A 125421-nucleotide genomic window follows, 5' to 3' on the forward strand; every position below is an offset into this window, starting at 1 on the left:
TTCAAAAATTGATGACCCGGGTCAACATTTTTAGAAAATTTTCAATATTCCCTAATTTTCCCCAAATTTACACACATTGATGGCATTTCTGCCTGGATGCTGCGTCCGAAATTTTAGCTCTCTATCTCCTTCCTTGTCACAGATATGGGCTTTTCCAGTTTTCTCTAGTTTCAAGAATCGATGATCCGCGGGTCAACATTTTAGAAAATTTTCAATATTCCCCAATTTGTCCCAAATTTACACAAATTGATGGCATTTCTGTCTGGATGCTGCGTCTGAAATTTTAGCTCTCTATCTCCTTCCTTGTCACAGATATGGGCTTTTCAAGTTTTCTCCAGTTTCAAAAATTGATGACCCTGGTCAACATTTTTAGAAAATTTTCAATATTCCCCAATTTGCCCCAAATTTACACACATTGATGTTATTTCTGTCTGGATGCTGAGTCTGAAATTTTAGCTCTCTATCTTTTTCCTTGTCACAGATATGGGCTTTTCAAGTTTTCTCCAGTTTCAAAAATCGATGACCCGGGGGTCAACTTTTTTCCAAAATTTTCAATATTCCCCAATTTGCCCCAAATTTACACACATTGATGGCATTTCTGCCTGGATGCTGCGTCTGAAATTGTAGCTCTCTATCTCCTTCCTTGTCACAGATATGGGCTTTTCAAGTTTTCTCCAGTTTCAAAAATTGATGACCCGGGGGTCAACTTTATTCCAAAATTTTCAATATTCCCCAATTTGCCCCAAATTTACACACATTGATGGCATTTCTGCCTGGATGCTGCGTCTGAAATTGTAGCTCTCTATCTCCTTCCTTGTCACAGTTATGGGCTTTTAAAGTTTTCTCCAGTTTCAAAAATTGATGACCCGGGTCAACATTTTTAGAAAATTTTCAATATTCCCCAATTTGCCCCAAATTTACACACATTGATGGCATTTCTGTCTGGATGCTGCGTCTGAAATTGTAGCTCTCTATCTCCTTCCTTGTCACAGATATGGGCTTTTCCAGTTTTCTCTAGTTTCAAGAATCGATGATCCGCGGGTCAACATTTTTTGAAAAATTTCAATATTCCCCAATTTGTCCCAAATTTACACAAATTGATGGCATTTCTGTCTGGATGCTGCGTCTGAAATTTTAGCTCTCTATCTCCTTCCTTGTCACAGATATGGGCTTTTCAAGTTTTCTCCAGTTTCAAAAATCGATGACCCGCGGGTCAACATTTTTAGAAAATTTTCAATATTCCCCAATTTGTCCCAAATTTACACAAATTGATGGCATTTCTGTCTGGATGCTGCGTCTGAAATTTTAGCTCTCTATCTCCTTCCTTGTCACAGATATGGGCTTTTCAAGTTTTCTCCAGTTTCAAAAATCGATGACCCGCGGGTCAACATTTTTAGAAAATTTTCAATATTCCCCAATTTGCCCCAAATTTACACACATTGATGGCATTTCTGCCTGGATGCTGCGTCTGAAATTTTAGCTCTCTATCTCCTTCCTTGTCACAGTTATGGGCTTTTCAAGTTTTCTCCAGTTTCAAAAATTGATGACCCGGGTCAACATTTTTAGAAAATTTTCAATATTCCCCAATTTGCCCCAAATTTACACACATTGATGGCATTTCTGTCTGGATGCTGCGTCTGAAATTGTAGCTCTCTATCTCCTTCCTTGTCACAGATATGGGCTTTTCAAGTTTTCTCTAGTTTCAAGAATCGATGACCCGCGGGTCAACATTTTTAGAAAATGTTCAATATTCCCCAATTTGTCTCAAATTTACACAAATTGATGGCATTTCTGTCTGGATGCTGCGTCTGAAAATTTAGCTCTCTATCTCCTTCCTTGTCACAGATATGGGCTTTTCAATTTTTCTCCAGTTTTAAAAATTGATGACCCGGGGTTCAACTTTTTTCCAAAATTTTCAATATTCCCCAATTTGCCCCAAATTTACACACATTGATGACATTTCTGTCTGGATGCTGCGTCTGAAATGTTAGCTCTCTATCTCCTTCCTTGTCACAGATATGGGCTTTTAAAGTTTTCTCCAGTTTCAAAAATTGATGACCCGGGTCAACATTTTTAGAAAATTTTCAATATTCCCCAATTTGTCCCAAATTTACACAAATTGATGGGATTTCTGTCTGGATGCTGCGTCTCAAAATTTAGCTCTCTATCTCCTTCCTTGTCACAGATATGGGCTTTACAAGTTTTCTCCAGGTTCAAAAATCGATTACCCGGGTCAACATTTTTAGAAAATTTTCCATATTCCCCAATTTGCCCCAAATTTACACACATTGATGGCATTTCTGTCTGGATGCTGCGTCTGAAATTGTAGCTCTCTATCTCCTTCCTTGTCACAGATATGGGCATTTCAAGTTTTCTCCAGTTTCAAAAATTGATGACCCGGGTCAACATTTTTAGGAAATTTTCAATATTCCCCAATTTGTCCCAAATTTACACAAATTGATGGGATTTCTGTCTGGATGCTGCGTCTGAAAATTTAGCTCTCTATCTCCTTCCTTGTCACATATATGGGCTTTTCAATTTTTCTCCAGTTTCAAAAATTGATGACGCGGGGTTCAACTTTTTTCCAAAATTTTCAATATTCCCCAATTTGTCCCAAATTCACACAAATTGATGGCATTTCTGCCTGGATGCTGCGTCTGAAATTGTAGCTCTCTATCTCCTTCCTTGTCACAGATATGGGCTTTACAAGTTTTCTCCAGGTTCAAAAATCGATGACCCGGGTCAACATTTTTAGAAAATTTTCAATATTCCCCAATTTGCCCCAAATTTACACACATTGATGGCATTTCTGTCTGGATGCTGCGTCTGAAATTGTAGCTCTCTATCTCCTTCCTTGTCACAGATATGGGCTTTTCAAGTTTTCTCTAGTTTCAAGAATCGATGAACCGCGGGTCAACTTTTTTCCAAAATTTTCAATATTCCCCAATTTGTCCCAAATTTACACAAATTGATGGGATTTCTGTCTGGATGCTGCGTCTGAAAATTTAGCTCTCTATCTCCTTCCTTGTCACAGATATGGGCTTTTCAATTTTTCTCCAGTTTTAAAAATTGATGACCCGGGGTTCAACTTTTTTCCAAAATTTTCAATATTCCCCAATTTGCCCCAAATTTACACACATTGATGACATTTCTGTCTGGATGCTGCGTCTGAAATGTTAGCTCTCTATCTCCTTCCTTGTCACAGTTATGGGCTTTTAAAGTTTTCTCCAGTTTCAAAAATTGATGACCCGGGTCAACATTTTTAGAAAATTTTCAATATTCCCCAATTTGCCCCAAATTTACACACATTGATGGCATTTCTGTCTGGATGCTGCGTCTGAAATTGTAGCTCTCTATCTCCTTCCTTGTCACAGATATGGGCTTTTCAAGTTTTCTCTAGTTTCAAGAATCGATGACCCGCGGGTCAACATTTTTAGAAAATGTTCAATATTCCCCAATTTGTCTCAAATTTACACAAATTGATGGCATTTCTGTCTGGATGCTGCGTCTGAAATTTTAGCTCTCTATCTCCTTCCTTGTCACAGATATGGGCTTTTCAATTTTTCTCCAGTTTCAAAAATTGATGACCCGGGGTTCAACTTTTTTCCAAAATTTTCAATATTCCCCAATTTGCCCCAAATTTACACACATTGATGACATTTCTGTCTGGATGCTGCGTCTGAAATTTTAGCTCTCTATCTCCTTCCTTGTCACAGATATGGGCTTTTAAAGTTTTCTCCAGTTTCAAAAATTGATGACCCGGGTCAACATTTTTAGAAAATTTTCAATATTCCCCAATTTGCCCCAAATTTACACACATTGATGGCATTTCTGTCTGGATGCTGCGTCTGAAATTGTAGCTCTCTATCTCCTTCCTTGTCACAGATATGGGCTTTTCAAGTTTTCTCCAGTTTCAAAAATTGATGACCCGGGTCAACATTTTTAGAACATTTTCAATATTCCCCAATTTGTCCCAAATTTACACAAATTGATGGGATTTCTGTCTGGATGCTGCGTCTCAAAATTTAGCTCTCTATCTCCTTCCTTGTCACAGATATGGGCTTTTCAATTTTTCTCCAGTTTCAAAAATTGATGACCCGGGGTTCAACTTTTTTCCAAAATTTTCAATATTCCCCAATTTGCCCCAAATTTACACACATTGATGGCATTTCTGTCTGGATGCTGCGTCTGAAATTGTAGCTCTCTATCTCCTTCCTTGTCACAGATATGGGCTTTTCAAGTTTTCTCTAGTTTCAAGAATCGATGAACCGCGGGTCAACTTTTTTCCAAAATTTTCAATATTCCCCAATTTGTCCCAAATTTACACAAATTGATGGGATTTCTGTCTGGATGCTGCGTCTGAAAATTTAGCTCTCTATCTCCTTCCTTGTCACAGATATGGGCTTTTCAATTTTTCTCCAGTTTTAAAAATTGATGACCCGGGGTTCAACTTTTTTCCAAAATTTTCAATATTCCCCAATTTGCCCCAAATTTACACACATTGATGGCATTTCTGTCTGGATGCTGCGTCTGAAATGTTAGCTCTCTATCTCCTTCCTTGTCACAGTTATGGGCTTTTAAAGTTTTCTCCAGTTTCAAAAATTGATGACCCGGGTCAACATTTTTAGAAAATTTTCAATATTCCCCAATTTGCCCCAAATTTACACACATTGATGGCATTTCTGTCTGGATGCTGCGTCTGAAATTGTAGCTCTCTATCTCCTTCCTTGTCACAGATATGGGCTTTTCAAGTTTTCTCTAGTTTCAAGAATCGATGACCCGCGGGTCAACATTTTTAGAAAATGTTCAATATTCCCCAATTTGTCTCAAATTTACACAAATTGATGGCATTTCTGTCTGGATGCTGCGTCTGAAATTTTAGCTCTCTATCTCCTTCCTTGTCACAGATATGGGCTTTTCAATTTTTCTCCAGTTTCAAAAATTGATGACCCGGGGTTCAACTTTTTTCCAAAATTTTCAATATTCCCCAATTTGCCCCAAATTTACACACATTGATGACATTTCTGTCTGGATGCTGCGTCTGAAATTTTAGCTCTCTATCTCCTTCCTTGTCACAGATATGGGCTTTTAAAGTTTTCTCCAGTTTCAAAAATTGATGACCCGGGTCAACATTTTTAGAAAATTTTCAATATTCCCCAATTTGCCCCAAATTTACACACATTGATGGCATTTCTGTCTGGATGCTGCGTCTGAAATTGTAGCTCTCTATCTCCTTCCTTGTCACAGATATGGGCTTTTCAAGTTTTCTCCAGTTTCAAAAATTGATGACCCGGGTCAACATTTTTAAAACATTTTCAATATTCCCCAATTTGTCCCAAATTTACACAAATTGATGGGATTTCTGTCTGGATGCTGCGTCTGAAAATTTAGCTCTCTATCTCCTTCCTTGTCACAGATATGGGCTTTTCAATTTTTCTCCAGTTTTAAAAATTGATGACCCGGGGTTCAACTTTTTTCCAAAATTTTCAATATTCCCCAATTTGCCCCAAATTTACACACATTGATGGCATTTCTGTCTGGATGCTGCGTCTGAAATTGTAGCTCTCTATCTCCTTCCTTGTCACAGATATGGGCTTTTCAAGTTTTCTCTAGTTTCAAGAATCGATGACCCGCGGGTCAACATTTTTAGAAAATGTTCAATATTCCCCAATTTGTCTCAAATTTACACAAATTGATGGCATTTCTGTCTGGATGCTGCGTCTGAAATTTTAGCTCTCTATCTCCTTCCTTGTCACAGATATGGGCTTTTAAAGTTTTCTCCAGTTTCAAAAATTGATGACCCGGGTCAACATTTTTAGAAAATTTTCAATATTCCCCAATTTTCCCCAAATTTACACACATTGATGGCATTTCTGCCTGGATGCTGCGTCTGAAATTTTAGTTCTCTATCTCCTTCCTTGTCACAGATATGGGCTTTTCCAGTTTTCTCTAGTTTCAAGAATCGATGATCCGCGGGTCAACATTTTTAGAAAATTTTCAATATTCCCCAATTTGCCCCAAATTTACACACATTGATGGCATTTCTGCCTGGATGCTGCGTCTGAAATTTTAGCTCTCTATCTCCTTCCTTGTCACAGTTATGGGCTTTTAAAGTTTTCTCCAGTTTCAAAAATTGATGACCCGGGTCAACATTTTTAGAAAATTTTCAATATTCCCCAATTTGCCCCAAATTTACACACATTGATGGCATTTCTGTCTGGATGCTGCGTCTGAAATTGTAGCTCTCTATCTCCTTCCTTGTCACAGATATGGGCTTTTCAAGTTTTCTCTAGTTTCAAGAATCGATGACCCGCGGGTCAACATTTTTAGAAAATGTTCAATATTCCCCAATTTGTCTCAAATTTACACAAATTGATGGCATTTCTGTCTGGATGCTGCGTCTGAAAATTTAGCTCTCTATCTCCTTCCTTGTCACAGATATGGGCTTTTCAATTTTTCTCCAGTTTCAAAAATTGATGACCCGGGGGTCAACTTTTTTCCAAAATTTTCAATATTCCCCAATTTGCCCCAAATTTACACACATTGATGACATTTCTGCCTGGATGCTGCGTCTGAAATTTTAGCTCTCTATCTCCTTCCTTGTCACAGATATGGGCTTTACAAGTTTTCTCCAGGTTCAAAAATCGATGGTCCGGGTCAACATTTTTAGAAAATTTTCAATATTCCCCAATTTGTCCCAAATTTACACACATTGATGGCATTTCTGCCTGGATGCTGCGTTTGAAATTGTAGCTCTCTATCTCCTTCCTTGTCACAGATATGGGCTTTTCAAGTTTTCTCCAGTTTCAAAAATTGATGACCCTGGTCAACATTTTTAGAAAATTTTCAATATTCCCCAATTTGCCCCAAATTTACACACATTGATGTTATTTCTGTCTGGATGCTGAGTCTGAAATTTTAGCTCTCTATCTTTTTCCTTGTCACAGATATGGGCTTTTCAAGTTTTCTCCAGTTTCAAAAATCGATGACCCGGGGGTCAACTTTTTTCCAAAATTTTCAATATTCCCCAATTTGCCCCAAATTTACACACATTGATGGCATTTCTGCCTGGATGCTGCGCCTGAAATTGTAGCTCTCTATCTCCTTCCTTGTCACAGATATGGGCTTTTCAAGTTTTCTCCAGTTTCAAAAATTGATGACCCGGGGGTCAACTTTTTTCCAAAATTTTCAATATTCCCCAATTTGCCCCAAATTTACACACATTGATGGCATTTCTGCCTGGATGCTGCGTCTGAAATTGTAGCTCTCTATCTCCTTCCTTGTCACAGATATGGGCTTTTCAAGTTTTCTCCAGTTTCAAAAATTGATGACCCTGGTCAACATTTTTAGAAAATTTTCAATATTCCCCAATTTGCCCCAAATTTACACACATTGATGGCATTTCTGCCTGGATGCTGCGTCTGAAATTGTAGCTCTCTATCTCCTTCCTTGTCACAGATATGGGCTTTTCAAGTTTTCTCCAGTTTCAAAAATTGATGACCCTGGTCAACATTTTTAGAAAATTTTCAATATTCCCCAATTTGCCCCAAATTTACACACATTGATGGCATTTCTGTCTGGATGCTGCGTCTGAAATTTTAGCTCTCTATCTCCTTCCTTGTCACAGATATGGGCTTTTCAAGTTTTCTCTAGTTTCAAGAATCGATGACCCGCGGGTCAACATTTTTAGAAAATTTTCAATATTCCCCAATTTGCCCCAAATTTACACAAATTGATGGCATTTCTGTCTGGATGCTGCGTCTGAAATTTTAGCTCACTATCTCCTTCCTTGTCACAGATATGGGCTTTTCAAGTTTTCTCCAGTTTCAAAAATCGATGACCCGCGGGTCAACATTTTTAGAAAATTTTCAATATTCCCCAATTTGCCCCAAATTTACACACATTGATGGCATTTCTGCCTGGATGCTGCGTCTGAAATTGTAGCTCTCTATCTCCTTCCTTGTCACAGATATGGGCTTTTCAAGTTTTCTCCAGTTTCAAAAATTGATGACCCTGGTCAACATTTTTAGAAAATTTTCAATATTCCCCAATTTGCCCCAAATTTACACACATTGATGGCATTTCTGCCTGGATGCTGCGTCTGAAATTGTAGCTCTCTATCTCCTTCCTTGTCACAGATATGGGCTTTTAAAGTTTTCTCCAGTTTCAAAAATTGATGACCCGGGTCAACATTTTTAGAAAATTTTCAATATTCCCCAATTTGCCCCAAATTTACACACATTGATGGCATTTCTGCCTGGATGCTATCTCCTTCCTAGTCACAGATATGGGCTTTTCAAGTTTTCTCTAGTTTCAAAAATCGATGACCCGCGGGTCAACATTTTTAGAAAATTTTCAATATTCCCCAATTTGTCCCAAATTTACACAAATTGATGGCATTTCTGTCTGGATGCTGCGTCTGAAATTTTAGCTCTCTATCTCCTTCCTTGTCACAGATATGGGCTTTTAAAGTTTTCTCCAGTTTCAAAAATCGATTACCCGGGGGTCAACTTTTTTCCAAAATTTTCAATATTCCCCAATTTGTCCCAAATTTACACTCATTGATGGCATTTCTGCCTGGATGCTGCGTCTGAAATTGTAGCTCTCTATCTCCTTCCTTGTCACAGATATGGGCTTTTAAAGTTTTCTCTAGTTTCAAGAATCGATGACCCGCGGGTCAACATTTTTAGAAAATTTTCAATATTCCCCAATTTGCCCCAAATTTACACAAATTGATGGCATTTCTGTCTGGATGCTGCGTCTGAAATTTTACCTCTCTATCTCCTTCCTTGTCACAGATATGGGCTTTTCAAGTTTTCTCCAGTTTCAAAAATCGATGACCCGCGGGTCAACATTTTTAGAAAATTTTCAATATTCCCCAATTTGCCCCAAATTTACACACATTGATGGCATTTCTGCCTGGATGCTGCGTCTGAAATTGTAGCTCTCTATCTCCTTCCTTGTCACAGATATGGGCTTTTCAAGTTTTCTCCAGTTTCAAAAATTGATGACCCTGGTCAACATTTTCAGAAAATTTTCAATATTCCCCAATTTGCTCCAAATTTACACACATTGATGGCATTTCTGTCTGGATGCTGCGTCTGAAATTTTAGCTCTCTATCTCCTTCCTTGTCACATATATGGGCTTTTAAAGTTTTCTCCAGTTTCAAAAATCGATGACCCGCGGGTCAACTTTTTTCCAAAATTTTCAATATTCCCCAATTTGCCCCAAATTTACACACATTGATGGCATTTCTGCCTGGATGCTGCGTCTGAAATTGTAGCTCTCTATCTCCTTCCTTGTCACAGATATGGGCTTTTCAAGTTTTCTCCAGTTTCAAAAATTGATGACCCTAATCAACATTTTTAGAAAATTTTCAATATTCCCCAATTTGCCCCAAATTTACACACATTGATGGCATTTCTGTCTGGATGCTGCGTCTGAAATTTTAGCTCTCTATCTCCTTCCTTGTCACATATATGGGCTTTTAAAGTTTTCTCCAGTTTCAAAAATCGATGACCCGGGGGTCAACTTTTTTCCAAAATTTTCAATATTCCCCAATTTGCCCCAAATTTACACTCATTGATGGCATTTCTGCCTGGATGCTGCGTCTGAAATTGTAGCTCTCTATCTCCTTCCTTGTCACAGATATGGGCTTTTCAAGTTTTCTCCAGTTTCAAAAATCGATGACCCGCGGGTCAACATTTTTAGAAAATTTTCAATATTCCCCAATTTGCCCCAAATTTACACACATTGATGGCATTTCTGCCTGGATGCTGCGTCTGAAATTTTAGCTCTCTATCTCCTTCCTTGTCACAGATATGGGCTTTTCAAGTTTTCTCCAGTTTCAAAAATTGATGACCCGGGTCAACATTTTTAGAAAATTTTCAATATTCCCCAATTTGCCCCAAATTTACACACATTGATGGCATTTCTGCCTGGATGCTATCTCCTTCCTAGTCACAGATATGGGCTTTTCAAGTTTTCTCTAGTTTCAAGAATCGATGACCCGCTGGTCAACATTTTTAGAAAATTTTCAATATTCCCCAATTTGCCCCAAATTTACACACATTGATGGCATTTCTGCCTGGATGCTGCGTCTGAAATTTTGCTCTCTATCTCCTTCCTTGTCACAGATATGGGCTTTTCAAGTTTTCTCCAGTTTCAAAAATCGATGACCCGCGGGTCAATATTTAAGAAAATTTTCAATATTCCCCAATTTGCCCCAAATTTACACACATTGATGGCATTTCTGCCTGGATGCTGCGTCTGAAATTGTAGCTCTCTATCTCCTTCCTTGTCACAGATATGGGCTTTTAAAGTTTTCTCCAGTTTCAAAAATTGATGACCCTGGTCAACATTTTTAGAAAATTTTCAATATTCCCCAATTTGCCCCAAATTTACACACATTGATGGCATTTCTGCCTGGATGCTGCGTCTGAAATTGTAGCTCTCTATCTCCTTCCTTGTCACAGATATTGGCTTTTAAAGTTTTCTCCAGTTTCAAAAATTGATGACCCGGGTCAACATTTTTAGAAAATTTTCAATATTCCCCAATTTGTCCCGAATTTACACACATTGATGGCATTTCTGCCTGGATGCTGCGTCTGAAATTGTAGCTCTCTATCTCCTTCCTTGTCACAGATATGGGCTTTTAAAGTTTTCTCCAGTTTCAAAAATTGATGACCCGGGTCAACATTTTTAGAAAATTTTCAATATTCCCCAATTTGCCCCAAATTTACACACATTGATGGCATTTCTGCCTGGATGCTATCTCCTTCCTAGTCACAGATATGGGCTTTTCAAGTTTTCTCTAGTTTCAAGAATCGATGACCCGCTGGTCAACATTTTTAGAAAATTTTCAATATTCCCCAATTTGCCCCAAATTTACACACATTGATGGCATTTCTGCCTGGATGCTGCGTCTGAAATTTTGCTCTCTATCTCCTTCCTTGTCACAGATATGGGCTTTTCAAGTTTTCTCCAGTTTCAAAAATCGATGACCCGCGGGTCAATATTTAAGAAAATTTTCAATATTCCCCAATTTGCCCCAAATTTACACACATTGATGGCATTTCTGCCTGGATGCTGCGTCTGAAATTTTAGCTCTCTATCTCCTTCCTTGTCACAGATATGGGCTTTTAAAGTTTTCTCCAGTTTCAAAAATCGATGACCCGGGTGTCAACTTTTTTCCAAAATTTTCAATATTCCCCAATTCGCCCCAAATTTACACACATTGATGGCATTTCTGCCTGGATGCTGCGTCTGAAAATTTTGCTCTCTATCTCCTTCCTTGTCACAGATATGGGCTTTTCAAGTTTTCTCCAGTTTCAAAAATCGATGACCCGCGGGTCAACATTTTTAGAAAATTTTCAATATTCCCCAATTTGCCCCAAATTTACACACATTGATGGCATTTCTGCCTGGATGCTGCGTCTGAAATTGTAGCTCTCTATCTCCTTCCTTGTCACAGATATGGGCTTTTCAAGTTTTCTCTAGTTTCAAGAATCGATGACCCGCGGGTCAACATTTTTGGGAAATTTTCAATATTCCCCAATTTGCCCCAAATTTGCACAAATTGATGGCATTTCTGTCTGGATGCTGCGTCTGAAATTGTAGCTCTCTATCTCCTTCCTTGTCACAGATATGGGCTTTTCAAGTTTTCTCCAGTTTCAAAAATTGATGACCCTGGTCAACATTTTTAGAAAATTTTCAATATTCCCCAATTTGCCCCAAATTTACACACATTGATGGCATTTCTGCCTGGATGCTGCGTCTGAAATTGTAGCTCTCTATCTCCTTCCTTGTCACAGATATTGGCTTTTAAAGTTTTCTCCAGTTTCAAAAATTGATGACCCGGGTCAACATTTTTAGAAAATTTTCAATATTCCCCAATTTGTCCCGAATTTACACACATTGATGGCATTTCTGCCTGGATGCTGCGTCTGAAATTGTAGCTCTCTATCTCCTTCCTTGTCACAGATATGGGCTTTTCCAGTTTTCTCTAGTTTCAAGAATCGATGACCCGCGGGTCAACATTTTTAGAAAATTTTCAATATTCCCCAATTTGCCCCAAATTTACACACATTGATGGCATTTCTGCCTGGATGCTGCGTCTGAAATAGTAGCTCTCTATCTCCTTCCTTGTCACAGATATGGGCTTTTCAAGTTTTCTCCAGTTTCAAAAATTGATGACCCTGGTCAACATTTTTAGAAAATTTTCAATATTCCCCAATTTGCCCCAAATTTACACACATTGATGGCATTTCTGCCTTGATGCTGCGTCTGAAATTTTAGCTCTCTATCTCCTTCCTTGTCACAGATATTGGCTTTTAAAGTTTTCTCCAGTTTCAAAAATCGATGACCCGGGTCAACATTTTTAGGAAATGTTCAATATTCCCCAATTTGCCCCAAATTTACACACATTGATGGCATTTCTGCCTGGATGCTGCGCATTTTCATCATCATCATCATCATCATCATCATCATCATCGTCACACAGTGGCTCGTGTACTTCACTTCTCATGTGCATTCAATCTTCTCATATTATGCCCATGTGCAAAACTCATTTTCTGAATGTATGCTTTCATATAAGATAAGATAAGATACAACTTTATTCTCACGAGGGAAATTGCGTGTTGACAGAGGGAGTGTAACATGAGGGAGGAGGACCAGGTGAGGCCTGCTGCTCAGAGGGCCAAAATGCTTACGGCACCGGGTATTCCCAAGCGGTCTCCCATCTAAGTACTAACCTGGCCCGACGCTGCTTAGCTTCCGAGATCAGAAGAGATCGGGCGTGTTCAGAGTGGTATGGCCGTAAACGAGGAGAGCAGCCACACAGAGGCTCTTTATAGGTGAGACAGACCCAGTTCAAGTCACCGTGTACACATGACTACACTCAAGTTCATGTATATCACAATTTACATGATGCCTTCATCAGAAGAACACTAACATTTCAGATAAGATAAGACACAACTTTATTCTCTCGAGGGAAATTGCGTGTTGACAGAGGGAGTGAAACATGAGGGAGGAGGACCAGGTGAGGCCTGCTGCTCAGAGGGCCAAAATTTTTACGGCACCGGGTATTCCCAGGCGGTCTCCCATCCAAGTACTAACCTGGCCCGATGCTGATTAGCTTCCGAGATCAGACGAGATCGGGCGTGTTCAGAGTGGTATGGCCGTAAACGAGGAGAGCAGCCACACAGAGGCTCTTTATAGGTGAGACAGACCCAGTTCAAGTCACCGTGTACACATGACTACACTCAAGTTCATGTATATCACAATTTACATGATGCCTTCATCAGAAGAACACTAACATTTCAGATAAGATAAGATACAACTTTATTCTCCCGAGGGAAATTGCGTGTTCACAGAGGGAGTGAAACATGAGGGAGGAGGACCAGGTGAGGCCTGCTGCTCAGAGGGCCAAAATGCTTACTGCACCGGGTATTCCCAGGCGGTCTCCCATCCAAGTACTAACCTGGCCCGACGCTGCTTAGCTTCCGAGATCAGACGAGATCAGGCGTGTTCAGAGTGGTATGGCCGTAAATGAGGAGAGCAGCCACACAGAGGCTCTTTATAGGTGAGACAGACCCAGTTCAAGTCACCGTGTACACATGACTACACTCAAGTTCATGTATATCACAATTTACATGATGCCTTTATCAGAAACACACATTTCTGGATAATGAAGTCTTACCTAATGAAACTGATAATCATCACATAGAACATAAAGAGGGACCACTAACATCTCTGACGCTCACTTTCATCATCATCATCATCATCATCATCATCATCATCATCGTCACACAGTGGCTCGTGTACTTCACTTCTCATGTGCATTCAATCATCTCATATTATGCCCATGTGCCATACTCATTTTCTGAATGTATGCTTTCATATAAGATAAGATAAGATACCACTTTATTCTCCCGAGGGACATTGGTTGTTGACAGAGGGAGTGAAACATGAGGGAGGAGGACCAGGTGAGGCCTGCTGCTCAGAGGGCCAAAATGCTTACGGCACCGGGTATTCCCAGGCGGTCTCCCATCCAAGTACTTACATGGCCCGACGCTGCTTAGCTTCCGAGATCAGACGAGATCAGGCGTGTTCAGAGTGGTATGGCCGGAAACGAGGAGAGCAGCCACACAGAGGCTCTTTATAGGTGAGACAGACCCAGTTCAAGTCACCGTGTACGCATGACTACACTCAAGTTCATGTATATCACAATTTACATGATGCCTTCATCAGAAGAACACTAACATTTCTGATAAGATAAGATACAACTTTATTCTCCCGAGGGAAATTGCGTGTTCACAGAGGGAGTGAAACATGTGGGAGGAGGACCAGGTGAGGCCTGCTGCTCAGAGGGCCAAAATGCTTACTGCACAGGGTATTCCCAGGCGGTCTCCCATCCAAGTACTAACCTGGCCAGACGCTGATTAGCTTCGGAGATCAGACGAGATCGGGCGTGTTCAGAGTGGTATGGCCGTAAACGAGGAGATCAGCCACACAGAGGCTCTTTATAGGTGAGACAGACCCAGTTCAAGTCACCGTGTACACATGACTACACTCAAGTTCATGTATATCACAATTTACATGATGCCTTCATCAGAAGAACACTAACATTTCTGATAAGATAAGATACAACTTTATTCTCCCGAGGGAAATTGCGTGTTCACAGAGGGAGTGAAACATGTGGGAGGAGGACCAGGTGAGGCCTGCTGCTCAGAGGGCCAAAATGCTTACTGCACCGGGTATTCCCAGGCGGTCTCCCATCCAAGTACTAACCTGGCCCGACGCTGCTTAGCTTCGGAGATCAGACGAGATCGGGCGTGTTCAGAGTGGTATGGCCGTAAACGAGGAGAGCAGCCACACAGAGGCTCTTTATAGGTGAGACAGACCCAGTTCAAGTCACCGTGTACACATGACTACACTCAAGTTCATGTATATCACAATTTACATGATGCCTTCATCAGAAACACACATTTCTGGATAATGAAGTCTTACCTAATGAAACTGATAATCATCACATAGAACATAAAGAGGGACCACTAACATCTCTGACGCTCACTTTCATCATCATCATCATCATCATCATCATCATCATCGTCACACAGTGGCTCGTGTACTTCACTCCTCATGTGCATTCAATCATCTCATATTATGCCCATGTGCAATACTCATTTTCTGAATGTATGCTTTCATATAAGATAAGATAAGATACAACTTTATTCTCCCGAGGGAACTTGCGTGTTCACTGAGTGAGTGAAACATGAGGAAGGAGGACCAGGTGAGGCCTGCTGCTCAGAGGGCCAAAATGCTAACGGCACCGGGTATTCCCAGGCGGTCTCCCATCCAAGTACTAACCTGGCCCGACGCTGCTTAGCTTCTGAGATCAGAAGAGATCGGGCGTGTTCAGAGTGGTATGGCCGTAAACGAGGAGAGCAGCCACACAGAGGCTCTTTATAGGTGAGACAGACCCAGTTCAAGTCACCGTGTACACATGACTACACTCAAGTTCATGTATATCACAATTTACATGATGCCTTCATCAGAGGAACACTAACATTTCAGATAAGATAAGATACAACTTTATTCTCCAGATGGAAATTGCGTGTTGACAGAGGGAGTGAAACATGAGGGAGGAGGACCAGGTGAGGCCTGCTGCTCAGAGGGCCAAAATGCTTACGGCACCGGGTATTCCCAGGTGGTCTCCCAACCAAGTACTAACCTGGCCCGACGCTGATTAGCTTCCGAGATCAGACGAGATCGGGCGTGTTCAGAGTGGTATGGCCGTAAACGAGGAGAGCAGCCACCAAGAGGCTCTTTATAGGTGAGACAGACCCAGTTCAAGTCACCGTGTACACATGACTACACTCAAGTTCATGTATATCACAATTTACATGATGCCTTCATCAGAAACACACATTTCTGGATAATGAATTCTTACCTAATGAAACTGATAATCATCACATAGAACATACAGAGGGACCACTTACATCTCTGATGCTCACTTTCATCCTCATCATCATCATTGTCACACAGTGGCTCGTGTTCTTCACTTCTCATGTGCATTCAATCTTCTCATATTATGACCATGTGCAATACTCATTTTCTGAATGTATGCTTTCATATAAGATAAGATAAGATACAACTTTATTCTCCCGTGGGAAATTGCGTGTTTACAGAGGGAGTTAAACATGAGGAAGGAGGACCAGGTGAGGCCTGCTGCTCAGAGGGCCAAAATGCTAACGGCACCGGGTATTCCCAGGCTGTCTCCCATCCAAGTACTAACCTGGCCGGACGCTGCTTAGCTTCTGAGATCAGAAGAGATCGGGCGTGTTTTTTTTTTTTCTTTTATTATCAAAAAATAAATATTTTTACAAATACATTTTACACAAGTAAATACAAGTCATTTCAAATCAAATCAAATTATTTCCAACAATCCATAACACCATTCATCACATCTTTTTTTTTTTCTTTTTTTTTTTTCCTTCACCCATCACCCCTCACCCTTGACCTATTGACATTTGCACCCCACCCTGATTTCCACACACAAATAGACAGTTATCTTCCAGCACCTTTTGTTTGAAATTCTTGTCCCCACCATCCCACAGCAGACTCACATTCCTTTTCATAAAGTTACAGAAAAATCTCCAGATGTTCACTTTTTTGTCCTCGAAATGTGAATAGTTTCTCCGAAGTCTGATGACATGTTTGGCATAACTCAGAATGTAATTGATAAGCCATTTGTTCACCCCTGCTTTCCTTTCCTTATACCCAAATAGAAAAAACCTCTCCCATTTTTCCTTTTCCGTGATTGTGACTCTACATTTTTGAAAGCATTGGTCCAGTTTCTCAAAAAACACTTTTAACTCCTTACATTCAAAAATAAAGTGCCTAAATGTCTCCACTTCCACCTCACATATATCACAAACCTTGCTGTTGAGTCTATTTATCTGGTTTAGCACCAAATTGACAAATATTCTATTGTGTCTGAGCCTGAAATTTGTATCAAAGCACTCTGATGAAATGAACTTCACATTTAGATCTGACCAAATGTGCTCCCTCTGAAGCCCATGGAACTGCCTTAGCCATACTTCCTCAGCTGCCGCTTTCTTCTTTTCCTTTCCCAAAAACACTCTATATAGTATCTTGGAGTTAACTGATCGTATGTCATGCTCTTTCCCTCCTTGGATGAGGGAGAAACTGACCAACTCCAGAGCCTTCTCTGCCCTCCTCCCCTTCACCAGCGCCACCCAGCTACGAGGTAACCCCTCTAAAATTCTCTGGCATAGTCTTTTGATCTCTATTGGTCTCACTTTCCCTAATCTTCCCCTGACCTCCTGGATTACTTCCTCCTGCAGAAATCCACCACCTCTTTGGATAAAGTGCTTCACCTGATTTAAACCTAGTTCCTCCAAGTACCTCCCTGAAAATACCTTCCCCTGACACCTTATTGCCGGATTTCTGAAAACTGGTTGGTGTAACACCTGCTCCGCAGTCTCACATCTAAACTTTAAATCCCCCAGTAAAATATTCCACGCTTCAAGTATTTCCCCTGTAAATGCATTAACCTGTGCTCTTTCCCTTTGCTCCGTTTCCCTACATAGATTAAACACTCCTCTATTATCCCACCCCTGTAGGCAAGAGTCGAGGCACTTCTGCCACGCGTAAATCTTTGCGTTTCCCATAAATTTCCCTAACAGTCGAATCCGTGCACTAAGCTTTTTACTTTTCAGGTCCACCAATTTCAAACCGCCCTCCTTCTGCCCATTGATGAGCACCTTCCTGGCTATCAAATGCTGTTTTTTATTCCAGATGAAAGCACTCATCATGTCATTCAGCTTTCCTATTACCCTGTCCGGCATTTCACAGACTCTTAGCGCATACTGACACTTGGACAGGAGGAGGGCGTTAGTTACTATCACTTTACCCCTTAGATTCAATTTCCTCCCGGACCAGAAATCCAATCGCATTTTGATTTTTCCCTCTATTTCACCCCACGTTTGTTTTGTTGCTGCATCTCGATTCTTACCTACGTATACACCCAAAACCTTCACCATTTCATTTCTCTTTACAAAATTCCATTTATTTACACAATCGAAACCATCACCAAAGCCCATTAGCTCGGTTTTTTCCCCATTGATTTTGGCCCCAGATGCCCTCTCATAGCACTCTACATGCTGCAGCACCCTGTCTACACTCCTCTCATCCCTAACCGTAATACTTATGTCATCTGCGTACTGGTAGATTTTCGTGTCCGTTTTATCTTCCATTTCAATCCCCAAAATCCCTGGGTCCCTCCTAATGAGGGCAGACAAGGGTTCTGCCGCTATGGAGTATAACATAGCTGGAAGCGGGCATCCTCGCCTGATTGACCTCTCCAGAGCGAAGCTCTCAGTTAACCTCCCGTTTATTTTCACCCTACTGATGGCATTCCTATATATTAACCTAATCCATTTAGTGAAACCTTCCCCGAAACCCATCTTTCCCAGTGTTTTAAACAAAAAATCATGATCCACCCTATCAAACGCCTTCTCTAAATCAACCCCTATGTACAGCCCTCCCTTCTGATTCATTTTGTCAAAGATGTCCTGGATCGATAAGATGATGTCACTAATGTCTCTCCCTACCACACCATAACACTGACAGGGATTCACCACTGTGCCTATCACCTCCTTCAATCTGTTTGCCAGGATTTTAGCCAGTATTTTATAATCTGTATTTAGCAGACTAATTGGCCTATAATTCCCCAAATCACCTTTGTCACCCTTATTCTTATACACCACTCGGATTAGCCCCGTGAAGAAGTCCCCAGATGCTTTCCCCTCCCGCTCCATGCATTGAAAGATTCTCAGGAGAATTGGCTTTATCACCTGTTTAAAGGTGATGTAAAATTCCCCCGATAACCCATCCAGCCCTGGACTTTTGTTCTTATTCAAACCATTTATTGCTCTTTCCAATTCTTCCTCTGTTATGTTTTTATCACAGTCTGCTCTGTCCTCTTCCCCTAATTTTTTTTCTATCCCTTCAAAAACACTGTGGTCTGTAGAGTTTACCTCCATCTTTGAAAAAAGTTTTTTAAAATGTTTATGAGCCACCTCCAGCATTTCCCCTGTCTTCTCCATTGTCTTACCCTCTTCATTTTTCAGGTTTTGCAGATGAGCTTTCTTTTGCTGTCTTTTTTCAAGCCCTAAAAAGAAACTTGTATTCTTTTCCCCTTCTAAAATATCCTTCATCCTTGATCTGATAGCTGCCCCTCTGCTCCGTTTCTTCTCAAGCTCATCCAATTGTTTTCTCAGCATGAGATATTTTAGATTGTTGAAGTTTTCCTCTGCAATCGACCTTTCCAGCTCTTTATTAATCTGGTCTCTTAAACTATACTCAGTCCTTCTTTCCTTCTCCATTTTATTTTTACAATAGTTTATTGTCACTTTTTTGATGTGCAATTTCACCTCCTCCCACCACTCCCCCATATTTATACAACCCTCACCCTGCAGTTCTCTTTTTCTTTCTTTCAGTAGATTTTCAACTTTCTCCCTATATTTTCCATCCAGCAAAACACTGTTATTTAAACACCATAACCCTCCACCTTTGTGCTCTTTCTCCCCCAGCTCCACCCATAACCTTGCATGATCGCTAAACCCTGTGAACTCATACCAGCATTTTGAAATCTTTTTTTCCAGCCCAGATGCTAATAGACATAAGTCAATCCTGGACTGTTTAAGTTTCCCCAGAACCGTCTGTCGTCTGGAAAAGCCCCTTTCTCCCATATTGCGCACCCTCCACAGATCTACCAGGTTGAAATAGTCAAAAAGCTCATTTAGCGATTTCCTACTTATATCACTTTTGTATGTATTGTTGCTTGATATATCCAACCTCGTAAGTGCACAGTTAAAATCCCCCACTACACAAATGTTCCCTCCCAAATGCGGTTTTAGTTGATCAAAGAAAATTCCACGCTTGTTGTCCTCATTCGGTGCATAAATATTCAAAAGTTTGTAAAGCACATTCCTGTAAATAAATTCAATACCGATCACCCTTCCCTCATCATCCTTCACTATTTCCTTAACATTTTGGATCTTATCTCCTTTAGCAAAAATAGCGACTCCGGCTCGTCCATTTACACCGTTGTTTGCCCACACTTTCCCAGCCCATGTATCCCTCAGATAGCTTCTCCACTCCCTTGTCCACTTAGTCTCTTGTACACAGAGGATGTCAAAAGTATCCACCCTTAAAACATCTCGCATCTTGTTAATACATCTTAAGCCGTTTGTGTTTTGCGATAGTATTTTTAACATTGTAAATACATAGAGATAAATCAGGCCCATCATCTTTATGCTACAGTTCACGTCTTACTTTTTCCTCTTTTTGATCCCCTTGTCTTCAGCATCCATTGCAGTCTTCTCTTCCCCAGCTCCTGGCTGTTTCCGAGGTCCATATCAGACTCCGAGTTCCCCGACTCTTGAGACCCCGTCAAGCATATCTCTGAGTCTGATTCTGGGGGCCGCTGAAGTTGAACAATTTTCACCTTCCTCTCCTTTCTCTCCGATGTATCCACACTCTGCCCCTCTGCTGCGTCTCCATGTCCCGGCACCTCAGCTGTCGATCCTCTCACCTCCATTCCTTGCTCTCCGTCCGACTCCAGTATGTCTCTTCCTTTCTCCGCTTCCCCCTCCGCACGATCCTTCTCGGTCTCCTCCCTCTCAGAGATATTCTCTCTCGATTCTTCCTGCTCCTCACGTTGCTTTCCTCCCGTCCCTGGAGCATGATCAACGTCCTCACAAACACATCTGCTGCTCTCCTTTTTGCAGCTCTGGCATTTGTTCCCTCTGCCCATGCACTCCCTTGCATAGTGCCCCTGCTCTCCACATTTTCTACAAAGGAAATCTGGACAGTCCCTCAGGATATGACCAGTCTGTATGCACTGTCTGCACACTTTCACCTGTTTGTCGTGCAAAACTCTAAAGAACTCTGCTCCAAAAGCCGTCTCAAACTTGGTCGAATATGGAAGTGATTGGACCGTCTCCGTGAATTTAACTTTCACGTATCTTGTTCCGTCAGCAATTCTAGTTCCCGGCCACATTCTCCTGATGATCGGGGATACTGCACTCACTCCCCAGCTGTTCAGCTTGCCCAGAATGATGCTGTCCGTGATATACGCCGGCAGCCCCAGAAACGAGACCACCAGCTCATCATTACATAACTCCTTGGACATGATCGCGGTCTGTCCAATTTTTATGCCGTCCAATAGTCTTTCTTTCCCCTTCGGGTGATTCATTGTGATCTCATATTTATTTCTGCCCGTGTACCGGCAGGCGATGATTTTCCCACAAGTGTCTTGTATTGCCTGGATCAGCTCCATTGCGGTCACTTTATCTTCTCCAATCAGCTCCAGGGCGAGCGTTAAATTTTGCTGAAACTCTTCAGCTTTATCCTTAATAATCCGTATCTCTTCCTCTCTGATGATTTCTCTCTCCTGCCCTCTTCCTCCTTCCGCATTTTCGGCTACGTCAGGAGCTGTCACCGCACGTGTGTCCTCCATTTCTCCCGTCATATTCTGACCGTCCACGGTCCTGTACGCCCGATCGTCTTTCACCATCGGCTCGTTTGCCTCCGCCGTCCAATCCGGGCCCGGTGCAGCGACTCTGGCTCCCTTTCCTCTGGTTCTCACCATACTTGGAGCACAGTATAAACTATTTTCCATCAGGAAAACACAAACCAAACAAACAAATAACTTAAAGTGTCCCCCAGACAGTGAAAACTGCTGGGGGTGGCTCCAAAAACCGAGCTATCAAAGAAACGAAAAATCTGGGCTTAAAGAAACGCCACAGTTCAAACTCAAAATCAAAATTGCCGCACAGGATCAGTCAAAATACACGCACGCCTGGAGCTCACACACACCTCCTCTTACTTCCGTGTTCAGAGTGGTATGGCCGTAAACGAGGAACGCAGCCACACAGAGGCTCTTTATAGGTGAGACAGACCCAGTTCAAGTCACCGTGTACACATGACTACACTCAAGTTCATGTATATCACAATTTACATGATGCCTTCATCAGAAGAACACAGAAGCCTCTATCTCCTTCCTTTTCACAGATATGGGCTTTTCAAGTTTTCTCTAGTTTCAAGAATCGATGACCCGCGGGTCAACATTTTTAGAAAATTTTCAATATTCCCCAATTTGCCCCAAATTTACACAAATTGATGGCATTTCTGTCTGGATGCTGCGTCTGAAATTTTAGCTCTCTATCTCCTTCCTTGTCACAGATATGGGCTTTTCAAGTTTTCTCCAGTTTCAAAAAATCGATGACCCGGGGGTCAACTTTTTCCCAAAATTTTCAATATTCCCCAATTTGCCCCAAATTTACACACATTGATGGCATTTCTGCCTGGATGCTGCGTCTGAAATTTTAGCTCTCTATCTCCTTCCTTGTCACAGATATGGGCTTTTCAAGTTTTCTCCAGTTTCAAAAATTGATGACCCGGGTCAACATTTTTAGAAAATTTTCAATATTCCCCAATTTGCCCCAAATTTACACACATTGATGGCATTTCTGCCTGGATGCTGTGTCTGAAATTTTAGCTCTCTATCTCCTTCCTTGTCACAGACATGGGCTTTTCAAGTTTTCTCTAGTTACAAGAATCGATGACCCGCGGGTCAACATTTTTAGAAAATTTTCAATATTCCCCAATTTGTCCCAAATTTACACAAATTGATGGCATCTCTGTCTGGATGCTGCGTCTGAAATTTTAGCTCTCTATCTCCTTCCTTGTCACAGATATGGGCTTTTAAAGTTTTCTCCAGTTTCAAAAATTGATGACCCGGGTCAACATTTTAAGAAAATTTTCAATATTCCCCAATTTGCCCCAAATTTACACACATTGATGGCATTTCTGCCTGGATGCTGCGTCTGAAATTGTAGCTCTCTATCTCCTTCCTTGTCACAGACATGGGCTTTTCAAGTTTTCTCTAGTTACAAGAATCGATGACCCGCAGGTCAACGTTTTTAGAAAATTTTCAATATTCACCGATTTGTCCCAAATTTACACAAATTGATGGCATTTCTGCCTGGATGCTGCGTCTGAAATTTTAGCTCTCTATCTCCTTCCTTGTCACAGATATGGGCTTTTCAAGTTTTCTCCAGTTTCAGAAATCGATGACCCGGGGGTCAACTTTTTTCCCAAATTTTCAATATTCCCCAATTTGCCCCAAATTTACACACATTGATGGCATTTCTGTCTGGATGCTGCGTCTGAAATTTTAGCTCTCTATCTCCTTCCTTGTCACAGATATGGGCTTTTCAAGTGTTCTCCAGTTTCAAAAATCGATGAGACAGGTCAACATTTTTAGAAAATTTTCAATATTCCCCAATTTGCCCCAAATGTACACACATTGATGGCATTTCTGCCTGGATGCTGCATCTGAAATTTTAGCTCTCTATCTCCTTCCTTGTCACAGACATGGGCTTTTCAAGTTTTCTCTAGTTTCAAGAATCGATGACCCGCGGGTCAACATTTTTAGAAAATGTTCAATATTCCCCAATTTGTCTCAAATTTACACAAATTGATGGCATTTCTGTCTGGATGCTGCGTCTGAAATTTTAGCTCTCTATCTCCTTCCTTGTCAGAGATATGGGCTTTTAAAGTTTTCTCCAGTTTCAAAAATTGATGACCCGGGTCAACATTTTTAGAAAATTTTCAATATTCCCCAATGTGCCCCAAATTTACACACATTGATGGCATTTCTGCCTGGATGCTGCGTCTGAAATTTTAGCTCTCTATCTCCTTCCTTGTCACAGTTATGGGCTTTTCAAGTTTTCTCCAGTTTCAAAAATTGATGACCCGGGTCAACATTTTTAGAAAATTTTCAATATTCCCCAATTTGCCCAAAATTTACACACATTGATGGCATTTCTGTCTGGATGCTGCGTCTGAAATTGTAGCTCTCTATCTCCTTCCTTGTCACAGATATGGGCTTTTCAAGTTTTCTCTAGTTTCAAGAATCGATAACCCGCGGGTCAACATTTTTAGAAAATGTTCAATATTCCCCAATTTTTCTCAAATTTACACAAATTGATGGCATTTCTGTCTGGATGCTGCGTCTGAAATTTTAGCTCTCTATCTCCTTCCTTGTCACAGATATGGGCTTTTCAAGTTTTCTCCAGTTTCAAAAATTGATGACCCGGGTCAACATTTTTAGAAAATTTTCAATATTCCCCAATTTGCCCCAAATTAACACACATTGATGGCATTTCTGTCTGGATGCTGCGTCTGAAATTGTAGCTCTCTATCTCCTTCCTTGTCACAGATATTGGCTTTTAAAGTTTTCTCCAGTTTCAAAAATTGATGACCCGGGTCAACATTTTTAGAAGATGTTCAATATTCCCCAATTTGTCCCAAATTTACACAAATTGATGGCATTTCTGTCTGGATGCTGCGTCTGAAATTGTAGCTCTCTATCTCCTTCCTTGTCACAGATATGGGCTTTTAAAGTTTTCTCCAGTTTCAAAAATCGATGACCCGGGTCAACATTTTTAGAAAATTTTCAATATTCCCCAATTTGCCCCAAATTTACACACATTGATGGCATTTCTGCCTGGATGCTGCGTCTGAAATTTTAGCTCTCTATCTCCTTCCTTGTCACAGATATGGGCTTTTCAAGTTTTCTCCAGTTTCAAAAATCGATGACCCGCGGGTCAACATTTTTAGAAAATTTTCAATATTCCCCAATTTGCCCCAAATTTACACACATTGATGGCATATCTGCCTGGATGCTGCGTCTGAAATTTGAGCTCTCTATCTCCTTCCTTGTCACAGATATGGGCTTTTCAAGTTTTCTCCAGTTTCAAAAATTGATGACCCGGGGGTCAACATTTTTAGAAAATTTTCAATATTCCCCAATTTGCCCCAAATTAACACACATTGATGGCATTTCTGTCTGGATGCTGCGTCTGAAATTGTAGCTCTCTATCTCCTTCCTTGTCACAGATATGGGCTTTTAAAGTTTTCTCCAGTTTCAAAAATCGATGACCCGCGGGTCAACATTTTTAGAAAATTTTCAATATTCCCCAATTTGCCCCAAATTTACACACATTGATGGCATTTCTGTCTGGATGCTGCGTCTGAAATTGTAGCTCTCTATCTCCTTCCTTGTCACAGATATGGGCTTTTCAAGTTTTCTCTAGTTTCAAGAATCGATGACCCGCGGGTCAACATTTTTAGAAAATGTTCAATATTCCCCAATTTGTCTCAAATTTACACAAATTGATGGCATTTCTGTCTGGATGCTGCGTCTGAAATTGTAGCTCTCTATCTCCTTCCTTGTCACAGATATGGGCTTTTCAAGTTTTCTCCAGTTTCAAAAATTGATGACCCGGGTCAACATTTTTAGAAAATTTTCAATATTCCCCAATTTGCCCCAAATTAACACACATTGATGGCATTTCTGTCTGGATGCTGCGTCTGAAATTGTAGCTCTCTATCTCCTTCCTTGTCACAGATATGGGCTTTTCAAGTTTTCTCTAGTTTCAAGAATCGATGACCCGCGGGTCAACATTTTTAGAAAATTTTCAATATTCCCCAATTTGCCCCAAATTTACACACATTGATGGCATTCTGTCTAGATGCTGCGTCTGAAATTTTAGCTCTCTATCTCCTTCCTTGTCACAGTTATCGGCTTTTAAAGTTTTCTCTAGTTTCAAAAATTGATGACCCGGGTCAACATTTTTAGAAAATGTTCAATATTCCCCAATTTGCCCCAAATTTACACACATTGATGGCATTTCTGTCTGGATGCTGCGTCTGAAATTGTAGCTCTCTATCTCCTTCCTTGTCACAGATATGGGCTTTTCAAGTTTTCTCCAGTTTCAAAAATTGATGACCCGGGTCAACATTTTTAGAAAATTTTCAATATTCCCCAATTTGCCCCAAATTAACACACATTGATGGCATTTCTGTCTGGATGCTGCGTCTGAAATTGTAGCTCTCTATCTCCTTCCTTGTCACAGATATGGGCTTTTCAAGTTTTCTCTAGTTTCAAGAATCGATGACCCGCGGGTCAACATTTTTAGAAAATTTTCAATATTCCCCAATTTGCCCCAAATTTACACACATTGATGGCATTTCTGCCTGGATGCTGCGTCTGAAATTGTAGCTCTCTATCTCCTTCCTTGTCACACATATGGGCTTTACAAGTTTTCTCCAGGTTGAAAAATCGATGACCCGGGTCAACATTTTTAGAAAATTTTCCATATTCCCCAATTTGCCCAAATTTACACAAATTGATGGCATTTCTGTCTGGATGCTGCGTCTGAAATTTTAGCTCTCTATCTCCTTCCTTGTCACAGATATGGGCTTTTCAAGTTTTCTCCAGTTTCAAAAATCGATGACGCGGGTCAACATTTTTAGAAAATTTTCAATATTCCCCAATTTGCCCCAAATTTACACACATTGATGGCATTTCTGTCTGGATGCTGCGTCTGAAATTGTAGCTCTCTATCTCCTTCCTTGTCACACATATGGGCTTTACAAGTTTTCTCCAGGTTGAAAAATCGATGACCCGGGTCAACATTTTTAGAAAATGTTCAATATTCCCCAATTTGTCTCAAATTTACACAAATTGATGGCATTTCTGTCTGGATGCTGCGTCTGAAATTTTAGCTCTCTATCTCCTTCCTTGTCACAGATATGGGCTTTTCAAGTTTTCTCCAGTTTCAAAAATTGATGACCCGGGTCAACATTTTTAGAAAATTTTCAATATTCCCCAATTTGCCCCAAATTTACACACATTGATGGCATATCTGCCTGGATGCTGCGTCTGAAATTTTAGCTCTCTATCTCCTTCCTTGTCACAGATACGGGCTTTTCAAGTTTTCTCCAGTTTCAAAAATTGATGACCCGGGGGTCAACATTTTTAGAAAATTTTCAATATTCCCCAATTTGCCCCAAATTAACACACATTGATGGCATTTCTGTCTGGATGCTGCGTCTGAAATTGTAGCTCTCTATCTCCTTCCTTGTCACAGATATGGGCTTTTCAAGTTTTCTCTAGTTTCAAGAATCGATGACCCGCGGGTCAACATTTTTAGAAAATTTTCAATATTCCCCAATTTGCCCCAAATTTACACACATTGATGGCATTTCTGCCTGGATGCTGCGTCTGAAATTTTAGCTCTCTATCTCCTTCCTTGTCACAGTTATCGGCTTTCAAAGTTTTCTCCAGTTTCAAAAATTGATGACTCGGGTAAACATTTTTAGAAAATGTTCAATATTCCCCAATTTGCCCCAAATTGACACACATTGATGGCATTTCTGTCTGGATGCTGCGTCTGAAATTTTAGCTCTCTATCTCCTTCCTTGTCACACATATGGGCTTTACAAGTTTTCTCCAGGTTGAAAAATCGATGACCCGGGTCAACATTTTTAGAAAATTTTCCATATTCCCGAATTTGCCCCAAATTTACACAAATTGATGGCATGTCTGTCTGGATGCTGCGTCTGAAATTTTAGCTCTCTATCTCCTTCCTTGTCACAGATATGGGCTTTTAAAGTTTTCTCCAGTTTCAAAAATCGATGACGCGGGTCAACATTTTTAGAAAATGTTCAATATTCCCCAATTTGCCCCAAATTTACACACATTGATGGCATTTCTGTCTGGATGCTGCGTCTGAAATTGTAGCTCTCTATCTCCTTCCTTGTCACAGATATTGGCTTTTAAAGTTTTCTCCAGTTTCAAAAATTGATGACCCTGGTCAACATTTTTAGAAGATGTTCAATATTCCCCAATTTGTCCCAAATTTACACAAATTGATGGCATTTCTGTCTGGATGCTGCGTCTGAAATTGTAGCTCTCTATCTCCTTCCTTGTCACAGATATGGGCTTTTAAAGTTTTCTCCAGTTTCAAAAATCGATGACCCGGGTCAACATTTTTAGAAAATTTTCAATATTCCCCAATTTGCCCCAAATTTACACACATTGATGGCATTTCTGCCTGGATGCTGCGTCTGAAATTTTAGCTCTCTATCTCCTTCCTTGTCACAGATATGGGCTTTTCAAGTTTTCTCCAGTTTCAAAAATTGATGACCCGCGGGTCAACATTTTTAGAAAATTTTCAATATTCCACAATTTGCCCCAAATTTACACACATTGATGGCATATCTGCCTGGATACTGCGTCTGAAATTTGAGCTCTCTATCTCCTTCCTTGTCACAGATATGGGCTTTTCAAGTTTTCTCCAGTTTCAAAAATTGATGACCCGGGTCAACATTTTTAGAAAATTTTCAATATTCCCCAATTTGCCCCAAATTAACACACATTGATGGCATTTCTGTCTGGATGCTGCGTCTGAAATTGTAGCTCTCTATCTCCTTCCTTGTCACAGATATGGGCTTTTCAAGTTTTCTCTAGTTTCAAGAATCGATGACCCGCGGGTCAACATTTTTAGAAAATTTTCAATATTCCCCAATTTGCCCCAAATTTACACACATTGATGGCATTTCTGTCTGGATGCTGCGTCTGAAATTGAAGCTCTCTATCTCCTTCCTTGTCACAGATATGGGCTTTTCAATTTTTCTCCAGTTTAAAAAATTGATGACCCGGGGTTCAACTTTTTTCCAAAATTTTCAATATTCCCCAATTTGCCCCAAATTTACACAAATTGATGGCATTTCTGTCTGGATGCTGCGTCTGAAATTTTAGCTCTCTATCTCCTTCCTTGTCACAGATATGGGCTTTTAAAGTTTTCTCCAGTTTCAAAAATCGATGACGCGGGTCAACATTTTTAGAAAATTTTCAATATTCCCCAATTTGCCCCAAATTTACACACATTGATGGCATTTCTGTCTGGATGCTGCGTCTGAAATTTTAGCTCTCTATCTCCTTCCTTGTCACACATATGGGCTTTACAAGTTTTCTCCAGTTTCAAAAATTGATGACCCGGGTCAACATTTTTAGAAAATTTTCAATATTCCCCAATTTGCCCCAAATTTACACACATTGATGGCATATCTGCCTGGATGCTGCGTCTGAAATTTTAGCTCTCTATCTCCTTCCTTGTCACAGATACGGGCTTTTCAAGTTTTCTCCAGTTTCAAAAATTGATGACCCGGGGGTCAACATTTTTAGAAAATTTTCAATATTCCCCAAATTAACACACATTGATGGCATTTCTGTCTGGATGCTGCGTCTGAAATTGTAGCTCTCTATCTCCTTCCTTGTCACAGATATGGGCTTTTCAAGTTTTCTCTAGTTTCAAGAATCGATGACCCGCGGGTCAACATTTTTAGAAAATTTTCAATATTCCCCAATTTGCCCCAAATTTACACACATTGATGGCATTTCTGCCTGGATGCTGCGTCTGAAATTTTAGCTCTCTATCTCCTTCCTTGTCACAGTTATCGGCTTTCAAAGTTTTCTCCAGTTTCAAAAATTGATGACTCGGGTAAACATTTTTAGAAAATGTTCAATATTCCCCAATTTGCCCCATATTGACACACATTGATGGCATTTCTGTCTGGATGCTGCGTCTGAAATTTTAGCTCTCTATCTCCTTCCTTGTCACAGATATGGGCTTTTCAAGTTTTCTCCAGTTTCAAAAATCGATGACCCGCGGGTCAACATTTTTAGAAAATTTTCAATATTCCACAATTTGCCCCAAATTTACACACATTGATGGCATATCTGCCTGGATGCTGCGTCTGAAATTTGAGCTCTCTATCTCCTTCCTTGTCACAGATATGGGCTTTTCAAGTTTTCTCCAGTTTCAAAAATTGATGACCCGCGGGTCAACATTTTTAGAAAATTTTCAATATTCCCCAATTTGCCCCAAATTTACACACAGTGATGGCATTTCTGTCTGGATGCTGCGTCTGAAATTGAAGCTCTCTATCTCCTTCCTTGTCACAGATATGGGCTTTTAAAGTTTTCTCCAGTTTCAAAAATCGATGACGCGGGTCAACATTTTTAGAAAATTTTCAATATTCCCCAATTTGCCCCAAATTTACACACATTGGTGGCATTTCTGTCTGGATGCTGCGTCTGAAATTGTAGCTCTCTATCTCCTTCCTTGTCACACATATGGGCTTTACAAGTTTTCTCTAGGTTGAAAAATCGATGACCCGGGTCAACATTTTTAGAAAATGTTCAATATTCCCCAATTTGTCTCAAATTTACACAAATTGATGGCATTTCTGTCTGGATGCTGCGTCTGAAATTGTAGCTCTCTATCTCCTTCCTTGTCACAGATATGGGCTTTTCAAGTTTTCTCCAGTTTCAAAAATTGATGACCGGGGTCAACATTTTTAGAAAATTTTCAATATTCCCCAATTTGCCCCAAATTTACACACATTGATGGCATATCTGCCTGGATGCTGCGTCTGAAATTTTAGCTCTCTATCTCCTTCCTTGTCACAGATACGGGCTTTTCAAGTTTTCTCCAGTTTCAAAAATTGATGACCCGGGGGTCAACATTTTTAGAAAATTTTCAATATTCCCCAATTTGCCCCAAATTAACACACATTGATGGCATTTCTGCCTGGATGCTGCGTCTGAAATTTTAGCTCTCTATCTCCTTCCTTGTCACAGTTATCGGCTTTCAAAGTTTTCTCCAGTTTCAAAAATTGATGACTCGGGTAAACATTTTTAGAAAATGTTCAATATTCCCCAATTTGCCCCAAATTGACACACATTGATGGCATTTCTGTCTGGATGCTGCATCTGAAATTTTAGCTCTCTATCTCCTTCCTTGTCACAGATATGGGCTTTTCAAGTTTTCTCTAGTTTCAAGAATCGATGACCCGCGGGTCAACATTTTTAGAAAATTTTCAATATTCCCCAATTTGTCCCAAATTTACACAAATTGATGGCATTTCTGCCTGGATGCTGCGCCTGAAATTTTAGCTCTCTATCTCCTTCCTTGTCACAGATAGAACATTTTCAATATTCCCCAATTTGTCCCAAATTTACACAAATTGATGGCATTTCTGTCTGGATGCTGCGTCTGAAATTGTAGCTCTCTATCTCCTTCCTTGTCACAGATAGAAAATTTTCAATATTCCCCAATTTGTCCCAAATTTACAAACATTGATGGCATTTCTGCCTGGATGCTGCGTCTGAAATTGTAGCTCTCTATCTCCTTCCTTGTCACAGATATGGGCTTTTCAAGTTTTCTCTAGTTTCAAGAATCGATGACCCGCGGGTCAACATTTTTAGAAAATTTTCAATATACCCCAATTTGTCCCAAATTTACACAAATTGATGGAATTTCTGTCTGGATGCTGCGTCTGAAATTTTAGCTCTCTATCTCCTTCCTTGTCACAGATATGGGCTTTTCAAGTTTTCTCCAGTTTCAAAAATCGATGACCCGGGGGTCAACTTTTTTCCAAAATTTTCAATATTCCCCAATTTGCCCCAAATTTACACACATTGATGGCATTTCTGCCTGGATGCTGCGTCTGAAATTGTAGCTCTCTATCTCCTTCCTTGTCACAGATATGGGCTTTTCAAGTTTTCTCCAGTTTCAAGAATCGATGACCCGCGGGTCAACATTTTTAGAAAATTTTCAATATTCCCCAATTTGTCCCAAATTTACACAGATTCTGTCTGGATGCTGCGTCTGCAATTTTAGCTCTCTATCTCCTTCCTTGTCACAGATATGGGCTTTTCAAGTTTTCTCTAGTTTCAAAAATTGATGACCCGGGTCAACATTTTTAGAAAATTTTCAATACTCCCCAATTTGCCCCAAATTTACACACATTGATGGCATTTCTGCCTGGATGCTGCGCCTGAAATTTTAGCTCTCTATCTCCTTCCTTGTCACAGATAGAAAATTTTCAATATTCCCCAATTCGTCCCAAATTTACACAAATTGATGGCATTTCTGTCTGGATGCTGCGCCTGAAATTTTAGCTCTCTATCTCCTTCCTTGTCACAGATATGGACTTTTAAAGTTTTCTCCAGTTTCAAAAATCGTTGACCCGTGTGTCAACTTTTTTCCCAAATTTTCAATATTCCCCAATTTGCCCCAAATTTACACACATTGATGGCATTTCTGCCTGGATGCTGCGTCTGAAATTGTAGCTCTCTATCTCCTTCCTTGTCACAGATATTGGCTTTTAAAGTTTTCTCCAGTTTCAAAAATTGATGACCCGGGTCAACATTTTTAGAAAATTTTCAATATTCCCCAATTCGTCCCAAATTTACACAAATTAATGGCATTTCTGCCTGGATGCTGCGTCTGAAATTGTAGCTCTCTATCTCCTTCCTTGTCACAGATATTGGCTTTTAAAGTTTTCTCCAGTTTCAAAAATTGATGACCCGCGGGTCAACATTTTTAGAAAATTTTCCATATTCCCCAATTTGTCCCAAATTTACACAAATTGATGGCATTTCTGCCTGGATGCTGCGTCTGAAATTTTAGCTCTCTATCTCCTTCCTTGTCACAGATATGGGCTTTTCAAGTTTTGTCTAGTTTCAAGAATCGATTACCCGGGGGTCAACTTTTTTCCAAAATTTTCAATATTCCCCAATTTGTCCCAAATTTACACTCATTGATGGCATTTCTGCCTGGATGCTGCGTCTGAAATTGTAGCTCTCTATCTCCTTCCTTGTCACAGATATGGGCTTTTAAAGTTTTCTCCAGTTTCAAAAATTGATGACCCTGGTCAACATTTTTAGAAAATTTTCAATATTCCCCAATTTGACCCAAATTTACACACATTGATGGCATTTCTGTCTGGATGCTGCGTCTGAAATTTTAGCTCTCTATCTCCTTCCTTGTCACAGATATGGGCTTTTCAAGTTTTCTCTAGTTTCAAGAATCGATGACCCGCGGGTCAACATTTTTAGAAAATTTTCAATATTCCCCAATTTGTCCCAAATTTACACAAATCAATGGTATTTCTGTCTGGATGCTGCATCTGAAATTTTAGCTCTCTATCTCCTTCCTTGTCACAGATATGGGCTTTTAGATTTTTCTCCAGTTTCAAAAATCGATTACCCGGGGGTCAACTTTTTTCCCAAATTTTCAATATTCCCCAATTTGCCCCAAATTTACACACATTGATGGCATTTCTGCCTGGATGCTGCGTCTGAAATTGTAGCTCTCTATCTCCTTCCTTGTCACAGATATGGGCTTTTCAAGTTTTCTCCAGTTTCAAAAATTGATGACCCTGGTCAACATTTTTAGAAAATTTTCAATATTCCCCAATTTGCCCCAAATGTACACACATTGATGGCATTTCTGTCTGGATGCTGCGTCTGAAATTTTAGCTCTCTATCTCCTTCCTTGTCACAGATATGGGCTTTTCAAGTTTTCTCCAGTTTAAAAAATCGATGACCCGGGGGTCAACTTTTTTCCAAAATTTTCAATATTCCCCAATTTGCCCCAAATTTACACACATTGATGGCATTTCTGCCTGGATGCTGCGTCTGAAATTGTAGCTCTCTATCTCCTTCCTTGTCACAGATATGGGCTTTTCAAGTTTTCTCCAGTTTCAAAAATTGATGACCCTGGTCAACATTTTTAGAAAATTTTCAATATTCCCCAATTTGCCCCAAATTTACACACATTGATGGCATTTCTGCCTGGATGCTGCGTCTGAAATTGTAGCTCTCTATCTCCTTCCTTGTCACAGATATGGGCTTTTCAAGTTTTCTCTAGTTTCAAGAATCGATGACCCGCGGTTCAACATTTTTAGAAAATTTTCAATATTCCCCAATTTGCCCCAAATTTACACAAATTGATGGCATTTCTGTCTGGATGCTGCGTCTGAAATTTTAGCTCTCTATCTCCTTCCTTGTCACAGATATGGGCTTTTCAAGTTTTCTCCAGTTTCAAAAATTGATGACCCGGGTCAACATTTTTAGAAAATTTTCAATATTCCCCAATTTGTCCCGAATTTACACACATTGATGGCATTTCTGCCTGGATGCTGCGTCTGAAATTGTAGCTCTCTATCTCCTTCCTTGTCACAGATATGGGCTTTTCAAGTTTTCTCCAGTTTCAAAAATTGATGACCCGCGGGTCAACATTTTTAGAAAATTTTCAATATTCCCAATTTTCACCAAATTTACACACATTGATGGCATTTCTGCCTGGATGCTGCGTCTTAAATTGTAGCTCTCTATCTCCTTCCTTGTCACAGATATGGGCTTTTCAAGTTTTCATCAGTTTCAAAAATTGATGACCCTGGTCAACATTTTTAGAAAATTTTCAATATTCCCCAATTTGCCCCAAATTTACACACATTGATGGCATTTCTGTCTGGATGCTGCGTCTGAAATTTTAGCTCTCTATCTCCTTCCTTGTCACAGATATGGGCTTTTAAAGTTTTCTCCAGTTTCAAAAATCGATGACCCGGGGGTCAACTTTTTTCGAAAATTTTCAATATTCCCCAATTTGCCCCAAATTTACACACATTGATGGCATTTCTGTCTGGATGCTGCGTCTGAAATTTTAGCTCTCTATCTCCTTCCTTGTCACAGATATGGGCTTTTAAAGTTTTCTCCAGTTTCAAAAATCGATGACCCGGGGGTCAACTTTTTTCCAAAATTTTCAATATTCCCAAATTTGCCCCAAATTTACACACATTGATGGCATTTCTGCCTGGATGCTGCGTCTGAAATTGTAGCTCTCTATCTCCTTCCTTGTCACAGATATGGGCTTTTCAAGTTTTCTCCAGTTTCAAAAATTGATGACCCTGGTCAACATTTTTAGAAAATTTTCAATATTCCCCAATTTGCCCCAAATTTACACACATTGATGGCATTTCTGCCTGGATGCTGCGTCTGAAATTGTAGCTCTCTATCTCCTTCCTTGTCACAGATATGGGCTTTTCAAGTTTTCTCCAGTTTCAAAAATTGATGACCCTGGTCAACATTTTTAGAAAATTTTCAATATTCCCCAATTTGCCCCAAATTTACACACATTGATGGCATTTCTGCCTGGATGCTGCGTCTGAAATTGTAGCTCTCTATCTCCTTCCTTGTCACAGATATTGGCTTTTAAAGTTTTCTCCAGTTTCAAAAATTGATGACCCGGGTCAACATTTTTAGAAAATTTTCAATATTCCCCAATTTGTCCCGAATTTACACACATTGATGGCATTTCTGCCTGGATGCTGCGTCTGAAATTGTAGCTCTCTATCTCCTTCCTTGTCACAGATATGAGCTTTTCAAGTTTTCTCCAGTTTCAAAAATTGATGACCCGGGTCAACATTTTTAGAAAATTTTCAATATTCCCCAATTTGCCCCAAATTTACACACATTGATGGCATTTCTGTCTGGATGCTGCGTCTGAAATTGTAGCTCTCTATCTCCTTCCTTGTCACAGATATGGGCTTTTCAAGTTTTCTCTAGTTTCAAGAATCGATGACCCGCGGGTCAACATTTTTAGAAAATGTTCAATATTCCCCAATTTTTCTCAAATTTACACAAATTGATGGCATTTCTGTCTGGATGCTGCGTCTGAAATTTTAGCTCTCTATCTCCTTCCTTGTCACAGATATGGGCTTTTTAAGTTTTCTCCAGTTTCAAAAATCGATGACCCGGGGGTCAACTTTTTTCCAAAATTTTCAATATTCCCCAATTTGTCCCAAATTTACACACATTGATGGCATTTCTGCCTGGATGCTGCGTCTGAAATTTTTGCTCTCTATCTCCTTCCTTGTCACAGATATGGGCTTTTCAAGTTTTCTCCAGTTTCAAAAATCGATGACCCGCGGGTCAACATTTTTAGAAAATTTTCAATATTCCCCAATTTGCCCCAAATTTACACACATTGATGGCATTTCTGCCTGGATGCTGCGTCTGCAATTTTAGCTCTCTATCTCCTAACTTGTCACAGATATTGGCTTTTAAAGTTTTCTCCAGTTTCAAAAATTGATGACCCGGGTCAACATTTTTAGAAAATGTTCAATATTCCCCAATTTGCCCCAAATTTACACACATTGATGGCATTTCTGCCTGGATGCTGCGCACTTTCATCATCATCATCATCATCATCGTCACACAGTGGCTCGTGTACTTCACTTCTCATGTGCATTCAATCTTGTCATATTATGCCCATGTGCAATACTCATTTTCTGAATGTATGCTTTCATATAAGATAAGATAAGATACAACTTTATTCTCCCGAGGGACATTGGTTGTTGACAGAGGGAGTGAAACATGAGGGAGGAGGACCAGGTGAGGCCTGCTGCTCAGAGGGCCAAATTGCTTACGGCACCAGGATTCCCAGGCGGTCTCCCATCCAAGTACTAACCTGGCCCGACGCTGCTTAGCTTCCGAGATCAGACGAGATCAGGCGTGTTCAGAGTGGTATGGCCGTAAACGAGGAGAGCAGCCACACAGAGGCTCTTTATAGGTGAGACAGACCCAGTTCAAGTCACCGTGTACAGATGACTACACTCAAGTTCATGTATATCACAATTTACATGATGGCTTCATCAGAAACACACATTTCTGGATAATGAAGTCTTACCTCATGAAACTGATAATCATCACATAGAACATTAAGAGGGACCACTTACATCTCTGACGCTCACTTTCATCATCATCATCATCATCATCATCATCATCATCATCGTCACACAGTGGCTCGTGTTCTTCACTTCTCATGTGCATTCAATCATCTCATATTGTGCAAATGTGCAATACTCATTTTCTGAATGTATGCTTTCATGTAAGATAAGATAAGATACAACTTTATTCTCCCGAGGGACATTGGGTGTTGACAGAGGGAGTGAAACATGAGGGAGGAGGACCAGGTGAGGCCTGCTGCTCAGAGGGCCAAAATGCTTACGGCACCGGGTATTCCCAGGCGGTCTCCCATCCAAGTACTAACCTGGCCCGACGCTGATTAGCTTCCTAGATCAGACGAGATCGGGCGTGTTCAGAGTGGTATGGCCGTAAACGAGGAGAGCAGCCACACAGAGGCTCTTTATAGGTGAGACAGACCCAGTTCAAGCCACCGTGTACACATGACTACACTCAAGTTCATGTATATCACAATTTACATGATGCCTTCATCAGAAGAACACTAACATTTCAGATAAGATAAGATACAACTTTATTCTCCCGAGGGAAACTGCGTGTTCACAGAGGGAGTGAAACATGTGGGAGGAGGACCAGGTGAGGCCTGCTGCTCAGAGGGCCAAAATGTTTACTGCACCGGGTATTCCCAGGCGGTCTCCCATCCAAGTACTAACCTGGCCCGACGCTGATTAGCTTCCGAGATCAGACGAGATCAGGCGTGTTCAGAGTGGTATGGCCGTAAACGAGGAGAGCAGCCACACAGAGGCTCTTTATAGGTGAGACAGACCCAGTTCAAGTCACCGTGTACACATGACTACACTCAAGTTCATGTATATCACAATTTACATGATGCCTTTATCAGAAACACACATTTCTGGATAATGAAGTCTTACCTAATGAAACTGATAATCATCACATAGAACATAAAGAGGGACCACTAACATCTCTGACGCTCACTTTCATCATCATCATCATCATCATCATCATCATCATCGTCACACAGTGGCTCGTGTACTTCACTTCTCATGTGCATTCAATCATCTCATATTATGCCCATGTGCCATACTCATTTTCTGAATGTATGCTTTCATATAAGATAAGATAAGATACAACTTTATTCTCCCGAGGGACATTGGGTGTTGACAGAGGGAGTGAAACATGAGGGAGGAGGACCAGGTGAGGCCTGCTGCTCAGAGGGCCAAAATGCTTACGGCACCGGGTATTCCTAGGCGGTCTCTCATCCAAGTACGAACCTGGCCCGACGCTGCTTAGCTTCCGAGACCAGACGAGATCAGGCGTGTTCAGAGTGGTATGGCCGTAAACGAGGACAGTAGCCACACAGAGGCTCTTTATAGGTGAGACAGACCCAGTTCAAGTCACCGTGTACGCATGACTACACTCAAGTTCATGTATATCCCAATTTACATGATGCCTTCATCAGAAAAACACTAACATTTCAGATAAGATAAGATACAACTTGATTCTCCCGAGGGAAATTGCGTGTTCACAGAGGGAGTGAAACGAGGAGGACCAGGTGAGGCCTGCGGCTCAGAGGGCCAAAATGCTTACTGCACCGGGTAATCCCAGGCTGTCTCCCATCCAAGTACTAACCTGGCCCGACGCTGATTAGCTTCCGAGATCAGACGAGATCGGGCGTGTTCAGAGTGGTATGGCCGTAAACGAGGAGAGCAGCCACACAGGGGCTCTTTATAGGTGAGACAGACCCAGTTCAAGTCACCGTGTACAAATGACTACACTCAAGTTCATGTATATCACAATTTACATGATGCCTTCATCAGAAACACACATTTCTGGATAATGAAGTCTTACCTAATGAAACTGATAATCATCACATAGAACATAAAGAGGGACCACTAACATCTCTGACGCTCACTTTCATCATCATCATCATCATCGTCACACAGTGGCATGTGTACTTCACTTCTCATGTGCATTCAATCTTCTCATATTATGCCCATGTGCAATACTCATTTTCTGAATGTATGCTTTCATATAAGATAAGATAAGATACAACTTTATTCTCCCGAGGGACATTGGTTGTTGACAGAGGGAGTGAAACATGAGGGAGGAGGACCAGGTGAGGCCTGCTGCTCAGAGGGCCAAATTGCTTACGGCACCGGGTATTCCCAGGCGGTCTCCCATCAAAGTACTAACCTGGCCCGACGCTGCTTAGCTTCCGAGATCAGACGAGATCAGGCGTGTTCAGAGTGGTATGGCCGTAAACGAGGAGAGCAGCCACACAGAGGCTCTTTATAGGTGAGACAGACCCAGTTCAAGTCACCGTGTACGCATGACTACACTCAAGTTCATGTATATCACAATTTACATGATGCCTTCATCAGAAGAACACTAACATTTCAGATAAGATAAGATACAACTTTATTCTCCCGAGGGAAATTGCGTGTTGACAGAGGGAGTGAAACATGAGGGAGGAGGACCAGGTGAGGCCTGCTGCTCAGAGGGCCAAAATGCTTACTGCACCGGGTATTCCCAGGCGGTCTCCCATCCAAGTACTAACCTGGCCAGACGCTGATGAGCTTCCGAGATCAGACGAGATCTTGCGTGTTCAGAGTGGTATGGCCGTAAACGAGGAGAGCAGCCACACAGACGCTCTTTATAGGTGAGACAGACCCAGTTCAAGTCACCGTGTACACATGACTACACTCAAGTTCATGTATATCACAATTTACATGATGCCTTCATCAGAAGAACACTAACATTTCTGATAAGATAAGATACAACTTTATTCTCCCGAGGGAAATTGCGTGTTCACAGAGGGAGTGAAACATGAGGGAGGAGGACCAGGTGAGGGTTGCTGCTCAGAGGGCCAAAATGCTTACTGCACCGGGTATTCCCAGGCGGTCTCCCATGCAAGTACTAACCTGGCCCGACACTGCTTATCTTCCGAGATCAGACGAGATCGGGCGTGTTCAGAGTGGTATGGCCGTAAACGAGGAGAGCAGCCACACAGAGGCTCTTCATAGGTGAGAATGACCCAGTTCAAGTCACCGTGTACACATGACTACACTCAAGTTCATGTATATCATAATTTACATGATGCCTTCATCAGAAACACACATTTCTGGATAATGAAGTCTTACCTAATGAAACTGATAATCATCACATAGAACATACAGAGGGACCACTAACATCTCTGATGCTCACTTTCATCATCATCATCATCATCGTCACACAGTGGCTTGTGTACTTCACTTCTCATGTGCATTCAATCTTCTCATATTATGCCTATGTGCAATACTCATTTTCTGAATATATGCTTTCATATAAGATAAGATAAGATACAACTTTATTCTCCCGAGGGAAGTTGCGTGTTCACAGAGTGAGTGAAACATGAGGAAGGAGGACCAGGTGAGGCCTGCTGCTCAGAGGGCCAAAATGCTAACGGCACCGGGTATTCCCAGGCGGTCTACCATCCAAGTACTAACCTGGCCCGACGCTGCTTAGCTTCTGAGATCAGAAGAGATCGGGCGTGTTCAGAGTGGTATGGCCGTAAATGAGGAGAGCAGCCACACAGAGGCTCTTTATAGGTGAGACAGACCCAGTTCAAGTCACCATGTACACATGACTACACTCAAGTTCATGTATATCACAATTTACATGATGCCTTCATCAGAAGAACACTAACATTTCAGATAAGATAAGATACAACTTTATTCTCCAGATGGAAATTGCGTGTTGACAGAGGGAGTGAAACATGAGGGAGGAGGACCAGGTGAGGCCTGCTGCTCAGAGGGCCAAAATGCTTACTGCACCGGGTATTCCCAGGTGGTCTCCCAACCAAGTACTAACCTGGCCCGACGCTGATTAGCTTCCGAGATCAGACGAGATCGGGCGTGTTCAGAGTGGTATGGCCGTAAACGAGGAGAGCAGCCACGGAGGGGCTCTTTATAGGTGAGACAGACCCAGTTCAAGTCACCGTGTACACATGACTACACTCAAGTTCATGTATATCACAATTTACATGATGCCTTCATCAGAAACACACATTTCTGGATAATGAAGTCTTACCTAATGAAACTGATAATCATCACATAGAACATACAGAGGGACCACTTACATCTCTGACGCTCACTTTCATCCTCATCATCATCATTGTCACACAGTGGCTCGTGTTCTTCACTTCTCATGTGCATTCAATCTTCTCATAGTATGACCATGTGCAATACTCATTTTCTGAATGTATGCTTTCATATAAGATAAGATAAGATACAACTTTATTCTCCCGAGGGAAATTGCGTGTTTACAGAGGGAGTGAAACATGAGGAAGGAGGACCAGGTGAGGCCTGCTGCTCAGAGGGCCAAAATGCTAACGGCACCGGGTATTCCCAGGCTGTCTCCCATCCAAGTACTAACCTGGCCGGACGCTGCTTAGCTTCTGAGATCAGAAGAGATCGAGCGTGTTCAGAGTGGTATGGCCGTAAACGAGGAGAGGAGCCACACAGAGGCGCTTTATAGGTGAGACAGACCCAGTTCAAGTCACCGTGTACACATGACTACACTCAAGTTCATGTATATCACAATTTACATGATGCTTTTGTGACATACCCCCCATTTAGTCTTTTCTTTGGTCCCTTTTCCATTAAGTTGTGGCCTTTTATTTTCTTTTGTTACGATGTTGTTGCATGTTTTGGCCAGAAGTGGCGCTGTAGTACTGGGATATAATGCAGTTGCATAAAGGTGAGAGAGAGAAGAAGTAGCCACTGAGAACGGAAGGCGGGAGATGTAAATGGTGAAGTGAGCTGTATTGTGGTACATTTGGATTAAACGAAAAACTTTTCCCAGCACGCCGTTGAGAGTATTACTTTCTTCAAGTGTGCAACAAAATTGGCGCCCGAACAGGGACTCAACGTGATACAAAAAAGAAGTCTGAAGAAAAAAAAAAAGAACGAACGTTGGAACACGCAAAATGGAGCTGGAGCAGTTACAGGATCAGCTAACGGAGCTACTGTGTCGGCTAAACGTGGAACAGCTAAAAGAAGTGTGTATCCGAGCTAAAGTTTCATCAGGTAAGGAGAAGAAACACACGTTGATCCGAGCAATTAATGAGTCAGTAGAGAATGCTTTTGAAGTGGAGGAACAAGATGTAGCAGAGACATTTGGGCAAGAGTTGTTAGCTACAGCTAAGCGATTGAGAGAAAACGCGCCCAAACCAGAGAGGTATGATAAAAATGAAGAGGAGCTACAAAAGCTACAAAAACAGTATGCTGAAATGCAGTTGACATTCCAGACGTCGACCAAAATGCTCGAGGAGGAAATGAGTCGGCTTCGGGAAAAAATGAACAGGACGGCTAGCCCGCCAGAACTCCCATTCTCCAGAGCCCCTGAAGTGGTTATCAGACGCGAGTTTCGGATTAATGGCCAGATAGGTGAATTGGGGCAGAAAGACAAGTTATCATACACTAACCTCATGTACCAAATAGACTCTGAAAAACGTAAAGGCCACAGTGATGTAGAAATTGTTGAAGCCGTAGTAAAAGCTGCTACACCAGGGCTCAGTTTACGTGATATGCCGGAAGCCAAAAATAATTTGACACTCGTGCAGTTGAAGACGATTCTTAAAGCCCATTTCAAAGAAAACAACACTACAGATATGTTCCACAGACTCATTAACATAACTCAAGATGCAAAAGAATCCCCTCAGAATTTTCTTTTTCGTGCAGTTGAACTCAAAGAGAGGCTACTGGCGGCTGCAGAAGATGCCAGCTCAGATGTACAGTATAGCCCAGACCTCATTCAGAAGAAGTTTCTTAGGTCAGTCAGTACAGGACTACTGAGTGATAATGTTAAAATGCAGCTGAAACCTCACCTAGATGATCTAGGAGTGACTGACGAGATATTGATAGAGAAAATGAATGATGCTGCTGCTGTTGATTGGGAGACACAGCAGAAATTGAAGAAAAGTATCCCAAATAAGCCAGCCAGAATAAATGAGCTAAAAACAGAAACAACTACTTACCAGCTGTATAGTGACAGGGAAACAGACAATGACCAGCCATCTGAACACAGCACTTCAGTCAAGGCCAGTGTTAAAAGTCAGAAGATAAAAACTCCAAAAAGCTCTTCAGAAACTGAACTGATGGATGCAGTGAAACAGCTGAGAGAGGAAGTGGCTGAGCTGAGGAAGAATGTTCAGTACTCAGCACGACCATCTCACCAGTTCCAAAACAGAGGGAAGAGGGCATGCAGAGGATGTCAAGACCGGGGTGAAGAGGAACAGTGTGACCACTGCTTCAAATGTGGCCTGAGTGGACACCTCTCAAGAGGATGCAGAGGCCAAAGGAACTCAAGAGGCAACACTGATTCAGCTAATATCAAAGGACAGACTGTAGAATGTACCTCCCCTGACACTCAAGAACAGCATAGCAGGTCACTCAACAGCCCTACTATTCTTAGAGAAAGCATTGTACAATTAGAAGAGAGACTGCGAGCAGAAAGGTGTTCCCCAGGTGGAAGATTGGCAGGTTCTGCTTATATTAGCCACATCTCCCCTCGTCACCATTCACAGCTGCTGAGACTTATTGGAAAGAAGTGCATGGTGAGTTGCTACCTAGATGGGGTGAAGACTCAAGCCTTATGGGACACTGGATCGCAAGTCTGCCTTATCAATGAGACCTGGAGGAAGAACTGCATCCCAGAGGTGAAGGTACGGAGCACTGAAGAACTCCTCGGCCCTGGTCCTTTTGTGGGGAAAGCTGTCAACCAGACCGACATCCCTTTCCTAGGCTGGGTGGAGGTCACGTTCCACCTAGACCCATCACATGCTCCAGAGTTCACGCTTCAGGTGCCCATGCTCGTGACAGGTGAGAAAGGAGCAGCAGAAGAGCCAATCATTGGTTACAATGTAATTGAACTGTTGTTAAAGAATGGTGTGGAGGGTCCACATGAAGTAATAACACAGGCTGTGAGCACAGCTTTCTCTTTTAGCTGTAAAAAGACTGAAATGTTAGTGAAAATTATTCAAAACAGTGACCCTGAGTGCAGTGACGGCCTAGTGAGAGTGGGCAGGCAGAAGGAAGTGATCCCAGCAGGTCAGGTGAGAACTATAAAATGTGCTGTGAGAACAGGTCCTCTACTGTCCAGTCAAGAAGCCCTTTTTCTGCCTGATGAACATGCCCCCTGGCCAGATGGCCTGAGAATGTCAGAGAGCATGATGACTCTTAGCGAAGGGACATATTCTCGCATAGCACTGCCCATCACCAATAACACCTGTCATGATGTCACCCTGAGCCCACGCACAGTGTTGGGGCAGGTTCAACTGGTCAAAGCTGTCTATCCAGTGGACGCCAAGCCAGTCACTCCCCGACCAGCTTCTCCAGTCGAACGTCCAGAGGTCAGCAGGGAGGATGAGCCTGAGCCTGATGGAAGGACAGCGGTGGACGAGGAAAGGTGGGACCCACCAATCACACTGATTCACCTCCCCCTTGCTCAGCAGCAACAAGTGAAGCAGATGTTGAGGGAGGAATGCAGAGCGTTCGCCAGAGACGATGATGATGTGGGATACATCCCTTCCCTACAACTGAAAATCAGACTCACAGATACAACACCGGTAAGACGTACCTATGTGTCTGTGCCTAAGCCACTTCACAAAGAAGTAAAACAGTACTTAGAAGACTTGTTAAATAGGGGCTGGATCCAAAAATCTAGGTCACATTACTCATCTCCCATTGTCTGTGTGCGGAAAAAAGATGGGAACCTCCGTCTGTGCTGTGACTACAGAGAACTCAACCGTAAGTCTCTGCCAGATCGCCACCCTATTCCCCGCATTCAAGATATGCTAGATAGTTTACATGGGAGTGCATGGTTTTCAGTGTTAGATCAAGGCAAGGCCTACCATCAGGGGTTCGTGGAAGAAAGTAGTAGACCACTCACAGCTTTTATAACACCCTGGGGCCTATATGAGTGGATCCGAATCCCTTTTGGCTTGTCTACAGCACCCTCCGAATTCCAGCGCAGCATGGAGGAGTGTCTATCTGGACTCAGAGATGAAATTTGCGAGCCATATCTAGACGATAATCTGATTCATAGCCAAACATTTGATAATCACCTGAAAGATGTGAGAAAAGTGCTTCAGCGCTACCAACAGCACGGGGTGAAATTGACTGCAAAGAAATGTGAGCTCTTTAAGAACCAGGTCAGATTTCTGGGAAAGATCGTATCGAAGGAAGGCTACACAATGGATCCTGCAGAAGTAGCCCCAGTGCAAGAGATGAAGCAGAGGAAGCCAGCGACAGTGGGTGAGGTGCGGAAAGTGCTAGGATTCATCTCATACTACCGAGCCTATATCCCAAACTTCTCTCGCATAGCTAAGCCTCTCTATGCACTGCTGTGCGCTGAGATACCAGGCAGTGAGACCCCTAAAGGCACAAAGAAGCAGAAGGCTGGGGTGAGAAAGACAAAGCAAAGCCAGGTACCCTCACATCAACGTATCAGGCGGACAGAAGAACACAGTACAGTTCTCAGTCAGCTGATAGATTACCTCTCCAGTCCTCCTGTGCTGGGCTACCCAAACTTTGAAGAACCGTTCATTATGCATTGTGATGCGTCCCAGGATGGACTTGGAGCGGTGCTCTATCAAAAACAGGAGGGAAGGTTAAAGGTCATTGCGTATGGCTCCCGCACACTCTCTGCTCCAGAGAAGAATTACCATCTACATTCTGGTAAGCTAGAGTTTTTAGCAATGAAATGGGCTATATGCGAGAGGTTTAGGGATTATTTGTATTACACTCCATCGTTTGTAGTATATACAGATAATAACCCTCTGACATATGTGCTGACAACAGCTAAATTGAATGCCACGTTGCTGAGATGGGTGGCTGAATTGGCAGACTTAAATTAAGTACAGGCCAGGGAAGTCTAACTCTGACGCAGACGGGCTATCGAGAATGCCCCTTGACATAGAGAAGTATATGCTAACCTGTTCACAAAAGATACAGTCTGAGATCTTGGCCAGTGTCTCCAAAGGGTTGTCAGTTCACCAGGTGGAGAGAGAGCCGTTGCTGTGTCCAGTGACCATCACCACAGCCATCGCAGAGCTGAGCAGTGAGCCGCGGATGAACGCAGCAAAGCAGATCGCCCCTCAAGCACTGAGAGCCGCTCAAGACGAGGATCTACTGCTGAAGCAGGTGAAACAGCAGGTCGCACAACAGCAGTGGCCGAGGGTGAAAGACACTCACAGTGAGTTGGCAGTGTTTGCAAGGGAGAAAGCGAAGTTGGTGATTGATGCTGAGGATGTTCTCCGGCGACAGACAGCAACACGCACACAACTGGTTGTGCCTCCAAAGTTCCGTCCCCTCATCCTGAGAGAGCTGCATGAAGAGATGGGACACTTGGGCGTTGAACGGACACTCCATCTGATCCGTGAGCGTTTCTTTTGGCCTCATATGCAGAGAGACGTTGAGCATCACATCAACAAGGTCTGTAGCTGTGTGAAACGGAAAAGACCACAGAAAGCAGTAAGAGCACCACTTACCAGTATTGTGACAACATATCCCTTTGAGCTGGTCTCAATTGACTTCATGCACCTAGAGAAGTGTAAAGGAGGATATGAGTACATTCTGGTGGTCATGGACCATTTTACACGATTCGCTCAGGCGTATGCATGTACTAACAACAGTGCTCGAACTGCAGCTGAGAAGATATTCGGTGACTTTGTCCTCCAATTCGGCTTCCCCACGAAATTACACCATGATCAGGGTAGAGAATTTGAGAATAAGTTGTTTGCAGAGCTCCAAAAATACTCTGGCATCCAAGGTTCTCGCACCACCCCGTACCACCCCCAGGGGAACGGTCAAGTGGAACGCTTCAACCGCACCCTGCTGGCCATGTTGCGTAACCTAGATGACCAAGCTAAAGCAGATTGGAAGAATTCTCTTGCCAAAGTAATACACGCCTACAATTGCACGCCCAATGAGTCCACTGGATACGCACCATATTACCTGCTCTTTGGTCGTAACCCCAGATTGCCTATTGACATCATGTTCAGTATCCCCCACAGTGATGGCAGTGCATCTCATGATGACTATGCCAAGAAATGGAAACAGAGGATGGAGGAGGCGTACCAGTTAGCCTCCAAGGCTGCGAAGGCAAGCGGAGAGAGGGGGAAAAACCTGTATGACCGGAAGGTTCAAGGTGCAGAGCTGTATCCTGGCTGCAGAGTTCTCATTAGGAACTTGACTGAAAGAGGTGGACCCGGAAAACTCAGGTCATTCTGGGAAGACAAAGTCCATGTAGTGGTCAAGAGAAAACACCCAGAAAGTCCAGTTTATGAAGTACAACCAGAGGATGGCCAGGGCCGCACCAGAGTGCTTCATCGAAATCTGCTGCTCCCCTGTGACTTCCTGCCAGTTGAGTCACACAAGCCTGAAAAGAAAAGAGGTGAGAGACCACACAAAGAGAAAAAGACACCGACAAAACAGAATGCAGAACCCGAGTGTTCATCTGACTCTGAAGAGGATGACTGGCGATGCATGTCCAGATGGCCCCAAGGAGACTCCGCAGCACAAACCAGAAGGAACCTCAGACCAGAGGCTACAGAGTTTCAGCCACGGGCTGCAACACCAGCACCTGAGGGAGACGATGTGATGGGAGAACAGACCCTGTGGACATCAGACACGGACAGAGAGCAAGAAGAACAGATCGGGACTGGACTGGAAAATGAAGTGACTGTGACAGCAGGCCTGAGTGAGGATATAGAAGAGGCTGAGCTGGAGACCGCAAGCAATGAGGGAGAAGAGTATCCATCATCTTCACCACCTGCGAGACGATATCCTTTCAGAAATAGACCTGCACCCAAAACACTCGCATATGATAGGTTGGGGCAGCCCACAGTTAATTGAATTAAAGTTATGAGATTATATGATGCACTTTAAAGTTGTAAGTTCAAGCCATCCAGTTTTAAGATGAATACAATTTGTTAGTTCATGTCAAAGTCATATGATGGATGGAAAATGTTAATGTGTTGTTTAAAAGAAAAAAAATACTTTTAGTTTATATAGGCCCACACAAAGTCAGTTCTCACATTTAGAATCGCACAAGTATAACTGAAGAGGAAATGGTGGTTGTAAGATATTGTATTTACAGGAGTATGGTTGAAAAGACTAACTGTAAAGAGACTCTTATAACGAAATGATATGAAGAAAAGAGTTATTAGAATATATGAAGTGTGAGATTCTATGTGATTTCGCTACAGGTCAAAGATCACGCCTATTCCAGTCAAGACAAGCTGCCCGTGAACACAGCGGAGTAAATAGATAGTTGTCATAGTGCACAATGACTTCCTCTGTTTAACACATGACATTAAGGGGAGATAAGTGTGATGTGAAATCTGTCATTAGATATGTGTCTTGAATAATGGACTCTAACCTGGAAGTGATCAAATTGTCTTAAACAGGATGAACTGAGACGGGAAATGTCGGGACGACTTTTAGTTAAGCAGGGGAGAGTGTGACATACCCCCCATTTAGTCTTTTCTTTGGTCCCTTTTCCATTAAGTTGTGGCCTTTTATTTTCTTTTGTTACGATGTTGTTGCATGTTTTGGCCAGAAGTGGCGCTGTAGTACTGGGATATAATGCAGTTGCATAACGGTGAGAGAGAGAAGAAGTAGCCACTGAGAACGGAAGGCGGGAGATGTAAATGGTGAAGTGAGCTGTATTGTGGAAACTTTGGATTAAACGAAAAACTTTTCCCAGCACGCCGTTGAGAGAATTCGCTTCAAGTGTGCAACACCTTCATCAGAAGAACACTAACATTTCAGAAAAGATAAGATACAACTTTATTCTCCCGAGGGAAATTGCGTGTTGACAGAGGGAGTGAAACATGAGGGAGGAGGGCCAGGTGGGGCCTTCTGCTCAGAGGGCCAAAATGCTTACGGCACCGGGTATTCCCAGGCGGTTTCCCATCCAAGTACTAACCTGGCCCGACGCTGCTTAGCTTCTGAGATCAGACGAGATCGGGCATGTTCAGAGTGGTATGGCCGAAAAAGAGGAGAACAGCCACACAGAGGCTCTTTATAGGTGAGACAGACCCAGTTCAAGTCACCGTGTACACATGACTACACTCAAGTTCATGTATATCACAATTTACATGATGCCTTCATCAGAAACACACATTTCTGGATAATGAAGTCTTACCTAATGAAACTGATAATCATCACATAGAACATAAAGAGGGACCACTAACATCTCTGATGCTCACTTTCATCATCATCATCATCATCATCATCATCATCGTCACACAGTGGCTAGTGTACTTCACTCCTCATGTGCATTCAATCATCTCATATTATGCCCATGTGCAATACTCATTTTCAGAATGTATGCTTTCATATAAGATAAGATAAGATACAACTTTATTCTCCCGAGGGACATTGGGTGTTGACAGATGGAGTGAAACATGAGGGAGGAGGACCAGGTGAGGTCTGCTGCTCAGAGGGCCAAAATGCTTACGGCACCGGGTATTCCTAGGCGGTCTCCCATCCAAGTACTAACCTGGCCCGACGCTGCTTAGCTTCCGAGATCAGACGAGATCAGGCGTGTTCAGAGTGGTATGGCCGTAAACGAGGAGAGCAGCCACACAAAGGCTCTTTATAGGTGAGACAGACCCAGTTCAAGTCACCGTGTACACATGACTACACTCAAGTTCATGTAGATCACAATTTACATGATGCCTTCATCAGAAGAACACTAACATTTCAGATAAATTAAGATACAACTTTATTGTCCCGAGGGAAATTGCATGTTCACAGAGGGAGTGAAACATGAGGGAGGAGGACCAGGTGAGGCCTGCTGCTCAAAGGGCCAAAATGCTTACGGCACCGGGTATTCCCAGGCGGTCTCCCATCCAAGTACTAACCTGGCCCGACGCTGCTTAGTTTCCTAGATCAGACGAGATCAGGCGTGTTCAGAGTGGTATGGCCGTCAACTAGGAGAGCAGCCAGAGAGAGGCTCTTTATATGTGAGACAGACCCAGTTCAAGTCACCGTGTACACATGACTACACTCAAGTTCATGTATATCACAATTTACATGATGCCTTCATCAGAAACACACATTTCTGGATAATGAAGTCTAGCCTAATGAAACTGATAATCATCACATAGAACATACAGAGGGACCACTTACATGTCTGACGCTCACTTTCATCATCATCATCATCATCGTCACACAGTGGCTCGTGTACTTCACTTCTCATGTGCATTCAATCTTCTCATATTATGACCATGTGCAATACTCATTTTCTGAATGTATGCTTTCATATAAGATAAGATAAGATACAACTTTATTCTCCCGAGGGAAATTGCGTGTTTACAGAGGGAGTGAAACATGAGGGAGGAGGACCAGGTGAGGCCTGCTGCTCAGAGGGCCAAAATGCTAACGGCACCGGGTATTCCCAGGCGGTCTCCCATCCAAGTACAAACCTGGCCCAACGCTGCTTAGCTTCTGAGATCAGACGAGATCGGGCGTGTTCAGAGTGGTATGGCCGTAAAATAGGAGAGCAGCCACACAGAGGCTCTTTATAGGTGAGACAGACCCAGTTCAAGTCACCGTGTACACATGACTACACTCAAGTTCATGTATATCACAATTTACATGATGCCTTCATCAGAAGAACACTAACATTTCAGATAAGATAAGATACAACTTTATTCTCCAGATGGAAATTGCGTGTTGACAGAGGGAGTGAAACATGAGGGAGGAGGACCAGGTGAGGCCTGCTGCTCAGAGGGCCAAAATGCTTACTGCACCGGGTATTCCCAGGCGGTCTCCCATTCAAGTACTAACCTGGCCCGACGCTGCTTAGCTTCCAAGATCAGACGAGATCGGGCGTGTTTTTTTTTTTCTCTTTTATTATCAAAAAATAAATATTTTTACAAATACATTTTACACAAGTAAATACAAGTCATTTCAAATCAAATCAAATTATTTCCAACAATCCATAACACCATTCATCATATCTTTTTTTTTTCTTTTTTTTTCCTTCACCCATCACCCCTCACCCTTGACCTATTGACATTTGCACCCCACCCTGATTTCCACACACAAATAGACAGTTATCTTCCAGCACCTTTTGTTTGAAATTCTTGTCCCCACCATCCCACAGCAGACTCACATTCCTTTTCATAAAGTTACAGAAAAATCTCCAGATGTTCACTTTTTTGTCCTCGAAATGTGAATAGTTTCTCCGAAGTCTGATGACATGTTTGGCATAACTCAGAATGTAATTGATAAGCCATTTGTCCACCCCTGCTTTCCTTTCCTTATACCCAAATAGAAAAAACCTCTCCCATTTTTCCTTTTCCGTGATTGTGACTCTACATTTTTGAAAGCATTGGTCCAGTTTCTCAAAAAACACTTTTAACTCCTTACATTCAAAAATAAAGTGCCTAAATGTCTCCACTTCCACCTCACATATATCACAAACCTTGCTGTTGAGTCTTTTTATCTGGTTTAGCACCAAATTGACAAATATTCTATTGTGTCTGAGCCTGAAATTTGTATCAAAGCACTCTGATGAAATGAACTTCACATTTAGATCTGACCAAATGTGTTCCCTCTGAAGCCCATGGAACTGCCTTAGCCATACTTCCTCAGCTGCCGCTTTCTTCTTTTCCTTTCCCAAAAACACTCTATATAGTATCTTGGAGTTAACTGATCGTATGTCATGCTCTTTCCCTCCTTGGATGAGGGAGAAACTGACCAACTCCAGAGCCTTCTCTGCCCTCCTCCCCTTCACCAGCGCCACCCAGCTACGAGGTAACCCCTCTAAAATTCTCTGGCATAGTCTTTTGATCTCTATTGGTCTCACTTTCCCTAATCTTCCCCTGACCTCCTGGATTACTTCCTCCTGCAGAAATCCACCACCTCTTTGGATAAAGTGCTTCACCTGATTTAAACCTAGTTCCTCCAAGTACCTCCCTGAAAATACCTTCCCCTGACACCTTATTGCCGGATTTCTGAAAACTGGTTGGTGTAACACCTGCTCCGCAGTCTCACATCTAAACTTTAAATCCCCCAGTAAAATATTCCACGCTTCGAGTATTTCCCCTGTAAATGCATTAACCTGTGCTCTTTCCCTTTGCTCCGTTTCCCTACATAGATTAAACACTCCTCTATTATCCCACCCCTGTAGGCAAGAGTCGAGGCACTTCTGCCACGCGTAAATCTTTGCGTTTCCCATAAATTTCCCTAACAGTCGAATCCGTGCACTAAGCTTTTTACTTTTCAGGTCCACCAATTTCAAACCGCCCTCCTTCTGCCCATTGATGAGCACCTTCCTGGCTATCAAATGCTGTTTTTTATTCCAGATGAAAGCACTCATCATGTCATTCAGCTTTCCTATTACCCTGTCCGGCATTTCACAGACTCTTAGCGCATACTGACACTTGGACAGGAGGAGGGCGTTAGTTACTATCACTTTACCCCTTAGATTCAATTTCCTCCCGGACCAGAAATCCAATCGCATTTTGATTTTTCCCTCTATTTCACCCCACGTTTGTTTTGTTGCTGCATCTCGATTCTTACCTACGTATACACCCAAAACCTTCACCATTTCATTTCTCTTTACAAAATTCCATTTATTTACACAATCGAAACCATCACCAAAGCCCATTAGCTCGGTTTTTTCCCCATTGATTTTGGCCCCAGATGCCCTCTCATAGCACTCTACATGCTGCAGCACCCTGTCTACACTCCTCTCATCCCTAACCGTAATACTTATGTCATCTGCGTACTGGTAGATTTTCGTGTCCGTTTTATCTTCCATTTCAATCCCCAAAATCCCTGGGTCCCTCCTAATGAGGGCAGACAAGGGTTCTGCCGCTATGGAGTATAACATAGCTGAAAGCGGGCATCCTTGCCTGATTGACCTCTCCAGAGCGAAGCTCTCAGTTAACCTCCCGTTTATTTTCACCCTACTGATGGCATTCCTATATATTAACCTAATCCATTTAGTGAAACCTTCCCCGAAACCCATCTTTCCCAGTGTTTTAAACAAAAAATCATGATCCACCCTATCAAACGCCTTCTCTAAATCAACCCCTATGTACAGCCCTCCCTTCTGATTCATTTTGTCAAAGATGTCCTGGATCGATAAGATGATGTCACTAATGTCTCTCCCTACCACACCATAACACTGACAGGGATTCACCACTGTGCCTATCACCTCCTTCAATCTGTTTGCCAGGATTTTAGCCAGTATTTTATAATCTGTATTTAGCAGACTAATTGGCCTATAATTACCCAAATCACCTTTGTCACCCTTATTCTTATACACCACTCGGATTAGCCCCGTGAAGAAGTCCCCAGATGCTTTCCCCTCCCGCTCCATGCATTGAAAGATTCTCAGGCGAATTGGCTTTATCACCTGTTTAAAGGTGATGTAAAATTCCCCCGATAACCCATCCAGCCCTGGACTTTTGTTCTTATTCAAACCATTTATTGCTCTTTCCAATTCTTCCTCTGTTATGTTTTTATCACAGTCTGCTCTGTCCTCTTCCCCTAATTTTTTTTCTATCCCTTCAAAAACACTGTGGTCTGTAGAGTTTACCTCCATCTTTGAAAAAAGTTTTTTAAAATGTTTATGAGCCACCTCCAGCATTTCCCCTGTCTTCTCCATTGTCTTACCCTCTTCATTTTTCAGGTTTTGCAGATGAGCTTTCTTTTGCTGTCTTTTTTCAAGCCCTAAAAAGAAACTTGTATTCTTTTCCCCTTCTAAAATATCCTTCATCCTCGATCTGATAGCTGCCCCTCTGCTCCGTTTCTTCTCAAGCTCATCTAATTGTTTTCTCAGCATGAGATATTTTAGATTGTTGAAGTTTTCCTCTGCAATCGACCTTTCCAGCTCTTTATTAATCTGGTCTCTTAAACTATACTCAGTCCTTCTTTCCTTCTCCATTTTATTTTTACAATAGTTTATTGTCACTTTTTTGATGTGCAATTTCACCTCCTCCCACCACTCCCCCATATTTATACCATCCTCACCCTGCAGTTCTCTTTTTCTTTCTTTCAGTAGATTTTCAACTTTCTCCCTATATTTTTCATCCAGCAAAACACTGTTATTTAAACACCATAACCCTCCACCTTTGTGCTCTTTCTCCCCCAGCTCCACCCATAACCTTGCATGATCGCTAAACCCTGTGAACTCATACCAGCATTTTTAAATCTTTTTTTCCAGCCCAGATGCTAATAGACATAAGTCAATCCTGGACTGTTTAAGTTTCCCCAGAACCGTCTGTCGTCTGGAAAAGCCCCTTTCTCCCATATTGCGCACCCTCCACAGATCTACCAGGTTGAAATAGTCAAAAAGCTCATTTAGCGATTTCCTACTTATATCACTTTTGTATGTATTGTTGCTTGATATATCCAATCTCGTAAGTGCACAGTTAAAATCCCCCACTACACAAATGTTCCCTCCCAAATGCGGTTTTAGTTGATCAAAGAAAATTCCACGCTTGTTGTCCTCATTCGGTGCATAAATATTCAAAAGTTTGTAAAGCACATTCCTGTAAATAAATTCAATACCGATCACCCTTCCCTCATCATCCTTCACTATTTCCTTAACATTTTGGATCTTATCTCCTTTAGCAAAAATAGCGACTCCGGCTCGTCCATTTACACCGTTGTTTGCCCACACTTTCCCAGCCCATGTATCCCTCAGATAGCTTCTCCACTCCCTTGTCCACTTAGTCTCTTGTACACAGAGGATGTCAAAAGTATCCACCCTTAAAACATCTCGCATCTTGTTAATACATCTTAAGCCGTTTGTGTTTTGCGATAGTATTTTTAACATTGTAAATACATAGAGATAAATCAGGCCCATCATCTTTATGCTACAGTTCACGTCTTACTTTTTCCTCTTTTTGATCCCCTTGTCTTCAGCATCCATTGCAGTCTTCTCTTCCCCAGCTCCTGGCTGTTTCCGAGGTCCATATCAGACTCCGAGTTCCCCGACTCTTGAGACCCCGTCAAGCATATCTCTGAGTCTGATTCTGGGGGCCGCTGAAGTTGAACAATTTTCACCTTCCTCTCCTTTCTCTCCGATGTATCCACACTCTGCCCCTCTGCTGCGTCTCCATGTCCCGGCACCTCAGCTGTCGATCCTCTCACCTCCATTCCTTGCTCTCCGTCCGACTCCAGTATGTCTCTTCCTTTCTCCGCTTCCCCCTCCGCACGATCCTTCTCGGTCTCCTCCCTCTCAGAGATATTCTCTCTCGATTCTTCCTGCTCCTCACGTTGCTTTCCTCCCGTCCCTGGAGCATGATCAACGTCCTCACAAACACATCTGCTGCTCTCCTTTTTGCAGCTCTGGCATTTGTTCCCTCTGCCCATGCACTCCCTTGCATAGTGCCCCTGCTCTCCACATTTTCTACAAAGGAAATCTGGACAGTCCCTCAGGATATGACCAGTCTGTATGCACTGTCTGCACACTTTCACCTGTTTGTCGTGCAAAACTCTAAAGAACTCTGCTCCAAAAGCCGTCTCAAACTTGGTCGAATATGGAAGTGATTGGACCGTCTCCGTGAATTTAACTTTCACGTATCTTGTTCCGTCAGCAATTCTAGTTCCCGGCCACATTCTCCTGATGATCGGGGATACTGCACTCACTCCCCAGCTGTTCAGCTTGCCCAGAATGATGCTGTCCGTGATATACGCCGGCAGCCCCAGAAACGAGACCACCAGCTCATCATTACATAACTCCTTGGACATGATCGCGGTCTGTCCAATTTTTATGCCGTCCAATAGTCTTTCTTTCCCCTTCGGGTGATTCATTGTGATCTCATATTTATTTCTGCCCGTGTACCGGCAGGCGATGATTTTCCCACAAGTGTCTTGTATTGCCTGGATCAGCTCCATTGCGGTCACTTTATCTTCTCCAATCAGCTCCAGGGCGAGCGTTAAATTTTGCTGAAACTCTTCAGCTTTATCCTTAATAATCCGTATCTCTTCCTCTCTGATGATTTCTCTCTCCTGCCCTCTTCCTCCTTCCGCATTTTCGGCTACGTCAGGAGCTGTCACCGCACGTGTGTCCTCCATTTCTCCCGTCATATTCTGACCGTCCACGGTCCTGTACGCCCGATCGTCTTTCACCATCGGCTCGTTTGCCTCCGCCGTCCAATCCGGGCCCGGTGCAGCGACTCTGGCTCCCTTTCCTCTGGTTCTCACCATACTTGGAGCACAGTATAAACTATTTTCCATCAGGAAAACACAAACCAAACAAACAAATAACTTAAAGTGTCCCCCAGACAGTGAAAACTGCTGGGGGTGGCTCCAAAAACCGAGCTATCAAAGAAACGAAAAATCTGGGCTTAAAGAAACGCCACAGTTCAAACTCAAAATCAAAATTGCCGCACAGGATCAGTCAAAATACACGCACGCCTGGAGCTCACACACACCTCCTCTTACTTCCGTGTTCAGAGTGGTATGGCCGTAAACGAGGAACGCAGCCACACAGAGGCTCTTTATAGGTGAGACAGACCCAGTTCAAGTCACCGTGTACACATGACTACACTCAAGTTCATGTATATCACAATTTACATGATGCCTTCATCAGAAGAACACAGAAGCCTCTATCTCCTTCCTTTTCACAGATATGGGCTTTTCAAGTTTTCTCTAGTTTCAAGAATCGATGACCCGCGGGTCAACATTTTTAGAAAATGTTCAATATTCCCCAATTTGCCCCAAATTTACACACATTGATGGCATTTCTGTCTGGATGCTGCGTCTGAAATTTTAGCTCTCTATCTCCTTCCTTGTCACACATATGGGCTTTACAAGTTTTCTCCAGGTTGAAAAATCGATGACCCGGGTCAACATTTTTAGAAAATTTTCCATATTCCCGAATTTGCCCCAAATTTACACACATTGATGGCATTTCTGTCTGGATGCTGCGTCTGAAATTGAAGCTCTCTATCTCCTTCCTTGTCACAGATATGGGCTTTTTAATTTTTCTCCAGTTTCAAAAATTGATGACCCGGGGTTCAACTTTTTTCCAAAATTTTCAATATTCCCCAATTTGCCCCAAATTTACACAAATTGATGGCATTTCTGTCTGGATGCTGCGTCTGAAATTTTAGCTCTCTATCTCCTTCCTTGTCACAGATATGGGCTTTTAAAGTTTTCTCCAGTTTCAAAAATCGATGACGCGGCTCAACATTTTTAGAAAATTTTCAATATTCCCCAATTTGCCCCAAATTTACACACATTGATGGCATTTCTGTCTGGATGCTGCGTCTGAAATTTTAGCTCTCTATCTCCTTCCTTGTCACACATATGGGCTTTACAAGTTTTCTCCAGTTTCAAAAATTGATGACCCGGGGGTCAACATTTTTAGAAAATTTTCAATATTCCCCAAATTAACACACATTGATGGCATTTCTGTCTGGATGCTGCGTCTGAAATTGTAGCTCTCTATCTCCTTCCTTGTCACAGATATGGGCTTTTCAAGTTTTCTCTAGTTTCAAGAATCGATGACCCGCGGGTCAACATTTTTAGAAAATTTTCAATATTCCCCAATTTGCCCCAAATTTACACACATTGATGGCATTTCTGCCTGGATGCTGCGTCTGAAATTTTAGCTCTCTATCTCCTTCCTTGTCACAGTTATCGGCTTTCAAAGTTTTCTCCAGTTTCAAAAATTGATGACTCGGGTAAACATTTTTAGAAAATGTTCAATATTCCCCAATTTGCCCCAAATTGACACACATTGATGGCATTTCTGTCTGGATGCTGCGTCTGAAATTTTAGCTCTCTATCTCCTTCCTTGTCACAGATATGGGCTTTTCAAGTTTTCTCCAGTTTCAAAAATCGATGACCCGCGGGTCAACATTTTTAGAAAATTTTCAATATTCCACAATTTGCCCCAAATTTACACACATTGATGGCATATCTGCCTGGATGCTGCGTCTGAAATTTGAGCTCTCTATCTCCTTCCTTGTCACAGATATGGGCTTTTCAAGTTTTCTCCAGTTTCAAAAATTGATGACCCGTGGGTCAACATTTTTAGAAAATTTTCAATATTCCCCAATTTGCCCCAAATTTACACACATTGATGGCATTTCTGTCTGGATGCTGCGTCTGAAATTGAAGCTCTCTATCTCCTTCCTTGTCACAGATATGGGCTTTTAAAGTTTTCTCCAGTTTCAAAAATCGATGACGCGGGTCAACATTTTTAGAAAATTTTCAATATTCCCCAATTTGCCCCAAATTTACACACATTGGTGGCATTTCTGTCTGGATGCTGCGTCTGAAATTGTAGCTCTCTATCTCCTTCCTTGTCACACATATGGGCTTTACAAGTTTTCTCTAGGTTGAAAAATCGATGACCCGGGTCAACATTTTTAGAAAATGTTCAATATTCCCCAATTTGTCTCAAATTTACACAAATTGATGGCATTTCTGTCTGGATGCTGCGTCTGAAATTGTAGCTCTCTATCTCCTTCCTTGTCACAGATATGGGCTTTTCAAGTTTTCTCCAGTTTCAAAAATTGATGACCGGGGTCAACATTTTTAGAAAATTTTCAACATTCCCCAATTTGCCCCAAATTTACACACATTGATGGCATATCTGCCTGGATGCTGCGTCTGAAATTGTAGCTCTCTATCTCCTTCCTTGTCACAGATACGGGCTTTTCAAGTTTTCTCCAGTTTCAAAAATTGATGACCCGGGGGTCAACATTTTTAGAAAATTTTCAATATTCCCCAATTTGCCCCAAATTAACACACATTGATGGCATTTCTGCCTGGATGCTGCGTCTGAAATTTTAGCTCTCTATCTCCTTCCTTGTCACAGTTATCGGCTTTCAAAGTTTTCTCCAGTTTCAAAAATTGATGACTCGGGTAAACATTTTTAGAAAATGTTCAATATTCCCCAATTTGCCCCAAATTGACACAGATTGATGGCATTTCTGTCTGGATGCTGCGTCTGAAATTGAAGCTCTCTATCTCCTTCCTTGTCACAGATATGGGCTTTTCAATTTTTCTCCAGTTTCAAAAATTGATGACCCGGGGTTCAACTTTTTTCCAAAATTTTCAATATTCCCCAATTTGCCCCAAATTTACACACATTGATGACATTTCTGCCTGGATGCTGCGTCTGAAATTGTAGCTCTCTATCTCCTTCCTTGTCACACATATGGGCTTTACAAGTTTTCTCCAGGTTCAAAAATCGATGACCCGGGTCAACATTTTTAGAAAATTTTCCATATTCCCCAATTTGCCCCAAATTTACACAAATTGATGGCATTTCTGTCTGGATGCTGCGTCTGAAATTTTAGCTCTCTATCTCCTTCCTTGTCACAGATATGGGCTTTTCAAGTTTTCTCCAGTTTCAAAAATTGATGACCCGGGACAACATTTTTAGAAAATTTTCAATATTCCCCAATTTGCCCCAAATTCACACACATTGATGGCATTTCTGCCTGGATGCTGCGTCTGAAATTTTAGCTCTCTATCTCCTTCCTTGTCACAGATATGGGCTTTTAAAGTTTTCTCCAGTTTCAAAAATTGATGACCCGGGACAACATTTTTAGAAAATTTTCAATATTCCCCAATTTGCCCCAAATTCACACACATTGATGGCATTCCTGCCTGGATGCTGCGTCTGAAATTTTAGCTCTCTATCTCCTTCCTTGTCACAGATATGGGCTTTTAAAGTTTTCTCCAGTTTCAAAAATTGATGACCCGGGTCAACATTTTTAGAAAATTTTCAATATTCCCCAATTTGCCCCAAATGTACACACATTGATGGCATTTCTGTCTGGATGCTGCGTCTGAAATTGTAGCTCTCTATCTCCTTCCTTGTCACAGATATGGGCTTTTCAAGTTTTCTCTAGTTTCAAGAATCGATGACCCGCGAGTAAACTTTTTTCCAAAATTTTCAATATTCCCCAATTTGCCCCAAATTTACACAAATTGATGGCATTTCTGTCTGGATGCTGCGTCTGAAATTTTAGCTCTCTATCTCCTTCCTTGTCACAGATATGGGCTTTTCAAGTTTTCTCCAGTTTCAAAGATCGATGACCCGGGTCAACATTTTTAGAAAATTTTCAATATTCCCCAGTTTGCTCCAAATTTACACACATTGATGGCATTTCTGTCTGGATGCTGCGTCTGAAATTGTAGCTCTCTATCTCCTTCCTTGTCACAGATATGGGCTTTTCAAGTTTTCTCCAGTTTCAAAAATTGATGACCCGGGACAACATTTTTAGAAAATTTTCAATATTCCCCAATTTGCCCCAAATTCACACACATTGATGGCATTTCTGCCTGGATGCTGCGTCTGAAATTTTAGCTCTCTATCTCCTTCCTTGTCACAGATATGGGCTTTTAAAGTTTTCTCCAGTTTCAAAAATTGATGACCCGGGACAACATTTTTAGAAAATTTTCAATATTCCCCAATTTGCCCCAAATTCACACACATTGATGGCATTCCTGCCTGGATGCTGCGTCTGAAATTTTAGCTCTCTATCTCCTTCCTTGTCACAGATATGGGCTTTTAAAGTTTTCTCCAGTTTCAAAAATTGATGACCCGGGTCAACATTTTTAGAAAATTTTCAATATTCCCCAATTTGCCCCAAATGTACACACATTGATGGCATTTCTGTCTGGATGCTGCGTCTGAAATTGTAGCTCTCTATCTCCTTCCTTGTCACAGATATGGGCTTTTCAAGTTTTCTCTAGTTTCAAGAATCGATGACCCGCGAGTAAACTTTTTTCCAAAATTTTCAATATTCCCCAATTTGCCCCAAATTTACACAAATTGATGGCATTTCTGTCTGGATGCTGCGTCTGAAATTTTAGCTCTCTATCTCCTTCCTTGTCACAGATATGGGCTTTTCAAGTTTTCTCCAGTTTCAAAGATCGATGACCCTGGTCAACATTTTTAGAAAATTTTCAATATTCCCCAGTTTGCTCCAAATTTACACACATTGATGGCATTTCTGTCTGGATGCTGCGTCTGAAATTGTAGCTCTCTATCTCCTTCCTTGTCACAGATATGGGCTTTTCAAGTTTTCTCTAGTTTCAAGAATCGATGACCCGCGGGTCAACTTTTTTCCAAAATTTTCAATATTCCCCAATTTGTCACAAATTTACACAAATTGATGGCATTTCTGTCTGGATGCTGCGTCTGAAATTTTAGCTCTCTATCTCCTTCCTTGTCACAGATATGGGCTTTTAAAGTTTTCTCCAGTTTCAAAAATCGATGACCCGGGGGTCAACATTTTTAGAAAATTTTCAATATTCCCCAATTTGTCCCAAATTTACACAAATTGATGGCATTTCTGTCTGGATGCTGCGTCTGAAATTTTAGCTCTCTATCTCCTTCCTTGTCACACATATGGGCTTTTCAAGTTTTCTCCAGTTTCAAAAATCGATGACCCGCGGGTCAACATTTTTAGAAAATTTTCAATATTCCCCAATTTGCCCAAAATTTACACACATTGATGGCATTTCTGTCTGGATGCTGCATCTGAAATTTTAGCTCTCTATCTCCTTCCTTGTCACAGATATGGGCTTTTCAAGTTTTCTCTAGTTTCAAGAATCGATGACCCGCGGGTCAACATTTTTAGAAAATTTTCAATATTCCCCAATTTGTCCCAAATTTACACAAATTGATGGCATTTCTGCCTGGATGCTGCGCCTGAAATTTTAGCTCTCTATCTCCTTCCTTGTCACAGATAGAAAATTTTCAATATTCCCCAATTTGTCCCAAATTTACACAAATTGATGGCATTTCTGTCTGGATGCTGCGTCTGAAATTGTAGCTCTCTATCTCCTTCCTTGTCACAGATAGAAAATTTTCAATATTCCCCAATTTGTCCCAAATTTACAAACATTGATGGCATTTCTGCCTGGATGCTGCGTCTGAAATTGTAGCTCTCTATCTCCTTCCTTGTCACAGATATGGGCTTTTCAAGTTTTCTCTAGTTTCAAGAATCGATGACCCGCGGGTCAACTTTTTTCCAAAATTTTCAATATTCCCCAATTTGCCCCAAATTTACACACATTGATGGCATTTCTGCCTGGATGCTGCGTCTGAAATTGTAGCTCTCTATCTCCTTCCTTGTCACAGATATGGGCTTTTCAAGTTTTCTCCAGTTTCAAGAATCGATGACCCGCGGGTCAACATTTTTAGAAAATTTTCAATATTCCCCAATTTGTCCCAAATTTACACAGATTCTGTCTGGATGCTGCGTCTGCAATTTTAGCTCTCTATCTCCTTCCTTGTCACAGATATGGGCTTTTCAAGTTTTCTCTAGTTTCAAAAATTGATGACCCGGGTCAACATTTTTAGAAAATTTTCAATACTCCCCAATTTGCCCCAAATTTACACACATTGATGGCATTTCTGCCTGGATGCTGCGCCTGAAATTTTAGCTCTCTATCTCCTTCCTTGTCACAGATAGAAAATTTTCAATATTCCCCAATTCGTCCCAAATTTACACAAATTGATGGCATTTGTGTCTGGATGCTGCGCCTGAAATTTTAGCTCTCTATCTCCTTCCTTGTCACAGATATGGGCTTTTAAAGTTTTCTCCAGTTTCAAAAATCGATGACCCGTGTGTCAACTTTTTTCCCAAATTTTCAATATTCCCCAATTTGCCCCAAATTTACACACATTGATGGCATTTCTGCCTGGATGCTGCGTCTGAAATTGTAGCTCTCTATCTCCTTCCTTGTCACAGATATTGGCTTTTAAAGTTTTCTCCAGTTTCAAAAATTGATGACCCGGGTCAACATTTTTAGAAAATTTTCAATATTCCCCAATTTGTCCCAAATTTACACACATTGATGGCATTTCTGTCTGGATGCTGCGTCTGAAATTTTAGCTCTCTATCTCCTTCCTTGTCACAGATATGGGCTTTTCAAGTTTTCTCTAGTTTCAAGAAACGATGACCCGCGGGTCAACATTTTTAGGAAATTTTCAATATTCCCCAATTTGTCCCAAATTTACACAAATCAATGGTATTTCTGTCTGGATGCTGCATCTGAAATTTTAGCTCTCTATCTCCTTCCTTGTCACAGATATGGGCTTTTAGATTTTTCTCCAGTTTCAAAAATCGATTACCCGGGGGTCAACTTTTTTCCCAAATTTTCAATATTCCCCAATTTGCCCCAAATTTACACACATTGATGGCATTTCTGCCTGGATGCTGCGTCTGAAATTGTAGCTCTCTATCTCCTTCCTTGTCACAGATATGGGCTTTTCAAGTTTTCTCCAGTTTCAAAAATTGATGACCCTGGTCAACATTTTTAGAAAATTTTCAATATTACCAATTTGCCCCAAATGTACACACATTGATGGCATTTCTGTCTGGATGCTGCGTCTGAAATTTTAGCTCTCTATCTCCTTCCTTGTCACAGATATGGGCTTTTCAAGTTTTCTCCAGTTTAAAAAATCGATGACCCGGGGGTCAACTTTTTTCCAAAATTTTCAATATTCCCCAATTTGCCCCAAATTTACACACATTGATGGCATTTCTGCCTGGATGCTGCGTCTGAAATTTTAGCTCTCTATCTCCTTCCTTGTCACAGATATGGGCTTTTCAAGTTTTCTCCAGTTTCAAAAATTGATGACCCGGGTCAACATTTTTAGAAAATTTTCAATATTCCCCAATTTGTCCCGAATTTACACACATTGATGGCATTTCTGCCTGGATGCTGCGTCTGAAATTGTAGCTCTCTATCTCCTTCCTTGTCACAGATATGGGCTTTTCAAGTTTTCTCCAGTTTCAAACATTGATGACCCGCGGGTCAACATTTTTAGAAAATTTTCAATATTCCCAATTTTCACCAAATTTACACACATTGATGGCATTTCTGCCTGGATGCTGCGTCTTAAATTGTAGCTCTCTATCTCCTTCCTTGTCACAGATATGGGCTTTTCAAGTTTTCATCAGTTTCAAAAATTGATGACCCTGGTCAACATTTTTAGAAAATTTTCAATATTCCCCAATTTGCCCCAAATTTACACACATTGATGGCATTTCTGTCTGGATGCTGCGTCTGAAATTTTAGCTCTCTATCTCCTTCCTTGTCACAGATATGGGCTTTTTAAGTTTTCTCCAGTTTCAAAAATCGATGACCCGGGGGTCAACTTTTTTCGAAAATTTTCAATATTCCCCAATTTGCCCCAAATTTACACACATTGATGGCATTTCTGTCTGGATGCTGCGTCTGAAATTTTAGCTCTCTATCTCCTTCCTTGTCACAGATATGGGCTTTTAAAGTTTTCTCCAGTTTCAAAAATCGATGACCCGGGGGTCAACTTTTTTCCAAAATTTTCAATATTCCCAAATTTGCCCCAAATTTACACACATTGATGGCATTTCTGCCTGGATGCTGCGTCTGAAATTGTAGCTCTCTATCTCCTTCCTTGTCACAGATATGGGCTTTTCAAGTTTTCTCCAGTTTCAAAAATTGATGACCCTGGTCAACATTTTTAGAAAATTTTCAATATTCCCCAATTTGCCCCAAATTTACACACATTGATGGCATTTCTGCCTGGATGCTGCGTCTGAAATTGTAGCTCTCTATCTCCTTCCTTGTCACAGATATGGGCTTTTCAAGTTTTCTCCAGTTTCAAAAATTGATGACCCTGGTCAACATTTTTAGAAAATTTTCAATATTCCCCAATTTGCCCCAAATTTACACACATTGATGGCATTTCTGCCTGGATGCTGCGTCTGAAATTGTAGCTCTCTATCTCCTTCCTTGTCACAGATATTGGCTTTTAAAGTTTTCTCCAGTTTCAAAAATTGATGACCCGGGTCAACATTTTTAGAAAATTTTCAATATTCCCCAATTTGTCCCGAATTTACACACATTGATGGCATTTCTGCCTGGATGCTGCGTCTGAAATTGTAGCTCTCTATCTCCTTCCTTGTCACAGATATGAGCTTTTCAAGTTTTCTCCAGTTTCAAAAATTGATGACCCGGGTCAACATTTTTAGAAAATTTTCAATATTCCCCAATTTGCCCCAAATTTACACACATTGATGGCATTTCTGTCTGGATGCTGCGTCTGAAATTGTAGCTCTCTATCTCCTTCCTTGTCACAGATATGGGCTTTTCAAGTTTTCTCTAGTTTCAAGAATCGATGACCCGCGGGTCAACATTTTTAGAAAATGTTCAATATTCCCCAATTTTTCTCAAATTTACACAAATTGATGGCATTTCTGTCTGGATGCTGCGTCTGAAATTTTAGCTCTCTATCTCCTTCCTTGTCACAGATATGGGCTTTTTAAGTTTTCTCCAGTTTCAAAAATCGATGACCCGGGGGTCAACTTTTTTCCAAAATTTTCAATATTCCCCAATTTGTCCCAAATTTACACAAATTGATGGCATTTCTGTCTGGATGCTGCGTCTGAAATTTTAGCTCTCTATCTCCTTCCTTTTCACAGATTTGGGCTTTTCAAGTTTTCTCCAGTTTCAAAAATTGATGACCCGGGTCAACATTTTTAGAAAATTTTCAATATTCCCCAATTTGCCCCAAATTCACACACATTGATGGTATTTCTGCCTGGATGCTGCGTCTGAAATTTTAGCTCTCTATCTCCTTCCTTGTCACAGATATGGGCTTTTCAAGTTTTCTCCAGTTTCAAAAATTGATGACCCTGGTCAACATTTTTAGAAAATTTTCAATATTCCCCAATTTGCCCCAAATTTACACACATTGATGGCATTTCTGCCTGGATGCTGCGTCTGAAATTGTAGCTCTCTATCTCCTTCCTTGTCACAGATATGGGCTTTTCAAGTTTTCTCTAGTTTCAAGAATCGATGACCCGCGGTTCAACATTTTTAGAAAATTTTCAATATTCCCCAATTTGCCCCAAATTTACACAAATTGATGGCATTTCTGTCTGGATGCTGCGTCTGAAATTTTAGCTCTCTATCTCCTTCCTTGTCACAGATATGGGCTTTTCAAGTTTTCTCCAGTTTCAAAAATCGATGACCCGGTGTCAACTTTTTTCCAAAATTTTCAATATTCCCCAATTTGCCCCAAATTTACACACATTGATGGCATTTCTGCCTGGATGCTGCGTCTGAAATTTTTGCTCTCTATCTCCTTCCTTGTCACAGATATGGGCTTTTCAAGTTTTCTCCAGTTTCAAAAATCGATGACCCGCGGGTCAACATTTTTAGAAAATTTTCAATATTCCCCAATTTGCCCCAAATTTACACACATTGATGGCATTTCTGCCTGGATGCTGCGTCTGCAATTTTAGCTCTCTATCTCCTAACTTGTCACAGATATTGGCTTTTAAAGTTTTCTCCAGTTTCAAAAATTGATGACCCGGGTCAACATTTTTAGAAAATGTTCAATATTCCCCAATTTGCCCCAAATTTACACACATTGATGGCATTTCTGCCTGGATGCTGCGCACTTTCATCATCATCATCATCATCATCATCATCATCGTCACACAGTGGCTCGTGTACTTCACTTCTCATGTGCATTCAATCTTGTCATATTATGCCCATGTGCAATACTCATTTTCTGAATGTATGCTTTCATATAAGATAAGATAAGATACGACTTTATTCTCACGAGGGAAATTGCGTGTTGACAGAGGGAGTGAAACATGAGGGAGGAAGACCAGGTGAGGCCTGCTGCTCATTGGGCCAAAAATGCTTACGGCACCGGGTATTCCCAGGCAGTCTCCCATTCAAGTACTAACCTGGCTCGACGCTGCTTAGCTTCCGAGATCAGACGAGATCGGGCGTGTTCAGAGTGGTATGGCCGTAAACGAGGAGAGCAGCCACACAGAGACTCTTTATAGGTGAGACAGACCCAGTTCAAGTCACCGTGTACAGATGACTACACTCAAGTTCATGTATATCACAATTTACATGATGGCTTCATCAGAAACACACATTTCTGGATAATGAAGTCTTACCTCATGAAACTGATAATCATCACATAGAACATAAAGAGGGACCACTAACATCTCTGACGCTCACTTTCATCATCATCATCATCATCATCATCATCATCATCATCATCGTCACACAGTGGCTCGTGTACTTCACTTCTCATGTGCATTCAATCATCTCATATTATGCCCAGGTGCCATACTCATTTTCTGAATGTATGCTTTCATATAAGATAAGATAAGATACAACTTTATTCTCCCGAGGGACATTGGGTGTTGACAGAGGGAGTGAAACATGAGGGAGGAGGACCAGGTGAGTACTGCTGCTCAGAGGGCCAAAATGCTTACGGCACCGGGTATTCCTAGGCGGTCTCTCATCCAAGTACGAACCTGGCCTGACGCTGCTTAGCTTCCGAGATCAGACGAGATCAGGCGTGTTCAGAGTGGTATGGCCGTAAACGAGGAGAGCAGCCACACAGAGGCTCTTTATAGCTGAGACAGACCCAGTTCAAGTCACCGTGTACGCATGACTACACTCAAGTTCATGTATATCCCAATTTACATGATGCCTTCATCAGAAAAACACTAACATTTCAGATAAGATAAGATACAACTTTATTCTCCCGAGGGAAATTGCGTGTTCACAGAGGGAGTGAAACATGAGGGAGGAGGACCAGGTGAGGCCTGCTGCTCAGAGGGCCAAAATGCTTACGGCAACGGGTATTCCCAGGCGGTCTCCCATCCGAGTACTAACCTGGCCTGACGCTGATTAGCTTCCGAGATCAGACGAGATCGGGCGTGTTCAGAGTGGTATGGCCGTAAACGAGGAGAGCAGCCACACAGAGGCTCTTTATAGGTGAGACGGACCCAGTTCAAGTCACCGTGTACACATGACTACACTCAAGTTCATGTATATCACAATTTACATGATGCCTTCATCAGAAACACACATTTCTGGATAATAAAGTCTTACCTAATGAAACTGATAATCATCACATAGAACATACAGAGGGACCACTTACATCTCTGACGCTCACTTTTATCCTCATCATCATCATCATCATCATCGTCACACAGTGGCTCCTGTACTTCACTCCCCATGTGCATTCAATCATCTCATATTATGCCCATGTGCAATACTCATTTTCTGAATGTATGCTTTCATATAAGATAAGACAAGATACAACTTTATTCTCCCGAGGGACATTGGTTGTTGACAGAGGGAGTGAAACATGAGGGAGGAGGACCAGGTGAGGCCTGCTGCTCAGAGGGCCAAATTGCTTACGGCACCGGGTATTCCCAGGCGGTCTCCCATCCAAGTACTAACCTGGCCCGACGCTGCTTAGCTTCCGAGATCAGACGAGATCAGGCGTGTTCAGAGTGGTATGGCCGTAAACGAGGAGAGCAGCTACACAGAGGCTCTTTATAGGTGAGACAGACCCAGTTCAAGTCACCGTGTACGCATGACTACACTCAAGTTCATGTATATCACAATTTACATGATGCCTTCATCAGAAGAACACTAACATTTCAGATAAGATAAGATACAACTTTATTCTCCCGAGGGAAATTGCGTGTTGACAGAGGGAGTGAAACATGAGGGAGGAGGACCAGGTGAGGCCTGCTGCTCAGAGGGCCAAAATGCTTACTGCACCGGGTATTCCCAGGCGGTCTCCCATCCAAGTACTAACCTGGCCCGACGCTGCTTAGCTTCCGAGATCAGACGAGATCGGGCATGTTCAGAGTGGTATGGCCATAAACAAGGAGAGCAGCCACACAGAGGCTCTTTATAGGTGAGACAGACCCAGTTCAAGTCACCGTGTACACATGACTACACTCAAGTTCATGTATATCACAATTTACATGATGCCTTCATCAGAAACACACATTTCTGGATAATGAAGTCTTACCTAATGAAACTGATAATCATCACATAGAACATAAAGAGGGACCACTAACATCTCTGACGCTCACTTTCATCATCATCATCATCATCGTCACACAGTGGCTCGTGTACTTCACTTCTCATGTGCATTCAATCTTCTCATATTATGCCCATGTGCAATACTCATTTTCTGAATGTATGCTTTCAAATAAGATAAGATACAACTTTATTCTCCCGAGGGACATTGGTTGTTGACAGAGGGAGTGAAACATGAGGGAGGAGGACCAGGTGAGGCCTGCTGCTCAGAGGGCCAAATTGCTTACGGCACCGGGTATTCCCAGGCGGTCTCCCATCCAAGTACTAACCTGGCCCGACGCTGCTTAGCTTCCGAGATCAGACGAGATCAGGCGTGTTCAGAGTGGTATGGCCGTAAACGAGGAGAGCAGCCACACAGAGGCTCTTTATAGGTGAGACAGACCCAGTTCAAGTCACCGTGTACGCATGACTACACTCAAGTTCATGTATATCACAATTTACATGATGCCTTCATCAGAAGAACACTAACATTTCAGATAAGATAAGATACAACTTTATTCTCCCGAGGGAAATTGCTTGTTGACAGAGGGAGTGAAACATGAGGGAGGAGGACCAGGTGAGGCCTGCTGCTCAGAGGGCCAAAATGCTTACTGCACCGGGTATTCCCAGGCGGTCTCCCATCCAAGTACTAACCTGGCCAGACGCTGATGAGCTTCCGAGATCAGACGAGATCGGGCGTGTTCAGAGTGGTATGGCCGTAAACGAGGAACGCAGCCACACAGAGGCTCTTTATAGGTGAGACAGACCCAGTTCAAGTCACCGTGTACACATGACTACACTCAAGTTCATGTATATCACAATTTACATGATGCCTTCATCAGAAGAACACTAACATTTCTGATAAGATAAGATACAACTTTATTCTCCCGAGGGAAATTGCGTGTTCACAGAGGGAGTGAAACATGAGGGAGGAGGACCAGGTGAGGGTTGCTGCTCAGAGGGCCAAAATGCTTACTGCACCGGGTATTCCCAGGCGGTCTCCCATGCAAGTACTAACCTGGCCCGACACTGCTTATCTTCCGAGATCAGACGAGATCGGGCGTGTTCAGAGTGGTATGGCCGTAAACGAGGAGAGCAGCCACACAGAGGCTCTTTATAGGTGAGACAGACCCAGTTCAAGTCACCATGTACACATGACTACACTCAAGTTCATGTATATCACAATTTACATGATGCCTTCATCAGAAGAACACTAACATTTCAGATAAGATAAGATACAACTTTATTCTCCAGATGGAAATTGCGTGTTGACAGAGGGAGTGAAACATGAGGGAGGAGGACCAGGTGAGGCCTGCTGCTCAGAGGGCCAAAATGCTTACTGCACCGGGTATTCCCAGGTGGTCTCCCAACCAAGTACTAACCTGGCCCGACGCTGATTAGCTTCCGAGATCAGACGAGATCGGGCGTGTTCAGAGTGGTATGGCCGTAAACGAGGAGAGCAGCCACCAAGAGGCTCTTTATAGGTGAGACAGACCCAGTTCAAGTCACCGTGTACACATGACTACACTCAAGTTCATGTATATCACAATTTACATGATGCCTTCATCAGAAACACACATTTCTGGATAATGAAGTCTTACCTAATGAAACTGATAATCATCACATAGAACATAAAGAGGGACCACTAACATCTCTGATGCTCACTTTCATCATCATCATCATCATCATCATCATCATCGTCACACAGTGGCTAGTGTACTTCACTCCTCATGTGCATTCAATCATCTCATATTATGCCCATGTGCAATACTCATTTTCAGAATGTATGCTTTCATATAAGATAAGATAAGATACAACTTTATTCTCCCGAGGGACATTGGGTGTTGACAGATGGAGTGAAACATGAGGGAGGAGGACCAGGTGAGGTCTGCTGCTCAGAGGGCCAAAATGCTTACGGCACCGGGTATTCCCAGGCGGTCTCCCATCCAAGTACTAACCTGGCCCGACGCTGCTTAGCTTCCGAGATCAGACGAGATCAGGCGTGTTCAGAGTGGTATGGCCGTAAACGAGGAGAGCAGCCACACAAAGGCTCTTTATAGGTGAGACAGACCCAGTTCAAGTCACCGTGTACACATGACTACACTCAAGTTCATGTAGATCACAATTTACATGATGCCTTCATCAGAAGAACACTAACATTTCAGATAAATTAAGATACAACTTTATTGTCCCGAGGGAAATTGCATGTTCACAGAGGGAGTGAAACATGAGGGAGGAGGACCAGGTGAGGCCTGCTGCTCAAAGGGCCAAAATGCTTACGGCACCGGGTATTCCCAGGCGGTCTCCCATCCAAGTACTAACCTGGCCCGACGCTGCTTAGTTTCCTAGATCAGACGAGATCAGGCGTGTTCAGAGTGGTATGGCCGTCAACTAGGAGAGCAGCCAGAGAGAGGCTCTTTATATGTGAGACAGACCCAGTTCAAGTCACCGTGTACACATGACTACACTCAAGTTCATGTATATCACAATTTACATGATGCCTTCATCAGAAACACACATTTCTGGATAATGAAGTCTTACCTAATGAAACTGATAATCATCACATAGAACATACAGAGGGACCACTTACATGTCTGACGCTCACTTTCATCATCATCATCATCATCGTCACACAGTGGCTCGTGTACTTCACTTCTCATGTGCATTCAATCTTCTCATATTATGACCATGTGCAATACTCATTTTCTGAATGTATGCTTTCATATAAGATAAGATAAGATACAACTTTATTCTCCCGAGGGAAATTGCGTGTTTACAGAGGGAGTGAAACATGAGGGAGGAGGACCAGGTGAGGCCTGCTGCTCAGAGGGCCAAAATGCTAACGGCACCGGGTATTCCCAGGCGGTCTCCCATCCAAGTACAAACCTGGCCCAACGCTGCTTAGCTTCTGAGATCAGACGAGATCGGGCGTGTTCAGAGTGGTATGGCCGTAAAATAGGAGAGCAGCCACACAGAGGCTCTTTATAGGTGAGACAGACCCAGTTCAAGTCACCGTGTACACATGACTACACTCAAGTTCATGTATATCACAATTTACATGATGCCTTCATCAGAAGAACACTAACATTTCAGATAAGATAAGATACAACTTTATTCTCCAGATGGAAATTGCGTGTTGACAGAGGGAGTGAAACATGAGGGAGGAGGACCAGGTGAGGCCTGCTGCTCAGAGGGCCAAAATGCTTACTGCACCGGGTATTCCCAGGCGGTCTCCCATTCAAGTACTAACCTGGCCCGACGCTGCTTAGCTTCCAAGATCAGACGAGATCGGGCGTGTTTTTTTTTTTCTCTTTTATTATCAAAAAATAAATATTTTTACAAATACATTTTACACAAGTAAATACAAGTCATTTCAAATCAAATCAAATTATTTCCAACAATCCATAACACCATTCATCATATCTTTTTTTTTTCTTTTTTTTTCCTTCACCCATCACCCCTCACCCTTGACCTATTGACATTTGCACCCCACCCTGATTTCCACACACAAATAGACAGTTATCTTCCAGCACCTTTTGTTTGAAATTCTTGTCCCCACCATCCCACAGCAGACTCACATTCCTTTTCATAAAGTTACAGAAAAATCTCCAGATGTTCACTTTTTTGTCCTCGAAATGTGAATAGTTTCTCCGAAGTCTGATGACATGTTTGGCATAACTCAGAATGTAATTGATAAGCCATTTGTCCACCCCTGCTTTCCTTTCCTTATACCCAAATAGAAAAAACCTCTCCCATTTTTCCTTTTCCGTGATTGTGACTCTACATTTTTGAAAGCATTGGTCCAGTTTCTCAAAAAACACTTTTAACTCCTTACATTCAAAAATAAAGTGCCTAAATGTCTCCACTTCCACCTCACATATATCACAAACCTTGCTGTTGAGTCTTTTTATCTGGTTTAGCACCAAATTGACAAATATTCTATTGTGTCTGAGCCTGAAATTTGTATCAAAGCACTCTGATGAAATGAACTTCACATTTAGATCTGACCAAATGTGTTCCCTCTGAAGCCCATGGAACTGCCTTAGCCATACTTCCTCAGCTGCCGCTTTCTTCTTTTCCTTTCCCAAAAACACTCTATATAGTATCTTGGAGTTAACTGATCGTATGTCATGCTCTTTCCCTCCTTGGATGAGGGAGAAACTGACCAACTCCAGAGCCTTCTCTGCCCTCCTCCCCTTCACCAGCGCCACCCAGCTACGAGGTAACCCCTCTAAAATTCTCTGGCATAGTCTTTTGATCTCTATTGGTCTCACTTTCCCTAATCTTCCCCTGACCTCCTGGATTACTTCCTCCTGCAGAAATCCACCACCTCTTTGGATAAAGTGCTTCACCTGATTTAAACCTAGTTCCTCCAAGTACCTCCCTGAAAATACCTTCCCCTGACACCTTATTGCCGGATTTCTGAAAACTGGTTGGTGTAACACCTGCTCCGCAGTCTCACATCTAAACTTTAAATCCCCCAGTAAAATATTCCACGCTTCGAGTATTTCCCCTGTAAATGCATTAACCTGTGCTCTTTCCCTTTGCTCCGTTTCCCTACATAGATTAAACACTCCTCTATTATCCCACCCCTGTAGGCAAGAGTCGAGGCACTTCTGCCACGCGTAAATCTTTGCGTTTCCCATAAATTTCCCTAACAGTCGAATCCGTGCACTAAGCTTTTTACTTTTCAGGTCCACCAATTTCAAACCGCCCTCCTTCTGCCCATTGATGAGCACCTTCCTGGCTATCAAATGCTGTTTTTTATTCCAGATGAAAGCACTCATCATGTCATTCAGCTTTCCTATTACCCTGTCCGGCATTTCACAGACTCTTAGCGCATACTGACACTTGGACAGGAGGAGGGCGTTAGTTACTATCACTTTACCCCTTAGATTCAATTTCCTCCCGGACCAGAAATCCAATCGCATTTTGATTTTTCCCTCTATTTCACCCCACGTTTGTTTTGTTGCTGCATCTCGATTCTTACCTACGTATACACCCAAAACCTTCACCATTTCATTTCTCTTTACAAAATTCCATTTATTTACACAATCGAAACCATCACCAAAGCCCATTAGCTCGGTTTTTTCCCCATTGATTTTGGCCCCAGATGCCCTCTCATAGCACTCTACATGCTGCAGCACCCTGTCTACACTCCTCTCATCCCTAACCGTAATACTTATGTCATCTGCGTACTGGTAGATTTTCGTGTCCGTTTTATCTTCCATTTCAATCCCCAAAATCCCTGGGTCCCTCCTAATGAGGGCAGACAAGGGTTCTGCCGCTATGGAGTATAACATAGCTGAAAGCGGGCATCCTTGCCTGATTGACCTCTCCAGAGCGAAGCTCTCAGTTAACCTCCCGTTTATTTTCACCCTACTGATGGCATTCCTATATATTAACCTAATCCATTTAGTGAAACCTTCCCCGAAACCCATCTTTCCCAGTGTTTTAAACAAAAAATCATGATCCACCCTATCAAACGCCTTCTCTAAATCAACCCCTATGTACAGCCCTCCCTTCTGATTCATTTTGTCAAAGATGTCCTGGATCGATAAGATGATGTCACTAATGTCTCTCCCTACCACACCATAACACTGACAGGGATTCACCACTGTGCCTATCACCTCCTTCAATCTGTTTGCCAGGATTTTAGCCAGTATTTTATAATCTGTATTTAGCAGACTAATTGGCCTATAATTACCCAAATCACCTTTGTCACCCTTATTCTTATACACCACTCGGATTAGCCCCGTGAAGAAGTCCCCAGATGCTTTCCCCTCCCGCTCCATGCATTGAAAGATTCTCAGGCGAATTGGCTTTATCACCTGTTTAAAGGTGATGTAAAATTCCCCCGATAACCCATCCAGCCCTGGACTTTTGTTCTTATTCAAACCATTTATTGCTCTTTCCAATTCTTCCTCTGTTATGTTTTTATCACAGTCTGCTCTGTCCTCTTCCCCTAATTTTTTTTCTATCCCTTCAAAAACACTGTGGTCTGTAGAGTTTACCTCCATCTTTGAAAAAAGTTTTTTAAAATGTTTATGAGCCACCTCCAGCATTTCCCCTGTCTTCTCCATTGTCTTACCCTCTTCATTTTTCAGGTTTTGCAGATGAGCTTTCTTTTGCTGTCTTTTTTCAAGCCCTAAAAAGAAACTTGTATTCTTTTCCCCTTCTAAAATATCCTTCATCCTCGATCTGATAGCTGCCCCTCTGCTCCGTTTCTTCTCAAGCTCATCTAATTGTTTTCTCAGCATGAGATATTTTAGATTGTTGAAGTTTTCCTCTGCAATCGACCTTTCCAGCTCTTTATTAATCTGGTCTCTTAAACTATACTCAGTCCTTCTTTCCTTCTCCATTTTATTTTTACAATAGTTTATTGTCACTTTTTTGATGTGCAATTTCACCTCCTCCCACCACTCCCCCATATTTATACCATCCTCACCCTGCAGTTCTCTTTTTCTTTCTTTCAGTAGATTTTCAACTTTCTCCCTATATTTTTCATCCAGCAAAACACTGTTATTTAAACACCATAACCCTCCACCTTTGTGCTCTTTCTCCCCCAGCTCCACCCATAACCTTGCATGATCGCTAAACCCTGTGAACTCATACCAGCATTTTTAAATCTTTTTTTCCAGCCCAGATGCTAATAGACATAAGTCAATCCTGGACTGTTTAAGTTTCCCCAGAACCGTCTGTCGTCTGGAAAAGCCCCTTTCTCCCATATTGCGCACCCTCCACAGATCTACCAGGTTGAAATAGTCAAAAAGCTCATTTAGCGATTTCCTACTTATATCACTTTTGTATGTATTGTTGCTTGATATATCCAATCTCGTAAGTGCACAGTTAAAATCCCCCACTACACAAATGTTCCCTCCCAAATGCGGTTTTAGTTGATCAAAGAAAATTCCACGCTTGTTGTCCTCATTCGGTGCATAAATATTCAAAAGTTTGTAAAGCACATTCCTGTAAATAAATTCAATACCGATCACCCTTCCCTCATCATCCTTCACTATTTCCTTAACATTTTGGATCTTATCTCCTTTAGCAAAAATAGCGACTCCGGCTCGTCCATTTACACCGTTGTTTGCCCACACTTTTCCAGCCCATGTATCCCTCAGATAGCTTCTCCACTCCCTTGTCCACTTAGTCTCTTGTACACAGAGGATGTCAAAAGTATCCACCCTTAAAACATCTCGCATCTTGTTAATACATCTTAAGCCGTTTGTGTTTTGCGATAGTATTTTTAACATTGTAAATACATAGAGATAAATCAGGCCCATCATCTTTATGCTACAGTTCACGTCTTACTTTTTCCTCTTTTTGATCCCCTTGTCTTCAGCATCCATTGCAGTCTTCTCTTCCCCAGCTCCTGGCTGTTTCCGAGGTCCATATCAGACTCCGAGTTCCCCGACTCTTGAGACCCCGTCAAGCATATCTCTGAGTCTGATTCTGGGGGCCGCTGAAGTTGAACAATTTTCACCTTCCTCTCCTTTCTCTCCGATGTATCCACACTCTGCCCCTCTGCTGCGTCTCCATGTCCCGGCACCTCAGCTGTCGATCCTCTCACCTCCATTCCTTGCTCTCCGTCCGACTCCAGTATGTCTCTTCCTTTCTCCGCTTCCCCCTCCGCACGATCCTTCTCGGTCTCCTCCCTCTCAGAGATATTCTCTCTCGATTCTTCCTGCTCCTCACGTTGCTTTCCTCCCGTCCCTGGAGCATGATCAACGTCCTCACAAACACATCTGCTGCTCTCCTTTTTGCAGCTCTGGCATTTGTTCCCTCTGCCCATGCACTCCCTTGCATAGTGCCCCTGCTCTCCACATTTTCTACAAAGGAAATCTGGACAGTCCCTCAGGATATGACCAGTCTGTATGCACTGTCTGCACACTTTCACCTGTTTGTCGTGCAAAACTCTAAAGAACTCTGCTCCAAAAGCCGTCTCAAACTTGGTCGAATATGGAAGTGATTGGACCGTCTCCGTGAATTTAACTTTCACGTATCTTGTTCCGTCAGCAATTCTAGTTCCCGGCCACATTCTCCTGATGATCGGGGATACTGCACTCACTCCCCAGCTGTTCAGCTTGCCCAGAATGATGCTGTCCGTGATATACGCCGGCAGCCCCAGAAACGAGACCACCAGCTCATCATTACATAACTCCTTGGACATGATCGCGGTCTGTCCAATTTTTATGCCGTCCAATAGTCTTTCTTTCCCCTTCGGGTGATTCATTGTGATCTCATATTTATTTCTGCCCGTGTACCGGCAGGCGATGATTTTCCCACAAGTGTCTTGTATTGCCTGGATCAGCTCCATTGCGGTCACTTTATCTTCTCCAATCAGCTCCAGGGCGAGCGTTAAATTTTGCTGAAACTCTTCAGCTTTATCCTTAATAATCCGTATCTCTTCCTCTCTGATGATTTCTCTCTCCTGCCCTCTTCCTCCTTCCGCATTTTCGGCTACGTCAGGAGCTGTCACCGCACGTGTGTCCTCCATTTCTCCCGTCATATTCTGACCGTCCACGGTCCTGTACGCCCGATCGTCTTTCACCATCGGCTCGTTTGCCTCCGCCGTCCAATCCGGGCCCGGTGCAGCGACTCTGGCTCCCTTTCCTCTGGTTCTCACCATACTTGGAGCACAGTATAAACTATTTTCCATCAGGAAAACACAAACCAAACAAACAAATAACTTAAAGTGTCCCCCAGACAGTGAAAACTGCTGGGGGTGGCTCCAAAAACCGAGCTATCAAAGAAACGAAAAATCTGGGCTTAAAGAAACGCCACAGTTCAAACTCAAAATCAAAATTGCCGCACAGGATCAGTCAAAATACACGCACGCCTGGAGCTCACACACACCTCCTCTTACTTCCGTGTTCAGAGTGGTATGGCCGTAAACGAGGAACGCAGCCACACAGAGGCTCTTTATAGGTGAGACAGACCCAGTTCAAGTCACCGTGTACACATGACTACACTCAAGTTCATGTATATCACAATTTACATGATGCCTTCATCAGAAGAACACAGAAGCCTCTATCTCCTTCCTTTTCACAGATATGGGCTTTTCAAGTTTTCTCTAGTTTCAAGAATCGATGACCCGCGGGTCAACATTTTTAGAAAATGTTCAATATTCCCCAATTTGCCCCAAATTTACACACATTGATGGCATTTCTGTCTGGATGCTGCGTCTGAAATTTTAGCTCTCTATCTCCTTCCTTGTCACACATATGGGCTTTACAAGTTTTCTCCAGGTTGAAAAATCGATGACCCGGGTCAACATTTTTAGAAAATTTTCCATATTCCCGAATTTGCCCCAAATTTACACACATTGATGGCATTTCTGTCTGGATGCTGCGTCTGAAATTGAAGCTCTCTATCTCCTTCCTTGTCACAGATATGGGCTTTTTAATTTTTCTCCAGTTTCAAAAATTGATGACCCGGGGTTCAACTTTTTTCCAAAATTTTCAATATTCCCCAATTTGCCCCAAATTTACACAAATTGATGGCATTTCTGTCTGGATGCTGCGTCTGAAATTTTAGCTCTCTATCTCCTTCCTTGTCACAGATATGGGCTTTTAAAGTTTTCTCCAGTTTCAAAAATCGATGACGCGGCTCAACATTTTTAGAAAATTTTCAATATTCCCCAATTTGCCCCAAATTTACACACATTGATGGCATTTCTGTCTGGATGCTGCGTCTGAAATTTTAGCTCTCTATCTCCTTCCTTGTCACACATATGGGCTTTACAAGTTTTCTCCAGTTTCAAAAATTGATGACCCGGGGGTCAACATTTTTAGAAAATTTTCAATATTCCCCAAATTAACACACATTGATGGCATTTCTGTCTGGATGCTGCGTCTGAAATTGTAGCTCTCTATCTCCTTCCTTGTCACAGATATGGGCTTTTCAAGTTTTCTCTAGTTTCAAGAATCGATGACCCGCGGGTCAACATTTTTAGAAAATTTTCAATATTCCCCAATTTGCCCCAAATTTACACACATTGATGGCATTTCTGCCTGGATGCTGCGTCTGAAATTTTAGCTCTCTATCTCCTTCCTTGTCACAGTTATCGGCTTTCAAAGTTTTCTCCAGTTTCAAAAATTGATGACTCGGGTAAACATTTTTAGAAAATGTTCAATATTCCCCAATTTGCCCCAAATTGACACACATTGATGGCATTTCTGTCTGGATGCTGCGTCTGAAATTTTAGCTCTCTATCTCCTTCCTTGTCACAGATATGGGCTTTTCAAGTTTTCTCCAGTTTCAAAAATCGATGACCCGCGGGTCAACATTTTTAGAAAATTTTCAATATTCCACAATTTGCCCCAAATTTACACACATTGATGGCATATCTGCCTGGATGCTGCGTCTGAAATTTGAGCTCTCTATCTCCTTCCTTGTCACAGATATGGGCTTTTCAAGTTTTCTCCAGTTTCAAAAATTGATGACCCGCGGGTCAACATTTTTAGAAAATTTTCAATATTCCCCAATTTGCCCCAAATTTACACACATTGATGGCATTTCTGTCTGGATGCTGCGTCTGAAATTGAAGCTCTCTATCTCCTTCCTTGTCACAGATATGGGCTTTTAAAGTTTTCTCCAGTTTCAAAAATCGATGACGCGGGTCAACATTTTTAGAAAATTTTCAATATTCCCCAATTTGCCCCAAATTTACACACATTGGTGGCATTTCTGTCTGGATGCTGCGTCTGAAATTGTAGCTCTCTATCTCCTTCCTTGTCACACATATGGGCTTTACAAGTTTTCTCTAGGTTGAAAAATCGATGACCCGGGTCAACATTTTTAGAAAATGTTCAATATTCCCCAATTTGTCTCAAATTTACACAAATTGATGGCATTTCTGTCTGGATGCTGCGTCTGAAATTGTAGCTCTCTATCTCCTTCCTTGTCACAGATATGGGCTTTTCAAGTTTTCTCCAGTTTCAAAAATTGATGACCGGGGTCAACATTTTTAGAAAATTTTCAACATTCCCCAATTCGCCCCAAATTTACACACATTGATGGCATATCTGCCTGGATGCTGCGTCTGAAATTTTAGCTCTCTATCTCCTTCCTTGTCACAGATACGGGCTTTTCAAGTTTTCTCCAGTTTCAAAAATTGATGACCCGGGGGTCAACATTTTTAGAAAATTTTCAATATTCCCCAATTTGCCCCAAATTAACACACATTGATGGCATTCCTGCCTGGATGCTGCGTCTGAAATTTTAGCTCTCTATCTCCTTCCTTGTCACAGATATGGGCTTTTAAAGTTTTCTCCAGTTTCAAAAATTGATGACCCCGGTCAACATTTTTAGAAAATTTTCAATATTCCCCAATTTGCCCCAAATGTACACACATTGATGGCATTTCTGTCTGGATGCTGCGTCTGAAATTGTAGCTCTCTATCTCCTTCCTTGTCACAGATATGGGCTTTTCAAGTTTTCTCCAGTTTCAAGAATCGATGACCCGCGAGTAAACTTTTTTCCAAAATTTTCAATATTCCCCAATTTGCCCCAAATTTACACAAATTGATGGCATTTCTGTCTGGATGCTGCGTCTGAAATTTTAGCTCTCTATCTCCTTCCTTGTCACAGATATGGGCTTTTCAAGTTTTCTCCAGTTTCAAAGATCGATGACCCGGGTCAACATTTTTAGAAAATTTTCAATATTCCCCAGTTTGCTCCAAATTTACACACATTGATGGCATTTCTGTCTGGATGCTGCGTCTGAAATTGTAGCTCTCTATCTCCTTCCTTGTCACAGATATGGGCTTTTCAAGTTTTCTCTAGTTTCAAGAATCGATGACCCGCGGGTCAACTTTTTTCCAAAATTTTCAATATTCCCCAATTTGTCCCAAATTTACACAAATTGATGGCATTTCTGTCTGGATGCTGCGTCTGAAATTTTAGCTCTCTATCTCCTTCCTTGTCACAGATATGGGCTTTTAAAGTTTTCTCCAGTTTCAAAAATCGATGACCCGGGGGTCAACATTTTTAGAAAATTTTCAATATTCCCCAATTTGTCCCAAATTTACACAAATTGATGGCATTTCTGTCTGGATGCTGCGTCTGAAATTTTAGCTCTCTATCTCCTTCCTTGTCACACATATGGGCTTTTCAAGTTTTCTCCAGTTTCAAAAATCGATGACCCGCGGGTCAACATTTTTAGAAAATTTTCAATATTCCCCAATTTGCCCAAAATTTACACACATTGATGGCATTTCTGTCTGGATGCTGCATCTGAAATTTTAGCTCTCTATCTCCTTCCTTGTCACAGATATGGGCTTTTCAAGTTTTCTCTAGTTTCAAGAATCGATGACCCGCGGGTCAACATTTTTAGAAAATTTTCAATATTCCCCAATTTGTCCCAAATTTACACAAATTGATGGCATTTCTGCCTGGATGCTGCGCCTGAAATTTTAGCTCTCTATCTCCTTCCTTGTCACAGATAGAAAATTTTCAATATTCCCCAATTTGTCCCAAATTTACACAAATTGATGGCATTTCTGTCTGGATGCTGCGTCTGAAATTGTAGCTCTCTATCTCCTTCCTTGTCACAGATAGAAAATTTTCAATATTCCCCAATTTGTCCCAAATTTACAAACATTGATGGCATTTCTGCCTGGATGCTGCGTCTGAAATTGTAGCTCTCTATCTCCTTCCTTGTCACAGATATGGGCTTTTAAAGTTTTCTCCAGTTTCAAACATCGATGACCGGGGGGTCAACTTTTTTCCAAAATTTTCAATATTCCCCAATTTGCCCCAAATTTACACACATTGATGGCATTTCTGCCTGGATGCTGCGTCTGAAAATTTAGCTCCCTATCTCCTTCCTTGTCACAGATATGGGCTTTTCAATTGTTCTCCAGTTTCAAAAATTGATGACCCGGGTCAACATTTTTAGAAAATTTTCAATATTCCCCAATTTGTCCCAAATTTACACAAATTGATGGGATTTCTGTCTGGATGCTGCGTCTGAAAATTTAGCTCTCTATCTCCTTCCTTGTCACAGATATGGGCTTTTAAAGTTTTCTCCAGTTTCAAACATCGATGACCGGGGGGTCAACTTTTTTCCAAAATTTTCAATATTCCCCAATTTGCCCCAAATTTACACAAATTGATGGCATTTCTGTCTGGATGCTGCGTCTGAAATTTCAGCTCTCTATCTCCTTCCTTGTCACAGATATGGGCTTTTAAAGTTTTCTCCAGTTTCAAAAATTGATGACCCGGGTCAACATTTTTAGAAAATTTTCAATATTCCCCAATTTGCCCCAAATTTACACACATTGATGGCATGTCTGTCTGGATGCTGCGTCTGAAATTGTAGCTCTCTATCTCCTTCCTTGTCACAGATATGGGCTTTTCAAGTTTTCTCTAGTTTCAAGAATCGATGACCCGCGGGTCAACATTTTTAGAAAATTTTCAATATTCCCCAATTTGCCCCAAATTAACACACATTGATGGCATTTCTGCCTGGATGCTGCGTCTGAAATTGTAGCTCTCTATCTCCTTCCTTGTCACAGTTATGGGCTTTTCAAGTTTTCTCTAGTTTCAAGAATCGATGACCCGCGGGTCAACATTTTTAGAAAATTTTCAATATTCCCCAATTTGCCCCAAATTTACACACATTGATGGCATTTCTGCCTGGATGCTGCGTCTGAAAATTTAGCTCTCTATCTCCTTCCTTGTCACAGATATGGGCTTTTCAATTTTTCTCCAGTTTCAAAAATTGATGACCCGGGGTCAACTTTTTTCCCAAATTTTCAATATTCCCCAATTTGTCCCAAATTTACACAAATTGATGGCATTTCTGTCTGGATGCTGCGTCTGAAATTTCAGCTCTCTATCTCCTTCCTTGTCACAGATATGGGCTTTTAAAGTTTTCTCCAGTTTCAAAAATTGATGACCCGGGTCAACATTTTTAGAAAATTTTCAATATTCCCCAATTTGCCCCAAATTTACACACATTGATGGCATTTCTGCCTGGATGCTGCGTCTGAAATTTTAGCTCTCTTTCTCCTTCCTTGTCAGAGATATGGGCTTTTAAAGTTTTCTCCAGTTTCAAAAATTGATGACCCGGGTCAACATTTTTAGAAAATTTTCAATATTCCCCAATTTGCCCCAAATTTACACACATTGATGGCATTTCTGCCTGGATGCTGCATCTGAAATTTTAGCTCTCTATCTCCTTCCTTGTCACAGTTATGGGCTTTTAAAGTTTTCTCCAGTTTCAAAAATTGATGACCCGGGTCAACATTTTTAGAAAATTTTCAATATTCCCCAATTTGCCCCAAATTTACACACATTGATGGCATTTCTGCCTGGATGCTGCGTCTGAAATTTTAGCTCTCTATCTCCTTCCTTGTCACAGTTATGGGCTTTTAAAGTTTTCTCCAGTTTCAAAAATTGATGACCCGGGTCAACATTTTTAGAAAATTTTCAATATTCCCCAATTTGCCCCAAATTTACACACATTGATGGCATTTCTGTCTGGATGCTGCGTCTGAAATTTTAGCTCTCTTTCTCCTTCCTTGTCAGAGATATGGGCTTTTAAAGTTTTCTCCAGTTTCAAACATCGATGACCCGGGGGTCAACTTTTTTCCAAAATTTTCAATATTCCCCAATTTGCCCCAAATTTACACACATTGATGGCATTTCTGTCTGGATGCTGCGTCTGAAATTGTCGCTCTCTATCTCCTTCCTTGTCACAGATATGGGCTTTTCAAGTTTTCTCCAGTTTCAAAAATTGATGACCCGGGTCAACATTTTTAGAAAATTTTAAATTTTCCCCAATTTGCCCCAAATTTACACACATTGATGGCATTTCTGCCTGGATGCTGCGTCTGAAATTTTAGCTCTCTATCTCCTTCCTTGTCAGAGATATGGGCTTTTAAAGTTTTCTCCAGTTTCAAAAATTGATGACCCGGGGGTCAACTTTTTTCCAAAATTTTCAATATTCCCCAATTTGCCCCAAATTCACACACATTGATGGCATTTCTGCCTGGATGCTGCGTCTTAAATTTTAGCTCTCTATCTCCTTCCTTGTCACAGATATGGGCTTTTAAAGTTTTCTCCAGTTTCAAACATCGATGACCCGGGGGTCAACTTTTTTCCAAAATTTTCAATATTCCCCAATTTGCCCCAAATTTACACAAATTGATGGCATTTCTGTCTGGATGCTGCGTCTGAAATTTTAGCTCTCTATCTCCTTCCTTGTCACAGATATGGGCTTTTCAAGTTTTCTCCAGTTTCAAAAATTGATGACCCGGGTCAACTTTTTTCCAAAATTTTCAATATTCCCCAATTTGCCCCAAATTTACACACATTGATGACATTTCTGTCTGGATGCTGCGTCTGAAATTTTAGCTTTCTATCTCCTTTCCTTGTCACAGATATGGGCTTTTCAAGTTTTCTCCAGTTTCAAAAATCGATGACCCGCGGGTCAACATTTTTAGAAAATGTTCAATATTCCCCAATTTGTCTCAAATTTACACAAATTGATGGCATTTCTGTCTGGATGCTGCGTCTGAAATTTTAGCTCTCTATCTCCTTCCTTGTCACAGATATGGGCTTTTCAAGTTCTCTCCAGTTTCAAAAATTGATGACCCGGGGCAACATTTTTAGAAAATTTTCAATATTCCAATATTCCCCAATTTGCTCCAAATTTACACACATTGATGGCATTTCTGTCTGGATGCTGCGTCTGAAATTGTAGCTCTCTATCTCCTTCCTTGTCACAGATATGGGCTTTTCAAGTTTTCTCTAGTTTCAAGAATCGATGACCCGCGGGTCAACATTTTTAGAAAATGTTCAATATTCCCCAATTTGTTTTAAATTTACACAAATTGATGGCATTTCTGTCTGGATGCTGCGTCTGAAATTTTAGCTCTCTATCTCCTTCCTTGTCACAGATATGGGCTTTTCAAGTTTTCTCCAGTTTCAAAAATTGATGACCCGGGGTCAACTTTTTTCCCAAATTTTCAATATTCCCCAATTTGCCCCAAATTTACACACATTGATGGCATTTCTGTCTGGATGCTGCGTCTGAAATTGTAGCTCTCTATCTCCTTCCTTGTCAGAGATATGGGCTTTTAAAGTTTTCTCCAGTTTCAAAAATTGATGACCCGGGTCAACATTTTTAGAAAATTTTCAATATTCCCCAATTTGCCCCAAATTAACACACATTGATGGCATTTCTGCCTGGATGCTGCGTCTGAAATTGTAGCTCTCTATCTCCTTCCTTGTCACAGTTATGGGCTTTTAAAGTTTTCTCTAGTTTCAAGAATCGATGACCCGCGGGTCAACATTTTTAGAAAATTTTCAATATTCCCCAATTTGCCCCAAATTTACACACATTGATGGCATTTCTGCCTGGATGCTGCGTCTGAAATTTCAGCTCTCTATCTCCTTCCTTGTCACAGATATGGGCTTTTAAAGTTTTCTCCAGTTTCAAAAATTGATGACCCGGGTCAACATTTTTAGAAAATTTTCAATATTCCCCAATTTGCCCCAAATTTACACACATTGATGGCATTTCTGCCTGGATGCTGCGTCTGAAATTTTAGCTCTCTTTCTCCTTCCTTGTCAGAGATATGGGCTTTTAAAGTTTTCTCCAGTTTCTAGAATCGATGACCCGCGGGTCAACATTTTTAGAAAATTTTCAATATTCCCCAATTTGCCCCAAATTTACACACATTGATGGCATTTCTGCCTGGATGCTGCGTCTGAAATTTTAGCTCTCTATCTCCTTCCTTGTCACAGATATGGGCTTTTCAAGTTTTCTACAGTTTAAAAAATTGATGACCCGGGTCAACATTTTTAGAAAATTTTAAATTTTCCCCAATTTGCCCCAAATTTACACACATTGATGGCATTTCTGCCTGGATGCTGCGTCTGAAATTTTAGCTCTCTATCTCCTTCCTTGTCAGAGATATGGGCTTTTAAAGTTTTCTCCAGTTTCAAAAATTGATGACCCGGGGGTCAACTTTTTTCCAAAATTTTCAATATTCCCCAATTTGCCCCAAATTCACACACATTGATGGCATTTCTGCCTGGATGCTGCGTCTGAAATTTTAGCTCTCTATCTCCTTCCTTGTCACAGATATGGGCTTTTAAAGTTTTCTCCAGTTTCAAACATCGATGACCCGGGGGTCAACTTTTTTCCAAAATTTTCAATATTCCCCAATTTGCCCCAAATTTACACAAATTGATGGCATTTCTGTCTGGATGCTGCGTCTGAAATTTTAGCTCTCTATCTCCTTCCTTGTCACAGATATGGGCTTTTCAAGTTTTCTCCAGTTTCAAAAATTGATGACCCGGGTCAACTTTTTTCCAAAATTTTCAATATTCCCCAATTTGCCCCAAATTTACACACATTGATGACATTTCTGTCTGGATGCTGCGTCTGAAATTTTAGCTTTCTATCTCCTTTCCTTGTCACAGATATGGGCTTTTCAAGTTTTCTCCAGTTTCAAAAATCGATGACCCGCGGGTCAACATTTTTAGAAAATGTTCAATATTCCCCAATTTGTCTCAAATTTACACAAATTGATGGCATTTCTGTCTGGATGCTGCGTCTGAAATTTTAGCTCTCTATCTCCTTCCTTGTCACAGATATGGGCTTTTCAAGTTCTCTCCAGTTTCAAAAATTGATGACCCGGGTCAACATTTTTAGAAAATTTTCAATATTCCAATATTCCCCAATTTGCTCCAAATTTACACACATTGATGGCATTTCTGTCTGGATGCTGCGTCTGAAATTTTAGCTCTCTATCTCCTTCCTTGTCACAGATATGGGCTTTTCAAGTTTTCTCTAGTTTCAAGAATCGATGACCCGCGGGTCAACATTTTTAGAAAATGTTCAATATTCCCCAATTTGTTTTAAATTTACACAAATTGATGGCATTTCTGTCTGGATGCTGCGTCTGAAATTTTAGCTCTCTATCTCCTTCCTTGTCACAGATATGGGCTTTTCAAGTTTTCTCCAGTTTCAAAAATTGATGACCCGGGTCAACATTTTTAGAAAATTTTAAATTTTCCCCAATTTGCCCCAAATTTACACACATTGATGGCATTTCTGCCTGGATGCTGCGTCTGAAATTTTAGCTCTCTATCTCCTTCCTTGTCAGAGATATGGGCTTTTAAAGTTTTCTCCAGTTTCAAAAATTGATGACCCGGGGGTCAACTTTTTTCCAAAATTTTCAATATTCCCCAATTTGCCCCAAATTCACACACATTGATGGCATTTCTGCCTGGATGCTGCGTCTGAAATTTTAGCTCTCTATCTCCTTCCTTGTCACAGATATGGGCTTTTAAAGTTTTCTCCAGTTTCTAGAATCGATGACCCGCGGGTCAACATTTTTAGAAAATTTTCAATATTCCCCAATTTGCCCCAAATTTACACACATTGATGGCATTTCTGTCTGGATGCTGCGTCTGAAATTTTAGCTCTCTATCTCCTTCCTTGTCACAGAGATATGGGCTTTTAAAGTTTTCTCCAGTTTCAAAAATTGATGACCCGGGGGTCAACTTTTTTCCAAAATTTTCAATATTCCCCAATTTGCCCCAAATTCACACACATTGATGGCATTTCTGCCTGGATGCTGCGTCTTAAATTTTAGCTCTCTATCTCCTTCCTTGTCACAGATATGGGCTTTTAAAGTTTTCTCCAGTTTCAAACATCGATGACCCGGGGGTCAACTTTTTTCCAAAATTTTCAATATTCCCCAATTTGCCCCAAATTTACACAAATTGATGGCATTTCTGTCTGGATGCTGCGTCTGAAATTTTAGCTCTCTATCTCCTTCCTTGTCACAGATATGGGCTTTTCAAGTTTTCTCCAGTTTCAAAAATTGATGACCCGGGTCAACTTTTTTCCAAAATTTTCAATATTCCCCAATTTGCCCCAAATTTACACACATTGATGACATTTCTGTCTGGATGCTGCGTCTGAAATTTTAGCTTTCTATCTCCTTTCCTTGTCACAGATATGGGCTTTTCAAGTTTTCTCCAGTTTCAAAAATCGATGACCCGCGGGTCAACATTTTTAGAAAATGTTCAATATTCCCCAATTTGTCTCAAATTTACACAAATTGATGGCATTTCTGTCTGGATGCTGCGTCTGAAATTTTAGCTCTCTATCTCCTTCCTTGTCACAGATATGGGCTTTTCAAGTTCTCTCCAGTTTCAAAAATTGATGACCCGGGGCAACATTTTTAGAAAATTTTCAATATTCCAATATTCCCCAATTTGCTCCAAATTTACACACATTGATGGCATTTCTGTCTGGATGCTGCGTCTGAAATTGTAGCTCTCTATCTCCTTCCTTGTCACAGATATGGGCTTTTCAAGTTTTCTCTAGTTTCAAGAATCGATGACCCGCGGGTCAACATTTTTAGAAAATGTTCAATATTCCCCAATTTGTTTTAAATTTACACAAATTGATGGCATTTCTGTCTGGATGCTGCGTCTGAAATTTTAGCTCTCTATCTCCTTCCTTGTCACAGATATGGGCTTTTCAAGTTTTCTCCAGTTTCAAAAATTGATGACCCGGGGTCAACTTTTTTCCCAAATTTTCAATATTCCCCAATTTGCCCCAAATTTACACACATTGATGGCATTTCTGTCTGGATGCTGCGTCTGAAATTGTAGCTCTCTATCTCCTTCCTTGTCAGAGATATGGGCTTTTAAAGTTTTCTCCAGTTTCAAAAATTGATGACCCGGGTCAACATTTTTAGAAAATTTTCAATATTCCCCAATTTGCCCCAAATTAACACACATTGATGGCATTTCTGCCTGGATGCTGCGTCTGAAATTGTAGCTCTCTATCTCCTTCCTTGTCACAGTTATGGGCTTTTAAAGTTTTCTCCAGTTTCAAAAATTGATGACCCGGGGGTCAACTTTTTTCCAAAATTTTCAATATTCCCCAATTTGCCCCAAATTCACACACATTGATGGCATTTCTGCCTGGATGCTGCGTCTGAAATTTTAGCTCTCTATCTCCTTCCTTGTCACAGATATGGGCTTTTAAAGTTTTCTCCAGTTTCAAACATCGATGACCCGGGGGTCAACTTTTTTCCAAAATTTTCAATATTCCCCAATTTGCCCCAAATTTACACAAATTGATGGCATTTCTGTCTGGATGCTGCGTCTGAAATTTTAGCTCTCTATCTCCTTCCTTGTCACAGATATGGGCTTTTCAAGTTTTCTCCAGTTTCAAAAATTGATGACCCGGGTCAACTTTTTTCCAAAATTTTCAATATTCCCCAATTTGCCCCAAATTTACACACATTGATGACATTTCTGTCTGGATGCTGCGTCTGAAATTTTAGCTTTCTATCTCCTTTCCTTGTCACAGATATGGGCTTTTCAAGTTTTCTCCAGTTTCAAAAATCGATGACCCGCGGGTCAACATTTTTAGAAAATGTTCAATATTCCCCAATTTGTCTCAAATTTACACAAATTGATGGCATTTCTGTCTGGATGCTGCGTCTGAAATTTTAGCTCTCTATCTCCTTCCTTGTCACAGATATGGGCTTTTCAAGTTCTCTCCAGTTTCAAAAATTGATGACCCGGGTCAACATTTTTAGAAAATTTTCAATATTCCAATATTCCCCAATTTGCTCCAAATTTACACACATTGATGGCATTTCTGTCTGGATGCTGCGTCTGAAATTTTAGCTCTCTATCTCCTTCCTTGTCACAGATATGGGCTTTTCAAGTTTTCTCTAGTTTCAAGAATCGATGACCCGCGGGTCAACATTTTTAGAAAATGTTCAATATTCCCCAATTTGTTTTAAATTTACACAAATTGATGGCATTTCTGTCTGGATGCTGCGTCTGAAATTTTAGCTCTCTATCTCCTTCCTTGTCACAGATATGGGCTTTTCAAGTTTTCTCCAGTTTCAAAAATTGATGACCCGGGTCAACATTTTTAGAAAATTTTAAATTTTCCCCAATTTGCCCCAAATTTACACACATTGATGGCATTTCTGCCTGGATGCTGCGTCTGAAATTTTAGCTCTCTATCTCCTTCCTTGTCAGAGATATGGGCTTTTAAAGTTTTCTCCAGTTTCAAAAATTGATGACCCGGGGGTCAACTTTTTTCCAAAATTTTCAATATTCCCCAATTTGCCCCAAATTCACACACATTGATGGCATTTCTGCCTGGATGCTGCGTCTGAAATTTTAGCTCTCTATCTCCTTCCTTGTCACAGATATGGGCTTTTAAAGTTTTCTCCAGTTTCTAGAATCGATGACCCGCGGGTCAACATTTTTAGAAAATTTTCAATATTCCCCAATTTGCCCCAAATTTACACACATTGATGGCATTTCTGTCTGGATGCTGCGTCTGAAATTTTAGCTCTCTATCTCCTTCCTTGTCACAGAGATATGGGCTTTTAAAGTTTTCTCCAGTTTCAAAAATTGATGACCCGGGTCAACATTTTTAGAAAATTTTCAATATTCCCCAATTTGCCCCAAATTTACACACATTGATGGCATTTCTGCCTGGATGCTGCGTCTGAAATTTTAGCTCTCTATCTCCTTCCTTGTCACAGTTATGGGCTTTTAAAGTTTTCTCCAGTTTCAAAAATTGATGACCCGGGTCAACATTTTTAGAAAATTTTCAATATTCCCCAATTTGCCCCAAATTTACACACATTGATGGCATTTCTGTCTGGATGCTGCGTCTGAAATTTTAGCTCTCTTTCTCCTTCCTTGTCAGAGATATGGGCTTTTAAAGTTTTCTCCAGTTTCAAGAATCGATGACCCGCGGGTCAACATTTTTAGAAAATTTTCAATATTCCCCAATTTGCCCCAAATTTACACACATTGATGGCATTTCTGTCTGGATGCTGCGTCTGAAATTTTAGCTCTCTATCTCCTTCCTTGTCAGAGATATGGGCTTTTAAAGTTTTCTCCAGTTTCAAAAATTGATGACCCGGGTCAACATTTTTAGAAAATTTTCAATATTCCCCAATTTGCCCCAAATTTACACACATTGATGGCATTTCTGCCTGGATGCTGCGTCTGAAATTTTAGCTCTCTATCTCCTTCCTTGTCACAGTTATGGGCTTTTAAAGTTTTCTCCAGTTTCAAAAATTGATGACCCGGGTCAACATTTTTAGAAAATTTTCAATATTCCCCAATTTGCCCCAAATTTACACACATTGATGGCATTTCTGCCTGGATGCTGCGTCTGAAATTTTAGCTCTCTATCTCCTTCCTTGTCACAGATATGGGCTTTTCAAGTTTTCTACAGTTTAAAAAATTGATGACCCGGGTCAACATTTTTAGAAAATTTTCAATATTCCCCAATTTGCCCCAAATTTACACACATTGATGGCATTTCTGTCTGGATGCTGCGTCTGAAATTTTAGCTCTCTTTCTCCTTCCTTGTCAGAGATATGGGCTTTTAAAGTTTTCTCCAGTTTCAAGAATCGATGACCCGCGGGTCAACATTTTTAGAAAATTTTCAATATTCCCCAATTTGCCCCAAATTCACACACATTGATGGCATTTCTGCCTGGATGCTGCGTCTGAAATTTTAGCTCTCTATCTCCTTCCTTGTCACAGATATGGGCTTTTAAAGTTTTCTCCAGTTTCAAACATCGATGACCCGGGGGTCAACTTTTTTCCAAAATTTTCAATATTCCCCAATTTGCCCCAAATTTACACACATTGATGGCATTTCTGTCTGGATGCTGCGTCTGAAATTTTAGCTCTCTATCTCCTTCCTTGTCACAGATATGGGCTTTTCAAGTTTTCTCTAGTTTCAAGAATCGATGACTCGCGGGTCAACATTTTTAGAAAAAGTTCAATAATCCCCAATTCGTCCCAAATTTACACAAATTGATGGCATTTCTGTCTGGATGCTGCGTCTGAAATTTTAGCTCTCTATCTCCTTCCTTGTCACAGATATGGGCTTTTCAAGTTTTCTCTAGTTTCAAGAATCTATGACTCGCGGGTCAACATTTTTAGAAAATTTTCAATATTCCCCAATTTGTCCCAAATTTACACACATTGATGGCATTTCTGCCTGGATGCTGCGTCTGAAATTTTAGCTCTCTATCTCCTTCCTTGTCACAGATATCGGCTTTTCAAGTTTTCTCCAGTTTCAAAAATCGATGACCCGGGGGTCAACTTTTCTCCAAATTTTTCAATATTCCCCAATTTGCCCTAAATTTACACACATTGATGGCATTTCTGTCTGGATGCTGCGTCTGAAATTTTAGCTCTCTATCTCCTTCCTTGTCACAGACATGGGCTTGTCAAGTTTTCTCTAGTTTCAAGAATCGATGACTCGCGGGTCAACATTTTTAGAAAATTTTCAATATTCCCCAATTTGTCCCAAATTTACACAAATTGATGGCATTTCTGTCTGGATGCTGCGTCTGAAATTGTAGCTCTCTATCTCCTTCCTTGTCACAGACATGGGCTTTTCAAGTTTTCTCTAGTTTCAAGAATCGATGACTCGCAGGTCAACATTTTTAGAACATTTTCAATATTCCCCAATTTGTCCCAAATTTACACAAATTGATGGCATTTCTGTCTGGATGCTGCGTCTGAAATTTTAGCTCTCTATCTCCTTCCTTGTCACAGATATGGGCTTTTCAAGTTTTCTCCAGTTTCAAAAATTGATGACCCGGGTCAACATTTTTAGAAAATTTTCAATATTCCCCAATTTGCCCCAAATTTACACACATTGATGGCATTTCTGTCTGGATGCTGCGTCTGAAATTTTAGCTCTCTATCTCCTTCCTTGTCACAGATATGGGCTTTTCAAGTTTTCTCTAGTTTCAAGAATCGATGACTCGCGGGTCAACATTTTTAGAAAATGTTCAATATTCCCCAATTTGTCCCAAATTTACACAAATTGATGGCATTTCTGTCTGGATGCTGCGTCTGAAATTTTAGCTCTCTATCTCCTTCCTTGTCACAGACATGGGCTTGTCAAGTTTTCTCCAGTTTCAAAAATCGATGACCCCCGGTCAACAGTTTTAGAAAATTTTCAATATTCCCCAATTTGCCCCAAATTTACACACATTGATGGCATTTCTGCCTGGATGCTGCGTCTGAAATTGTAGCTCTCTATCTCCTTCCTTGTCACAGATATGGGCTTTTCAAGTTTTCTCCAGTTTCAAAAATCGATGACCCGGGGGTCACCATTTTTCCAAAATTTTCAATATTCCCCAATTTGCCCCAAATTTACACACATTGATGGCATTTCTGCCTGGATGCTGCGTCTGAAATTTTAGCTCTCTATCTCCTTCCTTGTCACAGATATGGGCTTTTCAAGTTTTCTCCAGTTTCAAAAATTGATGACCCGGGTCAACATTTTTAGTAAATTTTCAATATTCCCCAATTTGCCCCAAATTTACACACATTGATGGCATTTCTGTCTGGATGCTGCGTCTGAAATTTTAGCTCTCTATCTCCTTCCTTGTCACAGATATGGGCTTTTCAAGTTTTCTCCAGTTTCAAAAATTGATGACCCGGGTCAACTTTTTTCCAAAATTTTCAATATTCCCCAATTTGCCCCAAATTTACACACATTGATGGCATTTCTGCCTGGATGCTGCGTCTGAAATTTTAGCTCTCTATCTCCTTCCTTGTCAGAGATATGGGCTTTTAAAGTTTTCTCCAGTTTCAAAAATTGATGACCCGGGTCAACATTTTTAGAAAATTTTCAATATTCCCCAATTTGCCCCAAATTTACACACATTGATGGCATTTCTGCCTGGATGCTGCGTCTGAAATTGTAGCTCTCTATCTCCTTCCTTGTCACAGATATGGGCTTTTCAAGTTTTCTCTAGTTTCAAGAATCGATGACCCGCGGGTCAACATTTTTAGAAAATTTTCAATATTCCCCAATTTGCCCCAAATTTACACACATTGATGGCATTTCTGTCTGGATGCTGCTTCTGAAATTTTAGCTCTCTATCTCCTTCCTTGTCAGAGATATGGGCTTTTAAAGTTTTCTCCAGTTTCAAAAATTGATGACCCGGGTCAACATTTTTAGAAAATATTCAATATTCCCCAATTTGCCCCATATTTACACACATTGATGGCATTTCTGTCTGGATGCTGCGTCTGAAATTTTAGCTCTCTATCTCCTTCCTTGTCACAGATATGGGCTTTTCAAGTTTTCTCTAGTTTCAAGAATCGATGACTCGCGGGTCAACATTTTTAGAAAATGTTCAATATTCCCCAATTTGTCCCAAATTTACACAAATTGATGGCATTTCTGTCTGGATGCTGCGTCTGAAATTTTAGCTCTCTATCTCCTTCCTTGTCACAGATATCGGCTTTTCAAGTTTTCTCCAGTTTCAAAAATCGATGACCCGGGGGTCAACTTTTCTCCAAAATTTTCAATATTCCCCAATTTGCCCTAAATTTACACACATTGATGGCATTTCTGTCTGGATGCTGCGTCTGAAATTTTAGCTCTCTATCTCCTTCCTTGTCACAGACATGGGCTTGTCAAGTTTTCTCTAGTTTCAAGAATCGATGACTCGCGGGTCAACATTTTTAGAAAATGTTCAATATTCCCCAATTTGTCCCAAATTTACACAAATTGATGGCATTTCTGTCTGGATGCTGCGTCTGAAATTGTAGCTCTCTATCTCCTTCCTTGTCACAGACATGGGCTTTTCAAGTTTTCTCCAGTTTCAAAAATTGATGACCCGGGTCAACATTTTTTTTGAAAATTTTCAATATTCCCAAATTTGCCCCAAATTTACACACATTGATGGCATTTCTGCCTGGATGCTGCGTCTGAAATTTTAGCTCTCTATCTCCTTCCTTGTCACAGACATGGGCTTTTCAAGTTTTCACTAGTTTCAAAAATCGATGACCTGCGGGTCAACAATTTTAGAAAATCTTCAATATTCCCCAATTCGTCCCAAATTTACACAAATTGATGGCATTTCTGCCTGGATGCTGCGTCTGAAATTTTAGCTCTCTTTCTCCTTCCTTGTCACAGATATGGGCTTTTCAAGTTTTCTCCAGTTTCAAAAATTGATGACCCGGGTCAACATTTTTAGAAAATTTTCAATATTCCCCAATTTGTCCCAAATTTACACACATTGATGGCATTTCTGTCTGGATGCTGCGTCTGAAATTTTAGCTCTCTATCTCCTTCCTTGTCACAGATATGGGCTTTTCAAGTTTTCTCTAGTTTCAAGAATCGATGACTCGCCGGTCAACATTTTTAGAAAATGTTCAATATTCCCCAATTTGTCCCAAATTTACACAAATTGATGGCATTTCTGTCTGGATGCTGCGTCTGAAATTTTAGCTCTCTATCTCCTTCCTTGTCACAGATATGGGCTTTTCAAGTTTTCTCTAGTTTCAAGAATCGATGACTCGCGGGTCAACATTTTTAGAAAATTTTCAATATTCCCCAATTTGTCCCAAATTTACACACATTGAAGGCATTTCTGTCTGGATGCTGCGTCTGAAATTTTAGCTCTCTATCTCCTTCCTTGTCACAGATATGGGCTTTTCAAGTTTTCTCCAGTTTCAAAAATTGATGACCCGGGTCAACCTTTTTAGAAAATTTTCAATATTCCCAAATTTGCCCCAAATTTACACACATTGATGGCATTTCTGCCTGGATGCTGCGTCTGAAATTGTAGCTCTCGATCTCCTTCCTTGTCACAGATATGGGCTTTTCAAGTTTTCTCCAGTTTCAAAAATTGATGACCCAGGTCAACTTTTTTCCAAAATTTTCAATATTCCCCAATTTGCCCCAAATTTACACACATTGATGGCATTTCTGCCTGGATGCTGCGTCTGAAATTTTAGCTCTCTATCTCCTTCCTTGTCACAGATATGGGCTTTTCAAGTTTTCTCCAGTTTCAAAAATCGATGACCCGGGGGTCAACTTTTTTCCAAAATTTTCAATATTCCCCAATTTGCCCCAAATTTACACACATTGATGGCATTTCTGCCTGGATGCTGCGTCTGAAATTTTAGCTCTCTATCTCCTTCCTTGTCACAGATATGGGCTTTTCAAGTTTTCTCAAGTTTAAAAAATTGATGACCCGGGTCAACATTTTTAGAAAATTTTCAATATTCCCCAATTTGCCCCAAATTTACACACATTGATGGCATTTCTGCCTGGATGCTGCGTCTGAAATTTTAGCTCTCTATCTCCTTCCTTGTCACAGATATGGGCTTTTCAAGTTTTCTCAAGTTTCAAAAATTGATGACCCAGGTCAACATTTTTAGAAAATTTTCAATATTCCCCAATTTGTCCCAAATTTACACAAATTGATGGCATTTCTGCCTGGATGCTGCGTCTGAAATTGTAGCTCTCTATCTCCTTCCTTGTCACAGATATGGGCTTTTCAAGTTTTCTCTAGTTTCAAGAATCGATGACTCGCGGGTCAACATTTTTAGAAAATGTTCAATATTCCCCAATTTGTCCCAAATTTACACACATTGATGGCATTTCTGCCTGGATGCTGCGTCTGAAATTTTAGCTCTCTATCTCCTTCCTTGTCACAGATATCGGCTTTTCAAGTTTTCTCCAGTTTCAAAAATCTATGACCCGGGGGTCAACTTTTCTCCAAAATTTTCAATATTCCCCAATTTGCCCTAAATTTACACACATTGATGGCATTTCTGTCTGGATGCTGCGTCTGAAATTTTAGCTCTCTATCTCCTTCCTTGTCACAGACATGGGCTTGTCAAGTTTTCTCTAGTTTCAAGAATCGATGACTCGCGGGTCAACATTTTTAGAAAATTTTCAATATTCCCCAATTTGTCCCAAATTTACACACATTGATGGCATTTCTGTCTGGATGCTGCGTCTGAAATTGTAGCTCTCTATCTCCTTCCTTGTCACAGATATGGGCTTTTCAAGTTTTCTCCAGTTTCAAAAATATATGACCCGGGTCAACATTTTCAGGAAATTTTCAATATTCCCCAATTTGCCCCAAATTTACACACATTGATGGCATTTCTGCCTGGATGCTGCGTCTGAAATTGTAGCTCTCTATCTCCTTCCTTGTCACAGACATGGGCTTTTCAAGTTTTCTCTAGTTTCAAGAATCGATGACTCGCAGGTCAACATTTTTAGAACATTTTCAATATTCCCCAATTTGTCCCAAATTTACACAAATTGATGGCATTTCTGTCTGGATGCTGCGTCTGAAATTTTAGCTCTCTTTCTCCTTCCTTGTCACAGATATGGGCTTTTCAAGTTTTCTCCAGTTTCAAAAATTGATGACCCGGGTCAACATTTTTAGAAAATTTTCAATATTCCCCAATTTGCCCCAAATTTACACACATTGATGGCATTTCTGCCTGGATGCTGCGTCTGAAATTGTAGCTCTCTATCTCCTTCCTTGTCACAGATATGGGCTTTTCAAGTTTTCTCCAGTTTCAAAAATTGATGACCCGGGTCAACATTTTTAGAAAATTTTCAATATTCCCCAATTTGCCCCAAATTTACACACATTGATGGCATTTCTGTCTGGATGCTGCGTCTGAAATTTTAGCTCTCTATCTCCTTCCTTGTCACAGATATGGGCTTTTCAAGTTTTCTCTAGTTTCAAGAATCGATGACTCGCGGGTCAACATTTTTAGAAAATGTTCAATATTCCCCAATTTGTCCCAAATTTACACAAATTGATGGCATTTCTGTCTGGATGCTGCGTCTGAAATTTTAGCTCTCTATCTCCTTCCTTGTCACAGATATGGGCTTTTCAAGTTTTCTCCAGTTTCAAAAATTGATGACCCGGGTCAACATTTTTTTTGAAAATTTTCAATATTTCCAAATTTGCCCCAAATTTACACACATTGATGCCATTTCTGCCTGGATGCTGCGTCTGAAATTGTAGCTCTCTATCTCCTTCCTTGTCACAGATATGGGCTTTTCAAGTTTTCTCCAGTTTCAAAAATTGATGAACCCGGGTCAACATTTTTTTTGAAAATTTTCAATATTCCCAAATTTGCCCCAAATTTACACACATTGATGGCATTTCTGCCTGGATGCTGCGTCTGAAATTTTAGCTCTCTATCTCCTTCCTTGTCACAGACATGGGCTTTTCAAGTTTTCTCTAGTTTCAAAAATCGATGACCCGCGGGTCAACAATTTTAGAAAATCTTCAATATTCCCCAATTCGTCCCAAATTTACACACATTGATGGCATTTCTGTCTGGATGCTGCGTCTGAAATTTTAGCTCTCTATCTCCTTCCTTGTCACAGATATGGGCTTTTCAAGTTTTCTCCAGTTTCAAAAATCGATGACCCGGGGGTCAACTTTTTTCCAAAATTTTCAATATTCCCCAATTTGCCCCAAATTTACACACATTGATGGCATTTCTGCCTGGATGCTGCGTCTGAAATTTTAGCTCTCTATCTCCTTCCTTGTCACAGATATGGGCTTTTCAAGTTTTCTCAAGTTTCAAAAATTGATGACCCGGGTCAACATTTTTAGAAAATTTTCAATATTCCCCAATTTGTCCCAAATTTACACAAATTGATGGCATTTCTGCCTGGATGCTGCGTCTGAAATTGTAGCTCTCTATCTCCTTCCTTGTCACAGACATGGGCTTTTCAAGTTTTCTCTAGTTACAAAAATCGATGACCCGCAGGTCAACATTTTTAGAAAATGTTCAATATTCCCCAATTTGTCCCAAATTTACACAAATTGATGGCATTTCTGTCTGGATGCTGCGTCTGAAATTTTAGCTCTCTATCTCCTTCCTTGTCACAGATATGGGCTTTTCAAGTTTTCTCCAGTTTCAAAAATCGATGACCCGGGGGTCAACTTTTTTCCAAAATTTTCAATATTCCCCAATTTGCCCCAAATTTACACACATTGATGGCATTTCTGCCTGGATGCTGCGTCTGAAATTTTAGCTCTCTATCTCCTTCCTTGTCACAGATATGGGCTTTTCAAGTTTTCTCCAGTTTCAAAAATTGATGACCCAGGTCAACATTTTTTGAAAATTTTCAATATTCCCCAATTTGTCCCAAATTTACACAAATTGATGGCATTTCTGTCTGGATGCTGCGTCTGAAATTTTAGCTCTCTATCTCCATCCTTGTCACAGATATGGGCTTTTCAAGTTTTCTCCAGTTTCAAAAATTGATGACCCTGGTCAAAATTTTTAGAAAATTTTCAATATTCCCCAATTTGCCCCAAATTTACACACATTGATGGCATTTCTGCCTGGATGCTGCGTCTGAAATTGTACCTCTCTATCTCCTTCCTTGTCACAGATATGGGCTTTTAAAGTATTCTCCAGTTTCCAAAATTGATGACCCGGGTCAACTTTTTTAGAAAATTTTCAATATACCCCAATTTGCCCGAAATTTACACAAATTGATGGCATTTCTGTCTGGATGCTGCGTCTGAAATTTTAGCTCTCTATCTCCTTCCTTGTCACAGATATGGGCTTTTCAAGTTTTCTCCAGTTTCAAAAATCGATGACCCGGGGGTCAACATTTTTCCAAAATTTTCAATATTCCCCAATTTGCCCCAAATTTACACACATTGATGGCATTTCTGCCTGGATGCTGCATCTGAAATTTTAGCTCTCTATCTCCTTCCTTGTCACAGATATGGGCTTTTCAAGTTTTCTCAAGTTTCAAAAATTGATGACCCGGGTCAACATTTTTAGAAAATTTTCAATATTCCCCAATTTGCCCCAAATTTACACAAATTGATGGCATTTCTGCCTGGATGCTGCGTCTGAAATTTTAGCTCTCTATCTCCTTCCTTGTCACAGATATGGGCTTTTAAAGTTTTCTCCAGTTTCAAAAATCGATGACCCGGGGGTCAACTTTTTTCCAAAATTTTCAATATTCCCCAATTTGTCCCAAATTTACACAAATTGATGGCATTTCTGTCTGGATGCTGCGTCTGAAATTGTAGCTCTCTATCTCCTTCCTTGTCACAGATATGGGCTTTTAAAGTTTTCTCCAGTTTCAAAAATCGATGACCCGCGGGTCAACATTTTTAGAAAATTTTCAATATTCCCCAATTCGTCCCAAATTTACACACATTGATGGCATTTCTGTCTGGATGCTGCGTCTGAAATTTTAGCTCTCTATCTCCTTCCTTGTCACAGATATGGGCTTTTCAAGTTTTCTCTAGTTTCAAGAATCGATGACTGGCGGGTCAACATTTTTAGAAAATTTTCAATATTCCCCAATTTGTCCCAAATTTACACACATTGATGGCATTTCTGCCTGGATGCTGCTTCTGAAATTGTAGCTCTCTATCTCCTTCCTTGTCACAGATATGCGCTTTGAAAGTTTTCTCCAGTTTCAAAAATTGATGACCCGGGTCAACATTTTTAGAAAATTTTCAATATTCCCCAATTTGCCCCAAATTTACACACATTGATGGCATTTCTGCCTGGATGCTGCGCCTGAAATTTTAGCTCTCTATCTACTTCCTTGTCACAGATATGGGCTTTTCAAGTTTTCTCCAGTTTCAAAAATTGATGACCCGGGTCAACATTTTTAGAAAATGTTCAATATTCCCCAATTTGCCCCAAATTTACACAAATTGATGGCATTTCTGCCTGGATGCTGCGTCTGAAATGTTAGCTCTCTATCTCCTTCCTTGTCACAGATATGGGCTTTTAAAGTTTTCTCCAGTTTCAAAAATCGATGACCCGGGGGTCAACTTTTTTCCAAAATTTTCAATATTCCCCAATTTGTCCCAAATTTACACAAATTGATGGCATTTCTGTCTGGATGCTGCGTCTGAAATTGTAGCTCTCTATCTCCTTCATTGTCACAGATATGGGCTTTTAAAGTTTTCTCCAGTTTCAAAAATCGATGACCCGCGGGTCAACATTTTTAGAAAATTTTCAATATTCCCCAATTCGTCCCAAATTTACACACATTGATGGCATTTCTGTCTGGATGCTGCGTCTGAAATTTTAGCTCTCTATCTCCTTCCTTGTCACAGATATGGGCTTTTCAAGTTTTCTCTAGTTTCAAGAATCGATGACTGGCGGGTCAACATTTTTAGAAAATTTTCAATATTCCCCAATTTGTCCCAAATTTACACACATTGATGGCATTTCTGCCTGGATGCTGCTTCTGAAATTGTAGCTCTCTATCTACTTCCTTGTCACAGATATGGGCTTTTCAAGTTTTCTCCAGTTTCAAAAATTGATGACCCGGGTCAACATTTTTAGAAAATGTTCAATATTCCCCAATTTGCCCCAAATTTACACAAATTGATGGCATTTCTGCCTGGATGCTGCGTCTGAAATGTTAGCTCTCTATCTCCTTCCTTGTCACAGATATGGGCTTTTCAAGTTTTCTCCAGTTTCAAAAATTGATGACCCTGGTCAACATTTTTAGAAAATTTTTAATATTCCCCAATTTGCCGCGAATTTACACACATTGATGGCATTTCTGTCTGGATGCTGCGTCTGAAATTTTAGCTCTCTATCTCCTTCTTTGTCACAGATATGGGCTTTTCAAGTTTTCTCAAGTTTCAAAAATTGATGACCCGGGTCAACATTTTTAGAAAATTTTCAATATTCCCCAATTTGTCCCAAATTTACACAAATTGATGGCATTTCTGCCTGGATGCTGCGTCTGAAATTGTAGCTCTCTATCTCCTTCCTTGTCACAGACATGGGCTCTTCAAGTTTTCTCTAGTTACAAAAATTGATAACCCGGGTCAACATTTTTAGAAAATTTTCAATATTCCCCAATTTGCCCCAAATTTACACACATTGATGGCATTTGTGCCTGGATGCTGCGTCTGAAATTGTAGCTCTCTATCTCCTTCCTTGTCACAGATATGGGCTTTTCAAGTTTTCTCTAGTTTCAAGAATCGATGACTGGCGGGTCAACATTTTTAGAAAATTTTCAATATTCCCCAATTTGTCCCAAATTTACACACATTGATGGCATTTCTGCCTGGATGCTGCTTCTGAAATTGTAGCTCTCTATCTCCTTCCTTGTCACAGATATGCGCTTTGAAAGTTTTCTCCAGTTTCAAAAATTGATGACCCGGGTCAACATTTTTAGAAAATTTTCAATATTCCCCAATTTGCCCCAAATTTACACACATTGATGGCATTTCTGCCTGGATGCTGCGCCTGAAATTTTAGCTCTCTATCTACTTCCTTGTCACAGATATGGGCTTTTCAAGTTTTCTCCAGTTTCAAAAATTGATGACCCGGGTCAACATTTTTAGAAAATGTTCAATATTCCCCAATTTGCCCCAAATTTACACAAATTGATGGCATTTCTGCCTGGATGCTGCGTCTGAAATGTTAGCTCTCTATCTCCTTCCTTGTCACAGATATGGGCTTTTAAAGTTTTCTCCAGTTTCAAAAATCGATGACCCGGGGGTCAACTTTTTTCCAAAATTTTCAATATTCCCCAATTTGTCCCAAATTTACACAAATTGATGGCATTTCTGTCTGGATGCTGCGTCTGAAATTGTAGCTCTCTATCTCCTTCATTGTCACAGATATGGGCTTTTAAAGTTTTCTCCAGTTTCAAAAATCGATGACCCGCGGGTCAACATTTTTAGAAAATTTTCAATATTCCCCAATTCGTCCCAAATTTACACACATTGATGGCATTTCTGTCTGGATGCTGCGTCTGAAATTTTAGCTCTCTATCTCCTTCCTTGTCACAGATATGGGCTTTTCAAGTTTTCTCTAGTTTCAAGAATCGATGACTGGCGGGTCAACATTTTTAGAAAATTTTCAATATTCCCCAATTTGTCCCAAATTTACACACATTGATGGCATTTCTGCCTGGATGCTGCTTCTGAAATTGTAGCTCTCTATCTACTTCCTTGTCACAGATATGGGCTTTTCAAGTTTTCTCCAGTTTCAAAAATTGATGACCCGGGTCAACATTTTTAGAAAATGTTCAATATTCCCCAATTTGCCCCAAATTTACACAAATTGATGGCATTTCTGCCTGGATGCTGCGTCTGAAATGTTAGCTCTCTATCTCCTTCCTTGTCACAGATATGGGCTTTTCAAGTTTTCTCCAGTTTCAAAAATTGATGACCCTGGTCAACATTTTTAGAAAATTTTTAATATTCCCCAATTTGCCGCGAATTTACACACATTGATGGCATTTCTGTCTGGATGCTGCGTCTGAAATTTTAGCTCTCTATCTCCTTCTTTGTCACAGATATGGGCTTTTCAAGTTTTCTCAAGTTTCAAAAATTGATGACCCGGGTCAACATTTTTAGAAAATTTTCAATATTCCCCAATTTGTCCCAAATTTACACAAATTGATGGCATTTCTGCCTGGATGCTGCGTCTGAAATTGTAGCTCTCTATCTCCTTCCTTGTCACAGACATGGGCTCTTCAAGTTTTCTCTAGTTACAAAAATTGATAACCCGGGTCAACATTTTTAGAAAATTTTCAATATTCCCCAATTTGCCCCAAATTTACACACATTGATGGCATTTGTGCCTGGATGCTGCGTCTGAAATTGTAGCTCTCTATCTCCTTCCTTGTCACAGATATGGGCTTTTCAAGTTTTCTCCAGTTTCAAAAATCGATGACCCGGGTCAACATTTTTAGAAAATTTTCAATATTCCCCAATTTGCCCCAAATTTACACACATTGATGGCATTTCTGCCTGGATGCTGCGTCTGAAATTGTAGCTCTCTATCTCCTTCCTTGTCACAGATATGGGCTTTTCAAGTTTTCTCCAGTTTCAAAAATCGATGACCCGGGTTAACATTTTTAGAAAATTTTCAATATTCCCCAATTTGCCCCAAATCTACACACATTAATGGCATTTCTGCCTGGATGCTGCGTCTGAAATCGTAGCTCTCTATCTCCTTCCTTGTCACAGATATGGGCTTTTCAAGTTTTCGCCAGTTTCAAAAATTGATGACCCTGGTCAAAATTTTTAGAAAATTTTCAATATTCCCCAATTTGCCCCAAATTTACACACATTGATGGCAATTCTGCCTGGATGCTGCGTCTGAAATTTTAGCTCTCTATCTCCTTCCTTGTCACTGATATGGGCTTTTCAAGTTTTCTCCAGTTTCAAAAATTGATGACCTGGGTAAAATTTTATAGAAAATTTTCAATATTCCCCAATTTGCCCCAAATTTTCACACATTGATGGCATTTCTGCCTGGATGCTGCGTCTGAAATTGTACCTCTCTATCTCCTTCCTTGTCACAGATATGGGCTTTTAAAGTATTCTCCAGTTTCCAAAATTGATGACCCGGGTCAACTTTTTTAGAAAATTTTCAATATACCCCAATTTGCCCGAAATTTACACAAATTGATGGCATTTCTGTCTGGATGCTGCGTCTGAAATTTTAGCTCTCTATCTCCTTCCTTGTCACAGATATGGGCTTTTCAAGTTTTCTCCAGTTTCAAAAATCGATGACCCGGGGGTCAACATTTTTCCAAAATTTTCAATATTCCCCAATTTGCCCCAAATTTACACACATTGATGGCATTTCTGCCTGGATGCTGCATCTGAAATTTTAGCTCTCTATCTCCTTCCTTGTCACAGATATGGGCTTTTCAAGTTTTCTCAAGTTTCAAAAATTGATGACCCGGGTCAACATTTTTAGAAAATTTTCAATATTCCCCAATTTGCCCCAAATTTACACAAATTGATGGCATTTCTGCCTGGATGCTGCGTCTGAAATTTTAGCTCTCTATCTCCTTCCTTGTCACAGATATGGGCTTTTAAAGTTTTCTCCAGTTTCAAAAATCGATGACCCGGGGGTCAACTTTTTTCCAAAATTTTCAATATTCCCCAATTTGTCCCAAATTTACACAAATTGATGGCATTTCTGTCTGGATGCTGCGTCTGAAATTGTAGCTCTCTATCTCCTTCCTTGTCACAGATATGGGCTTTTAAAGTTTTCTCCAGTTTCAAAAATCGATGACCCGCGGGTCAACATTTTTAGAAAATTTTCAATATTCCCCAATTCGTCCCAAATTTACACACATTGATGGCATTTCTGTCTGGATGCTGCGTCTGAAATTTTAGCTCTCTATCTCCTTCCTTGTCACAGATATGGGCTTTTCAAGTTTTCTCTAGTTTCAAGAATCGATGACTGGCGGGTCAACATTTTTAGAAAATTTTCAATATTCCCCAATTTGTCCCAAATTTACACACATTGATGGCATTTCTGCCTGGATGCTGCTTCTGAAATTGTAGCTCTCTATCTCCTTCCTTGTCACAGATATGCGCTTTGAAAGTTTTCTCCAGTTTCAAAAATTGATGACCCGGGTCAACATTTTTAGAAAATTTTCAATATTCCCCAATTTGCCCCAAATTTACACACATTGATGGCATTTCTGCCTGGATGCTGCGCCTGAAATTTTAGCTCTCTATCTACTTCCTTGTCACAGATATGGGCTTTTCAAGTTTTCTCCAGTTTCAAAAATTGATGACCCGGGTCAACATTTTTAGAAAATGTTCAATATTCCCCAATTTGCCCCAAATTTACACAAATTGATGGCATTTCTGCCTGGATGCTGCGTCTGAAATGTTAGCTCTCTATCTCCTTCCTTGTCACAGATATGGGCTTTTAAAGTTTTCTCCAGTTTCAAAAATCGATGACCCGGGGGTCAACTTTTTTCCAAAATTTTCAATATTCCCCAATTTGTCCCAAATTTACACAAATTGATGGCATTTCTGTCTGGATGCTGCGTCTGAAATTGTAGCTCTCTATCTCCTTCATTGTCACAGATATGGGCTTTTAAAGTTTTCTCCAGTTTCAAAAATCGATGACCCGCGGGTCAACATTTTTAGAAAATTTTCAATATTCCCCAATTCGTCCCAAATTTACACACATTGATGGCATTTCTGTCTGGATGCTGCGTCTGAAATTTTAGCTCTCTATCTCCTTCCTTGTCACAGATATGGGCTTTTCAAGTTTTCTCTAGTTTCAAGAATCGATGACTGGCGGGTCAACATTTTTAGAAAATTTTCAATATTCCCCAATTTGTCCCAAATTTACACACATTGATGGCATTTCTGCCTGGATGCTGCTTCTGAAATTGTAGCTCTCTATCTACTTCCTTGTCACAGATATGGGCTTTTCAAGTTTTCTCCAGTTTCAAAAATTGATGACCCGGGTCAACATTTTTAGAAAATGTTCAATATTCCCCAATTTGCCCCAAATTTACACAAATTGATGGCATTTCTGCCTGGATGCTGCGTCTGAAATGTTAGCTCTCTATCTCCTTCCTTGTCACAGATATGGGCTTTTCAAGTTTTCTCCAGTTTCAAAAATTGATGACCCTGGTCAACATTTTTAGAAAATTTTTAATATTCCCCAATTTGCCGCGAATTTACACACATTGATGGCATTTCTGTCTGGATGCTGCGTCTGAAATTTTAGCTCTCTATCTCCTTCTTTGTCACAGATATGGGCTTTTCAAGTTTTCTCAAGTTTCAAAAATTGATGACCCGGGTCAACATTTTTAGAAAATTTTCAATATTCCCCAATTTGTCCCAAATTTACACAAATTGATGGCATTTCTGCCTGGATGCTGCGTCTGAAATTGTAGCTCTCTATCTCCTTCCTTGTCACAGACATGGGCTCTTCAAGTTTTCTCTAGTTACAAAAATTGATAACCCGGGTCAACATTTTTAGAAAATTTTCAATATTCCCCAATTTGCCCCAAATTTACACACATTGATGGCATTTGTGCCTGGATGCTGCGTCTGAAATTGTAGCTCTCTATCTCCTTCCTTGTCACAGATATGGGCTTTTCAAGTTTTCTCCAGTTTCAAAAATCGATGACCCGGGTCAACATTTTTAGAAAATTTTCAATATTCCCCAATTTGCCCCAAATTTACACACATTGATGGCATTTCTGCCTGGATGCTGCGTCTGAAATTGTAGCTCTCTATCTCCTTCCTTGTCACAGATATGGGCTTTTCAAGTTTTCTCCAGTTTCAAAAATCGATGACCCGGGTTAACATTTTTAGAAAATTTTCAATATTCCCCAATTTGCCCCAAATTTACACACATTGATGGCATTTCTGCCTGGATGCTGCGTCTGAAATTGTAGCTCTCTATCTCCTTCCTTGTCACAGATATGGGCTTTTCAAGTTTTCTCCAGTTTCAAAAATCGATGACCCGGGTCAACATTTTTAGAAAATTTTCAATATTCCCCAATTTGCCCCAAATTTACACACATTGATGGCATTTCTGCCTGGATGCTGCGTCTGAAATTGTAGCTCTCTATCTCCTTCCTTGTCACAGATATGGGCTTTTCAAGTTTTCTCCAGTTTCAAAAATTGATGACCCGGGTCAACATTTTTAGAAAATTTTCAATATTCCCCAATTTGCCCCAAATTTACACACATTGATGGCATTTCTGCCTGGATGCTGCGTCTGAAATTGTAGCTCTCTATCTCCTTCCTTGTCACAGATATGGGCTTTTCAAGTTTTCTCCAGTTTCAAAAATCGATAACCCGGGTCAACATTTTTAGAAAATTTTCAATATTCCCCAATTTGCCCCAAATTTACACACATTGATGGCATTTCTGCCTGGATGCTGCGTCTGAAATTGTAGCTCTCTATCTCCTTCCTTGTCACAGATATGGGCTTTTCAAGTTTTCTCCAGTTTCAAAAATCGATGACCCGGGTCAACATTTTTAGAAAATTTTCAATATTCGCCAATTTGCCCCAAATTTACACACATTGATGGCATTTCTGCCTGGATGCTGCGTCTGAAATTTTAGCTCTCTATCTCCTTCCTTGTCACAGATATGGGCTTTTCAAGTTTTCTCCAGTTTCAAAAATCGATGACCCGGGTCAACATTTTTAGAAAATTTTCAATATTCCCCAATTTGCCCCAAATTTACACACATTGATGGCATTTCTGCCTGGATGCTGCGTCTGAAATTGTAGCTCTCTATCTCCTTCCTTGTCACAGATATGGGCTTTTCAAGTTTTCTCCAGTTTCAAAAATCGATGACCCGGGTCAACATTTTTAGAAAATTTTCAATATTCCCCAATTTGCCCCAAATTTACACACATTGATGGCATTTCTGCCTGGATGCTGCGTCTGAAATTGTAGCTCTCTATCTCCTTCCTTGTCACAGATATGGGCTTTTCAAGTTTTCTCCAGTTTCAAAAATCGATGACCCGGGTCAACATTTTTAGAAAATTTTCAATATTCCCCAATTTGCCCCAAATTTACACACATTGATGGCATTTCTGCCTGGATGCTGCGTCTGAAATTGTAGCTCTCTATCTCCTTCCTTGTCACAGATATGCGCTTTTAAAGTTTTCTCCAGTTTCAAAAATAGATGACCCGGGTCAACATTTTTAGAAAATGTTTAATATTCCCCAATTTGCCCCAAATTTAGACACATTGATGGCATTTCTGCCTGGATGCTGCGTCTGAAATTTTAGCTCTCTATCTCCTTCCATGTCACATATATGCGCTTTTAAAGTTTTCTCCAGTTTCAAAAATAGATGACCCGGGTCAACATTTTTAGAAAATGTTCAATATTCCCCGATTTGCCCCAAATTTACACAAATTGATGGCATTTCTGTCTGGATGCTGCGTCTGAAATTTTAGCTCTCTATCTCCTTCCTTGTCACAGACATGGGCTTTTCAAGTTTTCTCCAGTTTCAAAAATCGATGACCCGGGGTCAACTTTTTTCCAAAATTTTCAATATTCCCCAATTTGCCCCAAATTTACACACATTGATGGCATTTCTGCCTGGATGCTGCGTCTGAAATTTTAGCTCTCTATCTCCTTCCTTGTCACAGATATGGGCTTTCAAAGTTTTCTCCAGTTTCAAAAATCGATGACCCGGGGGTCAACGTTTTTCCAAAATTTTCAATATTCCCCAATTTGCCCCAAATTTACACAAATTGATGGCATTTCTGTCTGGATGCTGCGTCTGAAATTGTAGCTCTCTATCTCCTTCCTTGTCACAGACATGGGCTTTTCAAGTTTTCTCTAGTTACAAGAATCGATGACCCGCAGGTCAACATTTTTAGAAAATGTTCAATATTCCCCAATTTGCCCCAAATTTACACAAATTGATGGCATTTCTGTCTGGATGCTGCGTCTGAAATTGTAGCTCTCTATCTCCTTCCTTGTCACAGACATGGGCTTTTCAAGTTTTCTCCAGTTTCAAAAATCGATGACCCGGGGGTCAACTTTTTTCCAAAATTTTCAATATTCCCCAATTTGCCCCAAATTTACTCACATTGATGGCATTTCTGTCTGGATGCTGCGTCTGAAATTTTAGCTCTCTATCTCCTTCCTTGTCACAGATATGGGCTTTTCAAGTTTTCTCCAGTTTCACGAATCGATGACCCGGCGGTCAACTTTTTTCCAAAATTTTCAATATTCCCCAATTTGCCCCAAATTTACACACATTGATGGCATTTCTGCCTGGATGCTGCGTCTGAAATTGTAGCTCTCTATCTCCTTCCTTGTCACAGATATGGGCTTTTCAAGTTTTCTCCAGTTTCAAAAATCGATGACCCGGGTCAACATTTTTAGAAAATTTTCAATATTCCCCAATTTGCCCCAAATTTACACACATTGATGGCATTTCTGCCTGGATGCTGCGTCTGAAATTGTAGCTCTCTATCTCCTTCCTTGTCACAGATATGGGCTTTTCAAGTTTTCTCCAGTTTCAAAAATCGATGACCCGGGTCAACATTTTTAGAAAATTTTCAATATTCCCCAATTTGCCCCAAATTTACACACATTGATGGCATTTCTGCCTGGATGCTGCGTCTGAAATTGTAGCTCTCTATCTCCTTCCTTGTCACAGATATGCGCTTTTAAAGTTTTCTCCAGTTTCAAAAATAGATGACCCGGGTCAACATTTTTAGAAAATGTTTAATATTCCCCAATTTGCCCCAAATTTAGACACATTGATGGCATTTCTGCCTGGATGCTGCGTCTGAAATTTTAGCTCTCTATCTCCTTCCATGTCACATATATGCGCTTTTAAAGTTTTCTCCAGTTTCAAAAATAGATGACCCGGGTCAACATTTTTAGAAAATGTTCAATATTCCCCGATTTGCCCCAAATTTACACAAATTGATGGCATTTCTGTCTGGATGCTGCGTCTGAAATTTTAGCTCTCTATCTCCTTCCTTGTCACAGACATGGGCTTTTCAAGTTTTCTCCAGTTTCAAAAATCGATGACCCGGGGTCAACTTTTTTCCAAAATTTTCAATATTCCCCAATTTGCCCCAAATTTACACACATTGATGGCATTTCTGCCTGGATGCTGCGTCTGAAATTTTAGCTCTCTATCTCCTTCCTTGTCACAGATATGGGCTTTCAAAGTTTTCTCCAGTTTCAAAAATCGATGACCCGGGGGTCAACGTTTTTCCAAAATTTTCAATATTCCCCAATTTGCCCCAAATTTACACAAATTGATGGCATTTCTGTCTGGATGCTGCGTCTGAAATTGTAGCTCTCTATCTCCTTCCTTGTCACAGACATGGGCTTTTCAAGTTTTCTCTAGTTACAAGAATCGATGACCCGCAGGTCAACATTTTTAGAAAATGTTCAATATTCCCCAATTTGCCCCAAATTTACACAAATTGATGGCATTTCTGTCTGGATGCTGCGTCTGAAATTGTAGCTCTCTATCTCCTTCCTTGTCACAGACATGGGCTTTTCAAGTTTTCTCCAGTTTCAAAAATCGATGACCCGGGGGTCAACTTTTTTCCAAAATTTTCAATATTCCCCAATTTGCCCCAAATTTACTCACATTGATGGCATTTCTGTCTGGATGCTGCGTCTGAAATTTTAGCTCTCTATCTCCTTCCTTGTCACAGATATGGGCTTTTCAAGTTTTCTCCAGTTTCACGAATCGATGACCCGGCGGTCAACTTTTTTCCAAAATTTTCAATATTCCCCAATTTGCCCCAAATTTACACACATTGATGGCATTTCTGCCTGGATGCTGCGTCTGAAATTTTAGCTCTCTATCTCCTTCCTTGTCACAGATATGGGCTTTTCAATTTTTCTCCAGTTTCAAAAATTGATGACCCTGGTCAACATTTTTAGAAAATTTTCAATATTCCCCAATTTGTCCCAAATTTACACAAATTGATGGCATTTCTGTCTGGATGCTGCGTCTGAAATTTTAGCTCTCTATCTCCTTCCTTGTCACAGACATGGGCTTTTCAAGTTTTCTCTAGTTACAAAAATTGATGACCCGGGTCAACATTTTTAGAAAATTTTCAATATTCCCCAATTTGCTCCAAATTTACACACATTGATGGCATTTCTGCCTGGATGCTGCGTCTGAAATTGTAGCTCTCTATCTCCTTCCTTGTCACAGATATGGGCTTTTCAAGTTTTCTCCAGTTTCAAAAATTGATGACCCGGGTCAACATTTTTAGAAAATTTTCAATATTCCCCAATTTGCCCCAAATTTACACACATTGATGCCATTTCTGCCTGGATGCTGCGCCTGAAATTTTAGCTCTCTATCTCCTTCCTTGTCACAGATATGGGCTTTTCAAGTTTTATCCAGTTTCAAAAATTGATGACCCGGGTCAACATTTTTAGAAAATGTTCAATATTCCCCAATTTGCCCCAAATTTAGACACATTGATGGCATTTCTGCCTGGATGCTGCGTCTGAAATTTTAGCTCTCTATCTCCTTCCTTGTCACAGATATGGGCTTTTCAAGTTTTCTCCAGTTTCACGAATCGATGACCCGGCGGTCAACTTTTTTCCAAAATTTTCAATATTCCCCAATTTGCCGCAAATTTTCACACATTGATGGCATTTCTGTCTGGATGCTGCGTCTGAAATTGTAGCTCTCTATCTCCTTCCTTGTCACAGATATGGGCTTTTCAAGTTTTCTCCAGTTTCAAAAATTGATGACCCGGGTCAACATTTTTAGAAAATTTTCAATATTCCCCAATTTGCCCCAAATTTACACACATTGATGCCATTTCTGCCTGGATGCTGCGCCTGAAATTTTAGCTCTCTATCTCCTTCCTTGTCACAGATATGGGCTTTTCAAGTTTTATCCAGTTTCAAAAATTGATGACCCGGGTCAACATTTTTAGAAAATGTTCAATATTCCCCAATTTGCCCCAAATTTACACACATTGATGGCATTTCTGCCTGGATGCTGCGTCTTAAATGTTAGCTCTCTATCTCCTTCCTTGTCACAGATATGGGCTTTTCAAGTTTTCTCAAGTTTCAAAAATTGATGACCCGGGTCAACATTTTTAGAAAATTTTCAATATTCCCCAATTTGCCCCAAATTTACACACATTGATGGCATTTCTGCCTGGATGCTGCGTCTGAAATTGTAGCTCTCTATCTCCTTCCTTGTCACAGACATGGGCTTTTCAAGTTTTCTCTAGTTACAAAAATCGATGACCCGCGGGTCAACATTTTTAGAAAATTTTCAATATTCCCCAATTTGTCCCAAATTTACACAAATTGATGGCATTTCTGTCTGGATGCTGCGTCTGAAATTGTAGCTCTCTATCTCCTTCCTTGTCACAGATATGGGCTTTTCAAGATTTCTCCAGTTTCAAAAATCGATGACCCGCGGGTCAACATTTTTAGAAAATTTTCAATATTCCCCAATTCGTCCCAAATTTACACACATTGATGGCATTTCTGTCTGGATGCTGCGTCTGAAATTTTAGCTCTCTATCTCCTTCCTTGTCACAGATATGGGCTTTTCAAGTTTTCTCTAGTTTCAAGAATCGATGACTGGCGGGTCAACATTTTTAGAAAATTTTCAATATTCCCCAATTTGTCCCAAATTTACACACATTGATGGCATTTCTGCCTGGATGCTGCTTCTGAAATTGTAGCTCTCTATCTCCTTCCTTGTCACAGATATGCGCTTTGAAAGTTTTCTCCAGTTTCAAAAATTGATGACCCGGGTCAACATTTTTAGAAAATTTTCAATATTCCCCAATTTGCCCCAAATTTACACACATTGATGGCATTTCAGCCTGGATGCTGCGCCTGAAATTTTAGCTCTCTATCTACTTCCTTGTCACAGATATGGGCTTTTCAAGTTTTCTCCAGTTTCAAAAATTGATGACCCGGGTCAACATTTTTAGAAAATGTTCAATATTCCCCAATTTGCCCCAAATTTACACAAATTGATGGCATTTCTGCCTGGATGCTGCGTCTGAAATGTTAGCTCTCTATCTCCTTCCTTGTCACAGATATGGGCTTTTCAAGTTTTCTCCAGTTTCAAAAATGGTCAACATTTTTAGAAAATTTTTAATATTCCCCAATTTGCCGCGAATTTACACACATTGATGGCATTTCTGTCTGGATGCTGCGTCTGAAATTTTAGCTCTCTATCTCCTTCCTTGTCACAGATATGGGCTTTTCAAGTTTTCTCAAGTTTCAAAAATTGATGACCCGGGTCAACATTTTTAGAAAATTTTCAATATTCCCCAATTTGTCCCAAATTTACACAAATTGATGGCATTTCTGCCTGGATGCTGCGTCTGAAATTGTAGCTCTCTATCTCCTTCCTTGTCACAGATATGGGCTTTTCAAGTTTTCTCAAGTTTCAAAAATTGATGACCCGGGTCAACATTTTTAGAAAATTTTCAATATTCCCCAATTTGTCCCAAATTTACACAAATTGATGGCATTTCTGCCTGGATGCTGCGTCTGAAATTGTAGCTCTCTATCTCCTTCCTTGTCACAGATATGGGCTTTTCAAGTTTTCTCCAGTTTCAAAAATCGATGACCCGGGTCAACATTTTTAGAAAATTTTCAATATTCCCCAATTTGCCCCAAATTTACACACATTGATGGCATTTCTGCCTGGATGCTGCGTCTGAAATTGTAGCTCTCTATCTCCTTCCTTGTCACAGAAATGGGCTTTTCAAGTTTTCTCCAGTTTCAAAAATCGATGACCCGGGTCAACATTTTTTGGAAAATTTTCAATATTCCCCAATTTGCCCCAAATTTACACACATTGATGGCATTTCTGCCTGGATGCTGCGTCTGAAATTGTAGCTCTCTATCTCCTTCCTTGTCACAGATATGGGCTTTTCAAGTTTTCTCCAGTTTCAAAAATCGATGACCCGGGTCAACATTTTTAGAAAATTTTCAATATTCCCCAATTTGCCCCAAATTTACACACATTGATGGCATTTCTGCCTGGATGCTGCGTCTGAAATTGTAGCTCTCTATCTCCTTCCTTGTCACAGATATGGGCTTTTCAAGTTTTCTCCAGTTTCAAAAATCGATGACCCGGGTCAACATTTTTAGAAAATTTTCAATATTCCCCAATTTGCCCCAAATTTACACACATTGATGGCATTTCTGCCTGGATGCTGCGTCTGAAATTGTAGCTCTCTATCTCCTTCCTTGTCACAGATATGGGCTTTTCAAGTTTTCTCCAGTTTCAAAAATCGATGACCCGGGGGTCAACTTTTTTCCAAAATTTTCAATATTCCCCAATTTGCCCCAAATTTACACACATTGATGGCATTTCTGCCTGGATGCTGCGTCTGAAATTGTAGCTCTCTATCTCCTTCCTTGTCACAGATATGCGCTTTTAAAGTTTTCTCCAGTTTCAAAAATAGATGACCCGGGTCAACATTTTTAGAAAATGTTTAATATTCCCCAATTTGCCCCAAATTTAGACACATTGATGGCATTTCTGCCTGGATGCTGCGTCTGAAATTTTAGCTCTCTATCTCCTTCCATGTCACATATATGCGCTTTTAAAGTTTTCTCCAGTTTCAAAAATAGATGACCCGGGTCAACATTTTTAGAAAATGTTCAATATTCCCCGATTTGCCCCAAATTTACTCAAATTGATGGCATTTCTGTCTGGATGCTGCGTCTGAAATTTTAGCTCTCTATCTCCTTCCTTGTCACAGACATGGGCTTTTCAAGTTTTCTCCAGTTTCAAAAATCGATGACCCGGGGTCAACTTTTTTCCAAAATTTTCAATATTCCCCAATTTGCCCCAAATTTACACAAATTGATGGCATTTCTGTCTGGATGCTGCGTCTGAAATTGTAGCTCTCTATCTCCTTCCTTGTCACAGACATGGGCTTTTCAAGTTTTCTCTAGTTACAAGAATCGATGACCCGCAGGTCAACATTTTTAGAAAATGTTCAATATTCCCCAATTTGCCCCAAATTTACACAAATTGATGGCATTTCTGTCTGGATGCTGCGTCTGAAATTGTAGCTCTCTATCTCCTTCCTTGTCACAGACATGGGCTTTTCAAGTTTTCTCCAGTTTCAAAAATCGATGACCCGGGGGTCAACTTTTTTCCAAAATTTTCAATATTCCCCAATTTGCCCCAAATTTACTCACATTGATGGCATTTCTGTCTGGATGCTGCGTCTGAAATTTTAGCTCTCTATCTCCTTCCTTGTCACAGATATGGGCTTTTCAAGTTTTCTCCAGTTTCACGAATCGATGACCCGGCGGTCAACTTTTTTCCAAAATTTTCAATATTCCCCAATTTGCCCCAAATTTACACACATTGATGGCATTTCTGCCTGGATGCTGCGTCTGAAATTTTAGCTCTCTATCTCCTTCCTTGTCACAGATATGGGCTTTTCAATTTTTCTCCAGTTTCAAAAATTGATGACCCTGGTCAACATTTTTAGAAAATTTTCAATATTCCCCAATTTGTCCCAAATTTACACAAATTGATGGCATTTCTGTCTGGATGCTGCGTCTGAAATTTTAGCTCTCTATCTCCTTCCTTGTCACAGACATGGGCTTTTCAAGTTTTCTCTAGTTACAAAAATTGATGACCCGGGTCAACATTTTTAGAAAATTTTCAATATTCCCCAATTTGCCCCAAATTTACACACATTGATGGCATTTCTGCCTGGATGCTGCGTCTGAAATTGTAGCTCTCTATCTCCTTCCTTGTCACAGATATGGGCTTTTCAAGTTTTCTCCAGTTTCAAAAATTGATGACCCGGGTCAACATTTTTAGAAAATTTTCAATATTCCCCAATTTGCCCCAAATTTACACACATTGATGCCATTTCTGCCTGGATGCTGCGCCTGAAATTTTAGCTCTCTATCTCCTTCCTTGTCACAGATATGGGCTTTTCAAGTTTTATCCAGTTTCAAAAATTGATGACCCGGGTCAACATTTTTAGAAAATGTTCAATATTCCCCAATTTGCCCCAAATTTAGACACATTGATGGCATTTCTGCCTGGATGCTGCGTCTGAAATTTTAGCTCTCTATCTCCTTCCTTGTCACAGATATGGGCTTTTCAAGTTTTCTCCAGTTTCACGAATCGATGACCCGGCGGTCAACTTTTTTCCAAAATTTTCAATATTCCCCAATTTGCCGCAAATTTTCACACATTGATGGCATTTCTGTCTGGATGCTGCGTCTGAAATTGTAGCTCTCTATCTCCTTCCTTGTCACAGATATGGGCTTTTCAAGTTTTCTCCAGTTTCAAAAATTGATGACCCGGGTCAACATTTTTAGAAAATTTTCAATATTCCCCAATTTGCCCCAAATTTACACACATTGATGCCATTTCTGCCTGGATGCTGCGTCTGAAATTTTAGCTCTCTATCTCCTTCCTTGTCACAGATATGGGCTTTTCAAGTTTTCTCCAGTTTCAAAAATTGATGACCCGGGTCAACATTTTTAGAAAATTTTCAATATTCCCCAATTTGCCCCAAATTTACACACATTGATGGCATTTCTGTCTGGATGCTGCGTCTGAAATTTTAGCTCTCTATCTCCTTCCTTGTCACAGATATGGGCTTTTCAAGTTTTCTCTAGTTTCAAGAATCGATGACTCGCGGGTCAACATTTTTAGAAAATTTTCAATATTCCCCAATTTGCCCCAAATTTACACACATTGATGGCATTTCTGTCTGGATGCTGCGTCTGAAATTTTAGCTCTCTATCTCCTTCCTTGTCACAGATATGGGCTTTTCAAGTTTTCTCTTGTTTCAAGAATCGATGACTCGCGGGTCAACATTTTTAGAAAATTTTCAATATTCCCCAATTTGTCCCAAATTTACACACATTGATGGCATTTCTGCCTGGATGCTGCGTCTGAAATTTTAGCTCTCTATCTCCTTCCTTGTCACAGATATCGGCTTTTCAAGTTTTCTCCAGTTTCAAAAATCGATGACCCGGGTCAACATTTTTAGAAAATTTTCAATATTCCCCAATTTGCCCCAAATTTACACAAATTGATGGCATTTCTGTCTGGATGCTGCGTCTGACATTTTAGCTCTCTATCTCCTTCCTTGTCACAGATATGGGCTTTTCAAGTTTTCTCCAGTTTCAAAAATTGATGACCCGGGTCAATATTTTTAGAAAATTTTCAATATTCCCCAATTTGCCCCAAATTTACACACATTGATGGCATTTCTGTCTGGATGCTGCGTCTGAAATTTTAGCTCTCTATCTCCTTCCTTGTCACAGATATGGGCTTTTCAAGTTTTCTCTAGTTTCAAGAATCGATGACTCGCGGGTCAACATTTTTAGAAAATTTTCAATATTCCCCAATTTGTCCCAAATTTACACACATTGATGGCATTTCTGCCTGGATGCTGCGTCTGAAATTTTAGCTCTCTATCTCCTTCCTTGTCACAGATATGGGCTTTTCAAGTTTTATCTAGTTTCAAGAATCGATGACCCGCGGGTCAACATTTTTAGAAAATTTTCAATATTCCCCAATTTGCCCCAAATTTACACACATTGATGGCATTTCTGCCTGGATGCTGCGTCTGAAATTTTAGCTCTCATTCTCCTTCCTTGTCACAAATATTTGCTTTTCAAGTTTTCTCTAGTTTCAAGAATCGATGACCCGCGGGTCAACATTTTTAGAAAATTGTCAATATTCCCCAATTTGCCCCAAATTTACACACATTGATGGCATTTCTGCCTGGATGCTGCGTCTGAAATTGTAGCTCTCTATCTCCTTCTTTGTCACAGATATGGGCTTTTCAAGTTTTCTCCAGTTTCAGAAATCGATGACCCGCGGGTCAACATTTTTCCAAAATTTTCAATATTCCCCAATTTGCCCCAAATTTACACACATTGATGGCATTTCTGCCTGGATGCTGCGTCTGAAATGTTAGCTCTCATTCTCCTTCCTTGTCACAGACATGGGCTTTTCAAGTTTTCTCTAGTTTCAAGAATCGATGACCCGCGGGTCAACATTTTTCCAAAATTTTCAATATTCCCCAATTTGCCCCAAATTTACACACATTGATGGCATTTCTGCCTGGATGCTGCGTCTGAAATTTGAGCTCTCATTCTCCTTCCTTGTCACAGACATGGGCTTTTCAAGTTTTCTCTAGTTTCAAGAATCGATGACCCGCGGGTCAACATTTTTAGAAAATTTTCAATATTCCCCAATTTGCCCCAAATTTACACACATTGATGGCATTTCTGCCTGGATGCTGCGCCTGAAATTTTAGCTCTCTATCTCCTTCCTTGTCACAGATATGGGCTTTTCAAGTTTTCTCCAGTTTCAAGAATCAATGACCCGGGTCAACATTTTTAGAAAATTTTCAATATTCCCCAATTTGCCCCAAATTTACACACATTGATGGCATCTCTGCCTGGATGCTGTGTCTGAAATTTTAGCTCTCATTCTCCTTCCTTGTCACAGATATTTGCTTTTCAAGTTTTCTGTAGTTTCAAGAATCGATGACCCGCGGGTCAACATTTTTAGAAAATTTTCAATATTCCCCCATTTGCCCCAAATTTACACACATTGATGGCATTTCTGCCTGGATGCTGCGTCTGAAATTTTAGCTCTCTATCTCCTTCCTTGTCACAGATATGGGCATTTCAAGTTTTCTCTAGTTACAAGAATCGATGACCCGCGGGTCAACATTTTTAGAAAATTTTCAATATTCCCCAATTTGTCCCAAATTTACACAAATTGATGGCATTTCTGTCTGGATGCTGCGTCTGAAAGTTTAGTTCTCTATCTCCTTCCTTGTCACAGATATGGGCTTTTCAAGTTTTCTCCAGTTTCAAGAATCGATGACCCGGGTCAACATTTTTAGAAAATTTTCAATATTCCCCAATTTGCCCCAAATTTACACACATTGATGGCATTTCTGCCTGGATGCTGCGTCTGAAATTTTAGCTCTCATTCTCCTTCCTTGTCACAAATATTTGCTTTTCAAGTTTTCTCTAGTTTCAAGAATCGATGACCCGCGGGTCAACATTTTTAGAAAATTGTCAATATTCCCCAATTTGCCCCAAATTTACACACATTGATGGCATTTCTGCCTGGATGCTGCGTCTGAAATTGTAGCTCTCTATCTCCTTCTTTGTCACAGATATGGGCTTTTCAAGTTTTCTCCAGTTTCAGAAATCGATGACCCGCGGGTCAACATTTTTCCAAAATTTTCAATATTCCCCAATTTGCCCCAAATTTACACACATTGATGGCATTTCTGCCTGGATGCTGCGTCTGAAATGTTAGCTCTCATTCTCCTTCCTTGTCACAGACATGGGCTTTTCAAGTTTTCTCTAGTTTCAAGAATCGATGACCCGCGGGTCAACATTTTTCCAAAATTTTCAATATTCCCCAATTTGCCCCAAATTTACACACATTGATGGCATTTCTGCCTGGATGCTGCGTCTGAAATTTGAGCTCTCATTCTCCTTCCTTGTCACAGACATGGGCTTTTCAAGTTTTCTCTAGTTTCAAGAATCGATGACCCGCGGGTCAACATTTTTAGAAAATTTTCAATATTCCCCAATTTGCCCCAAATTTACACACATTGATGGCATTTCTGCCTGGATGCTGCGCCTGAAATTTTAGCTCTCTATCTCCTTCCTTGTCACAGATATGGGCTTTTCAAGTTTTCTCCAGTTTCAAGAATCAATGACCCGGGTCAACATTTTTAGAAAATTTTCAATATTCCCCAATTTGCCCCAAATTTACACACATTGATGGCATCTCTGCCTGGATGCTGTGTCTGAAATTTTAGCTCTCATTCTCCTTCCTTGTCACAGATATTTGCTTTTCAAGTTTTCTGTAGTTTCAAGAATCGATGACCCGCGGGTCAACATTTTTAGAAAATTTTCAATATTCCCCCATTTGCCCCAAATTTACACACATTGATGGCATTTCTGCCTGGATGCTGCGTCTGAAATTTTAGCTCTCTATCTCCTTCCTTGTCACAGATATGGGCATTTCAAGTTTTCTCTAGTTACAAGAATCGATGACCCGCGGGTCAACATTTTTAGAAAATTTTCAATATTCCCCAATTTGTCCCAAATTTACACAAATTGATGGCATTTCTGTCTGGATGCTGCGTCTGAAAGTTTAGCTCTCTATCTCCTTCCTTGTCACAGATATGGGCTTTTCAAGTTTTCTCCAGTTTCAAGAATCGATGACCCGGGTCAACATTTTTAGAAAATTTTCAATATTCCCCAATTTGCCCCAAATTTACACACATTTATGGCATTTCTGCCTGGATGCTTCGCCTGAAATTTTAGCTCTCTATCTCCTTCCTTGTCACAGATATGGGCTTTTCAAGTTTTCTCCAGTTTCAAAAATTGATGACCCGGGTCAACATTTTTAGAAAATTTTCAATATTCCCCAATTTGCCCCAAATTTACACAGATTGATGGCATTTCTTCCTGGATGCTGCGTCTGAAATTTTAGCTCTCTATCTCCTTCCTTGTCACAGATATGGGCTTTTCAAGTTTTCTCCAGTTTCAAAAATTGATGACCTGTGTCAACATTTTGAGAACATTTTCAATATTCCCCAATTTGCCCCAAATTTACACACATTGATGGCATTTCTGCCTGGATGCTGCGTCTGAAATGTTAGCTCTCTATCTCCTTCCTTGTCACAGATATGGGCTTTTAAAGTTTTCTCCAGTTTCAAGAATCGATGACCCGCGGGTCAACATTTTTAGAAAATTTTCAATATTCCCCAATTTGTCCCAAATTTACACAAATTGATGGCATTTCTGTCTGGATGCTGCGTCTGAAATTTTAGCTCTCTATCTCCTTCCTTGTCACAGATATGGGCTTTTAAAGTATTCTCCAGTTTCAAAAATTGATGACCCGGGTCAACATTTTTAGAAAATTTACAATATTCCCCAATTTGCCCCAAATTTACACACCTTGATGGCATTTCTGCCTGGATGCTGCGTCTGAAATTGTAGCTCTCTATCTCCTTCCTTGTCACAGATATGGGCTTTTCAAGTTTTCTCTAGTTTCAAGAATCGATGACCCGCGGGTCAACATTTTTAGAAAATTTTCAATATTCCCCAATTTGCCCCAAATTTACACACATCGATGGCATTTCTGCCTGGATACTGCGTCTGAAATTTGAGCTCTCTACCTCCTTCCTTGTCACAGATATGGGCTTTTCAAGTTTTCTCCAGTTTCAAAAATTGATGACCCGGGTCAACATTTTTAGAAAATTTTCAATATTCCCCAATTTGCCCCATATTTACACAGATTGATGGCATTTCTTCCTGGATGCTGCGTCTGAAATTTTAGCTCTCTATCTCCTTCCTTGTCACAGATATGGGCTTTTCAAGTTTTCTCCAGTTTCAAAAATTGATGACCTGTGTCAACATTTTTAGAACATTTTCAATATTCCCCAATTTGCCCCAAATTTACACACATTGATGGCATTTCTGCCTGGATGCTGCGCCTAAAATTGTAGATCTCTATCTCCTTCCTTGTCACAGATATGGGCTTTTAAAGTTTTCTCCAGTTTCAAGAATCGATGACCCGCGGGTCAACATTTTTAGAAAATTTTCAATATTCCCCAATTTGTCCCAAATTTACACAAATTGATGGCATTTCTGTCTGGATGCTGCGTCTGAAATTTTAGCTCTCTATCTCCTTCCTTGTCACAGATATGGGCTTTTCAAGTTTTCTCCAGTTTCAAAAATTGATGACCCGGGTCAACAATTATAGATAATTTTCAATATTCCCCAATTTGCCCCAAATTTACACACATTGATGGCATTTCTGCCTGGATGCTGCGTCTGAAATGTTAGCTCTCTATCTCCTTCCTTGTCACAGATATGGGCTTTTCAAGTTTTCTCCAGTTTCAAAAATTGATGACCCGGGTCAACATTTTTAGAAAATTTTCAATATTCCCCAATTCGCCCCAAATTTACACAAATTGATGGCATTTCTGCCTGGATGCTGCGTCTGAAATGTTAGCTCTCTATCTCCTTCCTTGTCACAGATATGGGCTTTTCAAGTTTTCTCCAGTTTCAAAAATCGATGACCCGGGGGTCAACTTTTTCCCAAATGTTTTAATATTCCCCAATTTGCCCCAAATTTACACACATTGATGGCATTTCTGCCTGGATGCTGCGTCTGAAATTTTAGCTCTCTATCTCCTTCCTTGTCACAGATATGGGCTTTCAAGTTTTCTCTAGTTTCAAGAATCGATGACCCGCGGGTCAACTTTTTTCCCAAAATTTTCAATATTCCCCAATTTGCCCCAAATTTACACACATTGATGGCATTTCTGCCTGGATGCTGCGTCTGAAATTTTAGCTCTCTATCTCCTCCCTTGTCACAGATATGGGCTTTTAAAGTATTCTCTAGTTCAAAAATCGATGACCCGCAGGTCAACATTTTTAGAAATTTTCAATATTCCCCAATTTGCCCCAAATTTACACAAATTGATGGCATTTTTGTCTGGATGCTGCGTCTGAAATTTTAGCTCTCTATCTCCTTCCTTGTCACAGATATGGGCTTTTCAAGTTTTCTCCAGTTTCAAAAATTGATGACCCGGGTCAACATTTTTAGAAAATTTTCAATATTCCCCAATTTGCCCCAAATTTACACACATTGATGGCATTTCTGCCTGGATGCTGCGTCTGAAATTTTAGCTCTCTATCTCCTTCCTTGTCACAGATATGGGCTTTTCAAGTTTTCTCCAGTTTCAAAAATTGATGACCTGGGTCAACATTTTTAGAACATTTTCAATATTCCCCAATTTGTCCCAAATTTACACAAATTGATGGCATTTCTGTCTGGATGCAACGTCTGAAATTTTAGCTCTCTATCTCCTTCCTTGTCACAGTTATGGGCTTTTCAAGTTTTCTCCAGTTTCAAAAATCGATGACCCGGGGGTCAACTTTTTTCCAAAATTTTCAATATTCCCCAATTTGCCCCTAATTTACACACATTGATGGCATTTCTGCCTGGATGCTGCGTCTGAAATTGTAGCTCTCTATCTCCTTCCTTGTCACAGATATGGGCTTTTCAAGTTTTCTCCAGTTTCAAAAATTGATGACCCGGGTCAACATTTTTAGAAAATTTTCAATATTCCCCAATTTGCCCCAAATTTACACACATTGATGGCATTTCTGCCTGGATGCTGCGTCTGAAATATAAGCTCTCTATCTCCTTCCTTGTCACAGATATGGGCTTTTCAAGTTTTCTCCAGTTTCAAAAATCGATGACCCGGGGGTCAACTTTTTTCCAAAATTTTCAATATTCCCCAATTTGCCCCTAATTTACACACATTGATGGCATTTCTGCCTGGATGCTGCGTCTGAAATTTTAGCTCTCTATCTCCTTCCTTGTCACAGATATGGGCTTTTCAAGTTTTCTCCAGTTTCAAAAATTGATGACCCGGGTCAACAATTATAGATAATTTTCAATATTCCCCAATTTGCCCCAAATTTACACACATTGATGGCATTTCTGCCTGGATGCTGCGTCTGAAATGTTAGCTCTCTATCTCCTTCCTTGTCACAGATATGGGCTTTTCAAGTTTTCTCCAGTTTCAAAAATTGATGACCCGGGTCAACATTTTTAGAAAATTTTCAATATTCCCCAATTTGCCCCAAATTTACACACATTGATGGCAATTCTGCCTGGATGCTGCGTCTGAAATATTAGTTCTCTATCTCCTTCCTTGTCACAGATATGGGCTTTTCAAGTTTTCTCTAGTTTCAAGAATCGATGACCCGCGGGTCAACATTTTTAGAAAATTTTCAATATTCCCCAATTTGCCCCAAATTTACACACATTGATGGCATTTCTGCCTGGATGCTGCGTCTGAAATTGTAGCTCTCTATCTCCTTCTTTGTCACAGATATGGGCTTTTCAAGTTTTCTCCAGTTTCAGAAATCGATGACCCGCGGGTCAACATTTTTCCAAAATTTTCAATATTCCCCAATTTGCCCCAAATTTACACACATTGATGGCATCTCTGCCTGGATGCTGTGTCTGAAATTTTAGCTCTCATTCTCCTTCCTTGTCACAGATATTTGCTTTTAAAGTTTTCTCCAGTTTCAAGAATCGATGACCCGGGTCAACATTTTTAGAAAATTTTCAATATTCCCCATTTGCCCCAAATTTACACACATTGATGGCATTTCTGCCTGGATGCTGCGTCTGAAATTTTAGCTCTCTATCTCCTTCCTTGTCACAGATATGGGCATTTCAAGTTTTCTCTAGTTACAAGAATCGATGACCCGCGGGTCAACATTTTTAGAAAATTTTCAATATTCCCCAATTTGTCCCAAATTTACACAAATTGATGGCATTTCTGTCTGGATGCTGCGTCTGAAAGTTTAGCTCTCTATCTCCTTCCTTGTCACAGATATGGGCTTTTCAAGTTTTCTCCAGTTTCAAGAATCGATGACCCGGGTCAACATTTTTAGAAAATTTTCAATATTCCCCAATTTGCCCCAAATTTACACACATTTATGGCATTTCTGCCTGGATGCTTCGCCTGAAATTTTAGCTCTCTATCTCCTTCCTTGTCACAGATATGGGCTTTTCAAGTTTTCTCCAGTTTCAAAAATTGATGACCCGGGTCAACATTTTTAGAAAATTTTCAATATTCCCCAATTTGCCTCAAATTTACACACATTGATGGCATTTCTGCCTGGATGCTGCGCCTGAAATTGTAGCTCTCTATCTCCTTCCTTGTCACAGATATGGGCTTTTCAAGTTTTCTCCAGTTTCAAAAATTGATGACCCGCGGGTCAACATTTTTAGAAAATTTTCAATATTCCCCAATTTGCCCCAAATTTACACACATTGATGGCATTTCTGCCTGGATGCTGCGTCTGAAATTTTAGCTCTCTATCTCCTTCCTTGTCACAGATATGGGCTTTTCAAGTTTTCTCCAGTTTCAAAAATCGATGACCCGGGGGTCAACTTTTTTCCAAAATTTTCAATATTCCCCAATTTGCCCCAAATTTACACACATTGATGGCATTTCTGCCTGGATGCTGCGTCTGAAATTGTAGCTCTCTATCTCCTTCCTTGTCACAGATATGTGCTTTTCAAGTTTTCTCCAGTTTCAAAAATTGATGACCCGGGTCAACATTTTTAGAAAATTTTCAATATTCCCCAATTTGCCCCAAATTTACACACATTGATGGCATTTCTGCCTGGATGCTGCGTCTGAAATGTTAGCTCTCTATCTCCTTCCTTGTCACAGATATGGGCTTTTAAAGTTTTCTCCAGTTTCAAGAATCGATGACCCGCGGGTCAACATTTTTAGAAAATTTTCAATATTCCCCAATTTGTCCCAAATTTACACAAATTGATGGCATTTCTGTCTGGATGCTGCGTCTGAAATTTTAGCTCTCTATCTCCTTCCTTGTCACAGATATGGGCTTTTCAAGTTTTCTCCAGTTTCAAAAATTGATGACCCGGGTCAACAATTATAGATAATTTTCAATATTCCCCAATTTGCCCCAAATTTACACACATTGATGGCATTTCTGCCTGGATGCTGCGTCTGAAATGTTAGCTCTCTATCTCCTTCCTTGTCACAGATATGGGCTTTTCAAGTTTTCTCCAGTTTCAAAAATTGATGACCCGGGTCAACATTTTTGGAAAATTTTCAATATTCCCCAATTTGCCCCAAATTTACACACATTGATGGCATTTCTGCCTGGATGCTGCGTCTGAAATTTTAGCTCTCTATCTCCTTCCTTGTCACAGATATGGGCTTTTAAAGTATTCTCCAGTTTCAAAAATTGATGACCCGGGTCAACATTTTTAGAAAATTTACAATATTCCCCAATTTGCCCCAAATTTACACACCTTGATGGCATTTCTGC

General features: G+C 40.8%; 22 non-coding genes and 13 pseudogenes across 22 annotated transcripts; all 35 read right to left on the reverse strand.

Moving 5' to 3' along the window:
* Positions 1–12704: 12704 nt before the first annotated feature.
* On the reverse strand, positions 12705–12823 carry LOC143007266 (5S ribosomal RNA). The gene has a single exon (XR_012964430.1). It is a non-coding gene; the product is annotated as a 5S ribosomal RNA (ribosomal RNA).
* A 245-nt stretch (positions 12824–13068) lies between these two features.
* On the reverse strand, positions 13069–13187 carry LOC143007156 (5S ribosomal RNA). Its single transcript, XR_012964376.1, has one exon. It is a non-coding gene; the product is annotated as a 5S ribosomal RNA (ribosomal RNA).
* A 245-nt stretch (positions 13188–13432) lies between these two features.
* On the reverse strand, positions 13433–13551 carry LOC143007160 (5S ribosomal RNA). The gene has a single exon (XR_012964380.1). It is a non-coding gene; the product is annotated as a 5S ribosomal RNA (ribosomal RNA).
* Positions 13552–14014: 463 nt separating this feature from the next.
* LOC143007202 (5S ribosomal RNA) lies at positions 14015–14133 on the reverse strand (annotated as a pseudogene).
* A 245-nt stretch (positions 14134–14378) lies between these two features.
* LOC143007242 (5S ribosomal RNA) lies at positions 14379–14497 on the reverse strand (annotated as a pseudogene).
* Positions 14498–14742: 245 nt separating this feature from the next.
* LOC143007159 (5S ribosomal RNA) lies at positions 14743–14861 on the reverse strand. Its single transcript, XR_012964379.1, has one exon. It is a non-coding gene; the product is annotated as a 5S ribosomal RNA (ribosomal RNA).
* A 460-nt stretch (positions 14862–15321) lies between these two features.
* Positions 15322–15440, reverse strand: LOC143007143 (5S ribosomal RNA). Its single transcript, XR_012964364.1, has one exon. It is a non-coding gene; the product is annotated as a 5S ribosomal RNA (ribosomal RNA).
* Positions 15441–15685: 245 nt separating this feature from the next.
* Positions 15686–15804, reverse strand: LOC143007270 (5S ribosomal RNA). Its single transcript, XR_012964434.1, has one exon. It is a non-coding gene; the product is annotated as a 5S ribosomal RNA (ribosomal RNA).
* Positions 15805–36219: 20415 nt separating this feature from the next.
* Positions 36220–36337, reverse strand: LOC143007220 (5S ribosomal RNA). Its single transcript, XR_012964415.1, has one exon. It is a non-coding gene; the product is annotated as a 5S ribosomal RNA (ribosomal RNA).
* Positions 36338–36800: 463 nt separating this feature from the next.
* On the reverse strand, positions 36801–36919 carry LOC143007154 (5S ribosomal RNA). Its single transcript, XR_012964374.1, has one exon. It is a non-coding gene; the product is annotated as a 5S ribosomal RNA (ribosomal RNA).
* Positions 36920–37164: 245 nt separating this feature from the next.
* LOC143007151 (5S ribosomal RNA) lies at positions 37165–37283 on the reverse strand. Its single transcript, XR_012964371.1, has one exon. It is a non-coding gene; the product is annotated as a 5S ribosomal RNA (ribosomal RNA).
* A 460-nt stretch (positions 37284–37743) lies between these two features.
* LOC143007216 (5S ribosomal RNA) lies at positions 37744–37862 on the reverse strand (annotated as a pseudogene).
* Positions 37863–38101: 239 nt separating this feature from the next.
* LOC143007237 (5S ribosomal RNA) lies at positions 38102–38220 on the reverse strand (annotated as a pseudogene).
* Positions 38221–38665: 445 nt separating this feature from the next.
* LOC143007263 (5S ribosomal RNA) lies at positions 38666–38784 on the reverse strand. The gene has a single exon (XR_012964427.1). It is a non-coding gene; the product is annotated as a 5S ribosomal RNA (ribosomal RNA).
* Positions 38785–39029: 245 nt separating this feature from the next.
* On the reverse strand, positions 39030–39148 carry LOC143007251 (5S ribosomal RNA; annotated as a pseudogene).
* A 245-nt stretch (positions 39149–39393) lies between these two features.
* On the reverse strand, positions 39394–39512 carry LOC143007290 (5S ribosomal RNA). Its single transcript, XR_012964453.1, has one exon. It is a non-coding gene; the product is annotated as a 5S ribosomal RNA (ribosomal RNA).
* A 445-nt stretch (positions 39513–39957) lies between these two features.
* On the reverse strand, positions 39958–40076 carry LOC143007212 (5S ribosomal RNA; annotated as a pseudogene).
* A 245-nt stretch (positions 40077–40321) lies between these two features.
* On the reverse strand, positions 40322–40440 carry LOC143007148 (5S ribosomal RNA). Its single transcript, XR_012964368.1, has one exon. It is a non-coding gene; the product is annotated as a 5S ribosomal RNA (ribosomal RNA).
* Positions 40441–40885: 445 nt separating this feature from the next.
* Positions 40886–41004, reverse strand: LOC143007245 (5S ribosomal RNA; annotated as a pseudogene).
* Positions 41005–48442: 7438 nt separating this feature from the next.
* On the reverse strand, positions 48443–48561 carry LOC143007199 (5S ribosomal RNA; annotated as a pseudogene).
* A 457-nt stretch (positions 48562–49018) lies between these two features.
* LOC143007273 (5S ribosomal RNA) lies at positions 49019–49137 on the reverse strand. The gene has a single exon (XR_012964437.1). It is a non-coding gene; the product is annotated as a 5S ribosomal RNA (ribosomal RNA).
* Positions 49138–49382: 245 nt separating this feature from the next.
* Positions 49383–49501, reverse strand: LOC143007219 (5S ribosomal RNA; annotated as a pseudogene).
* Positions 49502–49946: 445 nt separating this feature from the next.
* On the reverse strand, positions 49947–50065 carry LOC143007176 (5S ribosomal RNA). Its single transcript, XR_012964395.1, has one exon. It is a non-coding gene; the product is annotated as a 5S ribosomal RNA (ribosomal RNA).
* Positions 50066–66206: 16141 nt separating this feature from the next.
* Positions 66207–66325, reverse strand: LOC143007157 (5S ribosomal RNA). Its single transcript, XR_012964377.1, has one exon. It is a non-coding gene; the product is annotated as a 5S ribosomal RNA (ribosomal RNA).
* Positions 66326–66791: 466 nt separating this feature from the next.
* Positions 66792–66910, reverse strand: LOC143007225 (5S ribosomal RNA; annotated as a pseudogene).
* Positions 66911–67155: 245 nt separating this feature from the next.
* LOC143007200 (5S ribosomal RNA) lies at positions 67156–67274 on the reverse strand (annotated as a pseudogene).
* A 454-nt stretch (positions 67275–67728) lies between these two features.
* On the reverse strand, positions 67729–67847 carry LOC143007276 (5S ribosomal RNA). The gene has a single exon (XR_012964440.1). It is a non-coding gene; the product is annotated as a 5S ribosomal RNA (ribosomal RNA).
* Positions 67848–68092: 245 nt separating this feature from the next.
* Positions 68093–68211, reverse strand: LOC143007135 (5S ribosomal RNA). The gene has a single exon (XR_012964356.1). It is a non-coding gene; the product is annotated as a 5S ribosomal RNA (ribosomal RNA).
* A 440-nt stretch (positions 68212–68651) lies between these two features.
* Positions 68652–68770, reverse strand: LOC143007288 (5S ribosomal RNA). The gene has a single exon (XR_012964451.1). It is a non-coding gene; the product is annotated as a 5S ribosomal RNA (ribosomal RNA).
* A 245-nt stretch (positions 68771–69015) lies between these two features.
* LOC143007229 (5S ribosomal RNA) lies at positions 69016–69134 on the reverse strand (annotated as a pseudogene).
* A 245-nt stretch (positions 69135–69379) lies between these two features.
* Positions 69380–69498, reverse strand: LOC143007291 (5S ribosomal RNA). The gene has a single exon (XR_012964454.1). It is a non-coding gene; the product is annotated as a 5S ribosomal RNA (ribosomal RNA).
* A 245-nt stretch (positions 69499–69743) lies between these two features.
* Positions 69744–69862, reverse strand: LOC143007149 (5S ribosomal RNA). Its single transcript, XR_012964369.1, has one exon. It is a non-coding gene; the product is annotated as a 5S ribosomal RNA (ribosomal RNA).
* A 457-nt stretch (positions 69863–70319) lies between these two features.
* LOC143007138 (5S ribosomal RNA) lies at positions 70320–70438 on the reverse strand. The gene has a single exon (XR_012964359.1). It is a non-coding gene; the product is annotated as a 5S ribosomal RNA (ribosomal RNA).
* A 245-nt stretch (positions 70439–70683) lies between these two features.
* On the reverse strand, positions 70684–70802 carry LOC143007221 (5S ribosomal RNA; annotated as a pseudogene).
* Positions 70803–71247: 445 nt separating this feature from the next.
* On the reverse strand, positions 71248–71366 carry LOC143007177 (5S ribosomal RNA). The gene has a single exon (XR_012964396.1). It is a non-coding gene; the product is annotated as a 5S ribosomal RNA (ribosomal RNA).
* Positions 71367–125421: the final 54055 nt, after the last annotated feature.

The sequence above is a fragment of the Genypterus blacodes genome, unplaced genomic scaffold (genome assembly GCF_046128005.1).
Source record: "Genypterus blacodes isolate CSIRO-AG114 ecotype Tasmania unplaced genomic scaffold, CSIRO-AGI_Gbla_v1 ptg000083l_1, whole genome shotgun sequence".
Classification (NCBI taxonomy): domain Eukaryota; kingdom Metazoa; phylum Chordata; class Actinopteri; order Ophidiiformes; family Ophidiidae; genus Genypterus; species Genypterus blacodes.